The sequence below is a fragment of the Arachis hypogaea genome, chromosome 12 (genome assembly GCF_003086295.3).
Source record: "Arachis hypogaea cultivar Tifrunner chromosome 12, arahy.Tifrunner.gnm2.J5K5, whole genome shotgun sequence".
In the NCBI taxonomy this organism is placed as follows: Eukaryota; Viridiplantae; Streptophyta; class Magnoliopsida; order Fabales; family Fabaceae; genus Arachis; species Arachis hypogaea.
The window spans coordinates 107,668,945-107,813,123 of record NC_092047.1 but is presented as its reverse complement, the minus strand read 5'-3'; the positions used below and the strand labels follow the sequence as shown (position 1 = coordinate 107,813,123).

The window sequence follows — 144,179 nt, the reverse complement described above, 5'->3', positions numbered from 1 at the left end:
CCACTGAAGCCGTTTCCGAAGTAGCCTTCACAGGAGCAGGTTATGGCGTTGGCCTTAGAGTCTTCGGCATCGGTCCAAGGAAGGTAAGAAGGGAGAATTGGCCATGGCTTTGAAGAGTGATGGCGCGATTGTTGTTGCTGCTGCGATCTTAAGAGAGGAACTTGATTGTGAAGGTTGGCATTGGAGCGTGAAGAATTGGAAGAGTATGTGAGGAAGTAGAGAAAGAGAGAAATGGAGTTGAGGATGAAGAAGAAGAGGAGAGTGTTGAGAAGCAACGTGTTCCTTCAATTCATGATGCTATTTCCTCTTTTTCCTCTGTTTTGAAAAGTGGAGAAATGATAGTGAGAGGACTGGAGGAGGGGGTGGGAGTGGGTTAGGAATTTTTTGGTCATTTTTAAATAGTTAAATTATAGTGTTGGTCCCTATATTTTTACTAAAATTACAAATTAGTCCTTACTGTTAAACACGTGCAACTCACATGTTTAAAATAGCGAATATGCTGAGGAATATTCTGTTAAATCAAACGTTGTTTGAACGGCAGGGACTAAATTACAAAATTTAATTTTGTTTAGGGTTCCAATTACAAACTTTTAAATTGTAGAAACCAATTTGCAATTTCAGTAAAAATGTAAAGACTAACTGTGTAATTTAACCTTTAAAATATGTTTGGTGTGTATTTTTTATTTTTTATTTTATTTTTTTGTTTTTTAAATTTTATAAAAAAATAAAAACAATAAAATGATAAAATTTTATTTTTATTTTTATTTTTATTTTTTAATAAAATTCAAAAATACAAAAAATACTAAAAATAAAAATAAAAAATGAAAACGCAAGTTAAAGCACTTTATATTATCATATAAAAAGTGAATTTTTTGTAAATGTGAATAGAAAATGTAATAGATATACAGATTGTCTGGGAGTTAAACTTCAAAATAGTCTCTGAGATTAGCGTTATGCACTAAAATCGTCTCTGAGATTCCAATTGTACCAATTACTTCTCTGAGATTGAAAAAAATGCACCATATTAGTCCCTGATCTATTTTTCATTAACGACGTGATGACATGGCATGATGACGTGGACTGTAAGTGACACGTGTCACTTCATGATTTGGCCACGTGTAATGGTATGATGATGTAGTGACCAGTGACACGTGGCATGCTGACGTGGATGGTTGTACCACATGTCACAATGTTATTTGGCCACGTGTCCGTTTGTGCCACGCGTCGCAACAGTATTCGTCCACGTGTCATCCATTATGTCATCGTTCTATATGCACCAAATTAGTCCCTCACTTTGCATTAAGTGACTCATTTTAGTCCTTGAAATTAAATGTCGTGCACCAAACTAGTCCCTTCACCAGTTTTTTTTATTTTTTTTTATAAATTCAAAATTCTTAATATTTTTTAATGCATTAATTTCAATTCTATTTTTTCACATGTTCTTCAAATAAAAATATTTTTATAAAATATTTTTTCTCTTACGAATACTCTAACCGCCGACTTGGAGTTGACGTGAAGGCTTTTCAAGCACCTTCACTACCATCTCTGACCTCTTTCCAGTACTTTTATAAAATATTTTTTTTTCTTGCGGATACCCCTAATAACCGCCGTATTGGAGTTGACGTGAAGGCATTTCAAGCTTCCCTCATTACCATCTCCGACCTCTTTCGTCTAGACTGCAGAGATCAAAGATGGTAGTGAGGGTGCTTGAAGTGACTTCAATCTAGCTTATTTACACATAACGAAAACGTATATTTCATAAGAAATAAATGTTTATTTTAATTATTAGTTTCTTGTTAAAAATACATATTTTTTTATGAAAAATGTGTCTAATCAATCATATAATTATTTTTTTATCATAACATACTTATATATTACAAAATTTACCAATATTAAATTATTTAAAAAAATTATATAATTAAAACTATAATCTTAAAAATTTTTATGAAAGCACTTGTATTTAAACGATATATGAAAAAATAGAATTGAAATTAGTGTATCCAATATATTAAAATTTTAAATTTAAAAAAAATGAGAAAAAATTGGTGAAGGGGCTAGTTTGGTGCACGACATTTAATTTCAGGGACTAAAGTGAGTCACTTAATGCAGAGTGAGGGACTAATTTAGTACATATAGAACGATGATATAATGGATGACACGTGGACAAATACTATTGCGACACGTGGCACAAATGGACACGTGGCCAAATAACATTGTGACATGTGGCACAACCATCCACGTCAGCATACCACGTGTCACTGGTCACCACATCATCATACCATTACATGTAGCCAAATCATGAAGTGACATGTGTCACTTACAGTCCACGTCATCATGCCATGTCATCACGTCGTTAATGGAAAATGGGTCAGGGACTAATATGGTGCATTTTTTTTAATCTCAGGGACGTAATTAGTGCAATTGGAATCTCAGGGACGATTTTAGTGCATAACGCCAATCTCAGAGACCATTTTAGGATTTAACTGTCTGGTGTATAAAAGCATTAATTTCAGTAAACATTGACCAATAAATAAAATTTTGAAAAGCAATTTGATTTAGTAAATATTTATGGACTTATTTAACCAATAAAACAATTTTGAAAACCAATTTAACCATTTACATATTTATAATTTATTTATTGTAAGGGAATAATTACTTCTTCTGCCTTTTTTTGTTTTCCTGCATATATTTTAGGCCATTACACCTTATTTTTAAAATGTGAGTGATTAAAAAATATCACATATTTTATTTACTAAAACTAATTATTTTAAAAGAATTTAACTTTTACATAACTATCTAATAATATTCCTTTTTTATGATTATTTACACAAAAACATAAAATTAATTTTTTTTGTTAACATGACATTTGTTAGACTAATTAACTCTCATCTTAAATTTTAATAAAAATTTATATAAATTAATTTTTTTATTATTTAATAAAGATATAAGAATTTTTAAATAAATCAGTCTTTTTATATAAAACCATTAATACAATGTAAAAAATTTTTTTCAGCAAAATAAAATTTAAAAATTAATCTAATGATTAAAATTTATTAAAATAGATATTTGATTAAAAAATTTAAAAAATTCATTTTCAATTTAAAACTTAAAAGAACATCAAAATAAATTAGATTCTTCTTAAAATTGACTTGGAAATTTGAAGTTTAATTTAAACGGTTGAGCTAATTATTAGTCTTGGTACTTTAAGTTAGCTTGACAAATTCCCAAAATGATAATTTAGTTTTTATGTGAAATTGAAGTGAATTTTTTGTAAATGTCAATAGAAAATGTAATAGATATACAGATTGTTTGGTGTATAAAAGCATTAATTCAGTAAACATTGACCAATAAATAAAATCTTGAAAAGCAATTTGATTTAGTAAATATTTGTGGACTTATTTGACCAATAAAACAATTTTGAAAACCAATTTAACCATTTACATATTTATAATTTATTTATTGTAAGGGAATAATTACTTCTTCTGCCTTTTTTGTTTTCCTGCATATATTTTAGGCCATTACACCATATTTTTAAAGTGTGAGTGATTAAAAAATATCACATATTTTATTTACTAAAACTAATTATTTTAAAAGAATTTAACTTTTACATAACTATTTAATAATATTCCTTTTTTATGATTATTTACACAAAACCATAAAATTAATTTTTTTTGTTAACATGACATTTGTTAGACTAATTAACTCTCAGGTTAAATTTTAATAAAAATTTATATAAATTAATTTTTTATTATTTAATAAAGATATAAGAATTTTTAAATAAACCAATCTTTTTATATAAAACGATTAATACAATGTAAAAAAATTTTTCAGCAAAATAAAAATTTAAAAATTAATCTAATGATTAAAATTTATTAAAATAGATATTTGATTAAAAAATTAAAAAAATTCATTTTCAATTTAAAACTTAAAAGTACTATCCCGAACATCAAAATTAGATTCTTCTTAAAATTGACTTGGAAATTTGAAGTTTAATTTAAACGGTTGAGCTAATTATTAGTCTTGGTACTTTAAGTTAGCTTGACAAATTCCCAAAAAGATAATTTAGTTTTTATGTTAAATTGTTAATTAAAAAGTTTTAATATTGGTTGTGCTATATGCACATCACTTTCAGCCACCAATTCGGTCATTGTATTTTTATATATATACAATAAAAAATACAAAATTCAAAACTTAAAAATAAAAACCTCACTCTGAATATTACTCTCACGCGTTTGCTGAAACAATGTTCTTTTTCTCTACTTCCCTTACTCTCACTTTCACTCTCACTCTCCGACTGTGATTCTTCTTCCCCATCCTCATTTTCAACGGTGATTCTCTCTGGCGGCACGACTCTCTTTCCTTTTCTCTCCAGTGTCACGATTCTCCTTCGCTCTATTTCAGACGTAGTTGTGATTCTCCTCCCTCTGTCTTGGGCGTGGTGCTCTCTGTCTCAAGCGCGAATTTCATCGACTGCATTTTCCTTGTTTAATTCTACAAGGTAAATTTCTATTCCTTGTTTGATTTTGCATTTTTCTTGTATTTTTATTGTTTTATTCTATCAGCTTCTTCCATGGCATTTTTCTTGTTTTTTTGAGTTTCTATGAGCTTCTTCAATTGCATTTTCCTTCTTCATTTTGAGTTTCTATAAATGAATTTGTATTGTGCATAGTATGTACTAAAAATATTTAAGTTAGGATTTTGAATTGAAGTCTCAGTTAGCTAATTTTAACAACTGATTATTAGTAGACTATTAATTGATTATAATTGAATTTTTGTGATAGGAGTTGGAATATGTTTAATTATTATACTGAATGAGTTTGATTATGCTCCGTTTGATTAGTATGCGCACAGAAGCTATTTGCTGAAATATCCGAAAGGAACACTTTTTTCTGGTCTTGTTTGATTTCAGGATATGCACAAAATTTGGATTGGTCTCACTCTAAAGTCATCAATTTACCACTATAGAGTATGAATTGATTAAAATGGATAGTGTGTTTTTTTACTTCGAGCAAGACCTTACCAACCGCTATGTCACACTTGTAGTCATGAGCTAGTTCATTATCTACCTATGAGTGTTCATATATCCATACCAAAAAGGATAACTGGAGAACTCCCCAATCTAATTATAAGTTTTGTCCTGAATTTAAACATATATCCAATCTAGTCTCAATTTTAAAATTAAAAATTAAATTTATTCTTTAATCATCAATCTAATTAACATATTCATGAATTAAATAAGAAAAAGTAAAGAAGCACCATAGTTTAATTTAATTAAGAAATAAAACAGAGAGTGTAGCAGCAACATAGACACAAGGCTTCAAAGTAAACAACAAAAAGTTTACTAAGTTTGATTATATTTTGAGTTTGATTATATTCAGATTCAATGCTACATTTAATTGCTGAGTTTGATTATATGTGTTTGCTGGGTTTGATTATGCTCAAACACAGTGCTATATTTGATTATTTGTATTAACTTTTTTTTTTACTTTTTGAATTTGATTGAATTTTGGTTGTTTAATTTGCTAGTTTTGAAATATGCGAAAGAAGACTGCACCAAAACAAGTAGAAAAAGAACCAGAAAATAGGGACACCAAAGATAAAAAAAGAAAAAATGTATCCAAAGAAACTTCGAAGGAGATGGAGTGGAGAAAGGTATTTTGTCTTTATTGTTTTTATCTTCTATGCTAGATATTTTTTCCATCTGATAAGGTCTTTACATGCTTTGATTTTATTATGCAGAGTGCATTACTAAATATTAGTTTACACAACGAAACAAATGCCACTTTAGCTAACACATGCTGTATTTTAGTGTTTGATTATTATTTCTGAATTTTAGAAATAATAACCACTGAATGCAGTGTTGAGTCCACGAAGAATCTGCAGGTTCTTTTAGTTGGAAACCAGTTCATCATCAATTAGGTTGTCACAATTCAAGAAACAGCATTCCTTCTTGTTATATATAGTCACTAATAGGAACTCTGATCTGATCCTTTTTTCCCCTGTCAATGCAGTAATGGTAATTACTAAGGAAAAAAAGGAGATTCAGTATTCTACTATTCTCATTTTATATAGCAACTACATAGTTTGATTACAATGTTATTCATATGGATGTTACATTATTGCCTTACTGAAATATTTATTATTTTAACTAATTGCAAGTTGGTAATTTGAATTGAAACTGAGCACGCTACTACTTTATATCTATGATTTGATTTGAATATGATTAGTATTTTCATTAATGTAGTGCTATGTTGACACGAGATGCGCACCAAACTTGTTAGCGACACTTTCTTCTGATTATTTGAATGATGCGCAACGCAATGAGGTCCGAGCAATGGGTTTTGGATCCCTCTTGGGTATTCCTAAGGGGAATTTAAACCATGATTTGATTTTGGCCCTTGCAAATGCATATGATCCCTCCAAATATCATCTTCACACTCCAATAGGAAAAGTAGATGTTACTTGGGAATCTGTTGCAGCTGTCTTCGGAATGCCTGCATACGGTAATAATTAAAATTTCTTTAAGATCTTTTAGTTTTATTAATTAAGATTGAGTGTATAAAATCAAACATGCTGTATAACATGTTTTAATATCACTTGATTCGTATAGAAGTATAACTATATATTGAATCTAAATCTTGCATTACTGATGACTTGCTTGATGAAATTTTTACATATTGAAGCTATTGATGTTAATAATATCGTGCTATGCTGAGTTTGATTATCATGTTGACTATTGAGTTTGATTATACCCTGAGTTTGATTATACATGTTTACTGAATTTGATTATACGTGTTTATTAAGTTCAATTTTACTTTGAGTTTGATTATACATGTGTACTAAGTTTGATTATACTATTAATTTGATTATACATGCTTACCGAGTTTGATTATAATCATGTTTCTCCCATTATTTTCTTTAAAACAGGTGACCCATTCAAGGAGGTAACTAAAGAGCATAAGTCCATGCTTTTAGAGTTCAAGAAAAAAAGTCCAAATGCTTTGAAACAAATTATGTTAGAAAATCCAAGAGGGGGTCCCACATTTAGGAGAGCTTTTTTGTTGTATGCATTGATAACATTTTTGTTACCAATAAATACAACAATGACTCGGGATAAAATTTTTCCATTTGTAATTGATGTTGATAATCCAATGAAGTACTGTTGGATTAGATGCATTGTTGATGGCCTTATTGATGGAGCTAACAAGTATAAAAAAGGATTGGTGTCAAGTTTGAATGGGTGCATATATGTGCTTCAGGTATTTTTCATTTAAACTAATTTTTTCTTTAACTGTTCTCTAAAACATGTTTGATTATAATATAACTTTAATTAATTGAATTCAGATATTATACTTCCATAAGCAAAAATATGGACCCTTTGATTTTGAGAAAGAACCACAATCGCCTTGGCTTCCCCATTGGACAAAGGAACTTCTTTCTGCCCAAATAGCATTAGAAAGAAAAAGTTCATCGGTACTTACATTATCCGTTCAATAAAATTTCATTTTCTATCCATAATGAATGAATTTTCACTAATTATGCATGTGTTATAGGGGCTGGTTAAGTCAAAAGAAGAACAACCTGTGCTTAAACGACCAGTTCGACCAAAGAAAAGGGTTGTAAAAGAGGCTACTAAAGCGGAAAAAGAGCAAAGTGAAAAGAAAAAAGTGGTCGACAGCCCTAAGAAGGGTAAAAAAGAATTGAGGGAAGAAGAAAAAACAACAGAGGAATTGAGACAAGAAGACTCCACGAAATCAAAGAAAGAAAAAAAGCAAGAAGGAGCAGCAAACACAAGTTCCAATGATTATATGGAAAGATCCACTAAGGTGAAAAATGTGAAGGAGAATGTGGTTGCTCTGGAGATGCAAATGAAGAAGCTGAAGGCAATGGTTGCTACCGTAGAAGTTGATCTTGAAATGGCAAGAAATGAATTGGTGAAAGTTGAAGAAGGTTTTGAAGAGAGAGATTTGGATGGTGAACTAGGATATGGACCATAGACTCACTTATTTTGTTGAAATTTCACTTAATCTATGCAGAGATTGTAAGGAACAAGTGAATCCTTGTGCAATAACATAATTTCTTGCACCATAAACAGTCCTAACTAGTTTTGGTTGAGTTGCACAAAGAAGGAAGATTATCAATTAACTCACACAATTGCAGAAATTTTGTGAAACGTGACACTTATTTCTATTGAAGCTAATATTAATCTCCTTTTTTTTAGAGAGGTTATTATATTTATGAAAAATCTAAGAGTTTGTGTACTGTATCACACAAATTATACAAACAAAAGGTAAAAAAAATAGAAACTCAAATCAAACATGTCTTATTTCTTAAGAATCTATTAGTTTTATGAATTTGATTAGGATACTTGTACTATCGTGGTTGAAGTTTGTATTGAGAATGATGGTCATCGACATCCTAATGATAATCACATAATGTCTTTGGTTACAAAATATAACAACAACAACAACTTAGTGGATTTCAAGGGTTTATGCAAAGTACGAAAAGATTTTGTTCAACTATTCGAGGAAGCGTGTTCTAAACATCCTGAAGATGTTAGAGGAGTGAAAAGGAGAAATTGGAGTGAAAATTTTACTGAAAGATTATTTATGGCTTTGGGAAGAGTTCTACATTTTTTAAAGAGTTATAAAGATGTAAAAGACATGAATGATGATACTTATGATGAAGAGTTTCAGGATTTGTGGGAGCAGCTTAAATCTTTTGGATTTGATGATCTGATTTGGATGGAAAATGATGTTAAAAAATATATGGCGAAAAAAATGGGAAAAATGTGGATATTGAAGGAGAAAAAGGAGAATTTTTGAAAGTGGAATTAAGGCTTTGCCATTTAGTATATATAAATATCCTCTTATTGCTTATTCCTACTATAATATTTTTCAATCGACTGGCTTAATTTAAATGTGATTAAATTGTGATGGTAGCGTCTTTTTCAATTCCAGTAGAGTTGGCTCATAAAAGAACATGGGTGGTTGGAAGTGCTTGAATGGTCTCGGGAATAAGTGCGCTCCTGTGTGAACTTTGGGTAATATGATTTAGTTTAGTGATGAGCTTATAATATGGAACTAATTTCATTGTGTGTGAAACAGGGAAGACTCGGCTGAAGTTTTTCCTCTAGTGACTTATTAGAATATTCCGTCAAAGCATTAAGAGCATCTCTTATTGACAAGGTGTTTGACCTAAAAATTACGACAGACTTTCTCTTAAGTTAAATTTGGGGTTCAAAGTAATTGTGATTAGAGGAATTTACTTACTTCAACCTCCTGAGGCTTGGTTGCACATATTATAATATGATTTAACTTAGGCTCTTTGTTTCTCTTTTTCTTTATTTTTTTCAGCACAAAAACAAAAAAATTAAGTGTAATTAGTGTGTTTGGCTTAATTTCTTTGAACTTCATTAATATGTTTGAATTTATTTAAATGTTATGGTTATTTTGCATTTACTTTAATATATTTAATATTACCATTTTAAAAATATTCGAAGATAATCCTATTCAATCCAAAATTATTCGAATTTTTTTAATTTTTACTTCATTTATATGGAGATAATATGAAAACTTAGTGGTTCAGGTGGTTCAGGTTACTCATCGTTTATAACTTCAACTGAGTTTCATGATCTAACAAAGGGTTTCTTGTGACCGATTCTTGTGCTATCGTGGTTGAAGTTTGTGTTGAGAATGATGACTATCAACATCATCCTAATAACAATTGCATAATGCCTTTGATTACAAGAAATAACATCAAATTAGTGGATTTCAAGAGTTTATGTAAAGTAAGAAAATATTTTGTTTAACTATTGGAGGAAGCGTGTTCTAAGCATCCTAAACTTATTGAAGGAGTGAAAAGAAGAAATCGTACTGAAAAATTTACTGAAAAGTCATTCATGGCTTTGGGAAGAGTTTTTCATTTTCTAAAGAGTCATAAAGATGTAAAGGACATGAATGATGATGCTATTAAGGAACTTCATAATTTGTGGGAGGAACTTGAATCTTTTGGATTTGATGATCGGACTTGGCTGGAAAATAATGTTAAAATCTATATGGTGAAAAAGTTGAAGAAAATCGTGGTCGGTGTATCCTGATAGGCGAAATGCTCATTACAACAAATATGAGTTTTAGTAACTCCATCGTCTTAAAACCGTTTTTTTAAATAGTTTTAGATTGATAATGATTTTTTACTGTATTCCTGTTGAAATTTAATTTTTAACTATTTACAGCAACAAAATAAAATCGTTTTTTTATTAGAGTAAAGTATCGTTTTTGTCCCCAACGTTTGGGGTAAATCCTATTTGTGTCCCTAACGTTTAAATCGTCCTATTTGTATCCCTAACGTTTGTAAAAGAGATTCAATGTTATCCTGCCGTCAATTACACATCATGAACGCTTTAGTTTGAGTTTTAAAAATCCCTTCTTGAAGTTAAAATACAAATATTTGGGATAGAATCGATGATCTACTCCGAAAAATAGCTCATCAAATGTTGAAACTAATTCCTACAACATTTACATAATTTACTTTTCTAGGGACATAATTGAATCTAAACACAAATAGTGGGTATAATATTAAAATCGAACACATCCAAGTGAGACCTAATTGAAAATGAATACATCCAAGTGAGAATAATTGAAAAATATAATCTGATTTGTTAGTATAATTGATAGTAGGATAACATTGAATCACTTTTATAAATGTTAAGGATACAAATAGGACGATTTAAACGTTAGGAATACAAATAGGACTTACCCCAAACGTTGGGGACAAAAACGATACTTTATTCTTTTTATTATTTTAAAAGATGGTTATTTAACTATTACAATGATTTATTTTCAAGCAACGATTTTTTAATGTTGTTTAAATAATTGTATAAAAGATACGCATAACTAATTGGATTCATTTTAACTAATTGCAAGTTGGTAATTTGAATTGAAACTGAGCACGCTACTATTTTATATCTATGATTTGATTTGAATATGATTAGTATTTTCATTAATGTAGTGCTATGTTGACACGAGATGCGCACCAAACTTGTTAGCAACACTTTCTTCTGATTATTTGAATGATGCGCAACGCAATGAGGTCTAGGCAATAGGTTTTGGATCCCTCTTGGGTATTCCCAAGGAGAATTTAAACTATGATTTGATTTTGGCCCTTGCAAACACCTATGATCCCTCCAAATATCATCTTCACACTCCAATAGGAAAAGTAGATGTTACTTGGGAATCTGTTGCAGCTGTCTTCGGAATGCCTGCATACGGTAATAATTAAAATTTCTTTAAAATCTTTTGGTTTTATTAATTAGAATTGAGTGTATAAAATCAAACATGTTGTATAACATGTTTTAATATCACTTGATTCGTATAGGAGTATAACTATATATTGAATCTAAATCTTGCATTACTGATGACTTGTTTGATGAAATTGTTACATATTGAAGCTATTGATGTTAAAAATATCGTGCTATGCTGAGTTTGATTATCATGTTGACTACTGAGTTTGATTATACTCTGAGTTTGATTATACATGTTTACTGAATTTGATTATACATGTTTACTAAGTTTGATTTTACTTTAAGTTTGATTTTACATGTGTGCTGAGTTAGATTATACAATGAGTTTGATTATACATATTTACCGAGTTTGATTATAATCATGTTTCTCTCATTATTTTCTTTAAAACAGGTGAAGCATTCAAAGCATTCAAGGAGGTAACTAAAGAACATGAGCCCATGCTTTTAGAGTTCAAGAATAAAAGTCCAAATGCTTTGAAACAAATCATGTTAGAAAATTCAAGAGGGGTTCCCACATTTAGGAGAGCTTTTTTGTTGTATGCATTGATAACATTTTTGTTACCAATAAATACAACAATGACTCGGGATAAAATTTTTTCATTTGTAATTGATGTTGATAATCCAATGAAGTTCTGTTGGATTAGATGCATTGTTGATGGCCTCATTGATGGAGCTAACAAGTATAAAAAAGGTTGGTGTCAAGTTTGAATGGGTGCATATATGTACTTTAGATATTTTTCATTTAAACTAATTTTTTCTTTGACTATTATCTAAAGTATGTTTGATTATAATATAACTTTAATTAATTAAATTCAGATATTATACTTCCATAACCCCTAAATCCCTAAACCCTAAATCCTAAATGCCTAAATCCTAAACCCTAAACTCCTAAACCCTAAATCCATAAACCCAAAAATCCTAAATCATAAACTATAAATACTTTTGAGTTTGATTATTATGTTTACTGAGTTTGATTATACTCAAGTTTAGTGCTATATTTGACTAATGAGTTTGATTGAATATATCTACTGAGTTTGATTATACTAAGGTTCAATGCTTGACTGCTAAGTTTGATTATAAATGACTACTGAGTTTAATTATAAAGGTTTATTGAGTTTGATTATAGTCAAATTCGGTGTTATATTTGACTATTGAGTTTGATTATAAATGTTTATTGGGTTTGATTATACTCAGGTTCTGTGCTTGACTGCTGAGTTTGATTATACATGTTTAACGAGTTTGATTATATTCAGGTTCAAAATTCTATTTTACTACTAAGTTTGATTATAATAGTTTTTATTAAAAATATAAACCCTAAACCCTAACAAATGAAGAGCGCAACCAAGTAGCAATGATTGGCCATAGTGGTTAACCCCAACAAATGTGCCAAAAGGCATATCATACCTATAATAAAAAACAGGAGTATATAATCAAACTCAGTTTCATTCTATTCTACCTATAATCAAATTCATTCTATTGTATCTATTCCTATACATCAAACATATGCAAAAACAAGAGTACATAATCAAACTTAGTATAACATGCACAATAGCAGCAAAATCATTCTATTGTACCTATCTATACATCAAACATATGTAAAAATAAGAGCACATAATCAAACTTAGTATATCATGCACAGTAGTAGCAAATTCATTCTATTCAGCCTATCCCTATACATTAAACACATGCAAAAACCAAAGTGCATATAATTAACTTGAAATATATAATTGTGGTGTCATACCTATTTGTTAGGTACGTCGTATCAAAGCTCACAACGTCGCCAAAGTACTCATAAGCAGCACGACTTCTAGCATCAGCCCAAAAAGCATGCTTTATGTGATGTTGCTCATCCAATTTAACTTCGTAAAAGAAGTTGTGGTTTTGTTCTTGCATCCTATGAAAATACTGCATTAATGATTGCGCATCCCCCTCTTTTTCTATCACTCTGACACTTCTTCCTACATGATTCCGAAGATCTTTTTGAGTAAAAGTTAATTTATTATAGCCACCAGCAGCAGTTGCTAAGCTTTGATAGGTGTTTCTTATTGTAACACCGGCTTGATCATTGATCTCAACTATCCGTTTGGCATGCAAGCTTAGTTCCCTGTTATTTCTTATAGTCTTTGCCATGCTAGGACTAATAGCATGGTTGTGCTGGATATTCACAAAGGTTAACACATATTCCATCTTCTTATCCCTTTTTACAATAATTCTAACTTTACAATTTTGTTCGGAAGTTGGATTTGTCTTCTTTAGTGGATCAATTTTTTATATTCGATAACCAGCTCTAAAACATACCAAGATTTGGTATGTAATTTGTCTATTTTGAATAACCTAAAAAGTTTCATAATCTTTCACAGAGGAGAATGTGATCCTATGTTTGGAACAACCTAAAAACATAGATAATAAAAAATTTAATAAAATCAAATCAGGTATAAAAATGCTCTCAATTTTCTATGAATGAATAAGAAAAATTAGTAGTCAAGCACTAACCTGAGTATAATCAAACTCAGTAGTCAAATATAGCAATGATGCTAAATATAATCAAACTCGGTAAACATGATAATCAAACTCAATAGTCAAATATAATACTAAACTCCAACACATTCATAGAATCAGCATCATCATCTGATCTAAGCAAATGCAGAAATTTTAAACATGCAAACTACCAATTTGACTCCAATCCAGAAGCTAAACATTTTTCTCATTACATAAATTTAAAACATAAATTTTTCAGGATATAATCACACAACGTACATGATGTAAAAGAATCTAAGTGACATAATGAAGCCACATATCAGAAGCATAACTATTAGGAATTTACCTATGGAATAAGCTTGTGTATCAAAGGCAATTACTTCTGTATATGCAAATGCTTCCATTGGCATAAGCTTGTGACACTAATAAGAAATATATTGGGGTTTCATACATTCAAAGTATTAAAATCCTAATGGAAAGGGGACAAGAAAAGAATGGCATCAAGAAGAGGAATTTATTGGCATAAAGAGACACAGCGAAAACATAAAAGATAGATAAAGGTTTTTCCTACTAGACCTCTAAGATACCTGTTCTGGTTTGATGACTCTTCTCTACCCACTGAATTGTGGCTATGTCCTTCATGTGTGCAAGTTCAATCTTTTCAACCATACTTTCACCATCTTGTCCAAAGTGTGCAATTTGTCTTCCTTTCTTTTCATCATATTAATGCCTCCATAATTGATCAGTGAATCTACAAAGTCTGGAAAAGTTGATACAAAAATACTAGAAATTTCATGGTTAGATGTATGAGAAACTAAGGAATTCAATGACACTAATGCACTCTTGTCTAATTTAGAACTTTCTAGATCTCTCTCACAAGTGTATTTATTGCTCTCAGTTTCTTTGTCACTCATTGACTCCTCTCTTTCACTATTCTCATAGTTTCTCTCAAAACTATCACTTTCAATTAAATATTGATCCTTTTCACTCAAATACTCACTTTCTTTCTCTATTTGTTTTCTCTCTAGATTTTTAAATTTCTCACATCCCAAGAACCCAGTTAAAAAATTCTGCACTTTTGAGTCTTCCAAGGACACATCACTCTCTACAGCATACTCAACAAATTCTTTCATCTTTGGCTTTGAAGAAGAATGAAAGATAGGTGTAGAAGAAATCCTCTTGTTATGGCGATCTATCATTTGTTACACCTGCTCCCAGTCAATGGCCAATTTGACCAAATCCTCCATGGTTGCGTAACGGTAACGTTGGACTTTATCTGCAAGTTCTTCACGTAATCCAAACAAAAATCATTTCATAAGAACCTCTGGACTTCTTTTAATATTAACCTTGTCCATCAAATATAGAAACTCTTTGTGGTACTCCATCACTGATTGTGAACCTTGTTGCAACTTACAAAATCTTTCAAAAAATTCATTGTGGTATGATGATGGCACAAACTAATTCCTCATAATTTTTTTCATAATTTTTTTTAGATTTTTTTTGGGTTTTTTTTATTTTTTTTTGGCAGACACTGACTTAAAGATATAGAATAATTGCAAAACCAAAATAAATAAGATTTTTTTTTTGGAACTCTAAAGTAAATTTACAGAAATTGAAAATAAAGAGACTAAACAAAAATCCTGAAACGTGCAGATAAATAAAAATTTATCTACAACCTATAACTGATACTAGATGATAAGAAATATATTGGGATTTAATATATCTAAAGTATTAAAATCCTAATGAAAGGAAGATAAAAAAAGAATGGCATCAAGAAGAGGAATTTTGAAAAGCATTAATTTAGTAAACATTGACCAATAAATAAAATTTTGAAAAGCAATTTGATTTAGTAAATATTTGTGGACTTATTTGACAAAATAAAAAAATTTTGAAAATCAATTTAACCGTTTACATATTTATAATTTATTTATTGTAAGGGAACAATTACTGCTTCTGCCTTTTTTGTTTTCCTGCATATATTTTAGGCCATTACACCATATTTTTAAAGTGTGTGTGATTAAAAATATCACATATTTTATTTACTAAAAATAATTATTTTAAAAGAATTTAACTTTTACATAACTATCTAATAATATTTCTTTTATGATTATTTATGCAAAAACATAAAATTAATTTTTTTTGTTAACTTGACATTTGTTAGACTAATTAACTTTCATGTTAAATTTTAATAAAAAGTTATATAAATTAATTTTTTATTATTATTTAATAAAGATATAAGAATTTTTAAATAAACCAGTGTTTTTATATAAAACGATTAATACAATGCTATGAAGCACGGATTCTCTCATGGTGCTGGCGTATCCGTGTCGGACGCGAATCCGATTCCGACACGCGACGGATACTTCAAACGAGCGTATCGACGGTGTGTCTTCTTGCGGTGCAGAATTTTGGTGGAGCTGTCACGAATCCAAACGAGTCCGATTCGATTAAGATGTTTACAAGACAGATATTTCTGCTGGACTACAAATCTTCAATTGATTTTGTGATTTTATGACCCGATTAACCAATTGTTTCTTTTTAATTTTAAAATATTCTAAAATTAAAACAAATCAAAATTTAAATTTAAAAATAAAATAATTAATAAATCAAAACCTAAATCTACTTACCATTTGTCTTTGATAGCTTATTTATTCACTAGCTTAAAATTTTTTATTTTTTTAATAATTGCATAATTTTAAGACTTTTTTATGCAACTATATTTACTCTTATATTTATAATATGATATTTTATTAATTTAATATATTATTTAAATTTTAATTCACAATGTATCCTAAACGTGTCGTATCCAATTTTTTATAAAAAAAGGTGTCGGCATATCCGTGTCGTGTCATATCCGTATCGCGTGTCGTATCGGTGCTTCCTAGATACAATGTTAAAAAAAATTCCAGCAAAATAAAAATTTAAAAATTAATCTAATAATTAAAATTTATTAAAATAGATATTTGATTATAAAATTTTAAAAATTCATTTTCAATTTAAAACTTAAAAGTACTATCCCGCATCAAAATTAGATTCTTATTAAAATTAACTTGGAAATTTAATTTAAACGGTTGAGCTAATTATTAGTCTTGGTACTTTAAGTTAGCTTGACAAATTCCCAAAATGATAATTTAGTTTTTACGTGAAATTGTTAATTAAAAATTTATTTAATATGTTGGATTAAATTATTCATTTAATATGTTGGATTAAATTATTATTTAATAATTTTAAATTAACAATACGTAAATTTATTTTTACTAGATGAACTGATGAAGGGATATTTTTATTTTTTTATTTTTTTATTTCAAAAAACAAGCGAACCTCTTGTTCTTCCTCTTCGTCTTCGTCTTGGTTTTTGTTCCTGGTTTTCTTCTTCTTCTTCTTTTTCTTCTTCTTCTTTTCGTCATTCCGATGTTTATGGTTTCTAGTTGACGCCTAACACCAACAACCGCACCCGCATGGCCACCAACAAACACCGAGTAATTAAAACCTCTCACTTTCTCTTCTTATTCATCATCCTTTTCATTTCCATGCATGTTAATTAACTCGTTACTTCGTTCTTAATTTCCTGTTATTTGAATTCAGGTTACCACGCCATTAGCTGGTAATAGAGTAGAATTCATTATGGTTGGAACTATTCGTGTATCGCTTAACCTCAAGAATTTTTCACTTCCTTTTTCAACTAAACGCAATTCAGATACTGCAAAACCAAAACCTGCTTCCAGCTTCCGTGTTAATCAATTTGATATCTTCTTCAATGGAAAACGATATGCGCCGCAAGAAAAGAACAAGGAAATCTGCATTGAAGGGGAAAAAGAGAGGATGATACTGCGGCCTGGCATGGTTCTATTGAAGAAGTTCTTAACACATGATGAACAGGTACTAGATATAGAGATCTTAACTTCTTTCACTATGAATTGTTGAAATTAACCAGGATTCAAGAACTCTGTTCTCTTAAGCATTGTTGAAATTTGTCTAACTGGACTTAAGCCTTTAATTTATTCATTGTATCTGTTAGAAACTTAGAATTCATGATAGTAACTTGAGTAGGGGTGGCTGAATGCACAAGGGCGAGATTCGAACTCCAACAGTTACTTAAGCAGACGAGTGAGTTGACCACTCGACCAACCCAACTTAGATACTATGTTAATATATAATATACCAAATAGAAAAAGTCTAAAGAGCCAGCAATTTTTGTATTTTGTGGCCAGCACTTAACCATCAAAAGAAAAACGAAAGATCTCTCACCGTTAGATGTAATCTCATACCATTAAAAATACTATTGGTGGCCAATTGATGGTTACAAAACACAAAAATTGCTGGCCTCCTAGCACTCCTCTACTAAATATATTTTCAAAGTATCCATTGTAGTTTGCCTCATTAATCCTGAATGTCGCATCATAGTTGGTCTGCGTTATATCGAAAAAATGGTAGTTAATTAAGGCCATATTGCTCTGATAATTGTAGGTGGAAATAGTGAAAATCTGCCGTGAGCTTGGTCTTGGTCCTGGAGGATTCTATCGGCCGAGTTATGAGAATGGAGCTAAACTTCGATTGCATATGATGTGCCTTGGTCTAGACTGGGATCCTCAAACCGGAAAGTACGGAAATAAGAGGCTAGTTGATGGTAGTAATCCACCCAGTATTCCTGAGAGATTCAGAAAGTTGGTTGTAAAAGCAATACAAGAAGCACAATATCTAATAAGAAAGGAATGCAGAGTAAGCTATGCTGAGAGGATACTCCCTTCAATGTCTCCTGATATATGCATTGTCAACTTTTATAATAACTATGGAAGGCTTGGTCTTCATAAGGTCAGCTACTTTTCATTGTATTCTACAAACTTAGATTGCATAATTTGCTTTACACTTTCTGCTTAAATGTAGGTTAAATAAGATTGCTATTTTTATGGCTTTGGTCAAAAAAATTTTAGATGTAACTGAAATTATTCTCTTATCACCATCCTACATTTAGATCAACTTGGAATTGATACTTATATTTTGAACCATAGTTGCTAAGTTGATTTATACATGAGAAAATCTATGTACTCAACTTTGTTTTATTCATCCGGCTCAATTTTGTTGTTTGCCATTATTTGGTGGTAGAAACTCAAGTATAGTCAACTTTATGTGAAATTGATAACTGAGAGCTGTAAGATAAAAATATAATCAAATTATTTAACGGTTTTCAGCTATCGAACTTCAGTAAAGTTGACTGCACTTGAGTTTTTACCTTATTTGGTAACTAAGAATGATTTGACAAACTCCTTTCTTTTTTAAAAAATGATTGGATTGGAACAAATTGCGCAGGATCGCGACGAAACGCCAGAGAGTATCCAAAAGGGGTTGCCTGTTGTGTCCTTCTCCATTGGCGATTCGGCGGAATTTATTTATGGTGATCACAGGGATGTGGATAAGGCGGAGAATGCAGTTCTAGATTCAGGAGATGTGGTGATATTTGGTGGTGTATCTAGGCTTATTTTCCATGGAGTTTCATCAATCATACCAAACTCAGCACCAAAGAAATTGCTTCAAGATATTATGCTCTCTCCAGGGCGCCTCAATCTTACATTCAGACAGTATTAACACCCTCATATTTGTTTATATAACTGTATGTGACTTGTTCATAATCTCAACCTGCACTGAAATATATCTGGTTTCGTCTAGTTTATGATATGAATTTTTTACCAACAAAAATGATTCACAATGTGCTGTTAAATGATTTAATGAGAGATATCGAAAGGGTCTAATTTCAATCGGTAATGCTGGGAAAAATAACCTAAAATTATCGTATTTAATTAACATTCATAATTACACACCTTCATTATATATAATCTTACTGAGGAACAATACTACATGAGGAACAAAATTTATTATTGTTGACGAATATTTGGTCAAGAAAAATATTTTTATACTGAATTCTAAATTCTAAATTTTTTTACCCTAATTTCTAATAATATAAAAACAAAATATTAGTTCAACATGTTAGTTTTTTTTTTTTATTATTTAATTATTTTAATAATAATTAAAAAATATAAAATAAAATAAATAATAATTAAAAATACAAAATAAAATAATTTTAAACTATTTTAATTGATTTTTTTATTGTCTCCCACGTATCTTAAATTTCAATATACCATCCTGATCGAATGGTGGTAGACATTTTTGTTTCCCTTTCTTACCAAAGTAGAATTTTGTTATAGAGAAAATGATTTTCATTTTTTATAAAATATTTCTACTTTTATGTTTTCAATAAGTGTCTTTAACATTTTGTTTTTTATTTTTTAGACCACTCACTGATTTGGATAATTTAGTAGTTTGCAAAATATTGGTGGGGATTAGGGATAGTAGAATAATTAGGGGTGGTAAAGCGGGCTGCCCCGCCCTGCCCCGCCCCGCCCTGCCCCGCCCCGCCCCACTAAACTAATATGGGTCTAACTTGCTATTCCGCCCCGCCAAAGTGCGGATTGGCGGGTTGGCGGGCCGACCCGCCTCTTTTTTTTTTTTTAATTATATATTTTCTTTTATAATTAAATTCAATTTAACGTACTAACTTGTTAAGTACTAACGATTATTTTACTTTATAATAAAATTATTTCATCGAAATAGTTTTTTAACATATAAAGTAATATCTTAAATTAATTATTAATCCTAAAAAAAATTATAATTAATCATTATAAACTTTTTCATTGAAAATAACATAACAAATAATAAGTATCAAAGTCTCAAACATAAGTGCATAACAATAATAAAACAAACATATAATCCACAGTCCACACATAAATTCTACTATAATTAAAACAAAACACACAACATAATTCATAAATCAACAAGACACCCGAAAAAAATCCTTAAATCAATCCACATAAATCATTATCAACTTCCAAATCAATAAAATTTGAATCTGATCCGGAAGTTGAAACACCGCCTCGCCTAGCACCTTGAGGATTCACATCTTCACCTTCACCTACAATTAGAAGAATACCCAAATTTAGAACAAGATATAAATACTAAATTAGTAACTAACAATCTAATTACCATCAACGAAGCCTTTATTCCAATTGCGAGTACAAATCACAGCTTCAACATTTTCTGACAACATTCTACTTCTATATTTGTTAATGACATGAGCTCCAATACTAAAGGCAGATTCCCATGCAACCGTAGTAATTGGAATACTCAATAAATCACGTGCCATGATTGATAACTTCGGATAACGACTCTCATAATTTCCACCATTCCAAAACATCTAAATCTTTAAAGCAATCCTTTGACAAAAGTGGCTCCTCCAAGTATGTATCAAGTGGATTCTTTCCACTAGAGACCTCAGCTTGATGGTTACGTTTCATCAATTTCTAGCAAAAAAGAAATAATCACATCTTGTTAGGATAGAATAATGACAATCAATAATATAAGAGAATTAAAATATGTTAAACATTACTTACGCCAACAATCGCAAGTCGCTTCTTGCTTGCACTTTCAGGGGTATGAGTCATGGATGAAGACTGAATACTAGGTCCTTGTGCTTCAACAGCTGGCGGAGAATTCTTGTCATATTTTTCAAAAGGCTTGTATAATTTCTTTTTCACATGTTCCACCTTTTCTTTTGCAGTCTCAGCATCAATCTCTTCATACATAAGCTCTAAAGTAGAAATCTTAATCCTAGGATCAAGAATAGCACCAAATGCAAGAATGACACTATACTTTTCCCAATACTTCTTAAATTTGTTCATCATCTTTTCTCCCATGCTCCTTAGAAGCTCATCTTCACTTCTCAAACTTTCCATCAAAACACATTGAATATGATAGACTTGTAGAAAATACAAATTCGAAGTAGGGTAAGATGTGCCAGAAATCAAATTAGTAGTTTCATAAAAAGGGTATAAAAATTCACATATCCTTTCAGCTCTCCCCCATTCACCAACTGAAGGACAATACTTATAAGCATGATCGTTGCCTTCAAATACTCAAAGGCCTTCCGATACTTGATAGCACTTTCGAGCATAATGTACGTAGAATTCCATCGAGTAGTAACATCTAGATGCAACCCACTTATAAAATTCAAACCATGAATCGCAGAAACACATTCTTTAAACCTTATAATTCTACTTTCCGATCCCCTTACATATTTCACACTTTTCCTAATCTTATCCAATGCATCATGAGTAATTTTTAATCCATCTTGTGCAATAAGATTCAAGATATAAGCAGAACAATGAATATGAAAGAACTCCCCATCACACAACAACCAATCATGCATATTTAATGTACTTTTGAAATGATCTTGGCATGTATCATTAGCAGATGCATTATCTAGTGTAAGAGTCATAATCTTCTTTTCAATTCCTCACTCATTTAAAAGCTCAAAAATCTTGGAAGACAATTCAAATTCCGTGTGAGGAGGAGGCATATGACAAAAACTCAAAATTTTACTTTGCAATTTCTAAGTTGAATCAACAAAGTGAGCAGTTAAGCATAAATAACCCTTTGTAGTGATGGATGTCCACAAATCAGAAGTCAAACAAATTCTATTAGGAATGCTTACTAAAGTACTTTTAAGCTTTTCTTTTTCCCTTGTGTAAATTTTCATCACATCCTCCTTAAGAGTATTTCTAGTAATCAAGCCTAGAGTTGGACTGATGTATCTTACCCAATTCTTAAATTTCTTATTATCAACAATAGAAAAGGGAACATCACAATCAATCACAAAGGCAGCAAACATCTCACGCAATACATGATTATCTATCTTGAGAGCTCCCATTTTATTTTGCATTTCTATCAAAGTTTGACCAATATCCTCAAAGTCTATTTTCATGCACCTGTCTAAATGACGCTTAAGTGACGATGTCCCATATGGTTTACCACCAGCCTTAAACTTCTGTTTGCATCCATTACATTGAGCACGATCTATACCATCATCACCAGGTCCAAGCTTTGTGAAATATCTCCACACATCAGATGTTGTTGCCTTTGTCTTTTTCTTTTTAATATCTTATGCCGTTTCAGATGTTTCCATATTTTCAGGATTTTGTGTTACATTCCCACCATCAACTTCCATAGAGAAAGAGTTATCCATAGCAAAATCAACAACTCAACCTAAATAACACAAATACATCAGAACAAGTATGAAAGAAGCAAAGCATCAGACCTGAACCATCAATGAATTTCAATAATTTTGCATTGAAACAAATACACTAAGCATCCCAAAAAGGCAAAAAACAGTAAAGCAACTATCAAAGAAAACATATCAACATAAATAAGAAATTAACAATAAACAGTCAATAGCATATTCAATCAAGCTACCAAGCCACCAAACTAGTTTCGATGTTTGACTTCATTCATAAATTAGAGGTTAGTTAGCATTTTAAAAATAGGAAAAAGAAGCTGTCCACAAAAGCATAAAGAATCTGTCCAGTAAAACAAATATCAGTTAAACAAATTCACAAAAAATTTGAAAAGCAATATATGATTATATGATAGTCATAAAGCCCTAACAAAAACAAAGAATAGGTAAATTGTAATCACAGTTCCTTATTTAAAAAAAAAAAAAGATAAAAATCTTCACTTACCTGAAAGTCTGAAACACAGCCGCCAAGAAGCAGAGGAGGAGAGAGGAGCACGTCGGGATTCCGTCGGAGACTGGACACAACCGTCGAGGCCCGAGAGGCAAAGGAGCCAAGGAGGAATGAGAAGAGGATAAAGTAGAGGGAAGACCAAACAGCGCCGCCGGGAGTGCGATTCGATGAGGACTGGCGCGAATCGTGATGAGACAGGGACCGGCGACTGAGAGGCCGACGACGATGAGCTGCAAAGGAGGAGAGATGAGCAGAGATTAGAGTAGAGGCAAGACCAAACAGCGCCGCCGGAAGTGCGATTCGGTGAGGCAGCGACTGGTGACCGGGAGACTGACGACGATGAGCTGCTGAAGGAAGTCGAAGCCTCGAGGGCGAGGCGATGGTCAGGGTCTCAGGGACAAGGACTCATCGACTCAGGGTCAGGGTCTTACTCTCAACTCTCATTCTCTCAAGGAGTCAAGGTCAAGAAAGCTGGGAAGGGAGAATGGGAAATTAGGGCCGACTGTGTTGATTGTGGGAAGGAAAAGTAAAAAATTTTTATTTATATGATATATAAAATTACAAAAATGCCCTTAAAAAAAAGATGCCAGTCCACCGGGCCAGCCCGTCCCGCCCCGCTCTGCCCTGCGAGTTTGGCGGTGCGGTTTAGGCGGTTTTTTAAAATTTGGTGGGTTCAAAATTTCGGCCCGACCCACCTTTTTTTGATGGTTTTGACGGTTTGACCCGGCGGGTTCGACCCGTTTTGCCACCGCTAAAAATAATATGATACATTTGGTGGTGACTAATATTATAATGTTAGTATATGATAATATAACTAAATATAAATGTATATATCAAGTGTTATCTTAGCTTATTAAAGAGAATCACGTACCTATCAGATAGATAAGCACAACTGTACAAGCGTTCATCCCTTTCATCTCGAACATTCCACATGTCAAAGGTATTGCCATATCTTGTCTTTAGCTTCCAATTATTTGGTTTGAGGTGTCACTCTTGGTTGTTTTTCCCTTCTCAAAAATGCTTTTATAATGGGTTATAGATTCAATAATGGAAGAAAAATATGCATTTATGTTATTATATCTTAGAGGAGTGATAGGGGCAGCAACTTTTGAGATTTGTAGTCATTAAATAGTCATTAATAATGATTTTAATGGTATAAGATTGATGTAAAATTTCATCCAATGGCTCATTTTTTTTTGTTGATTACATGCTGACCAGAATTTAAAAAAATTGCTGGCCCTAAACTTTTCCTATATCTTATACTTTATTTAAATTAATATCTACTGTTTTAAAATTTTAATATTCTTATTTTCCACTTTTAAATCATATTAATGTGTTTAATTGACACAGTTTTGAAATTTTAGATAATCTCATCAACTCTAACACATTCAAATAATCAAATGGATATGATGATGAGGATTCGGTTGTGGAATCCTACTTGGCAAACAAACTAACACGCAAAGGTTCCATTAGAATAATAAGCTTGAATGTTGAGAACCTAAGCTATTTTGTTTTCTGAACCTTTATGATTTATTTTTCTTTATTTACATCTTCCAAAACGAGTTAGGGTCGTCTATGCATCGGAGTTATCATGATGATGATACATTATAATTTAATATTCATCATTTTTATTCAATCTAACTACTAAACCATGGCCACAAACAACTAATGTCAATTGTTTATAGTGGAAATGAATCATCATCATGGGTATGACTATGACTCTAGGAGTGAACTTTTTTTTTCTTTTGCAACATAAGTGAAACACCATGCATATCTTGATTACTATATGACCCATATCCACGTAAAAAATAAAAAAAATTAGGTTGGCAACAAATAGTGTAACATCCTTGTTCATGCTAAAAGGATATATAAATATATAGTTTTAAAATTAATCTTAGAAGAGAAATTTGTTGACATTGGCATATTAATAATTGACCTATCTCCTTTGCCAATTTGCCATCATCACGCTAAAACTTTTTTACGTAATATAAATAAGAGTTTAATTTTGATTTTGATGATGTAAAGCGTTTTATATAGTCGTGTTTTTTATGATCATTCATGTAGTTAATGTAAAATATAGTTATTTTTATTGATGTGATATTATGTAATTAGATAAACGTATAAAATTACTTTATGCTAGATATCGGTGGCTAAGAGAAAGAAAAGTTGAATCTTGGCCTCTTTTTATTTCGTTTAATTAATTTTGGAGTTGAATGGATCTTTTGGATTTTGGAGTGCTGCCTCGGATGAAAGATAAGAGATTATTTTATTTTATCTCTTCTCGAGAGAGGAGCCAAAACAAAATTACGTGTTAGGTGTATTATGGAAAGTTTAGCTAGATAGAATAATTAGGAGATGATTTTGTTTGTCTCCTAAAATGCATAATCAAAAACAAAGAAGAGAAAGAGAAGTGACACAGAGATATATCCTGATTCAGCTACTCAGTGCAATGTAGCCTACATCCAGTTTCCATCACAATAATGACAGAATTTCACTATCTTTGAACAAGATTACAAACTCCAATTTTCCTATGATTCTACTCAATCCTATATGGGACAAATTCAATTTCTAACCCAAACCAGATTTGACTAAGAACTCACCCTATCTTTCAACAACAAAGTGTTCACCCAACTTGCAAGAAAATTTTCTCAGGATCATGAGTCATGACACAACCGAAAAACTTACAAAAGATTTTTGAAATAAACACTGGCTTTTATCTAAGTCTAACTCTCTTACCTTTTTCCATTCAATGACTTTTTCATATAATTCTCACAGTATTGCCTTTTTCCATTGAAAATAAAGAAAGAGTAGATTGAGAAAATAAGATATTCAATGAGAATTATGAAGGAGAAGAGTGCAATAGCTTTGTAAGCTATAGGAACCCAAACATTGTGCTCTCACTCTTTACTTCAATCCTTGGTCGTTTACCCCTTTAATAGAGGAGTGAAGTTTCCAAAGTTTGAAACTTGCTTCAGCACTTCTTTGACTTCTTCTCCCAAAAATCAGAAGTCGTAGTAGCGTCACAGAGGAGAGATAAAGTAGAAGCAGTGACTAGGGGTATAAGTTATCGAACCGAACCAAAATTTACCACAAAACCGTTTTTGGTTTGTTTTTTGGAATTAAACTGATCGGTTCGAGTCAGTTTTTGGTTGGCTCGGCAGAAACAGAACAGAACCGAGGAACGGGTGCAGTAATGCTTGTTTTAACAAATTTGCCCTTTAACCTAAACTGAGCCGTTTGTCTCCGTCGCCGAGCAGCAGTCTCTGTCACCGAACAGTTCCTCTTCGTCGTCGAGCAACAACCTTAGTCTGATCCCTCTCCTGTAACTCACGATGCCTTCGTCAGAGGTGAGTAATTTTGTGTATTCACAATTTGTTGCAAGTTATTAGATGTTGTTGTTGCTGGGCTGTTGGAAAGAAAGTATAGTCACAACTTGCTTATTTTGTTTCATAAAATATGTTGCTGTTACTGAATTAATTTGTTGGGAACAAAGTATATTTACAATTTTTTTTCCTTCATCACCATCTAGATATATATCTATTTTTGCTTCATTTATTTTCTCCATCTAGTAAGCTTTAGTTATATTATTATTAGGTGAATTATTATGATTTTGAGTTCTTGTTTGGTACTGATGATGACTAGCTAGGGGGAGCCTCTATGGCTCTGTCATGTGAGCCTGAAAGGAAATTTTCCTATTGTGGCTAAGTTTGATCTTTATATGGCTCTATTTATGACTTGTTTACCGTCATGAATTTCCTCTTCCTTATCAGGACTTGACCTCTCCTTTGTCATCGTTTGGGAGAGGGAAAAAAAAGAAAGAAAAAAAGACAAGAAAAATAGTAATCAAGAAACATTGGTGGGTGACTTATAATAGTTTCGTTTATACTGTCGTAATGGATTATTTTCATGTCATTTAGGATAGCAACAAGCACTTGAATTTTATTTAACTTCAACATAAATTTAAGACTGGTGGCTGCCAAGAGTATTATTATTAAGTGATTAGTGATTGCCTTTAGTTGCTTGCAATATATTTATTACAATACCTAGTAAGTCTATTCTGTTAGTTTCACCTAATGCTTGTTTGAGCTGACTCAATGAGATTAGTTACGAAGTGAGGAGTTACTACTTTTGGATTAATCTTTTCAATTGTGTGTAGGTCTTTACCATGACTAAAACCCCAAAGTGGTCCTTGAGATTGGGCGAGTTACCCATACTTGTCCTTGACTTTCAAAATTCCCTAACAGCATCCCTGACATTCAGCTCCGGGACCCATAGTTGCCCTGCAACCCTTTCCGGCGCCAAGTCAGCAAACGGAGGGATGATCTGGCACCTCCAATGCCACACTGGAGCCAGCAACGGCTAGCTGATGTGGCAAATCTGAATTTTGTACCAAATCTGGTCCCTGGTCCCATTAAAACCCTAAAAGCTAAGATCATCCTCTTCATTGCCTGAGCTTCAAACTGCTGCTGCTGATTCCTTCTCAGATCATCCTCTTCATCACCTCCAGCTCCAGGTAATAACACATACAGATCATATGCCTTCCATTTTGATCTGCCATTTCTCTATTTCCTGATTGCTTGCTGCTGCTACCATAATATGAATGTAACTTGGCTAAATTTCAGTTTCCTCTAAAACTGTAATCACTCAATACTCAAAACTATAAGCTGCCGCTGCTTTTGTCAGTTTGCAATTGTTTGATGTAGCATTGCATTGTGTTACTTACTGTAGACATGTGTTGCAAATGCAAATGAAAAAGGTGACAAGGCTTCCTTGATTCCTCACTCCAGACGGCCTGCACTCCCCTCTCTGCAAATACCCCCATGGTCATTAGATGCCGCATTATCTTCTTTCGCAAAGACGGATGGTCCTTCCACATCCACCTACTTCAAGGACCCTCTCTCTTAATGGTAAAGGTTCATTCTCTCCATTGTCAAAGGTTGCCCACTCATTACCGGTTACTCCAATCGTATCTTTGGGTCAAGAAAGTGTACATGGCAGACATCTGGGATGTGCTTCTGATTTAAATGTATGCCTCTTTTCTTCAATCAAGGCAACTGCGCTTGCTAAAATTTTTTACATTTTGTATGTTAAACTGGTATATGATTTTAAACTATGCTGCATTGATGAATATTTCCATTCTTATATAGACAATGGTTGTCAAGCAGCATATAACTCGATCACTTTCGGTTCCAGTTGATGCCAAAGCCAGCAAATTGAGGTGCACTCAGTCTAGGGTCTTGATTCGTATCATTTCAGCCAGGCGGCATCTTGCAACTGTTGATGGAACTTCAACTGGTGATTCTTCAGTCATGGAGATTGGTAATTGCTTGAAATATATGTAGAGCATATAATTTCTTGCAGGTTCCCATTTTACATTTCTTGATCAAGAATCACAATCTGAAATATTCAGTTATGAGTTCTGACTTTCAAGAACTATTAAATATTTGGCACTTAACCATATATAACATGATATTGGTAACGCTTTGCATCGTTTAATAGACATTATAGATGAAAGAAATTTGGTGGCTTCTAGGTGATATAATCTTTAGTGCGTCTCTCATAGACAATCTTAGAGACTATAGCCTTTTATAGCCCTTCCATGTCAATTGCTGACTAACTCTCGAAATTAAAGGCTAGCAAATTAAATAAACTTTACATTGAAGTTAACTTATTCATTTCTATTTTCAATCATCAAGTTTGTCAATTTCAGATTGTCTTTAAGTTAGGATTCCTAGGTATTTCAGATTATAGCCTTTTATAGCTCTTCCATGTCAATTGCTGACTAACTCTCCCCTTTCTAGTTATTGAGGATGCTACAGTAGATATTCCAGAGGAAGAAGCAGTTTGTAGGATTTGTTTGGCAGAGCTCGGGGAAGGAGAGAATACTCTTAAGATGGAATGCAGTTGTAAAGGTGATCTTGCACTTGCTCATCAAGACTGTGCAGTAAAGTGGTTTAGTATTAAGGGCAACAGGACCTGCGATGTCTGCAAGCAGGATGTTCAAAACCTCCCGGTAACACTATTGAAAATTTATGATCGTCAACCCCCTGCCAGACAGCCACCAAATGTGCCACAACCAAGGGAAATAGCTTATTACCAAATGGTCCCTGAAGGAGAGAAGAAGAGATACTAGTTATAATAACGATTCTTAGCTTTTAGGGTTTTAATGGGACCAGAGACCAGATTGGGTACAAAATTCAGATTTGCCACATCAGCTAGCCGTTGCTGGCTCCAGCGTGGCATTGGAGGTGCCAGATCATCCCTCCGTTTGCTGACTTGGCGCCGAAAAGGGTTGCAGGGCAACTATGGGTCCCGGAGCTGAATGTCAGGGATGCTGTTAGGGAATTTTGAAAGTCAAGGACAAGTATGGGTAACTCGCCCAATCTCAGGGACTACTTTGGGGTTTTAGTCCCAAAATGCTCTAAAGTTGACTAGTTTTTCACTTTTTTACTGTCTCTTTGAGTCAAGACTTCTTCATTTTAAGATTTTATAGCTATCTTTTTTTTTCAAAGATCCTCAATTTTATTATGGTTTAATACTTTATTATTTAGTATGTTTCATAATTGGTTGCTGTTGCATAAATGTTAGAAACAATATTTTTGAACAAGTTTGAATACTGTATTTTATTGTTTATTGTTATGTTTATAATTTATAATCTATATTATGTTTATGTTTATAATTTATATTGATTTCTTTGTTTTGTTTTTGTAGAAATTGCACCAACCGGAGAAGATGATGATGAATCTGGTGTGGATTTAGATTAAGCATGGTGGCTCTTTTGGTTTTTATTTGGTTTAAAGTGGCTGTTTCAATTTTTAGTATGTTTTAAAGTGTGTTTGTTTTTGTTGTTTGCTAGACATTTTTAATTGTCTTTGTTTTTATGTTTAATTATTGGGACAAGTTGAAATTGTATTGAATTTAGATGTGATATACTCTTGTTATTCTAGTTTATTGACGGTTTTAAACTTCATTTTATGGTGATTTAAATTCTAATTATTAGGTTTAAAAAAATCAAAAAAATCGACCGAACCAAACCGCTGTTGGTTTGGTTTGATTCGGTTCGGTTATCCAAAAAGCAGCAAACCGAACAGTTGGCATCACTATAGAACCGAATAGGTCGGTTCGGTTGGTTTTCGATCCAAAACCGAACCAAACCAAACTGATTACACCCCTAGCAGTGACTGAATCATACATGCATCCATATCTTCTATCTTCTCTTTCATCCTTTTTTAAATTGCTCTTGAATCTGAACCATGCATTCTTGCTTTGGCTCCAAGTTTGATTCTTGAGCGTTGATTCACATTAGAGTTTCATCATCTTCAATGTCTTCAACTTTCTGAATCTGTGTATGCAAGGAGAAGATTTTTTCATCGAGCTTCATTGAAGCACAAATTTGAAAACTCCTTTTTGTGATTTGTCATTTGAATGTGGTCTTGTCTTTAGCCTTAACCTCTTTGACTTTCTCTTCTTGCTTGAATTTGGTAACTCCCTTTTGTTCTTTGATTTTGTCCTAACTCAGAGCTTCCCTCTTTCTTTCTTTTCTTCTGGGCTTTCACGTGGGTGATAGGAAAGAGAGAAGAGACAGAAGAGAGAGTTTAATTTCGGTGGTGAAGTGAATTGGTTCAGATGCAAAGGGAACTCATTCTCTTTAGTTAGCAACCAAGTGAATGAACCACCAATTTGGACTTGTTTATGGATATGGACTCACTTCCTCAATTTGAGGCCTGAAACATTTCTTTGTTTCAGATAGGAATGAGGCATTCTTTTATTTTTGAAGGGAAATTGTTGTTGTGACTAAAAACTATTTCCTTGATCTTGTGTGTAAGTAGGTCAGACGCAATTTGGACTTATTTTCTTGTTTTTTGGGTCAGTGTTGATTAAATTAATTTCCTGCACACTAAATAAACTAATCATATACATAATTGATTTTTTTAATCCAATAATAATGTTTAGTCATCATCTATAATATATTGTTAGTTCTTCAAACTCAATAATTTCTCCCTTAATGACAAATATTATGAAATGAATTAAAAAAGAAATAAGAAGAGTTTTAAGAATTTTCTTTTGATCTTTCTTTTGGTTTGAAAACTCTCCCTTTCTTTTAATCACTAGGCTTCCCCTGAATGTTTGCATTTTTCATCCGAGATGAACAAACTTTACATAAAAATAATCTCAAACATCCAAGAATTATCCAAACAGTTTTATATCTTAGGAAACCTGTTTGATCACTAGTCAATACTTACAAAGCTATTTATTTGTTCAAAAAATATCATCAAACAGCCTTAAAACAACCATTAATCAGAGCTACTTAGTCAAAAACTCAGGTACCAAACTGAGCCATGATCAATAAGTATAATCAATATTCACCATCAGAGTAATATGTATAATCAGAGCAGTATACATAATCAGAGCTGCAAATAGTAATTTTAAGGGTTAAGTACGATTTTGGTCCCTAAAGTAAGGGCTAAAAATTTTTTTCGTCCCCGACCTTTTTTTTGCTACAAAATGGTTCCAAAGATTTAACTTAGTTTTAAAATCATCCTTCGGACGAAAATGCCCTTCCCCTTCTTCCCCAAAATCAACTAATGTAGAACCAGAAGCTGAAGCTGAACCAGACGTTGGAGCAGAAGCAGAAGCAACACCAATAAAACAAACAACCAACAGCACAACAACAAAAACAACAACAACAACAACAACAACAACAACAACAACAACAACAACAACAACAAATGGATAATGGAATCAGCAGAAGGACAACAACAAAAGCAAGAACCCAGAAGATAATGAAATCAGAACAACAACAACAACAACAACAACAACAACAAAAACCCAGAAGCAGAGAAGAAGAAGAACCCAGAAATATCATCATCAGAAGAAACACCAGAAAATCATCATCATCGTCAAGAACCAAGAAAAACAAGAACTCAGATGCAGAACTCAGAATTTAAAAAACAAAAAAAATCATCATCGTCGTCGTCAAAACTCATAATAACAAAACTCAGAACTAAATTCTTCCTCTTTCATTAACAAAACTCAGATGCAATTACTATAATCAGAAGCAGTATCACCAATAATAAAACAACCACAATAATTGTGAAGGGTGAATCAACAATGGTGAATCAACAACAGCAACAACAAAAGCAAACATAGAAGCAGAAGTAGAAGCAGAAGGCAGAAAGCAGAAGCAGAAAAGCAGAAGCAACAACAAGGCTCGATGGCGACGGGACCTCACTCCAGCGGCGGCGACGGGACAGGGCTCGATGGCGACCGACGATGGCGATTCGCGATGAGGACAACGGCAGGGCGTGGGTGGACGCAGTCTTCATCAGCTCCTCCGTGCTTCTTTTCTCTTCCTCTCCGCTTCTCTTTCTCTCTTCCTCTACTCGCAGTGACGCGAATCCAAGCCAGCGGTGATGCCAGCGAACTGTAGTTGTACTAGTGCGACGAAGGAGAGGATCTGTAGCGGTGGTGGATGGTGGTTTCGGTGGTTTCGTTGGCATGACCTCCCCCGTTCCCTTTCCCCCTTCTTCTTCCTTGCCCCCCACCCTCTGCGTGATTCCCCCTTTCCCCATCCCCTTTGTTTTCTTTCTTTTTTTTTTTAAATTTTTTTAGTTAGGGATAATTTGGTAATAAAATTTAAATTTTTGATAAAAAATACGATTTTAAAACTAAGTTAAACTTTTGGGATTATTTTGTAGCAAGAAAAAGGCCAGGGATGAAAAAATTTTCAGCCCCTACCTTAGGGACCAAAATTATACTTAACCCTAATTTTAAAAACAGAAACTGCAGCCTGCCTCAAGTATCATGATAATTTCAATTCATTTTCACACAACACTTACTCCTCTTTTGTTATCAAGGAGGGTAAAACTGCACAAAAGATGGTTCAATATGCAAGGCATAAGTGCAAAATAAGTAATTGTGTTAGTGTCAAAGTTAAGTGCCTACGACTATTACAGTCATCTAACAGTAAACAGTATCCAAACAAAAAAATCCAAAGACCAAAAGTCAGAAAAGCAAATTTTTAAACAGCAGCAACATCAAACAGGGGGCTAGACATCAGATCTCTCACCCTCGGTTTCAAGAAGATCTTCTTTTTGCTCGGACATTGCTTAATCATCTTCCAAGGAATCTATGTATTTGAGTAGCTCTTCAACTCATCTTTTAGATTTTCTAAAGGAGTTCTCATTTTGAATTGCTAGTTTTCTAGATTGTTGGCTCGAGTTGATCATTTGCATAGTGAAATTCACAAATTCTTGTAAGACGTCCTTGACAATGCCATTAATTAAGTACTTGTGAGAGGATGATGTCCCTATAGCAAATGGAGGAGGAATACTTTCATCATCATCTTCTTCTAAAACCATGTCTTTTGTTGCCTTTGTGCCCTTTCCTTTAGATTATTTTACTGCAGCACCGCTCTTAAGATATGAAATTTTATTTTCTTGTGTTTCATTGCTCAGATCAACACCAAAATACTCAAAGATGCAAGTTAAAAATATGCCATATGAAAGAAAAATACTGTTATCACTTTTGATACAGTCATACATATGGTGCATCATCAAGTAAGCAAATGAGATTTCAGATTTGTTGAGTATTGCATAGAGGACCAAGGTATCACAGAGAGTGATTCTTTGAAATGAACCACTTTGGAGCATAAGTATGTGAGTGATGAGGCAGTGAAATTGGATTTTGGTTGGACCTAAGGCTCTATGATTGGAGGTAACACCATCCATGAGGGATATATTTTCACATATGTTAGCCAATACATATTTGTGTGAAATGTTCAGATTATTATCCTATTTTCCGAAAATGTAGATATTGACATTAGCATCATAATAATCAAGGGTTTCACCAATAGTTTCTTTGTTCAAATTTGGTAGCCTTTAACATATGAGTGAATAGATTCTTCACTATAGTACATGTTTGCATAAAATTCTCTGACCAAATCAGGATAGATAGGCTTTCTAATTTTAAAGAATTTTTTTCCAATCTAAGTAAACAAAGTTTCAATGAAATCAATTTCTTTTTTGGCTAATGCTTTTAGGTCAGCAACATAAGATGAGCACTGAGGTCTTTTGGAAACAATATCTTTATGGAACTCAAAATTCATAATTGAAAAAAGTGGAGAGGATCATAATGAGAGTGAAGGCGGTTACCGAATTGAGATTTAAAACCTACTGGATCAGTATTAGTAGGTTCTTTCACTGAGTTAAGGAAAAATTTTCTGTTACTTTTGGAGGGGCGACTGGAAGGAGCTGAACGTCCTTGCGGACGATAGGATAAACGAGGAAGAGGAGTAATTGGTGGTTCTTCATCCGTCATAGATTTTTTTTCTTTTACCATATTTGCCCTAGAAGTTTCTGCATCTTGTGGTACCGAAGAAGGTCTGCGAGAGGTGGTTTTGGTCCTTGCCATAGGTTCGGATATAGGAGAGGAATGTGAGGAAAACTGTGAATGTAGGTGTGGACCTGTCCCTTTTGTGGATGGTTTTATGGAGATCGAATAGTCCATGTTCCTCTTCCGTGGCAACTTTCTTTCACATGGTTAATGAAATAATGAATGTGATGAAGAGAATGTGGGTGTGGTGGAGAAGGTGAGAAATTTTCGAGTAATAACTGCTTTAAATACTTAGTGCCTCCCCCTTTTTGAAAATAGAAAAGATAAATGAAAGGGGTTTTGAAAATATTTGAATTTTAAAACAAATGCAAGCAGTTTGAAAAAACAAGACAGTTATAAGATTTTGAAAATCAGAAAGTGATTTGACTTGAAGAAAAATCCTTAAAAGCAAATACCTTTTTGATGTGAATGATCAAAGCAAGCAATGAGGTCTACTTCATAAAATAGAATTTTTTCTTCTTGGGCCCAATGGTGGTTTTAAGGAAACGCAATGGACTACCAAGGATTTAGTTTTGACCCATATCAATTAGAAGTATCAACACTTAGTCTGAAATTCAAGAAACCTAAAGAGAGTTATCATTTGTCTAGTTTTATCTCATGTCAACCTGAGAGACAAAAACAACCAGAAAACAGTTTAATCATATTTAGTTCAAAAACTCAGCATCAACAATTTCTAATACAGTTTTTAATTTACAAAATCTATCTTCACATAGAGGTTTTGTAAAAATATCAGCCAATTGATCCTCAAATTTCACAAATTGTATGTCAATTGTTTCCTTTTGCACATGTTTTCTAATGGAGTAAAATCTCACTTCAATGTGCCTGATTTTTTAGTGTAAAACAAGGTTTTTGAAAATGTTAATTTCACTCATATTATCACAAAGTTAAAGGATACTATTGACTTACAATTTATAATCTGTAAATTGTGTTTTCAGCCATAAAAATTGTGAACAACAAGAAGAAGTGGCTATGATTCAGCCTCAGCAGTGGATAATGCAACAGTAACTTGCTTCTTGTTTGACCACACATTCAAGGAATGTCTAAGAAAGCAACAAATTCCTAAAGTGCTTCTTCTATCAATACGGTCTCTGACAAAATCTTCAACACAATAACCAACTACACAAAACTCATCAGATTTGGGATATCAAAGACCAAAATTAGCAGTGCCATTAATGTATCTAATGATCCTTTTTACAGAAAAAAAGATGTGATTCTTTTGGATAAAATTAGAATCTAGAACAAACTCCAACACTTTGAATAATATCTGGTCTAGAGAAAGTTAGATACATGAGAGATCCTATCATTCCTCTATACTTTGTTTCATCAACATCTTTCTCCATTTCATCCTTTTCAAGTTTAGAATTTGGATGCATATGTGTACTCATTGATTTGGACTTTTCTAAACCAAATTTCTTTACTGACTCCTTGGCATATTTACCTTGATGCACAAAAATTCCATTAGTAGTTTGTTTGATTTGGAGTCCTAGAAAAAATGTGAGTTCTCCTATCATACTCATATCAAACTCACTAGTCATTAATTTTTTAAACTCAACACATAAGACTTCATTAGCCGATCCAAACATAATATCATCCACATAAACTTGAACAAGAATGAAATGTTCATTAGATTCTTTAATGAAAAGAGTTGTATCCGTAGTTTCCCTTTGAAAACTATTTTTCAATAAGAAGGAGATAAGTCTTTCATACCAAACTCTTAGAACTTGTCTCAAACCATAAGTGCTTTAGAGAATTTAAAAACATAGTTTGGGAGGTCTTTATTTTCAAAACTGGGGGTTATGTTGTGTATACTTCTCTATCAATAAATCCATTCAAAAATGCACATTTAACATTCATTTGAAAAAGTTTAAACCCTTTGTGGGTTGCATATGCAAGCAATAATCTTATTGCTTCCATTCTTGCAACCGAAACAAATGACTCATTAAAGTCAATGCCCTTCTCTTGGTAATACCCTTGAACTACTCATCTAGCTTTGTTTCTAACAACACTACTATTCTCACCCAATTTATTTCAAAAGATCCATTTAGTACCTGTTACTTTCTTACCATTTGAAATAGGTACCAAAATCCAAACTTCGTTATTTTCAAATTGGACTAATTCTTCCTCTTGTCTTGACCCATGAAGGATCATTGAGTACTTCCCTCACGTTTTGAGGTTTCACTTGTGAGATAAGAGCAAGATTATTAAGTTCAGTCCTTCTTCTACTTGAGAATCTTGTGGTAACTCCTTGAGATGGATCTCTAATAATGAATTCATGTGGATAATTCTTCAAGAACTTTCATTCTCTAGGTTTTGGTGAAGTGATCTCAGGTTGGGTATGATTAGATTCTGCACTATTGAGATTTTCAGAATTTTCTGTTTTATTAGGAGACAAAATAGAATTATCTCTTGCATTTTGGTTTGCAAAATCAAAACATTTTTCAATGATGGTTCTGATTTGTCTTCACCTTGGATCCTTTCAGAGCTTAACTCAGTTTCAATTCCTGTATCACTCTCCTCAATAACACTTGAAATTGTATTAGAATCACAAAAGGTAACATATATGGATTCTTCAATAATTCTATATTCCTTGAGTTAAACTCTGTATGTTTTGCTAGTGGTTGAATAACCAACAAAAACACCTTCATAAAATTTTGGATCAAACTTTTCAAGATTGTTTTTAGTATTTAAAACAAAGCATTTACATAAAAAAACATGAAAATATTTAAAGTTGGGCGGTATTCCTTTCCAAAGTTCATATGATGTTTTTTTTTAAACTTTTTGAATGATTGTTCGGTTTCAAATATAACAAGCAGTATTATTGCTTCAGCCCAAAAAAATTTTGGAACTTCATTTTCACAAAGTATTGTCCTAGCCATTTTTTTTAAAGCTTCTATTTCTCCTTTCAACAAATCTATTTTGTTGAGGTGTTCTACGACATAAGAAATTTTGAGAAATTCCAAATTCATCACAAAATGATTTAAAGTCTTGGTTTTCAAATTCTTTTACATGGTCACTTCTTATGAAAATAATTTTTAAATCTTTTTCATTTTAAATCTTTTTGTATAAAATTGAAAAAGTTAAAAAGGCATCATCTTTATGAGCTAGGAAAATAACCCATCCAAATCTTGTATAATCATTAACTACCACCAAATCATAGTGTTTACCACCTAAATTTTGAGTCCTAGTGGGACCAAAAAGATCAATATGTAGCAATTCTAATAGTCCTTTGGTAGAGATGTCATCGTCCGGGTTTAAAAGAGCTTTTAGTTTGTTTACTCAATTGACAAGCATCACAAGTGATGTCTTTGTCAAATTTGATTTTTGAAAGATCTCTTACCAAATTCTTTTTCATAAGTTTAGAAATTTGAAACATGCTATTATGTCCCAATTTCTTATTCCATAACCATTTTTTAAATTCAATGGAAGTAAAACAAGCTACATTTTGTTCTTTTAGTTCTTTCAAGGTGAGTTCATATACATTATTGCATCTTTTAGCTACAAACAAAGTTTCTCCAAAATTTTCACAAACAACTAATCATTCCAACTTTTTGAAAATAACCAAATAGGCTAAATCATATAATTGGCTAACACTTAGAAGATTATGTTTCAATGCATCAACTAAGAATACATCATTAATGAAAGTAGAGAAACTCTTACCCACCTTACCTATGGTCACTATCTTTTCCTTTTCATCATCATCGAAAGTCACAAAACCTCCATCGTATTTGTCAAGCTTGATGAAGAATGTGGACTTTCCGATCATGTGCCTAGAGTATCCACTATCCAAGTACCACATGTCATTCTTCTTCTTGGATGCTAGGCAAAATTGCACAATACTTTTAAGTGACCTTAGGTACCCAAATCATTTTGGATCCTTTAACATTAAACCTTTTTAGTTGCCCAAGAGCATTGTATTTTTCAATCACTTTGTAAATTTTATCACCAATTTTTTTTCAAAGATGAAACATTGAATAGGCAAATGACCAAATCGATTGCATGTATGACAAAAATTTTTGTTTGTTGATTTTTCAAAGTGATTTGGATTTTAAAAGCTTTTGTTTTTTTATGTTGAGGCTTCATTTTCAAAGCAAAATTTTTCAAAAACAAATTCAGTTTTTTTCATGATACTCCAACCCAACTTTTTCAAAAAGAGATCTTTAACTAGTTAATAATTTGTCTAAATTTTTAGAATTTTGAACAAATTTAGTTATGTCTTGATTTAGACCCTTAATCACTTTATACAACCTTTCATTTTCTTCAATGAAATTTAAGTAGGCAACAACAGAATATATTTTATCAAGTCTTTTGATTTCAAATTTAAGCCTTTTGTTCTCTTCAATAAGATCAATATTACTTTCGACTTCTTTTAATTTTTCTGAGATAAGCATTTTCAGCCTTTAAAATGTCATTTTCAGATTCAAGTTCATAGTATTGATTCAAAAAAAATTCTAATTTTCTCATTAAGATCATCAATCATAAGATGGAATTCTTCATTAGAGGGTTCAAGAAAGATTACCTTATTATTGTGACTGTGATTGACTATTAAGCATGCTTACGAATTGTTGTCCAACTCTTCATCCTCTTCAGTGTCGTTTTTCAAATATTCTCAAGAAGTCATAAGTCCCTTCTTCTTGTCCTTTCAAGACTTGTCTTCTCTCTTGAGCTTGGAACAATTATATTTGTAATGCCCAACTTCTCTGTAGTTGTGGCAAATGACTTTGCTAATGTCCTTCTTGGTTCCTTTGAGCTACCTCCTCTGCTCCTTCTTTTTTGTCTCATCAGCCTTCTAAGTTTTCTAGCAAAATACACAATCTCATCATCTGATAAATAATCACTGGATTCATCATCCAATGATTCAGTACAAGATTTAAGAGTCACTTCTTTTTTTTGTATCATTTTTTAAGTGAGTGATTTCATAAGCTAGTAACTTTTCTCTCAACTCAGTATAGGTCATTTAGCTTATCAGAGATAACAGTAGCAATAGTTTCCTACTCTTTAGTCAGGCTTCTCAAGACTTTCCTCACTAGCACTTGTTCGGAATGAGTAATTTTCATAGCATCCAATCTATTAATGATAATAGAGAACCTCTCAAACATGTCATCAATTGATTCTTCTTCCTTTATAGAAAATATTTCATACTCTTTGCTTAGTATATCAGCCTTTTTTTACTCAATGGCTTTTTCATATAATCCTCACAGTATTGTCTTTTTCATTGAAAATAAAGAAAGACTGGATTGAGAAAATAAGATTTCCAAGGAGAACCATGAAGGAGAAGAGTGTAATAACTTTGTAAGCTATAGGAACTCAAACGGTGTGCTCTCACTCCTTACTCCAATCCTTGGCCGTTCACCTCTTTAATAGAGGAGTGAAACTTTCAAAATTTGTAACTTGTTTCAACACTTGTTTGACTTCTTCTCCCGAAAATCAAAAATAGTAGTGGCGTAGGAAAGATAGAGTAGGAGCAGTGACTGAATCATACATGCATCCATATCTTCTATCTTCTCTTTCATCATTTTTCAAATTACTTCTTGAATCTAAACCGTGCATTCTTGCTTTGACTCCAAGTTTAATTCTTGAGCGTTGATTCACAGTAGAATTTCATCATCTTCAATGCCTTCAACTTTTCGAATCTGTGTATGCAAGGAGAAGATCTCTTCATCGAGTTTTAATAATAAAGTACAAATATGAAAACTCCTTGTTGTGATTTATCCTTTGGATGTGATCTTGCCTTTAATCCTAACCTCTTTGACTTTCTCTTTTTGCTTGGATTTGGTAACTCTTTTTTGTTTTTTTATTTTGCCCTAGTTCAAAATTTTTCTTTTTTTTTTTTTTCTTCTGAATTTTCACGTGGATGATGGAAAAAAGAGAAGAAAGAGTTTAATTTCGATGGTGAGGTAAATTGGTTCAAATGCAAATAGAACTTATTCTCTTTAGTTAGCAACCAAGTGAATAGACTTGGATGTAGACTATCGATTTGGGTTTGTTTATAGATATGAGCATGAGCTCATTTTTTCAATTTGAGGCCTGAAGCATTTCTTTGTTTCAGATAGAAATGAAGCATTCTTTTATTTCTGAAGGGTAAATTGTTGTTGTGATTAACAACTATTTTCTTGATCTTGTGTGGAAGTGGACCAGATGCAATTTGTTGTTTTCTTACTCCTTGGGTCAGTATTAATTAAATTAATTTCTTGTACACTAAACAAACTAATTATACACATAATTGACTTTTAATCCAATAATAACGTTTAGTCATCATTTATAATATCTTGTTAATTAGTTTTTCAAACTTAACAAAACAAATTAAAAATTTGGTATCAGAATTAAATTAACGATTTCAAGACTATAATAACATTTTTTAATAAAGAGAATACTTTTAATTTATCACGTGTCAAAAATTTAATACATGATAATTTATTCAATGAATGAGATCAAACATATTTATTTAAAGACGTTTTAAGGGAAAAGAATTCTATTTCTATTAAAAAAAATTTAATTTTATTTTTAATTTAAATTTATAATCTAAAATGATACATAATTTTGATAGAATTAAATTCTTATTGATTTTGATTTTTACTAATTTATTTTTAACTAAAAAAATTTAAATACTTTTGTAGAGATATTTTGGTTTTTCAATTTTTAAAACTAAATAAAAAATGATCTGATTTATAAATAGAGTAAATGTGAGAATTAAAATTTTTATTAAAATTAAAATGATTAAATTTTGTTTATTACAAAATATGGAAAAGAATTTAATTCTTCAATAAATTCTGATTCTTAGTTCCAAACAAGTTCTTAATAATTAGAAAAATTAACATTTTTATACATATTATCCATTTTCGTAATTATAATATTAGCTGCAGTGAAATTTATAATATAATTTTCATGCCTAATTCTCTGTCATTCTCATTGACCACTAAACCATTTCTAATTTCTTTATCATTTTTTATTTTCCATAATTAAAAACTTCTAGAAAGTGCATCAGTTGAATTAATTAAGTTCATCCGGTGGAGACATTTTGCAATTTCAGTGATCAGTGCACTGTATTCCCAAAACCGTAATTTTATGTCATCTCCAAGGGTCTTTTTGGTGTTTCAACAACACTCCCACCAAATATGCCACGTCATCACCGTCACCATTTCCCCCCTATATAATAACTCCTCTGTAACTACCTCATTCGTCTTCTCATTCTCACTCTCTCACTCAAACAGATTCTTTCTCTCTCTTTTCACAACAAAGGGTTGGGTTGGGTCCTGCATTATCGGAGCAAATCGCCGGAAATTCTCCGTCCACGGGAACGAAAATGGCGATGATTCTTGCGAGGAAGCTGTTGCAACGGCGATCGCCGCAGCTGCTTCGTTGGCAGAGTAGCTTCCCTCAGGCAGCGGTCAAAAACGACGTTGCATCCAGAGCCGCCGCCGAATTGGAGCTTCCACCGTTTGACTACGCTCCTCCGCCGTACTCCGGTCCTTCTGGTGACGAAATACTGGCGAAGCGGAGGGAGTATCTGAGCCCTTCACTGTTTCATTTTTACAAGAATCCCGTGAGTCCGCGATACACCCTATCATTTTCTCTACGTTAATTGAAACTAAATTATTTGATATTATTGGATACTTTTACTTTTAATTTTAATAGATAGATATACGTAAAATCCAATTTTATATCTATATTAAAATCACATATAATCACCATGTATAAAATTATATATTTAATATTTTATAAAAAAATTTATTATATTACTATAAATAAATTTAAATATTCTTTCAAGTTTGACGATTTTAATTATTAATTATTTATTTAGAAAATATAAATTAATTATTTTGAGAAATAATGATTGTGTGTGGTGGGTTGCAGCTGAATGTGGTGGAAGGGAAGAAGCAATACTTGTTCGACGAGAAGGGAAAGAGGTACTTGGATGCATTCGGGGGGATTGCTACGGTGTGCTGCGGGCACTGTCACCCCGATGTGGTCGACGCCATCATCAACCAAACCAAACGGTTGCAACACTCTACTGTGCTCTACCTTAACCACGCCATTGCCGATTTCGCCCAAGCTCTCGCTTCCAAACTCCCCGGTAACCTCAAGGTCTGTTATTTCAGCACATCAATTATGATCAATTGAATCAGTATACATATTTTTTATTTTTATATTTTTTAAAATTATTCGTGACTCTGCATGAAATATTATTGGGAAGTTTTATACCGATCATCATATATAGAAATCAATTGCGATCCACTCCACGCTTTTTACGTGTCGTTTCTTTTATTTGTTAGTATAATAATAAGTGCTCTTTATGTTTGTTTTTAATTTTTGGCCTATGCATGCGTATGGTACGGTATGCGTTAAGTTTTGGTTACTAGTGCAATCAAAACCATACTATATAGACGAAAAATATATATTTGAGGTGACGTGTAATACGTGGCGTTATTATCCTATGTCTAATTTTTTATAGAAAGGGGCCAGATATGAAAGGTGGGAGTTGAGCTATTTTTCTTTTTTAAAAAATAAATAAAAAGAGAAAATGTTAGTTATATAATTATTTATATATTTTTAATTAAAATAAAAAGATAATTTTATGATATAATATTAAAATTTTTATAAAGAAAATTAAAGTTTGATTTTTATTAAAAGATTAACCTAACAAAAAAATTAATATTTTTTTATGTAGACAACGTAATAGATTTTGTTGATTTAACCATATTAGATGTATATTAAAATTAGTTATTAATATATAATATATATTAAAATATAAATTAGATAATATATTTATTTATATAAAAATATATAATAATTAATTTTAATATATAAATAATATTTTTATGGTTGGTTATATTTGATAACAAGATAGAAAATTGCTTTCTTTAACCATTAATGAATTATATGTAAGTTGATGGTTCATGGGATGCCATTCGTCTAATCGATCACTTGGGTGGTATCCATGCTAGCACATGGTTTCAAACCAAAGATAAAATGTGCATGTCATTTTCAAGCGTAACATGTTTCACTTGTATTATTATCTCCTATATTATATTAGGAGAAATGCTAAAATTTATTATTTTTGGTTATTAGTTAATTATTAATGTTTAAAAATATAAAATAAAATATATTGTTAAATTATTAAATTAAAAGAATTAATTTAATGGTTAAATGATGACCAATAATATAAATTTTGATAATCCGGCCTCTATTATTTCTCTTATATATTATAATAATGATAAAATTGAAGTTTAAGTATATTCTGCACCATAACTATGTTTATGTCTTATGTCTATGTTAGTACAATCGTACCAAAAAAAAAAAACTATGTAGTACAACCGCCGAATTTTCATTTTTATTTTTGTTTATGTTAAAGTTAGTGAATTGTTATATGCTCTAAGTTGCAGTTTTATATGCATAATTTTAAAAGAGGAATGCTAGGAGCCAGCAACTTTTGTGATTTGTAGTCATCAAATAGCCATCAATAATAATTTTAATGGTGTGAGATTGGTTTGGGATTTGATCAAATGGCTCACTTTTCTTTACTGGTTACATGCTGGGCAGAATTTAACAAAGTTGCTGGCCCTAGACTTTTCCATTTTAAAATACCGGCATGCACGAATTTGATTTGTCTTAAAAACTTGACATATACGGATATACGTAGGTGGTGTTTTTCACAAATTCTGGAACTGAAGCAAACGAATTAGCGATAATGATAGCAAGGTTGTACACTGGGTGCCATGACATAATATCTTTAAGGAATGCCTATCATGGGAATGCAGCTGGGACCATGGGCGCCACTGCACAAAGCATCTGGAAATTTAATGTAGTTCAGGTATTATAATTTTATGTTAATTTAATTTAATTTTGGATTAAATATTTTTTTGTTGTTTTAGATATATCCATAATTCCATATATGGTTTTGGTAGTCCTCCCAAAAAAATTCTCTTGATTTCAGTTTAGCATTTAAAAAAATTGTCATTTTAACCTAAAGAATAATAACTTGTAGTTTATTACACGTCTCCTTAGTGATTTGTGTATGCAATAACAATAATATTATAGATTAATTTATTTATTTCTTCAATATTTTTTACCAAAAAAATTATGTGGGTCTAAACAAAGAGAAAAAAAATACTACTTTAATAGAGACAAAAAAATTTATCATATTGATGATAAATAAAAATTGTTTATAATTTAATTTTAATATATGATAATCTCTTTTATAACATCAAATTAAATCCAAAATAATCAAGTCATGGCCTTAAGTTCACTTGGTTGGTGAATTGACTAGCTTTCCATGTGCGTGATGGCAACATCAACGGATATTGGCTTCAGTGGGACAAATCACATGTAGCTATGAACCAGTTAAAGGAACTAAACAAATTTTAATTTCTTTTAAAAAAAAAGAGTTCTACTATGGCAAGTTGGAAACTATAACACGTTCCATTAACAGTGCTAGTTAAGTGCCGTGTGCTTCTAGAATTGAAATTGTGGAGCCCCTTTAGCAGATAATATCACACATCACAAGTTCAGAACTCCATGATGGCATGATGTGTGATTTTGTCTGTCTCAATTTGGATTAAACAACATAGTTGACATCATGGCCATAATGGGCATAAATTTTGTATCTTTCCATTTAGTACCTTAGTAAGTTTACAATTTATTTCTTGTTAACCAGAAAGCATTGCATTCCTTGTCGATTGCATTTTTAATTCTAACTAGTCAAATGTGAAAATACTAAAATAGCATGAGCCTAATATATTCTTGTGCTGGTGCTTCCAACAGAGTGGTGTTCATCATGTAGTGAATCCAGATCCATACAGAGGTATCTTTGGTTCCGACGGAGAAAAATATGCAAGAGATGTCCAAGATGTCATTAACTTTGGAACTTCTGGAAATGTTGCAGCGTTCATATCTGAAGCAATACAGGTATATTACGTATGTTAAAATTAATACTCATTAAAAGAAGACAAAATTAATTGGGTAAAAGAAACTGCAATGACATGATTTCTTCTTGTTTATAGCATGTAAATTGAACAACTTAAGATATAAATTAACTTACAAGTAAAATGCTGCATCTATATTAGCTTATTTTAAAGGATTTAATTCGCCAGCTTGAATCTTCAATTCACTTTATAAACTTTTTATTGAATATTTATGAGAATTCATTTGATACATAATGGAAAGGAAAAAGACCTTCTAAAGTGAAAAAAATTGTAATTTGATAAAGGGGTTAATCATCATTGAATTCGTAATTGTAATTTCTATCATTTGTGAGTTTCACTATCTTGTTTCAAGGACGATTAAGCTTTCACTTTCTCGCTCTACCAACTTCTTCACTTGAGAGAAACTTGATCCGTATGTAAAAGTGACTCATCTTCAATCTTGTCCTGTTTCTGATAGGGAGTTGGGGGTATTGTGGAATTGGCTCCTGGTTACTTGCCTGCTGCTTACAGTATGGTTAAGAAAGCTGGAGGGCTTTGTATTGCCGATGAAGTTCAGGCCGGCTTTGCTCGCATCGGCAGCCATTTCTGGGGATTTGAGTCTCATGGTGTTGTTCCTGACATAGTCACAATGGCCAAGGTACCTCTTGTATTGATGAATTGAGAATGAAAATATACTTTATCATTATAAATGATTTGATATGAACATCTCTAATTTGTTGGTGACAATGTTGGCTCCTTTGGCAGGGCATTGGAAATGGCATTCCCCTTGGTGCTGTTGTAACTACTCCAGAGATTGCCGAGGTCTTGACGCGCCGATGTTACTTCAACACCTTTGGTGGGAACCCTGTATGTACTGCTGCAGGGTTGGCAGTTCTGAAAGTAATAGAGAAAGAGAAGCTTCAACAAAATGCTCTTCTTGTTGGATCTTACTTGAAGGAGAGGCTAACTGCACTCAAAGATAAATATGAATGTAATCTTTTTCCCTATTTTCCTTTCCCATTATTGTTATTGCAATTTATTCAGGAATTGTCTTTTCCTTTTCCCTAAACATAATTGGTTTCATCTTTCATGTGTAGTGATTGGTGATGTGAGAGGAAGAGGTCTCATGCTAGGAGTTGAACTTGTCGCCGATCGAGAACTTAAAACTCCTGCAAAAGCCGAAACACTACATGTAATGGACCAAATGAAAGGTAAATTCATGGAAGAATCCTCTAAAGGTCTCATATCTAAACAATTATAGCCTTTTGAGCATTTAAATTTCTAAATATGAAAAAAGTGAATGCTTGAGCTGTTAGCAGGACCTCTTTTGTTGAGTTTGAGTAGCGTCCAATGTTCATATCCCTCTTAGTATGCTAACCTGCGCTTGTCTGCTGTTATTACTGCAGAATTAGGAGTGCTAATTGGAAAGGGTGGTTACTATGGAAATGTCTTCAGAATCACACCACCTCTCTGTTTCACCAAAGAAGATGCAGGTTAGCTTCAGCCTCTAATTCATTTTTTTTTACTAAAGATAGGGGGACTCGAACCCGCAACCTCTAAGTGAATATGGAGAGACTATGTCATTTGAGCTATAGCTCATTGGCTCAGCCTCTAATTCATTAATTATATACATTACTAAGTTTTAATGATAATTTTCCATTACATGGAAGTCTCACATATAAGAGAAAGGTTTAATTACTTTGTCGACTCTTATAATTTTATTGAATTTTCAATTAGATTTCTGTACATTTTTTCTTTTTAATTAGGTCTCTATATTATATTAGATTTTGTAACTAAATTTTTACTGTGACAAAAAACGTTGGAATTAACAGAATATTTTATTAAACAAAATGGACTATTTTGTTTAATAGAATATTCCGTTAATTCTAACATTTTTTTTATGGTAGAAATTTAGTTACAAAATTTGATATAGTATATAGATCTAATTAAAAAAATATAAGAATTTAATTGAAAATTCGACGAAATTATAGAAACCGATAGAATTATTACGCCTTAAGAAAATTAGATAGCAAGTGATGCTTGCGAGTTATATATGTCATTTTATATAATTCACTATTTAGGTTTTCTCTATCGTAACTCGTAAGACTTCTAAATGTATACAATTTTTAAGTTAAAAATCTTATTAACTTTGCTTTGATATATATTTGGTAAAATATGTTTTTTATTTTTAACATTTATAATTTTTTTAAAATATTTTTAATATTTAATTTAATTTAATTTTATTCTTAACATTTTCGATTTATTTAATTTTGTTTTTAAGATTTTTTATTTATGTCAAAATTAATTCTGGATATTTTTTATTTTGTAACTAACAGTATAAATAAAATTAATGTTCGGAGATAATTTTGACACAAATCGAAAATACTAAGAGCAAAATAAAAAAAAATTAAATATTAGAGATATTTAAAAAAAATCATAAATCATAAAAACAAAAAACATATTTTATCCATATATTTATAAGTCTCAACGAAAAAAAAAAAAAAAAAAAAAGTGGATGCAATATTAAATTGTTACATTGACTGGTCGCAGACTTCCTCGCGGACGCAATGGACTTGACCCTGTCTAGAATGTAAAGCATAGCTACGTGGATTATGATAGTGTCAATAATAAGTTGCTATTTCATCAAGTGGAAATGTATTATATCATCTTCATAGAGATGAAATCACAGATAGCAACTTCAGACCTGCAATATGAAGACTATGATCTTAGAAATATGAAATATGTGTAGATATATAATCACTTATGTTGTCTCCTCCTATTAAGTTAAATTTTTAGGTAAAATAGTTTTATGACATGGAATCAAAGTATTATCTCATTCTATAAATTTAAATTTTTGAGAAAAGTGATTTTATAACAACAAGAGTCAATATCTCGTTGTCTCTAGTTTAACAATAATGTTTTCGTCCTATGTTATTTTATTTCATTGATTGTTATTTTAATTTCAGGCTTCGCTTTCGTTCTATGCTTTTTTAATTTTTTGCAAGTTCTATGCTATTTTTCAGTTTGAGATTTGAAAATATTCTAGTATATTGAAAATAAGGAGATGTTGCTTTTGGTATAGAATTTAGTGTTTCTCGGTTATTTACAATAAGGCAATATAACAAATAAAATCACTTAAATATTTGTGTGATATCTGTTTAACCATTATTATGTTTAGGATATGTCCATAATAGGTTTGATAATCAAGTTTATTAGCAATTAATAGTCCCAAATCAAGTTGTTTTGTGTGGTAACCTTGTTCGATGTATATCTCAATTCTCGAAGAGATTATGCTCTATTATTTTTGTCTGAGAACGAAATATACTTTAACTTTTTGGATGAGTATCTACAAAAGTATTCTGTCGCTCAAACCAATGTAAGAAATATATTAGAGCAGTAAAATAATTTAAAATTTAGAACTTTGAGAGGTAGAAAACATTATATAGACATTAGGTGAATGACATTAATGTCATAATCGTTTGGTCATTAAATTAGCAATGATAGTTATTAATATGGTCGATTACAAACTCAAAATTAAAGTAAATTAAAATTGAGTTATGATTCATTATGTACAATAATGACGAGGTAGCTGGGCTTTAAAATAACGAATCACAAGTAATAATAATTCCGTTATTAATTATTGGAGTCAATAAGATTCTTAGGCTATGAAGCATAGATACTTTGTTGAGTTATCGTGTTGGCATGACGGACACATTTTAGACACGACACACATAGACACTCGTTCGACACGCATATCTCTCGTGTCAACACGTGTCCTATCCAAAAAAACAAAAAAAAAAGTTGTCGGACACTGCCCACTCAACCTCTCTTCATCATTGCCGGTCTGCCGCCACCTCTGGTCTCGCCACCGTACGGGTAATCGTCACCCTCGTCAAACTCTCTCCACATCCACTCACTCTCAATCTCAGCATCTGCTCTTTGCTACCGTGGGTGTTCGTCGCTGCTCCTAGCTTACCCGTGCTCGTTGCCGTGGGTATTCGTTGCCACTCCCTGCTCACCCGTGCTTGTTGCTGTGGGTGTTCGTCACTGCTCCCTGCTCACCCGTGCTCGTCGTCGTGTTCATCGCCTCTACGATTGCCGTCTGCCTCCTCCGTTTCAAGTAAGAGAGAATTTTTCTTTTTCCATCATTCAAATTTTGGTTCTGTCCTTCTGATCTTCTCTTTGATTATGTTTTTGTTCTGTGATTCTCTTTGATTCTGTTTTGTTCTTTGATTCTGTTTTGCTCTGTGCTTCCTTTATCTCCTTATTGATTTATCATTTTTGTATCAATTGTTGAATTAGATCTCTACTATTGTGTGATCATCAATTTCAATATTTCACATTTGATTAGTGATTACATTGTTTAGTGGTTGTTGTTTTGTACAAGAGAAATTAGATGGTGCAAAAGTAACTTTTATTCTTAAACTGTTATAGGATTGTGAGAGATGAGTTCAGAAAATGTTTAAAACGATTCTGAAAAAAGTGTATATAAGCCCTTATAGAAATTTATGATAAAAAAAAAAAGATAAGATTGAAGGTGATGAAAATCTTGAGTTTCAATGTAAATTTTGCAAGGTCTTGTTTAGTGGTTCTTACACTAGAGTAAGAGCACACTTATTGAAAATTTTAGGAAAAAGAATTAGATTTTGTGCAAAAGTTACATCAACAAAGTTTGAATGTCTTAAGAAATTGATGGTGAAAGTTACATCAACAGATACGGATACACCTACTCTTCATTTGGTTCATGAGATGTGGGATTCAATGATCAAGAAGGTAAAAAGTGCTTTGTATCTCAATGAAAGAAAAGATGAATAAGAGTCATCATCCTTCTACAATGTTGTGCACTCAATATTAGTTTAAAGATGGACAAAAAGTAGTACACCCCTTCATTGTTTAGCACATTCATTGAATCCAAGATAACCTAACTCTTTATATTCATAATTTATAACTTTTATTTATAAGTAAAGATAATTGAATTATTACTAATTTTTTCTTAACCACTAATTATATAGGTATTATAGACATCAATGGTTGAGAGAAGACCCTACACGAGTTTCTCTTGATCAAGATATTGAGATCACTAATGAGAGAGTTAAATGCTTAAAGAGGTATTTTCTTGATGAAGAAGAGATGAGAAAAGTAAACACTGAATTTGCAAACTTTTCTGATGGTAGAGGTGTCTTTGATGATTATGACTCCTTGAATGATAGATGCATAGTCGATACAAATCTTTGTGGCTAATTCATGGTGGTAAAGCAAAACTTTTTCAACAAATTGCTCTTAGGCTACTAGGATAACTATCTTCATCTTGTTTTTGTGAAAGGAATTGAAGCACTTATTTCTTTATCCATTCCATAAAAAGAAACAAGTTGAAGTCTAAATGTGTAGAAAAATGAGTATCTGTCCATATTAATCTTTATATTCTTTCAAGAAAAACTCCACAATACAATAAAGGAGAAAGTATGATGTGGGATATTGCCGGAGATGATTTTTCACCAATTGATGAAGAAAATGGTGTCTTTGAAGTTGCCTACATTTCTCTTAATGAATCGGAGTTGGAAAGAGTAACTTTTTTCTAATGATGAAGATATCAACCATATATGATAGAGAAATAGAATGACTTTAGATAATTTTTTTTTGCATACATGTGATGTACAAAACTCTTACTAATTCTATTAAGACGTAAGAGTTAGGATTTTATCATTTGAATACCTATACATTGTAGGAAGAAATACATGTCATATGATTATTTTTAAAAATAGTTATTGATTTGATATTAATGAATATATTATTTATATATGCATGTTCCCGTGTCCAACAATTTTTTAAAATTGGTGTGTCACTATATTCCGTATCGTATTGTGTTCCATATCCATGTCTGTATCCGTATTTGTGCTTTATAGCCCTTAGATGTCTTGTGTTTTAGACTGATGAGTATGAGCGGCCTTACCCTATTTTTTCCTTCTTTTTATTTTTTCTTCTGGTTTGATTCATTGATTAGTCGATCCAGCAAGTGTTTATTAGTTGTGACAAGAATTGTCATTTGGAGTGGAAAATTGTGAGTTCTCAGGAGATGAAGAGAGATCCAGAAGCAGAGGAAGAGGAAGAGGAAGAGAGATTGTAAAAAAGAATGATAAGGTTTCAATGTACAAGCAGGTATTACATTGTTCTTACAAGTTTATATACTAGCTAACTAATTACTAATATTCACTGCCAGCTGTCAGTAACAGCCCTCCTCAAGCTGGGAGTGTATAAATCTAACATTCCCAGCTTGGAATGACACATAGCAAACGGATTAAGAGCTAAAGATTTTGTGAGAAGATCGGCTATCTGATTCTTGGTGGAAATAGTAAAAGTTTGGTCATACTTTCTTGCCATTTGTCTCGAACCACATGGCAATCAACTTCAATGTATTGTTCTCTCATGAAAAACTGTGTTGGACCCAATGTGAAGTGTAAATTGGGTATCACAATAAATCGTCACTGGCTTGGTTTGTGCAACTCTCAGCTCCTTCAACATGAAAGTAATCCACTGAGCTTCACATGTGGCCATTGCTAACGTTCTATATTCTGCTTCACTGGAGGATCAAGCCATAGTATGCTATTTTTTTACTTTTTCAAGTCACCAAAGAAGTGCCTAAGAAGAAGCAATAGTAGGAGGTGGACCTTTTAGAGTTAGGGCATGCTGCCCAGTCACAATTTGTTGTAGCTAAGAAAAATAATCCCAAGCCTGGTGCAGTTTTTAAGTACCTAAGCACTCTCAGTCCTGCTTCAAAGTGCTTATCCGTCGCACAATCAAGAAACTGAATTAGTTTTCCAACAACGAAACTAATTTTTGGCCTTGTGTTTGTCAAATAAAGAAGCTTTCCTATCAGCTTACTATAATCTAAACTTGATTAAAAAGTTGTCTCTATAGTTTTTGACAATTTGATTGTGTATCCATAGGTGTTGAGGCTAGTTTGGCTCCGAACATTCCAAATTCTTCAAGTAAATCTAGACAATACTTTTTTTGGCAAACTGCAATGCCCTTCTTGCTGCGAGCAACTTCCAAACCCAAAAAATACTTCAATTTTCCTATGTCCTTAATCGTGAACAAGTTGTGCAAATGCTGTTTGATAAACAAAATTTCCTTCAAGTCTGTCCTAGCTAAGATGAGGTCATCAACATACACTAGAATGCATGTAAAAACTAAATTAGAGAACTTGGTAAGCAAACTATAGTCATGTTTGGATTGAGTGTAGCCATAAGCAATTAAAACGAAACTCAGTTTTGTATTCTACTGGCGACTTGCTTGCTTCAACCCATAGAGTGATCTATCTAACTTAAAAACCAGCTTCGAATCAAGAACATTAAGACCAGGTGGCACTCTCATATACACTGCTTTAGAGAGTTCCCCATGTAGAATGGCAGTGTTGACATCTAGATGGTGGACGTGCCAATTCTTCACAGCTGCAACTGCCAATACAATCCTCAACGTAGACATTTTTACCGTAGGACTAAATGTCTTAAGATGGTCAAGGCCAACTGTATGTTTGTGTAAAATCTTGAGCAACAAGCCTCACTTTATAGCGATCAATAGAGCCATCAAGGTGAATTTTCAGCTTAAACACCCACTTGCAGCCCACCAATTTCTTCCCATGAGGTAAGGTAGTAAGAGATCAAGTGTTGTTTGTCTTTAAAGTCAAAAGTCCATCATTAATTGCACTTTGCCAACAAGGGTTCTTGATAGCTTCACCATAGGTTTTGGATTCAATCTGAGTTGACATATTTAAGACAAAAGATTTGTGTGTTGGTGACAAAGGTTCATATGACACAACATGTGAAAGAGGATATTTTGATTTAAAATCAGAATTGAAAGTAGACAAAGCATTTGAAGCAAGTAGCATGCAATGGAAATTCTCAAGGTAATTTGGTTGTTTTCTTGTTCTAGATAATCTTCTAAGGTCTAATGTGAATGCTTAAGTGTGTGATTGAGTGATGCCATGTGCTTGTGAAGAATGGTCTATGGATGCAGGTGTAGGATCTGTGCTTGAAATTGGTTCAATTTCAATTGTGAACTCATCAATATCATGATTGTCACTTGATGTGTGTGGTATATTCATGTGTAGTTAAGGAATGACATCATAACTATCCTCAAATGCAGTGTATGGTTGGGTGGCGTGATTTAACGACGAAGGATGAGATGTAATAGGAATGCTAGGCATGGAATCAGTATGATGTGATGTGGAGGTGAGTGCTTGATCTACAATGAGTTTTTCACAATTAGAATCCTTTGCAAAAGGCATAATATGCTCAAAGAAAGTTATATTTCTAGATAAAAAAGTTTATTTGATTTGAAAATCGTACAACAAAAAACCTTTTACTTCATGTGACCAATATATGCACATTTCTTAGCCCTTTTATCTAACTTCTTTTTATGTGCGGTGAAGGTAGAAGCATATGTGAGACAACAAAAAATTCTTAAGTAACTTATATCAGTAAGTTTATCTTTTAAAACTTGATATGGTGAGGAATTATGCAGCAACATGCTAGGCACTTTATTAATTAAGTGAATTGCTTGTGCTGCTGCATAATTCACAATGGTTTAGGCAGCTGTGAGTGAAACATTAATGCTTTTGTGACATTCAAGATGTGCTGATGTTTCCTCTCAACTATATCATTTTGTTGAGGTGTCTCAACACATGTGGTTTGGTGCTCTATCCTTGTACTATCATAGAAAGATTTGAGATTAAACTCAGGGCCATTATCACTTCTAATTTTCTTAATTGAAATTCAAAATGTGTTTTGACATAGTTATAGAAATTTTTTATTAGGTCACCCACTTCACTCTTTGCTTTCATAAAATGTAACCATGTAAATCTATTTTTGTCATCAATTATTATCAAAAAATACTTGTGTCCTTTAATAGATGAAACTCTAAATGGTCTCTAAATGTTCATATGAACTATATCAAAAAGGTTTTTAGATTTTGATATGCTCAATTCAAAAGGTAATCTTTTATTTTTAGCATAAAATCAAGAATCACATGGCTCAACTCCTATGGTATTTCTCAAGAAATCATAGTTTTTTTGCATTCCATGGATTCTTTCAGTAGGTATGTTGCCTAGTCTTAAAACTTGGTGGCCCGGTATATTATCGGTGAATGTATCCAATAGAAAGGTTAGCTTGCTAATAAACCCCTTTAATACATTCAATTCATTCATTGCGTATATATTGAGCGCTATGTCATATTTATATAAAAGGTATCTAGATCGATTGAAGCAATAAATGCGTAATAAGGCACAAGCAAAAGGCTCAATTGCGGAAGACTATTTATCTGAGGAAATTTTGACTTTCTGTTCTAGATATTTGGATAATATTGAGAGTAAAATCAACCGACCAAGACGAATTCATGATCAACCTGTTGATGTTACACATAATTTAGGGGAAACTATGTTCCCAGAAATTGGAAAGGCTTTAGGGGTTGTTTCACATTTTGGACTCACTCCAATGGGAAAACATCAGGCACATCGTTATGTGCTAGTCAATTGCGAGGCTGTCGTTCCATTTCTTGAGTAACTATGCACATGTATTTTTAAAATATGAGTATAACTCTTTTCACCCGTTGACTAGTTTGACTAATTTTCTGTTGTATCATAAAGTACATTTAGGGCAAAAACAAAGCGAAGATTACGAGCTTAAACAAGGTCGCAATCTAAGATAGACAGTGTTGTGCATGCAGAATTTTCTCGGTGGTTCAAGGATGAGGTTCAAAGAAATTTAAACTGACCAATGTCTTTTTAGCCTAGAATCTGTACTTTATGAAATCCAATTTTTATATAAACGATGGATGTTATATGGTGCTAGGTTCTAATGGACAATATGCTTCATTCGAAAGAAATAAAGTTGTTGGCATGCGGTCCCATGCTTCAGGCAAGACGTTTTAGGGCGTACATTATCAATGGATACAAGTTTAGAACTATCACAAAGAAAGACGGGTTGAAAATCCAAAATAGTGGAGTTTATGTCTCATCTAATACAACTTATGCAAGCATGCGTGACAATAGAGTGGCTGTTGGTAGTGTTCCATATTATGAAAAAATTGTGGACATAATCGAATTGAATTACAGCTGCCATTTCACAGTGGTTTTGTTCAAATATATTTGGGCTGATACAATTACTAGCAGAGGCATCAAACAAGATCATTTGGGCCTTACCAGTGTTAATTTCACTCGTCCAATACACACCGGTGATCAAGAAGACATGAAATATACATATTGGCATCAGAAGCTCATCTCATATACTATGTGCATGATGAAGTAGATAAAGAATGGAGTGTAATGGTTCATGTAAAACCACGAGACTTGTATGACATGGGAGGAGAGAATGAAGAAGTTGAAGCTGCTTTTTCTCCACAGCCAAGGTTGAACATGTCAGCAGCAGGTGACATCGGTGATTTACAGTTGACAAGAGATGATGATATAGAAAACCCAACAGACGATGTTTCTGAGAATTTCGATAGTGTGGTATAATGAAAATATGGAAAACGTGAACTTCATTTATAGAGGATCTATGTGTGTGTAATAAGTTCAATAGTGTTAATGATGCACATAGTTTGCTGGTTACATTACTATCTGTATTTTTTGTATTTTGATTAAGTCTTTACTGAATTGTTGGTTTTCATGAATAAAAGTAGTTTTCCATTTCTTTCAACGTTTGTTGCTAGCAAAATTTAGTTTACAATTAAGTATTAATGCCGTCATTATTGTTCTTCTTAATTTCCAGTGAAAATAATCATATCGAGTAAATCATTATCAATTTCAACATTGTTACGACTAATCAATATAGTCAACATAAAATGGTGGTGTAACAGGACAAATAAAAACGAAAGACTTTTCATCATACTGTGCAAGCACAAGATTAGCTAACGAAATGGCTATGACCTCTCCATTCTCTTCATTGGAACATGCAATTACAGTTGCTAGAGACATGATTCTGTAAGGTGAATGTTAGTTGTTGGTTGGAGGCAATATCAGGACGATCTTGTTCTAGCCAATACTTGGAAATGGAAAACGAAGTTACTATGCAGGTTTGTTCGTTAGGCATAACCTTAAAAACTTGTGTTAAATTATATTTGAATAATATATATTATAAGTTCATATATGGTAATAAATTCGCTACAATACTATTGTTACATTAACATTCAAATTTGTAGGAACTTCATGAATGGGGATCAATGCACGAAGAGAAATTTGGATATGTTTTTGTGGCATGTGCATCTGGTAGGACCTCTGAAGACATACTTGCTGAATTAAAGGTTAAAAATAAATATCAAACATAGAAAGTGTATCATAGAGAAATAGTATGCTTTACAAAAAAGACCATGAACTATACATTTTTTATGATGTAGACGCGCTTTAGAAACACGCATGTTGTTGAGTTAGATATTGCTTTAAAAAAGGAAATGAAGTATATAGAATTGCACATTATAGAGTTTCTTTCCAAGAAATCTACCCAAACTATCGACAAAGAAGATAGTAATTTTTTTTTTTTTAGTTTAAAGTTCCCTTACCATGTTAACACACATTTTTTTCTTAATTACTAGCTAATAACTTGGGAGTTATCATTTTCTTTTGAGTAGACTTAGATTGTTGTATGCATGTTGATGTTTTCAGTGTCAGCTGAAAATTCAGGCGAAATAGTTAATGACACTCTAAATGGGACAGAAACTGATTCAGAAGACAACTTAGATGATATCTCCTCCGATGAAATTGACATCTCCAGGCAGTTTAAGCTCAATAAGGTTCTGGAAGAAGACAATGAAACTTTATACACCCAACAAAGACAAGATGATGTACATGTTGCAAAAAAAGGCTTCAATCTGAACAAAAAGCCATGGTTTGGAGATGACTTATCAAATCCTTTATCACGTGAAGGCTGTAGATTTGTGATAGAGTATTTTTGGCCAAGTCAATACGATGTTGAAGAGAAATTTTAACTCGTTACATGTTTGTCTACTTTAAGAATTTTGATCTTTATGCTCTATTGAACCTTGTTTTGATTTTATAAATTCAGACATTGACTAATTTTTTTTCTTTAACATTTATGCTTGAATGCAAACTTAAAAGGAGCTAATAGTAGACGAGGAAATCTAGTTCGTAAATTTGTGCACATTATTAATCAAAATATATTATTTTAAATTCATTAACTATTTTTTACGTAATACAAATCCGAAAATGTATGTAACGCAATAAGTTACAATGTTTGAAACATATTTAAAAAAATAGTGAGAACTTAAGTAAATTTTACACGGCAATGTTTAAACATAAAAAATTCGAGTTAAAAATATATTACAGCGGTTGGAAGAAAACCGCTGCTAACAGAGTATCTTGTATTGACCGCCGCAGTAACCGCCGCAAAATTGACATTTTGCTGCAGTTACAGTAAAACCACTGCAAAATAACAAGCTTTTGGAAGCTCTTCCCTAATCCACCGCAACAACCGCTGCCATTTTTCATCTAGCAGCAGTTTTTGGGAACCGCCGCTAAAAACCTGCCACTATCTGCCGCTTTTTTTGTAGTGATATTTGAAATGTTACATGCTAATGCTAATATAGATGCATTTTTATTTATGGGTGTCAGGCTTTCAAAAGCATACAAGCCCCTCCTTTGCCCAACTACACCAATCGTCTTCTTGGAATACTTGTCCTGAAACTCACATGTTAAGTCATCAAGAATGAAAAAACAATTGAGGTCAGTGGTCAATTTTAAAACTGAAATCAAATTAAACTTAAAATTTAGAATGAATAAGACTCTAATCAATTTAAACTATTCTGAAAACACTATTATACCAGCAATATCAGTGATAATGTGTGTACCATCAGGAAGCTTGATAACTGCAGGTTTGATATGATAATATTTACTAAAAAGTTGAATTGAATATGAGTATGGTTAGTTGTTCCTGAGTCTATGCCTAGAAACTCGAATTAAACATAGATAGAAACATGATGTGAGCAATACTTTGGTTTGAGGGAAGAGCAGTAACTTGGTTGACACTATGGATTTGTGTCTTAGGTCCTTGTTGGTTAAGAAGTGCAAGTAGTGCTTATTTTTTGTCTAAAGTAAAATAACTCTCAACTTTGCTACCATCATTATTCAGCTCAGCAAGGGTAAGATTATTAATTGCATTCTTTGTTCTTTGAGGACTTGGGAGGTATCCGTGTTTCTTGTAACAAATATCAACTATGGCTAGATTTTTCGCAAAAACTGCATTGCTTGACACCTCTTCCTCTTCCATATATGCTTCTTTTACATTGAGTGCCATGAATTAGCCAAAAATGGACATTTTTTTTAGCACTACCACAAATATGGGCTTTAGCAACGCCAAAATTTGCAATGCCTTAAAACTGTTCTCTTAGATGGTTTTAGACAACGGTTTTTAAAGTGTTGCTGTTGAAGTTCAATTTTTCACTACGTTATAGCAACAAAATAAAACCATTCTCTTTGACTATTTTAAAGAACGATTTTATGACCGTTACACTGATTTGTTTTTAGGCAACAGTTTTTTATTGTTGTTTAAATATTTGTACAAAGGATACGCATAAAAACCTTTGCCAAAATTGTAACACTTTAAAACCGTTCTATTAGATGGTCTTAGAGAATGGTTTTTACAATGTTGCTGTTGAAGTTTAATTTTTCACTACGTTATAGAAACAAAATAAGACTGTTTTCTTTGACTATTTTAAAGAACGGTTTTATAACCATTATATCAATTTTTTTATTAAGAAATAATTTTCTAATGTATCTTGGTTGTAAAAACTTTTTCACATTATCATTTGTTACCCGAATGTATGTGTTAAAGACTCTTAATGGTTGGAGCAACGCATCCTTTACTGCCTCTACAAGAAAATGGATCATTTGTAACAAAAATTGGTGATTATTATAGAATAATAATTTTTTGTAACAATACAATTTGTTACAAAAGCTTCTAATATTTTGTAACAACCTAATTTTTTTTGTTACAAATTATGTTGGATTTTGCAATAAATCGTTGTTTTGTTACAAAACTTTATAATATTTTATAACAAATGTTGAAATTGTTGCAAAAATTAAAATATTTTGTAACAAAATATCCTTTTATTTCAAAAACTCCAATGTTTTGTAACAACAAATTAATTTATCACAAAATTTAATATTATTTATTACAAATTATTTGTTTGTCACAAAATACAAGTATTTTTTATACCAAAAAAAATATTTTAAAATATTCAAATTTTTAAGGATAAAAAAAGATTTGTTTATATAATTTTTTTTGCAGGATAATTTTATTTTATTTCATAAATTTCAATTTTTTAAATATTTTTTATATTTATTAATTATTTTTATAAAAAATTAAAAATTAAATAATTAATTTTTAAAAATTATAGATATTTTTTATATTTTTCAAAAAATTAATATATAATTCTTACTAATAATCAAATTTTAAATGTTAACTAAAAATTAATTTTTGAAACTTACAAAAATTTAATTACATTATTAAACATAAATAAAAATTGTTAAATGTAAAAGAAGGTAAAAGTAAAAACTCTAAGTCTCACATTCACTCCTTCTTCACTCTCTTTGCCCCTCCACTCCTTCTTTACCCTTTCTGCACCTCCACAACCACTGTAGCTGAATGATGGAGCTCCTGGAAGAAGAAGCACCCACACAGTCTCCTGTTTTGCCTCGCATGTGTCTCTTTTGCTATTGACTTCTGCATCGTCGTCTTCTCCTTTGCCTCGTTCGTCGTCTTCTGTGCATGGTCGTCTTCATCTCCTTTGCATCGTTATCAGTTTATACGTCGTCGCCGTTGGTGCTCGTCTTCATCTCCTCCTCTGCATCGCCATTCCTGCTCGTGCTGCCCCTCTGGTCCCTGGTCCTTTGCCTCTGCTGCTCTGGTTAATCTCGGTCGTTCTTCCTCCACGGTGGTCCTCTACATCTATTGTTCCTCTGGTCCCTGCTCGTACGCATCGCTTGGTTTCTGGTTTCTGCTCTGCTGAAGGTAAATATATGTTATTTGAATATTGTTACCTATATTGTTCTTCAATATTTTTGTTGTCTATGAATTTTTAAGTTTTCTTAATTTTTGGTGTCCTAATTGTTACTTCCTAAGGGTTTTCTTTCTGAATTTGTTCTTGGTTATGATTTTGGTTCTAATTATTTGGATCACTCTGTACGATTAACACTTAGGAAATTGACGTTGATTAATCACTCAATTTTGATTCTAATTATTTGGTTCTGAATTTGTTGCTTAGGTTTTACAATTGAATCAATGTTGGATCACATGAAACAATTACTTGAGACACCAGGTTCAAAGCTGCTCTTTGGGGGCAAGCCTTTAGAGGGTCATTCTATTCCACCTATTTACGGTGCTATTAAGCCCATTGCTATTTATGTTCTCCTTGAGAAAATTGTGAAGGACAAGAATTATGAGCTTGTGACAAAAGAAATTTTTTGACCTTTCCAGATACAAAAATAAGGGCTATAAACATGAAAATTTTCAAGTGTTTTCCCCTCTTTAAATTATAATATCAATATACACTTTGTATGAGATAAATGAGTTCTATTCCTTTATCCAGATAATTACTAACTACAAAAGCAGTCAAATATCAACCGTGTTGGATACGTTGGAAAAATGCATGCACATTTAACTATTGTTGTAGTTTCAAACGATCCTCTCTTTTTACAGGCAAGCTTTTCTAACTCATATTGGAGTTACACATTTACCTTGATACTTTTATTCGCACAACAAAAATATAGATGTTTAGCTTCGGATTAAGGTTTATACTACATGCCAATCTTGGAAATTTACTGTAATTTTGCTATACTTATGTGTTGGATTTTCAATCTAAAGTAGTTAACATTTTCAGGAAGTCATTGGTAGATCAGTGAATGGTACAACTTATACTGGACCTCCACAAAATCATTGGTAAGTGCATGATCTTTTGGATCCTTTTTAATTCTCATTTAATTCACTACAAGAAATTACTGGAATGGAGACCAATTTAGCGACCGATTTAGCGATCGATTCTGGTGTTCGCTAAAACCTTGGTCGCTAACCGTTAGCGATCGATATTAGCAGCCGATTTTAAACCAATGCTACCAAACTAGTATCAAACGATATTGGTCGCTAATAAAATCGGTCACTAAATGGCGACCACTTTTTTTGTCGCTAAAGTGGTCGCTGAGAAAATTGGTCGCTAAATAGCGACCAACTTCTCGGTCGTAAAATCGGTTGCTAATAAAATCGGTCGCTGATGTCTGACCTGAAATCTAAAATTGGTCGCTAAATCAGTCATTGTTATTAATTTTTAATTATAGATTTTTACTAATTATTCACAATATCTGTATCGAAATATAGAAATTAAAAGAGACAAAATTCATAAATATTCACAATATCTATATCGAAATATAGAAATTAAAAGAGACAAAATTCATAAATACATCAAATTTATTATCTACAATTCAAATGTACATTGAGGGCTTACAATCCACAATCCAAATTCATGGTACATGGTACATTTACTACTTATATCTTACAACACTAAGCCTGTAAATCTACATTGATATTCTGATTTACAAAAAAGTAGCACATAATATTGTATGCAGTTAAGAAAATGAGATTCTGAAAGTAACATGGTCAGGAGTGCTTATGGAATCAGAAAGCTTTTCACACTGCTCTGACTAGTTAAAAAAGAAAAACTAATGCAACTTGATACACCTGGAAAGGGAAACATTAAAGAAGCAATCAGATATATGACATAATAGAAAACTCTCATCTTCTAAGGAAACTTTTCGAGACACCCACAATCAGTAAACAGAGTGCCCTATTATATAAAATTTTGTATACTATAGATACATCAAAATAAAATTCTTTAAAATATTGTGAATGCAATTATATATTATCATTTAAATATTCATTTACTATAGTCAAAAGTGTGATCTGAGTAACCATGTAGCACAGTAATTAGCATAAAAGGGTAGAAATCGATACATTGTATGTAAGTAGCAAATTAAAAGTGTTGATTTCTCAGTGGTGCATGCTGCCAAACACAGTCATCATTCGCTAAACTCTTAACACTTAAAAGTAATGATGGCAACGGATAGTTCAATTAGTATTAAACTAATTTCTTTTTAGGTGCACCAACAATTAAAATCAAAGTGTTAGATCATGATAATATATGTGCAACAAAACAGCATCAGTTAAACATCAAATTATTTATTTTCGTTCTTAATTGAGATTTTTAATTAAATCATGAAAAATCAATTAGCAGCACTTTTTTTATTATTTTATCATTTCTAAGTAGTAGTGATCACAAACATGATTGCATAAATATATATGTAACATCTACAAAAGTTAAGATTGACAGAAGACACAGGAAATATATTATAACCAATTTCAGATATATAGATTAAGAAGGAACTAGCAAAAGCAATCCTAATTAAATATGTTAGTAAATTAAAGTTCCATGCATGTTTTGTAAGAAAGAAAAAAGAGAATACAATACATTTACCTAAAAGATATGGTAATGAACGAACTTGCAGAAGAAGAATATGATTAATTACCAGCATTGTACTTTTTTCTTGATGATCATAGTTACCAGAGAAAGTTCTCTAAAGTGTTTAGTGCTAACATAGGTGAGTGAGCAAGTAGCATATATAAAAAAACTCTCATCTTGAAAATAGAGAAAAATCAAGGTAAATGACTATTGAGAACTTACCATAGAGTGCATCACCCTTTTTAGCCTGTGCAAATTCTGAGGGAGCACCGGTGATGGAATACAGTGTTACTCGACCAACACGAATATTCTAAACCAATCAAAATCACATATCTCATTATACATATATCATAAGAGCCAAGTAGTAACCAACAACACTAGCAAACTCAAACAATTCATTCAAGGCACTAAGTATGTGATCTTAATTAATTAATTGAGCATTAGGAAAATGATTTGGATATATGGCTATACAACGTCAATTACTTTTTGTTAGATAATAATCATTTCTCTCCCTTTTCCTAAAGATCTTTCAATAAAATTTTGACCACTAAGGTATTTAAAACATAACACACATAACATAACATAATCATCCTTAAAGCCAAGAGTTCCAACACCAACCTGATACTTCATAAGCTTCTCAGCATGCTCTCTTTTTTCTTCACTTGATTCCTTAAAGAACCTGCAACTTTCAACAAAATATAATACACTCAAATTTAAATCCCATTTGAGAAACAGAAGAAGTGAATTCACAGATGTATGTTACTTACTTTGCAAATCCCTTGAGAGCAATGTCATCTCTGTCAAAGTATGCAAACAAAGAGTGGCACACATAGGAAGCATTGTACTCCATACTGCATTCATGCACCAAATAAATCAGACTAAGCGCATGAGAAGAGTATCATTCAAGCCTTGTGTGACCAATGGAATTATTGTCTTTGTGGAAATTTGTTGCATTACAAAGTTTAAACATTTTTTCTTAGAAGTTGTTCCTAATAAATGTTCATTTTATATAAAATGATGATATGATGAACATTTTAATGTGTCATGTTGTTGTGCAGTAAAACATTTGTAGCAAAGATTCGTAATGATTTCTTGTACTTGTGATAAAGCATTCACTCATTCGATGCATTTAATAGTAATGGCTTCTTAATGAATTGACTGATAATATTGAATCTCCACTTAAACAAGAATAGATTTGATTATCAGATCATTCACTTGATTTGGCTGATACACTAATAGGAATATAAAGAGACACTCACATAAGAAAATGATCAGAACCTGCTTTGATAAATACACAATGATGTGTTCAACATTGTTGCCATTCTTTTTAGCTTTGAAAATAGAACTGAAAGGGATAAACTCAACTTGAGCAAAGTTTGATATCAAAATAACAATACCACAATGAAAAAATTTTTAAAAAAATACTTACATGCTCACCAAGTTGTAACTGCCACAGAAGCTGTCCTAATGCACATTCTAATGGTTGAGTCCATAATGAAATTAGATCCTTATCTTGACCATAGTAGTTATCTATCTCTTCAGGCCCCTAGAATAAAACGCAAACATGCCCCATATTCAATCATTTATTAACCAAATCCTTAGTATGATCTATACATAAAATTTAATTTTATGGACTTATTATAATATTTGAATGATTAATTGATTAATCCACCTCATCAACAGCAGCTTCATCATTCTTAATAATCACAGTGACTTATTCCCGATCATCAAGGTTTGGGGCTTCATATCCAACAAAATTAGGACCATTGTTCCATATAATCAAAGGGTTCTCCTTCCTTGCATTTGATCCATTCACATTCTCCTTATTATTGAACCTTGTTTTCTGAGATAAACACAATGGCAACAAACAAATCCATACTATTACAACAAAAGAATACTAAAATAAGTATAATTAACAACCAAAATTAGGTGATTATGTAGACAATAACTAAGGAAATTTGTAACTACACATTAACAACATTCTTTCTCAACAAACCATAATACTCCTCAATCCTCATATTCAACTAAAGAAATATCCAATTAATTAATTAGTTAATTAATAATCAGTATTAAGTGACAAGTGGTGAATTTCTAATCTCTTAACTTCTTACCAACTGAGGCCATGCATCAATGACACATGCTTCCACGGTGTTCAGCAAGCACTCATATTCTCCATGATGCACCAAGTCCTTCCTCAGATTGTATACAACAACAAGAAGCAAAGTTCTGCAACAACAATTGTATGCTTATTTTCTGATTCGAAGTTCAATTTCAAAATCAGTAAAAATAGAACAATTAATTACACACAGAAAACAAATCAAACATAGCAAAACTTAAATCGACAGGGAGAGAAGGAGAATACCTTCTTGCGACAGAGCAATAAGGAAAGGCGATATGAGATAGAGGCGACAGCGGAGAGTGAGATCGAGATCAAGGTGAGAGAGATCGTTAGAGTTAGATCGAGATCGAGGTGAGAGAAATCATAAGAGCTTGACAGCAAGAAAAAGGTGAGAGACGGTGAGCTAGTGACAAAGAAGATTGTAGGCTTCAGGTAGTAGACGACAGCGGCAACGGCGATGACGGCAGTGACGGCGCAAAATGGAGAGGGTGTTGTGCTTTCGGAGGTGATCACATTAGGGTTAGTGAGAAGTGTGAGGGATCTGAGGATGGTGTGGCTAGGTTAAGGTTAAATTAACTCAGTAACTTCCTTTTATTTAAACTAGAGACCAATTTAGTGACCGATTAATTTATAACACTATTTTTGTATTTCTGTTGCTAAATTCAGAAATAGCGACCGATTTAGCGACCAACATCTTTAAAAAAACATTTTATAATTGGTTGCTATAATCGATCACTAACTTAGCATAGCGACTGAACTAGCGACCAACTAGTTTTAGCCTATTTTTTTGTTGGTTGTTAAATCGATCGCTAAATTAAAAATAGCGACCGATTTTGTGCCCAAAAGAACCAAAGACGAAATTTTCTGTTTTGGTTGCTAAATAGGTCACTAAACTAAAAAAGAATGACCGATTTTAGTGACCAACTTCATTTTAGTCGAAGAAAAATATTATCGGTCGCCAAATCGATTGCTATCAGTGATCATTTTTGTTGGTCGCTAAAATCGGTCGCTGAATGAAACTTAGCGACCGATTTAGCGATCAAAATTTGTTTACTCCTATAAATCTTATATTGGTCGCTAAATCAGTATTTTTTTTATCGCTATTCTAGTAGTTTCTTGTAGTGATTTTGGAATGGATTATTGAGCCTTCAATTTTGCCAAAAATAAAATGGTGCTCTACTTGAATTATTGAAATAAGTAATTCCTCATTTGAATATTCCTTATCTTTCAATAAAATCAAGGCCATGGTAAAAGATTTAGGATTTTGTTATAATAAAATTCATGCCTATCCCAATGATTGCATTTTGTTCTGGGATATATATGAAGATGATGAATTTTGTCCAGTTTATGAAGCTTCCAGGTACATAAAAAATGTTGAGGTAGATACGAAAGTTAATAAGTTGAAGAAAAAATCTGTGCCTGCAAAGGTTTTTTGAGGCACTTTCTCTTGATTCCAAGGCCTAAAAAGCTGTTCATGTGTTTAAAAACAGCTGAGAATAAAAAGTCTAAAGAAGCGGCAATTAGAGCTTTTTAATCCATATTTAGGAAAGAGAATGTGGGGCGAGTGCGATGTCACGGAAGAGTTACCACATCAACTTTGTTGAAGAAAAATGAAAAAATTACCACCCTTAAGCAACAACATGTAGCTAAGAAAGCAACATTAGAGGGTAAGGTCGATGTGATGCAAAAAGAAGTAGATGAACTAAAATCTCTTATTAAGATAATGCTGTAATAAAAAAGTTCATGAGTAGACCTTGAGATGTTAGCTGTTCAATTAGAAAGAACTTCTGGTAATCCAAATAATGATACTAATGAAGAGGTATTATTTGTTGTTAAAGTTGCTATAAGTTATCATATGTTAAATAATAGTTAATTTATGTTAGGATTAATTTAATTATTTTGTGTATCCAAATAGAAGAATGTTTTATATACTTTTCTCTTCTCTTTCTCAAACATTTTTTTAGTAAATATTATTAGTATTAAAAATATATAATTTATATTTAATTTTTTATTTTTTATTTTGTTTATAGAAAAATCATGTTAAAAGAGAAAACAAACTTAATTAAGACACAAATTTTAAAGAGCAATTAACCGTCATCATAAACCTCTTTTACATAGCATACATTATATGATCTATCATTTAACATGAAAAATTAACACAATGTGCGTGTCAATTTAATTATATCATAACAGTAGGTATATTTATTTGTTGTTTCCTAGTTTAGATAATTATCTTTAAAAAATAATTAAGAGTTCCAATTTAACCTCCTAATTTATAAATAAAAAAGTTAAATTTTTTATGTTTTTAAAATATAACATATATATTTAAATTTATTTAAATTTTTATTCATTTAAGTATTAAAAAGATAAATAAAAACTCTTAGGTAGTATTTATTTTTAAATACTGAAAATTGATATTAGGAAATTGAAATTCAGTATTATATTAACTAAAATTTCAATTCTGTGACATAAAATTTCTACTTCTAAAAATAGAGATAGAGGGAATTGAAATTTCTAGGACTAGAGACTGAAATTTTAATAATTTTTATTTTAAAAAATATTTTTATTTAATTTTTCAAATTTTAAATCTACCCCTCAATCTTTATATATATATACCTTAAATCAAACATAACACTTAAACATAACTCAATCCTATATTTTTTATACTAAATACAGTACAGAGATTTAGGTCCAGTTTGGATAAATAGCTTAATTAAACTCCTTTTGAAAAAATAGTTTAAACAATAATAAATGACTATATCAAAAGTAACTTATAAATAAGTTATTTTGTGTTTAAATTTTTAGTTCTAAAAGTGCTTATTTTAAAAGAAATGTGATAAAAAGTAGTAATAGTATGAGAGAAGTCATTTTTTTTAACTTCTCTATAAGCTCCTAAGAGCTTATTTGGGTGAGCTTCTAAGAAAAGATTTTTTTTTAGTTATCTTTTTAAAAGATCTTATGGAAAAGTAAAAGTAATTTTATGTTTGGGTATCTCATGCAAAAAGATCTTTTTATCTATCAATTATGTTTGGGTATAACGATATAAAAGTACTTTTTTGTTTATTTATTATATAAAAAACATCTTTTTTTAAGAGAAAAAGATCTTTTAAAAAAAGATGTAAATTACAGCTTCTCAAAAAAAAGATATTTTTTTTATTTTTCTAGTACTTTTACTTTTACTACTAGAAATTTGCCAAACACGTTTAAAAAATTAAAAAAAAAAGATATTTTTTCACTAAAAAAAGATTTTTTTTTGTCAAAATAATAGCGCCCAAACAAACACTAAATAGCTTCTTAGAAAGCTGTAATTTAGCTTTGAAAATTACACCAGACATTAATACTATGACTTTTTATACGTCAAAAGCTCAAAAAAATTACTTTTAAAACTTTTCAAATAGACCCTTAATTTAGTCTCAATCATGGTATCTTAATCTTTATCTCTCTCTCTCTCTTCCAAATACAACATTAGTCATTACTTATTTTATTTTCTTTTTATTGATGACTCCTTTAATTTGTATAACAACACTCATGTCTTTTAAATTTTTTTCCTTAGAAATTAAACATGGGTTTGTTTATATTGGGATTAATCTCCGTAGATGTATATCCGCATTTTTCCAAAAACATATAGTGTTATAAGTTCTTCTTTCATTCTGTATGCCTTAGTCCCCGGGCTTCATATTCATTTAAATAAAGACCGTATTCAGTTATAGTTAATTATTATTGCATGCAAGATTTTTCAACAACTATATATTCTTGGATGGGGAATTCTATTTTTATAAATGGATAAAAGTATATACAAAGAAATAATACATAGAAGACAAAAAAAAAATTCTAAAGATTTAAAAATAGTCCAATATATTTCAAAAACTGTTTTCTCAAGTTAAAGTTGTCCTTCCTACTGTATATTGAGTGATAATTTAGACGAATTGCAAATGATTTCTTGAGTTATTGCACCGAAATTTAGGAGATATAACAAAGTGTATAGTTATAATTTTATTTCAGAGCAGCATAAGAAAATAAGATAAAAAAAAATAACAGTTTTGATTTGCTGCCTAAACAATCTTTGAATTATATTTAACTATATTAAATTTTTTTGGGTGTACTTTAATTTGTAGTTTCTATACTCTTTCGAATATATTTTTATTTATTTACTCTTAAAAATATTAGAAATAAAGAAGACACATAATTAATAAAAAATCTATCTAAGCACAATAATACTGAAATCCATTAATCAATAAGAACCTGCAGCTTGCTTTAATTTCTCCAACTAGTTTCCTGGATGCAGAAGAATAATAATAACCCAAAAATGGCATCGAGAAGGTTTATTACACACTAAAAAAAAATGATAAAAATGGGGGGAAAAAAAGATTAAGTACATAGATAGCTAGATTTGCACCGAGATATTATTAAAACACGAGTATAATAATAACAAAAGAAAGTTGAATTCTAATAATTGAAATTTTAACTAAGATTATTGATACATGATACAAAATCAACAATTCAGCATGAATTTTACTACTTTAAATTAAATGGGACAATTAAATATAATAAAAAGGTATTAATAAATAAATTAAACATGGTGAATTTTACTAGATATATTGCTAGAGATCAGGCCTAACCATCATTGATGTCATGGGAGAAGCTCTGCCGCCGGAAACAGCCACACTTCCCCGGAAACCGATACCGGAAAATCGCAACGACGAGATGAGAAGAAAGGCTGTGTCTGTAAGGAGACATCCATATTGATGATAGATATGAATGCACTTCCTTAAAATCACAACACTTAGCATAGATATGAACTCCATTAGTCTTGCCATTATTGTTCTTATAGATTTTTGCACTTTCTTCTTTTTGATGTTGGTGTTCTAAGACTTGGTCCCAACAAAACAAAAAGAACTTAGGGTTTAGATTTATATTATTATTATATATTCTTCTCTTGCTAGCTAGCTACCATAATGTGTTGCTTTTACTAAGGTGCCCTTGTTCCTAATTTTTTCCCCCTATTTAATTTCCTTTTGGGTAGCAATATTAGATGTTTATACACTAATTTATATGAGACTAATTTTGACACAATGATAATATAAAATATTTTATACAGCCGCTTAATTATATCTGTTATTTTAGATTATTATTTATATTATTAATGTAAAATATAATTAATTTTGTTAATATGACATCATATAATTAAATATATGTATAAAATTATTTTATTCAGATAATATGTCAAAATTAAATTTTTATTTTATAATACAAATATTGATTTTTTTTGTGTTTTAAGTAGAAGATGATATTAATTTAGTACTTTCAAGAGCAAGGATTTGAATATTCATATAGGTAACATTAATTATTAGGAGAGGAGAAGCAAAATGTTGGTTTTATTTAATATACAATTATACATTATCATAATATAATCTATACATACACTAGTAATAATGAGTACAACTCTTTGTTGAATTATCATATTATTATTTCTTTAAATTGCATGGCATTACTCTATAATGCCTTGTATATTTTCTTGTTAATTAATTGGGCAAGTTGGTAATTTTGCTGATAGCATCTTTAAATTGTCAGAGGTGGCGTCGTTAATTATAATCATAGAGCTAAAATAGTATTCCAATGTCAGAAGCAAAAAATGAAGACATCATGGAGACATTCATAAAATACAAGAAAGGTGATGCATGTAAAAGTATATCTATCGGTATGGCATTTTATGAAGCTATGTGGCAAAAATGTCGACACTAATTCAGAATGCCAAAACAAAACAAAATAAAATGGTTTATTTATTTATTTTTGGTTCTTTAAGGGAAAAATTGGTAAAAAGCAGGTTTGTAATCATGTTCTAAAGAAAAAAAAAAAAAAAAAAGACATTGTTATAAGCTTTTAAGGCTTTATTTGGATAGAAAAAGTTACAAAATGTACAAGAGCATAAAGAAAATAGATCCACCATTACAATGCAGGCACATGTCTTGGATTTAAATTCAGTATTTAGATTTGATGTAAATTTGAAAGTCACTAATAGATCAATTAGGCTTTATATGATTACAAGGAAACAAATAAAGGGAAAAAAAAAGGAGAAAAAAAAGTTTAATGAATTTTTATTTTCTTTAGATAGCTTCGGATGAAAAAATTAAAAGAGCAAAAAAATAATATATAATATTTTGAAAAGATAATTTTATTCTCATATATTTTAAAATGTGATAAAAAAATAAAAGGATAATTTAATGAGTCTCACCTCTATTTTTATACCTTTTATTTTTTTTACTTTTTTTTCTAATCAAATAATAAAAAATAATTATTTTTTTCTCAATTTCTTTCTTTTTCTTCTCCATCTATATTTTCCTTAAATAAATATACTCTTAATGTAAAATTACCATAGTAAAATGTTCTCTGTCCTACCGTCATATCCAAGCATAAACCGAAGAATGTATGGCAAAACCGTTGACCCAAGGAAATCTAAATTACACCTAAACCCAAAAAAAAAAAAAAAAAAAAAAACTACGGGTCTTCCTACTTCCTTTTTCTTTATCTTTAACTTCTAAATTATCTCCCAGATCAAGATCCAAAGAAAATAAATATTTTTTGGTTTAATTATTATATTACTCTTTATAATTTTATTAAGTTTATAATTAAATTTTTATATTTTTTATTTTTAATTAAGACTCTATACTATTTTTAATTTTATAATTAAATCTTTTTTAATATAAAAAATATTAAAATTAACAGTATATGTTTTTACAAATTAAAAATATTCACAAATAAAAATCTAATTAGATTTTTTACTATATATTTTTTTAAAAAAATATTCTATAAATTTTACTATTTTTCACATGAAAATGATCTAATTACAAAACTAAAAGTAGTATAGAGACTCAATTAAAAAAAATTATAAAAACTTAATTATAAATTTGGTAAGATTATAGGACCAACATATTAATTAAGCCTTATTTTTCGAAAGAATTCAACAGAGATATTATTTGAGTAAATGATTAAATTTGTCTCTGAAAGAGTATTTATTCTCTAAATTGGTTCCCAAAAGATTGTTTTTGATCAAATTTGTCATTCAAAGATTTTAAGTTAATCATATTGGTCCTTCCGTTATTTTCTTTATTGATGGTGTCGAAATTTACTAATATAACATACTAAGTGACACCACAATACATACCTAAGAATCCTAATTGATTATTAATATGATAAGTTTATGAAATATCAAAACTTAATTGAGGAGAGACCTTAAGGCATTGAAATTTCTCAATTTGGAATTAATTAGTTTGATCTATTTTTATAAATTTATTATGTTAGTTGCCAATTGAAATTACTAGATGTGTGTTGTGATGTCATTTAACGTGTCATGTCAACAAATTCAGACATTATTAAAAACGAAAGTAATAAAAAGACTAACATAACTAACTTAAAATATTTAAAAAATAAATTTAATTAAAAAAATTTTCAAAAATTAATTTAGAGAACGAGAATAATATTTTAAGACTAATTTCATCATTTACTCAATATTATTTTTATGCAACAAAATATTATATTCTCCGAACATATGGCAAGCAATTGACAAAGAATTGTAAGAAAGAAGTGATACAGCTGATCTTTGAGTTGAAGTTGAGAAGGAATTGGGATGTTCGTTTTGAGTTTATCCAAATAAAACTAATGTCGTAGCAGATCGATTGGCAAAAATAAAATTTGGAGGTAATAGTGCTGATGAGATTCACCTTTGGTATCAGCCGCCAGAAGTTGTTTCTCCTCTTTTGCTGTTCGGCACCTGATTTTTTTTTTCTTTTTTTTCTTTTTTTTTCTTTTCTGCTCTTTTGTTTCGGTTTTTTTTCCTTTTCTTGGTTGCTCACAAAAAAATTTGCTACGGACACTAGACAATGTTTCTAATTATTTCCATTTTTGGTCCATGAAGTGGAAGGCTCATAAAAAAAAAAATTCGTTTTTATGATAAAATTATCCATTTGCCCATCACGGTAAATATTTAAATTTACCACTATTAGCATTGAAGTAATCATTTGTTACCGTTTCAGGGAGATACTTCTCACCATAATCAGTAATAACTTGTGTCACCCACCCATTAGATTGTTCGGTTTCTCTTGAACTATTTTTTTTATTCTCTAATTTTTTCCCCACCACCTTCTTCCTCCCCCTTCTATTGGTGTATGTCTTTCTATATGCAATATTTTATTTTGATTCAAGATGACTGAACTAAAGATATCTATGTAGGAGTCTTTTCAGTTGTAAATTTTTTTTTAGGTCCAGCAAATACACTTGCGACATAGATCATGTTGGCAACAACATTATAGTTAGCATGTTGGAATGGTTCTGAGGGAGTTAAACTCTAAAATAATTCGTAAAATTAGTTGCCTATATTAAAATAGTATCTAAGACCCTAATTATGCCAACGGTGTTCCTAAAATTAACAAAAATAAACGATATTTTTCTGTCTTTTTATAAATTTTAAGATATAATTAATGTAATTAGAATCTTACAAAATATTTTAATATTTGCAACTAATCTTAAAGACTATTTTATGGCTTAACTCAGTTTTGAGGTAATATATTGTTGGTGGGTTTCCAACATCAAGTGAAACCCACGCAACCTTTAAAACAAAAAAAATTAATAAAAAAAAGAAAGAAAAGTAGATAATAAGCCACGGTAAAGAAAGAGTGTGTGTTAAGCTTCTCTCAATTGTTTTTGAAAGGAAGAAAAGAAAAACGAAGCCCTGCTTCGGCGTCGAGGGAGAAGAAGAAAATTTGGGGAAAAAGGGCAAGTCATTTTTTATCCGATTGAACCAGTAAACTTGCTCTATTTCTTATAAAATTTTAGTATGTTATTTCTAGTGTAGAGATGAACATTAGGATATAATTTGCCAGTTGTATTGCCTTCTCTTTTATTTAATTTGAGATATCCACTTTGTAGAGGATTTATGTTGATTCCATCAGTTTTGATGATATATTTTGTTGATTGTTAAGATGCCCTAGTGTTACTAGAAAGACTGCTTGTATACCCATTATTTTGATAGTGGAAGATTTTACTGGACTAGATCCCGTGAGTTTTTTGTCCCTCTTTTTGGGGATTTTTCCACGTTAAAATTTTGGTGTCTAATTATTTAATTTCTGCCATTATATTTGCTGCTTGGAGTATCTTTGGTATTGCCTATTTAATCGCACAGATTGTGAAAAAAAAAATTTAGTGCTTCCGCTATTAGACAGGTTCTTGTTTGAACCTTTGTTGAGTTTTCTCAACAAAGTGGTATCAGAGTTTTGGTTGTTTATCTCTGTACTGATTAAATGGAGAAAAATACTCATGGGCCAAATATGGTCAAATTGAATTCCCAAAATTATTCAATTTGAAAAACTCTCATGGAAGATATGTTATATAGCAAGGACTTGTATGATCCTATGGAAGGGGATAAATCCAAAGGTACCAAATCCGATACTGAATGGAAGAAGCTGAATCGGAAGGCAGTTGCTTTAATTAGGCAATGGCTTGATCTTAGCGTGTATCCACATGTTGACACCGAAACGAATACCGAGAAGATGTGGAATGAATTGAAGGAGTTATATGAGAGGAAGAACGTGCAAAATATAGCATTCTTGATTAGGATGCTTGTTAATATGAAGTATATTGAAGGTAAATCAATGCCGGAGCACTTGAGCACCTTTCAAGAGACGGTGAACCAACTAACAAATAATGAAATCACTTTGAATAATGAGTTACAAGTCTTGTTGTTATTGAGCTCTTTGCTTGATAGTTGGAAAGTTCTGGTTGTGACACTGACTAACTCAGCTCCAAAAAGAAAGTTGACATTAGCAATGGTTAAAGAGAGCATGTTGAATGAAGAAGTCAGAAGAAGAGAGCGAGGTTTGATTAATGCCTCCTCCCAGTCAGAAGCACTTGTTTGAGAGTTACGGGGGAGAAGTCAAAGTAGAAAACTTCACAGCTCTGACAAGTCAGAAAGTTGAAGCAAGTCAAGAGAAAAGTACAAGCCAAGAAAGGAGTTCATTTATCACCATTGTGGGGCATATCAGGAGGTATTGTAGGTTTTTGAAAAGAGAACAATCAAGGGAAAGAAACAAAGACAAAGGTAAAGTAGTGATAAAGAAATTGCTGCTATTGTTTATGAAGATGTTCTTATTACATATGATGAAAATTATGTGAATTTTGTCTGTGATGATTCTATTTGGATTATGGACTCTGGTGCCTCATGTCATGTTACTTCGAGGCGTGAATTTTTCACTTCTTATACTGCTGAAAATTTTGACAAGATCAAATTGGGAGATAAAGAAGTGTGTGATATCATTGGTATGGGTGATATGTGGCTTGAAACCAACATGGGATGCAAGTTGCAGTTGAAGAATGTTAGGCTTGCACCAAATATGCGGTTTAATCTTATTTCAGTGAAGGCATTGGATCAAGAGGGGTATTGCACTTCCTTTGGTAGCGGAAAATGCAAGATTACCAAAGGGGCTCTCGTTGTTGCTCGAGAAGACAATAGTCTCACTACTCTCTACAGGTTGCAAGCAAAATTGTGCAAAGAAGATGTGAATGTAGCTGATGATTCTTCTTCTGATTTGTGGCATATATGTCTTGGTCACTTGAGTGAGAAAGGACTAAGCGTCTTAGCCAAGAAGCACTCACTTCCAGTGAAAGGTACAACTTTAAATACTTGTACTCATTATTTTGTTAGAAAGCATGCTAGAGTATCATTTCATAGTTCTGGATCTCATAGGAGATCACATGTTCTAGATTTATTTCACACTGATATTTGCACTATGGATGCTAAGACACTAGGTGGCGTATCATATTTTATTACTTTTATTGATGATTATTCTCAAAAAGTGTGGGCTTTTATTTTGAAATCTAAAGACCAGGTGCTTAGTATCTTCCAATTTCCAACACTTTCATGCAAGTGTTGAAAGAGAAATAGGAAGAAAATTGAAATGTGTTTGAGTAGATAATAGTGGTAAATACAGGGGTCCGTTTGAAGAGTATTGTAAAGGACATGGGATCAAGCTTGAGAAGACGGTTCCTAAGACTCCTCAACATAATGGAGTTGCAGAGAGAATGAATCGCACTATCAATGATAGAGTCAGGTGTATGCTCTCTCATACAAAGTTGCCTAAATCCTTTTGGGGTGAAGCAATGAGGACTGCAGTAGATTTGATCAACCTTTCTCCTACAGTTTCACTAAATGGTGATGTTCCAGAGAAAGTTTGGAGAGAGAAAAATATCTCCTATAGTCACTTGTGAGTGTTCGGCCGTAGGGCTTTTGTTCACATTCCAAGAGATGAAAAGTCCAAACTTGATAGAAAGTCAAAGCAGTGTATCTTCATGGGTTATGGTCATGAAGACTTTGGTTACTAATTATGGGATCCAGTAAGAAAGAAGATAATTAGAAGGCGAGATGTGATTTTTCTTGAAGACCAAACTATTGAAGACCTTGAGAAGACAGATAAGCCAACAGTAACTGTTAGATGTTCTGCTGATGATAAACCTGATCCTTCCACTAAACCTCCTGTTGATGGAGGAGATGTACAAGTTGATAATGATGGTGACGATTTGCATGATGAACCTACACCTCAACCTGAGGTGCCAGATGCAGAAGTTCCACCAGATGTTGAAGTTTCACCTGAACCAGCAGTTGAGCCTAAATTGAGAAGATCTATTAGAGAGCGTCATCCTTCTCAAAAATACTCTCCTCATCAGTATGTGATGAACACTGAGACTGGAGAGTTAGAGAGCTACCAGGAAGCTATGTCTGGTGAGCACATTGAAGTCCATGCAAGAAGAAATGAAATCCTTGCATGAGAATCATACTTTTGAATTGGTGATACTACCGAAGGGTAAGAGAGCATCCAAGAATAGATGGGTGTTCAAATTGAAAGCGGATGAAAATGTCTCACGGCCAAGGTATAAAGCTCGATTGGTTGTGAAAAGTTTTGAGCAAAAGAAAGGTATTGATTTTGAAGAGATTTTCTCCTTAGTTGTGAAGATGTCCTCTATTCGAGTTGTGCTTGGATTGGCAGCTAGCTTGAATTTAGAGGTTGAGCAGCTTGATGTGAAGACTGCATTATTTCATGGTGACATAGATAAAAAATTTATATGGAGCAACCAAAGGGTTTCGAGGTTAAAGGAAAGGAGCATCTTGTATGCAATTTGAAGAAGAGCTTATATGGGTTGAAGCAAGCGTCAAGGCAATGGTACACGAAGTTTTATTCCTCCATGGAAGGTCATGGGTATAGTAAGACTTCTTCTGATCATTGTGTGTATGTTAAGAAATTCTCTTATAGTGATTTTATAATTCTCTTGCTTTATGTTGATGACATGTTAATTGTTGGTCATGACACTAAGAAGATTGAAAGTCTTAAGAAAGACTTGAACAGATCCTTTGCTATGAAGGATTTGGGTCCTGCAAAGAAAATCATTAGCATGAGTATCACTCGTGACAGGAAGAATGAAAAACTGTGGTTGTCGCAGTAGAAGTATATTGAGAAGGTTTTAGAGAGGTTTAGCATGAGTAATTCCAAACCTGTTAGTACTCCACTTGCTAGTCATTTCAAGCTGAGTTCGCAGCAATGTCCTACAAGTGAGAAAGAGAAAGCAGAAATGAAGAAGATTCCATATGCATCTGCAATTGGTAGTTTGATGTATGCTATGGTTTGCATCAGGCCGGATATTGCTTATGCCGTTGGAGTTGTTAGTCAGTTTCTCTCTAATCCTGGCAAGGAACACTGGCAAGCAGTGAAGTGGATTCTCAGATACCTTAATGGTACTTCCAGAGTTTGTTTATGCTTTGGAAGTGGCCAACTTGTGTTAGATGGTTACACAGATGCGGATATGGCTGGGGATCTTAATTCAAGAAAGTCTACTTCTGGTTATATGATGACTTTTGCAAAGGGAGCTATGTCATGGCAATCTCGACTTTAGAAATGTGTTGCTTTGTCTACTATAAAGGCAGAATACATTGCTGTTGTTGAAACTTCTAAGGAACTCTTGTGGATGAAGAAATTTCTACAAGAGTTAGGCATCAATCAAGAGAAGTTTGTGTTATTTTGTGACAGTCAGAGTGCTATCCATCTCAGCAAGAATTTGACGTTTCATTCCAGATCGAAGCACATAGAGGTGAGGTATCATTGGATATATCAAGCGTTTGAGATGAAGTTATATGCACTTGAGAAGATCCATACTAATGATAATGGTTCAGATATAATGAGTAAGAGTTTACCTGCAGTGAAGTTTGATTCCTGCAAAGAGAATGTGAGCTTGGTGGAGCAGCCTATCCCCACTTGAGTTGGTGAGGACATCAAGTGGGCCCACACAACCTTTAAAACAAAAAATAAATAAATAAATAAATAAATAAATAAAAGAAAAGTGGCTAATAAGCCACGGTAAAGAGAGAGTGTGTGTTAAGCTTTTCTCAATTGTTTTTGAAAGAAAGAAAAGAAAAACGAAGCCCTGCTTTGGCGTCAAGGGAGAAGAAGAAAATTTGGGAGAAAAAGGGCAAACAATTTTTTATCCGATTGAATTGGTAAACTTGCTCCATTTCTTATGAAATTTTAGTATGTTATTTCTGGTGTAGAGATGAATATTAGGATATAACTTGCTAGTTGTATTGCCTTCTCTTTTGTCTGATTTGAGATATCTACTTTGTGGAGGATTTATATTGATTCCATCAGTTTTTATGATATATTTTGTTGATTGTTGAGCCCTAGTGTCACTAGGAAGACTACTTGTGTACCAATTGTTTTGATAGTAGAAGATTTTACTGGACTAGGTCCCGTGAGTTTTTTGTCCCTCTTTTTAGAGATTTTCCCACATTAAAATTCTGGTGTCTGATTATTTAATTTCTGCCATTATATTTGTTGTTTGGAGTATCTTTGATATTGTCTATTTAATTGCATAGGTTGTAGAAAAATTATTTTTAATACTTCTACTATTAGACAAGTTCTTGTTTGAACCATTGTTGAGTTTTCCAACATATATCTCTTTGTACAACTTTAAGTTGTTTTTCATAGCTATATATATAGCGGGAAAAAACAAAATTACGTATTTATTCCTATTTACATTCAAATTTTTTTTTTACCATTCGTTTGATTTTGGTCGCAAACACTCCCTTCTTTTTTTCGGTCAAGAATAGTCAACCCTAATAGCAATAATCCAATATGAAACTGTGGGCTTGGCCCAATATTGGTGAACGCAATTGGGTTTGAGTTGGACCCAATGCAATCAAGGGTTAGAAGATGTTTCCCTCCATAACCAAAAAAGTAAAAAGCGTGTTTCTCTACCCACTAATATATAGTCATGGAATAACAACAATCATGAATAGTTACCAAAACAAAAAACAACAATCATCAATGTCCAAATCATCATCATCATTTCATTTTTATCATTGTTTAATAAGTTCTTTAGACAAAAAATAAAAAATAAAAAAGAAAAAAATAAAATCATTACCACTCAGGCACGGACCCATGCATAGTAGTGAGGGGGCAGTTGCCCCCACTCTCATTTCATATTTTTCAACAATATATATATATATATATATATATATATATATATATATATATATATATATAATATGCCCCCATTTTAAATTTTAAATGACCCCATTACAAATAAATAAAGTCCAATTGTTAAAATCTCTAAATCTATTTTATCTTTCTATCATTTTAACTATCAGTTACCCTAATCAAATTTAGTCTTCTTCTATTCTCAAATCCCAGCCACCACTCATATATTCTTTTAAACCCTCTTTTTAATTTTATAATTTCAACCTTCTTTTCTAATCCTTATCTAGTGGACATTTTCTCTTCATCAGAAGATAAATTTTAAATTCTCTATTTTGTTTTATATAGCTCTCTATGACTTTATTTATTTTTCAATTTCATTATTTCTCTTTTTGATATTTTCAATTGCAAATTTTAACTCAAACAATTATAATTTAGGTATTAATCTATTTTTTTATTCTCTTCATAAATTTATATATTTTATTTTATTCTCAATTTAGTGATCCTTATTATTTATTTGTTTATCTTTCGTTCTATTCTATTATATATAATTATGTTGCATATAAATTTTTAAAGTGAATTGATCAATTTACTAATTTAAAATATATATTTTTTTATTTTTAGAAATAATAATGAAAAAATATTTCAAAAGAACCACTAGAATTTGAAGTCACTCTATTAGTCTCTTCTAATAAAAATAAATTCTTAGAATTGAAGCAACAAAAGTTAGTGGTTAATGTAATTTTTGGTTTTTTTTGTATTCAAATAATTAATGTGCATTTTTATATTTTTAAATTTAAATTAATATATCTTTTGATAGTAATGTGCATTATTTTTGCCCCCTCAACATAAATTTTCTGGGTCCGTCACTGTTACCACTAGAGAGTTCTCAGATGAGATCATTCTTATAATTAATTACTACTTGTTTCTATTAAATAAATTTTTATTCAAAACAATTTATGCGCGTATAGTGAAAACATTTTAAAGCGACATTTTGACAAAATAAATAAATAACCTACTTCTTAAAATAAACACAATCAAACATATACCTTATCACGATTGCAACAAAAATTTATGCTAGCTATTGTCATAAAATCAAATTATTCTGTTTTAATTTAGTTATTATTAGTAGGAAAGTCACTAGTTGATGTAATAATACATTATTTGGATAATACTTTTATGTACGGACACTTTGTTAAAGTTAAATTATAATAACGATTCCTAAATAAATTCTTCAAATTAAAGTTAGTGTTCTGATTGGTACTAAATAAATTATTTCAAAAGTTAAAATCATAGAGGGCTCTTGCCATTCCTCATATATGGTACTAAATATTTTTAAATTCATAAACTAGTTAATTGTACAATTATTATGAAAGAAAATTAAAGAGGTGGGCCAAGTCCCATTTACTAACTTTAGGAAGATTAATATTCTTTAATTTAATAAAGCATAATCTCTCAAACATTTATATTGTGGGGAAGTATATTCTCACTTGAAGCTTTGGATATTTGATCCTCCATTAGCACTTAGCTTTTGTAACTAACCAATAAAAAAAACCAAGTAATTTCAACATGTCAAATGTCTTACTCGGAACCATTTCATAGAATCCAAGGTGGTACATAGTATATTATTACTATGATCTCTTTCAAATTTATTATAAAATGCTTAATAATTGATCATGTCTTTTTGCTTTTAGATTCTATAGTAAACAAAAGTTGATCGGATTAAGACCCTTGATGATGTCATGGGACATATGTCATTTACATGTATAAGCTCATGGATTGGTTCCTTTAGCTTTAGATGTGTTTTGTCTCTTGTCTTACATGTTAGTGTTGGAAATTTGAGACTAATTACACATCAAATTTCTGACAAATGTACCAATAAGATTAACTTGCATTTCATTTTCAATCTCTAAACCAAATGCTATTATCATATTCCAATTTCCAACCGTTAGGGTGAGATCTTTCAAGATACATTGGCCAAGTGTGTCCTTTTTTTAACACCAAAAAATTAAAATAAAGTTGATTAATCTTTATTCTTGTGCCAAATCAATGAGAGAGTATATACTGAAGGGTAGTGTCAGGTATCAATTTACCTATTTTAGTCATGTTCGGATTAGATTTATAATATAATAATCAATTTTCCTATTGTATATTTTTAATAATATTAAATAAAGTTCTAATCAAAGCTAAAAATACTTAAACATTGATGTAGATTTAGAAATTTATATATGCTCTACGAATAGAGATGATCATGAGATAAATTTAAGCGAATTTTCGTATTATTTGATTTTGTTCTGTGTTATTCAAGAGCCCATCTTATATCAGATTGGCTAATTATTTATTTTTGATCGTATAAAAATGAGACGTATACTCGGAGTTATAAATTATATTGTCATTTTTATTTTCAAATAAATCAAATAATTTTTTATATTTTATTTGTTGTTTTACATTTTAGCTATGTAAATTTATTGTTTCTATTATGAGTTAAATTTTGACAACTACAACTAAAAAAACTGCTCATGATCTAAAATATTCAAAAGAAAAATAATAAAATCATCGTTAATATATGAAATAAGTATTGTTTTGGTTCCTAAAATTTAGAGTCAAAATTAATTTTATCTTCAACGTTATTTTGAATTTAAAATCGTCCCAACGTTATTTTTAGTATTAAAATTAAATTTTATTATTAAATTACCCCTAATAAAAAAAATATAAAATTAAAAAAAAAGACACAGGAGGAGAAAGGAAGAGGAAGAAGGGGGAAAGGTCGTCGCCATCGCAACTCACCGTCGCCCTCGTAGTGCCGCGATTCACTGTCGCCCTTGCAGCGCCGCGACTCCCCCTCACAGCAACGCGCCTAGCCCTTGCCCTCCTCGTGTTCCTTGTCATCGTCGGGGAGGTGATGGTGGTGGTGGTGATGGTGTTGCTACTACTGACCTCGCCATCACTTCACGTCTTCGTCGCTGCTCCTCGCTGATTCTACTTCTGCTTCGGCTGATTTCTGTTTTCGGTTCAGTTTTTGCTTTCGATTTGGCTTCTGCTTTTGATTTGGCTGCGGCTTCTTCGTCTGTTTTGGCTTCTGCTTCTGATTCAACTTTTGCTTATGCGTCTGCTTCTGTTTTTGTTATTTTCTGATTTCATTGTTGTGTGTTGATTTTGTTGTTGAATTTGATGTTGTTTCTGAATTTGAATAATGTATTATTATTGGTGTTGAATATTGTGTTCTTGAATCTGATTATTGGTATTTGATGGGAGGATAGTGGTGATGGTAAAAGTGGTAATAGTGGAGGATATTTTTGTCTATAAACAGTCAAAAGGACGGTTTTAATACAAAAAATACCGTTGGAGGCAATTTTAAATCTAAAATAACATTGAGGATGGATTTAATTTTTGAAACATATAAAAATTTTTAGTAAAACAATTATTTGACGACTATTATTATGATAGGTATGTTGGTTATTAAATTTTGACAAAATTTAAAAGTGTAGTTTAAACTTATATTTTTTTATTATTTGATAACATTTTTTAATTTGCTAATACTTTTATCTTTATCTTTTTTTATTTTTAAAATAAGAAGTATTTTAAAATATAAAAAATGTAACTTTGATTTTGATTACAATCTTTAAGTATTATCAAAATCTTATAATTATTATATATATATTACACGCACTTAAATTTTAAGGTTCAACTATTAATTAGTTGAATTTAAATCCACTTATAACTCACAGCTAAGTAAACAGAGTTTTAACCTTAAGGTATTATTTAGAAAAAAAAAATAAAGATTAGATTAAATTTTTGTATTATATTTGGTATAAAGTGTAAATGACTGAGTTATATCTCAGTATGTTGTTTAATTTAAGATAAAAATAAAGATTTAAATAACTAAAATTATTAAAATATTCTTACTAATTAAAAAAATTAAAATAAAACTATACCCATAACCATCCTCTCTCTCTGTATGTCCTTCTCTCTTTCTCCAGCAAACCAGCAGCGGCGATTTCTCTCAACAGCAACGGCCGCAACAATGAGTAATGTCGTGTGTTCTGTTGCATCGCAAGCATTTATTGGTTGCGTCGTTGCTGGTCCACCATACCGTCTCTGTTCTTTGTGCTCGTTGCGCTACCTTTATTCCAGTTTTGGAGAAGAAAATTCGAGTTCTTGATCTGTGCTCCTTTTATTCCTTGTTCGATAGCGACTTTTTTCTTTGTCGTCGTTGTCTCCTCCTCCTCTTCTTCCTTTTTTCTTCTTCTCTTCAACCTCCTTCTTTTTTATCTTCTATTCTAATTTCTTCTCTTTTCTATTCTAATTTTAAAATCTTCTTATTTTTGAGATTGTTGTATTTGATTTTCACATATGTTTATGAGATTATTGTTGTTTTTTGTATTATTGTTGTTGGTAGTGGTAGAATTCAGTGATAACAGAAGTGTAATAGTGGGAATGAGAGGTGAGGTGGGATTGGGGTGAGAGGTGATATAAGGGTTGTAAAAGTGTTGGTTATGAGGAGTAGACTTGGAATATGAAATTTTGAATGAAAGTATTTTAGGAAAGAAAACTAATAAAGTTTTAGTCTTCATCCCAAAAAATTTTAGTTTCCTATGTTTTTACTTTTTAGAGATAATGAAGAGGTTAAAATTTTGTATTCTGAGACTAAAATTTTAATTTTAGCTTATGACTATCAAATATGACGTTGAGTCTTAATCTTTTCGTTTTAATCCTAATACCTCATAATAAATGCAGGCTAATGAATGAAAAGATAAATAGCATGTATCATTATTTTAAATAGGACTTAGTGTTTCTATAAATGTTGTTGTGTTTTTAGAAAAGTCATTTTAGAAAAAAAATTATAGCTTATTTTGTGTTTTATTACTCTTCTAACTCAAAGCTATTTATTCATTTGACAAATAATATTTGTACTTTTTTATATTTTTCGTATTTTTTATGGTATAAAAAATAATTTTTTCTTATTTTTCATCAATTATTTCTAATACAAACAAAAAGTATACACAAAAATAATACATATAATATTTTTATTTTTTTCATTTCTATGATAACATTCACTTAAAATTAAGTTTAATAGCATAAGCATATAGTGGATACTACAATAATAAAAATTTTATAATTATTTTTATATAAAATTATTTTTTTTATCTTTAGATAATAAATTATATAGTTAAATTTTGATATTTATAAAAATGTTGTCTTTATTTAAAATATGACTAAATAAATAAATCACACTTTTAAATAAAATACCTTTATAAAAAAATATTTTTACTATCTTCATTTAAAGAATTACCTAAACATATTTGTAAGACAATCGGCCCTACCACAAAATGGATGAATTGATTTGGACAATGAAAGTGGGTAGGGGGAAAATTACATGTGAAAGACACGCTGGCGCACTTATTTATCACCATATTCAAAAGATGCTTTTACCTTACAACCAAAAATTTAAATTTTAAATTTAATTGGAAAGTGTTTTAATGGAAGAAATGTGTGGTCTAAATAAGATTCAAAGTGGAAAAGAGAGGGTGTGGATTGCTTTTGGTTTAAAGGAAAAAGATGAATAGGAGTTTGTGATGAGGAAAATGGAGCAATAGTTTTGTCACAAACCATTTATGGATATATGGATTGGAATTGGACCAAGTATTTTATTTATGATTAATCCAACTATCAAAGACCTTAATTCTTTGACTTCATAATGTGTTTCTACACCTTAGACACACTCGTGTATATATTAATAAGAAAAAAAAAAGGGGGACACAATCAATTTATGTAAAACTGTGACGCACGGTTTATTTTAGATCATGAAAAGAATTCGGTATGAATACTAAAAATTAACTATATAAGTATGTTTATTATATATTATATATTTTAGCATCTCAAACACATTTTAAACACGATAATTATTATTAATATTCGTTCGACATGTGTATCCTTCGTATCTAATCGTATTTTAATAAAAAAAAATATTTTTTAAATACGTTTAAATACATTTAAATACTATCACGTGTCATGGCCAGCATATTTAATTTTATTTTTAATATATATTTTTGAAATGAATTTAAAAATAGTATATATTATTATTTATTAAAACAAAAAATTATTTTAAATATTTTATATAATTAAAAAATATATTAAAAGCAATTAAAAAAATAATTTATACTTTAATATTAATAAAATATCATAATATATCATTATAATTTATCTAAAAAATACTTTATATTTTATATATATATATATTTTATATATATATATATGTTCATGTGTAATGTGTATCTTATATCACATTGGGTCCTATATCTGTGTCATACATCATAGTTATTAACCAAATTGAATAGATGAATAAATGTTTTGAATTTATCGATTTTAAAATTAAAAGAGGAAGAGTTTTATAAAAAGAGATACGACTAAGAAGAAAACGTAAGACAAATTCACATATGTTTTATTTATTAATTTATTTTGTTCATATGATAAATTTAGGTTAATTTATAAATCTCTATGAAAATAAAATTTGGAATTTGGCTACCAAAAAATCATTTTTTTGGTGTCTTACCAAAAAAATATTTGAGAATTAGTTTTCAGCCTTCCTTTCGGTTAAAAGTTGCAAAAAAAAAAATCTTGAAAAGGAAAATTTTAGAGAAACGGAAAAAAAAAGTAAAGAAAGAGCTTAATTTTATTTGAATATCTTCTTATTCACAAGTTTAAATATAGATAAATGAAAGATCAATAAAGCATAATCTCTTTATAAAATAAAATTTTAAAAATATTATATACACATAAAAATATCAATTTTTAAATAACTATTATATATTTATATGTATGTTTTTGTACATGTTTTCTTCTTTACTCAAATTTGTACCCTCACCTTAAATCACTAATTTCATGTCCCCAAAATTACCTGAAAGATCATGTAATTTTTATTCCTCAGATTTTCTAATTTTATCACATATATGAATAACACAATTCATTTAAATAATTTACCATGAATTTAACTAACATTCACAGATTCACTCACTACAATTTAGTTATTTGTTCCATTTTCCATATACTAACTAGTAATTACATTTGTCATGGGGTTGGTTGGCAAATTGATAAAAGAATATATATAATATTCATTTTGTAATAAAAAGAAATAAGGATAAAAATAGCTAAGACACTTTGTTGGTAAGCTTTTTTTATATAAATAAAATAAATTATTTATTTATTTAAATAAATCGATTTTTAGATTTATCGTTTTAAACATTTAGTTATAATTTTATTGGCACAAAAAACGAAAATATATATTATAATATTTGTACAAATACTAATAGCAAAAACGTTGTTGAAAGATTTTTTTCAGTTTCACTCTTTTTAACAGCGAAAACCAAGAAAAAAAATGCATGAATTTGCACTTCTATTACTAACAAAAAATAAGATAGTAGCGATTATAAATAACGCACCGTTTGCTGGTGCTTTTTGAAACTACATTACTTGCCAAAATTTTATTTGTGTGAGAGGGAGAGGTGTTGTAATGCCGAGAAGAATAGAGAAATAGAGGAGAAGAGAAAAAAAGAAAAAAAGAAGAGTGGGAGAAAATGTCGCGCAATAACGATATTAATCGACTAAATAACTTAATAATATAGAACAAGTTGGAGATCGTGCATCATACCGACCAAACAATGCTTTATCATGTTCAACAACATCGAAAGTTAGTTGTATGACTCTTCCCATATCACTTAGAAGTACCCTAACTAGAACAGATGGATTACGTTCTATCATGGGAAATATTACCTTGTAGATCAGATTGCTATCCAGTGATGCGTGATCTTGGGATATAATTGTTGCCAAACATGTATATTGTGTCTCATACTTACGAATTTTCTAGTATCTAAGATTCTGCTGATAAATAACCCGAATGTTCCATCTACAACCAGTTGCATAATGCTTGCAACGACAGTAGTACTTCATTCGATCATATTCAATTACCCAATACTCAGCGCTTCTTCGAATATTGTAGTCTTTTATGGCTAGGTTTACAAACTTTTTGTTATAGAATATGTGTCCGAGTCACAACTCCACACTCCCACCTAGTTGTAGACATCGGGGCTTCCGGGACTAAAAGACAACGGATCAATCTTCATGGCATCAAGGTCCAATGTAGAATAATATATAGTTCGGAACTGTTAGTGTTGCAAGTGTGAGGAGTGTTGAAGTTAGTCCCACATCAAAGAAAGCATGGAAGAGTGAGGAGTTTATAAGATGAGAGACCCATTAACTTGACACCTTAAGGTTTTGAGTTAGATGTGGTGTCATCTCATCTTATGTTCTCTCGCTTGATTCTTCCCCGAAGTCTCCCCGATTGTCGAGAGCTCCTCACGATTGGCCCAACAAGTGGTATCAGAGCCGATGGTTTAATCGGTTTGGTTTTAAAGGAGTATTCAAGGTGAAGCATCGAAAGTCTTCCCGGCAAAGGTGGTCCGGGCGGCGTGTCCCGCGGTGTTTTGCGGCGGTGTGATGAACGAATACTCGTGGTGGTGGAGGAGCTAGAAAGAAGAGAGCGAGGTTTGACTAATGCCTCCTCCCAGTCAGAAGCACTTGTTTCAGAGTCACGGGGGAGAAGTCAAAGTAGAAAATCTCACAGTTCTGACAGGTCAGAGAGTCGAAGCAAGTCAAGAGGAAAGTACAAGCCAAGAAAAGAGTTCATTTGTCACCATTGTGGCAAGCCGGGGCATATCAAGAGGTATTGTAGATTCTTGAAAAGAGAACAATCAAGGGGAATAAACGAAGACAAAGGTAAAGATAGTGATAAAGAGATTGCTGCTATTGTTTATGAAGATGTTCTTATCACATATGATGAAAATTATGTGAATCTTGTCTGTGATGATTCCACTTGGATTATGGACTCTGGTGCCTCATGTCATGTCACTCCGAGGCGTGAATTTTTCACTTCCTATACTGCTGAAAATTTTGGCAAGATCAAATTGGGAGATAAAGGAGTGTGTGATATCATTGGTATGGGTGATATGTGGCTTGAAACTAACATGGGATGCAAGTTGCAGTTGAAGAATGTTAGGCATGCGCCAGATATGCGGTTCAATCTCATTTCAGTGAAGGCATTGGATCAAGAAGGGTATTGCACTTCCTTTGGTAGTGGAAAATGCAAGATTACCAAAGGAGCTCTCATTGTTGCTAGAGAAGACAATAGTCTCACTACTCTCTACCGGTTGCAAGCAAAGTTGTGCAAAGAAGAGATGAATGTAGCTGATGATTCCTCTTCTGATTTGTGGCATATACGTCTTGGTCACTTGAGCGAGAAAGGACTAAGCGTCTTGGCCAAGAAGCACTCACTTCCAGTGAAAGGTACAACTTTAAATACTTGCACTCATTGTTTTGTTGGAAAGCATGCTAGAGTATCATTTCATAATTCTGGACCTCATAGGAGATCACATGTTCTAGATTTAGTTCACACTAATGTTTGCACTATGGATGCTAAGACACTAGGTGGTGCATCATATTTTGTTACTTTTATTGATGATTACTCTCGAAAAGTGTGGGCTTTTGTTTTGAAATCTAAAGACTAGGTGCTCGGAATCTTCAAACACTTTCATGCAAGTGTTGAAAGAGAAACAGGAAGGAAATTGAAATATGTTCGAGCAGATAATGGTGGTGAATACAGGGGTCCATTTGAGGAGTATTGTAAAGGACATGGGATCAAGCTTGAGAAGACGGTTCCTAAGACTCCTCAACATAATGGAGTTGCAGAGAGAATGAATCGCACTATCAATGATAGAGTCAGGTGTATGCTCTCTCATGCAAAGTTGCCTAAATCCTTTTGGGGTGAAGCGATGAGGACTGCAGTAGATTTGATCAACCTTTCTCCTTCTGTTCCACTTAATGGTGATGTTCCAGAGAAAGTTTGGAGAGGAAAAGATGTCCCCTATAGTCACTTGAGAGTGTTCGGCTGCAGGGCTTTTGTTCACATTCCAAGAGATGAAAGGTCTAAACTTGATGGAAAGTCAAAGCAGTGTATCTTCATGGGTTATGGTCACGAAGACTTTGGTTATAGATTATGGGATCCGGTGAGCAAGAAGATAAGTAGAAGCCGAGATGTGATTTTTCTTGAAGACCAAACTATTGAAGATCTTGAGAAGACAGATAAGCCAACAGTAACTGTTAGACGCTCTGTTGATGATGAACCTGGTCCTTCCACTAGACCTCCTGTTGATGGAGGAGATGTACAAGTTGATAATGATGGTGATGATTTGCATGATGAACCTACACCTCAACCTGAAGTGCCAGATGTTGAAGTTCCACCTGAACCACCAGTTGAGCCTGAATTGAGAAGATCTACTAGAGAGCGTCATCTTTCTCAGAAATACTCTCCTCATGAGTATGTGATGAATACTGAGACTGGGGAGCCAGAGAGCTACCAGGAAGCTATGTCTGATGAGCATAAGGAAGATTGGTTGAGGGCCATGCAAGAAAAAATGAAATCCTTGCATGAGAATCATACTTTTGAATTGGTGAAGTTGCCGAAGGGTAAGAGAGCATTCAAGAATAAATGGGTGTTCAAGTTGAAAGCGGATGAAAATGTCTCACGGCCAAGATACAAAGCTCGATTGGTTGTGAAAGGCTTTGAGCAAAAGAGAGGTATTGATTTTGAGGAGATTTTCTCTCCAGTTGTGAAGATGTCCTCTATTCGAGTTGTGCTTGGATTGGCGGCTAACTTGAATTTAGAGGTTGAGCAGCTTGATGTGAAGACTGCATTCCTTCACGGTGACATAGATAAAGAAATCTATATGGAACAACCAGAGGGTTTCGAGGTTAAAGGAAAGGAGCACCTTGTATGCAAGTTGAAGAAGAGCTTATATGGGTTGAAGCAAGCACCAAGGCAGTGGTACACGAAGTTTGATTCCTTCATGGAACGTCATGGGTATAGTAAGACTTCTTCTGATCATTGTGTCTATGTTAAGAAATTCTCTGATGGTGATTTTATAATTCTCTTGCTTTATGTTGATGACATGTTGATTGTTGGTCATGATACTAAAAAGATTGAAAGTCTTAAGAAAGACTTGAATAGATCCTTTGCTATGAAGGATTTGGGTCCTGCAAAGAAAATCCTTGGCATGAGTATCACTCGTGACAGGAAGAATGGAAAACTGTGGTTGTCACAGCAGAAGTACATTGAGAAGGTTTTAGAGAGGTTTAGCATGAGTAATTCCAAACCTGTTAGTACTCCACTTGCTAGTCATTTCAAGCTGAGTTCACAGCAATGTCCTACAAGTGAGAAAGAGAAAGCAGAAATGAAGAAGATTCCATATGCATCTGCAGTTGGCAGTTTGATGTATGCTATGGTTTGCACCAGGCCGGATATTGCTCATGCCGTTGGAGTTGTTAGTCGGTTTCTCTCTAATCCTGGCAAGGAACACTGGCAAGCAGTGAAGTGGATTCTCAGATACCTTAATGGTACTTCCAGAGTTTGTTTATGCTTTGGGAGTGGCCAACCTGTGTTGGATGGTTACACAGATGCGGATATGGCTGGGGATCTTGATTCAAGGAAGTCTACTTCTGGTTATATGATGACTTTTGCAGGGGGAGCTGTGTCATGGCAATCTCGACTTCAGAAATGTGTTGCTTTGTCTACTACAGAGGCAGAATACATTGCTGTTGTTGAAGCTTCTAAGGAACTCTTGTGGATGAAGAAATTCCTACAAGAGTTAGGCATCAATCAAGAGAAGTTTGTGTTATTTTGTGACAGTCAGAGTGCTATCCATCTCAGCAAGAATCCGACGTTTCATTCTAGATCGAAGCACATAGAGGTGAGGTATCATTGGATACGTCAAGCGCTTGAGATGAAGTCATATGCACTTGAGAAGATCCATACTGATGATAATGGTTCAGATATGATGACTAAGAGTTTACCTGCAGTGAAGTTTGATTCCTGCAAAGAGAAGGCGGGTTTGGTGGAGCAGCCTATCCCCACTTGAGTTGGTGAGGGAGAGATTTGTTGGTGGGTCCCCAACCAAGTGGGGCCCACAAGCTTTATAAAAAAAAAGGAAATAAAGAAACAAAATGTGGCTTGAGCCACGAGAGAAGAGAGAGAGAGTTGGATCCTTTCAATTTGAAAGAAAGGAAGCAAAGCACAGTGCTGCGGCGTCGAAGGAGAAGAGAAATTTGGGAGAAAAGGGCAAGCCAATCTTGATCACATTGACTTGGTAAACTTGCTCCATTTCTTATGAAATTTTAGTATGTTATTCCTGGTGTAGAGATGAACATTAGGATATAACTTATTTGTTGTATTGCCTTCTCTTTTGCCTGATTTGAGATACCCACTTTTGTGGAGGGTTTATGTTGATTCCACCAGTTTTGGTGATGTATTTTGTTGATTGTTGAGATGCCCTAGTGCTACTAGGAAGACTGTTTGTGTACCCATTATTCTGATAGTGGAAGATTTTTCTGGACTAGGTCCCGTGGATTTTCTAGCTCCTCCACCACCACGAGTATTCGTTCATCACACCGCCGCAAAACACCGCGGGACACGCCGCCCGGACCACCTTTGCCGGGAAGACTTTCGATACTTCACCTTGAATACTCCTTTAAAACCAGACCGATTAAACCATCGGCTCTGATACCACTTGTTGGGCCAATCGTGAGGAGCTCTCTCTTCTCTCGTGGCTCAAGCCACATTTTGTTTCTTTATTTCCTTTTTTTTTTTTAATAAAGTTTGTGGGCCCCACTTGGTTGGGGACCCACCAACAGGAACTTGAAAATGAGAGGAAAGAGAAGGTGATAGTGGTAGGATAAATCGTGATTGTGCAAATTCGGAATCTTGTGTTTTTGGAATGGACTCCATCTCATTGTCACTATCGTTCTCAGAATCAGTTCAACCCAATCCTCGTTTATCTCGGAATCTTTTGAAAAATCGGCATTCGATGGTACAAATAATGCTTCTTTTGGCACCCAATGCCGGATCCTCGACTGTGGCACGCTCTCGGCGTAAAACTCGACATGTTTGAATATGAAGATGAAAAACTTTCACCTATGTACACGATCTCAATGTAAAATTTCATTGCTTGTTGAGTCACAATCTTTCCATGCACTTCGAACATAGCACAAATATGCTTGTAAGCTAAAACACTTTATAATGCATTCTTTGACTTTCATCGACAAATAGAAATCGATATCCTATTTTCTTTATATGTTTCCTTCCCAGTAAATCCAAGTTCACTAGAGTTAAACTTTTCAATTCAATCAATGACTATAACTGCCATGTTTACATTGTAACTTGATCATTGCATTAAAAAACACACCATCATTACATCTAATTGTTACATTAGGATAAACAACAATATTAAAACATTCAATTGCCATTTTATAATAACTTTAAGATAAAAAAATTGAATGAGAGATCGAGATAAGAAGAATGATACATAAAGGTGTGGTGTGTGATTGTGCTAAGCTGCTTTAGTATTTATAGAGAAGTTTTTGAATGTTAATACTTCTATTTTTATTGTTATAATATACAAATTTAGGAGAAAATTTTACCACAATTTTACTTTTTATAGGGACGAAAATACCTTCTTATTTTTAGCGAAATTGTATACCACTTATGCTAAAAAAACAACAAAAATAGATAAAATTTTTCAATGCTATTTTTCATACTAATATCAATGTAAATTTCGTATATCACGTTTTTGCTTTTGTTGCCAATGAATTTGCAATTGAATATTTGAAAAAATAAATTTTATAAATTAATTTAATTAAATAAATAAATAATTTATTTTATTTAAATAAAAAAACTTTTGTTAGTATGTCAATCTAAGAATTTTTTTATATTAGATTGGATTATTAGAGGTGAATTTTCTAATAACTTAAATGATGTATTATACGTTATTGTGAACTTTTGCAAAACGTCAAAATATCAATAATGTTTTATTTTTTCATAATTAAAATATATTTTTTAATTTTGTATAATTAAAAAATGTTTTTTTTTTTATAAAATATCAATAATATTTTATTTTTTATAATTAAATTTTTTTTATTGTAAAATAACATTTTATAATATCATTATAATAATATAAAATACTAAAATAGTGAAATATTTTTGTGTTTCATACTAAAATCATCTATATATACAAAGTTTAACCTCAATCTAACACATTATGAAAGCGGCAAAAAATGTACATCAATACACATTACCACACAATGAGAGTATCAAATATCAATTAATGTGAAATATGAACGATTATTTTATACCGATTTAATAATTTTAATATATTAAGTTTAAATATAATCCAAATGAAATAATAGATCATATTAATTTAAATCTCTTGATATACCAATTATACGAAAGATTAATGATATAAATACGAGATTCTTAAAATAAATATAAGGGTAAAGTATTAAATTGGTCCTTTACGTTTAAGTGTAATCCTGTTTTGGTCTTTAAAATTTAAAATGTTCTATTTGAATTTAAAAAACAAATTTATTTAAATTCAATGTAGTCTTACTGTGAGGTTAAAATTAAATAATTAACGAAATGTCGTACATGACAGCAGTACAAGGTCGATAATTTAGAGAATACGTACAAGTTACAGAGGTACAAAATCAACATAGATGCATCAATACATTTATTTATTATCTTCCTTGGTTTTATAGAAAATATTTCATTTAAATTATAAGAAAAATGATATATAAATGTATTGATGCATCTACGGTTGATTTTATGCCTCAGAATCTTATACTTATTCTCCAGATTATCGACCTTGTTATTGTACTGCAGTCATTTAGGACATTTCGTTAATTATTTAACTTTAACCTCATGATGGGATTACGTTGAAAGTTGAAACTAAATAAAATTTTTTTGGATATTCAAATATGATACTTACCAAAACAGGATTATACCCAAACTTAGGAGACAAATTTAATACTTTATTCTAAATATAATTTTTCATTTTATATTTTAAATTAACTTTTGTGTCCAACATTCAGCTTTCAGCATAACGAGGTAATCTATCATCATCTTCATCAACTTGAGGTATTCTTCGGTGTAAAATTTAAACAACCTTCTTATTATATGAAGAAATTGTTCATATGATTAATTCTTATTCAACTCTTCATAGGATTAGTCCTTATTTCATCCTTCATGGATTAATTATTTGCATCTAGAAAGTTTGAAATTTAATTCGATGTACATAAAAAAAAATAGATTCATCTACAAAATAAACCATAAAAATTATTTATATTTATATATCACATAAATTATTTTCTCGTACGATTTATTTTTTATCTTTAAATATTTTTTCTACTTAATTTATACAGTTTTTTTCTCTTGCATCTAAAAAAAAAAAACATTAAGTATGACTCACTAATTACTATTCTCTATAGAAAAAATTCAAATTTTACACAAAATAAAAAATAAAATATCTAAAATATAAAGTCAATTTAATATAAATTTTATAAAATTGATTTTCATTTAAAATCATAATATCAAAAAATTTTAAAAAATTAAATCCGGATTTAAGCTACTATGCTACTAAGTACTAACTCATCCCCTTTGTATGAACTATGATGTAAACTAGCTTCAATTTTCATCTCGAAACAAGAAGAAATAAAATAAAGAAAACAAACAAAAACAGTTATAGACTACTGAAAGAGAGTAACTGTAGCCAGCAAGGAGCACGCGCATCCAATTTCAGAAACAATTTAAAAAAAAAAAATTGTCTCACATTGTCACATACTCACATATATAAATAAATATTTTATTTTATTTTATTTTTCCCCCTTACACAAAATCTCATTCCCCTCCCACTTCAGAACAGAGAGTATCGTTAGTTCTCGTTTTATGCGCCGCCACCTCCACCACGGAAACAACAACCACCATGAAAACCACCGTCACCGCCACCACTACTTAGGGTTTCACCTCTATTCGTTTTCTAGGGTTTCGAAATCAGTCTTAACTCTCTATTTTGCTCTCTCTCGCTCGCTCTCACTCTCACTCCTTCCCTTTCGAGCTGGATTCTCTCTCCCTCCTCTCCCGAAGAATCTTCATGCGCCGCTGGTTCAGCGGCTTCGTTGATTAGCTTCTCTCTCTATTTCTCCTCTGTTTCTCTCTCATCGAGTTTCTCTTTGTATCTTCGGTTATATGATCGTTTCCGTTACCATCTCTTCGCTCCGATTTGCATGGCATTGGGGGATTTGATGGCATCGTCGCGGTTCTCTCAATCTCCTCTCATCGTCGTCTCTAATAGCCACAGCCAGAGTCATAGCCATAACCACTTCGATGATTGCGCTTCGTCTTCTTCCTCGTTGTACGCGCTAGACGACGTTGATTTTGGTTCTAGGAGGCGCGATTCGGAAGCTTCCACCGCCGCAGCAGCGGCGGCGAGTGTAGGTTATGGTAATGGTGATGTAACAGCTGCCACCAGCATGGCGTACCTGCCGCAGACCGTCGTGCTGTGCGAGCTGCGGCATGAGGCGTTCGAGGCCTCCACGCCAGCCGGACCTGCTGTCAACGGGTTGGTCTCGAAATGGCGCCCGAAGGAAAGAGTAAGAGATTTTGATATTAGTATCGTTAGTTTGTTATGGTGTGTTTGGATTTGAGTACTTTTAGGGTTTAAAAATAAGTTTTTGTGCTCTACAGTAAACTATTTTGAGTAGAAAAGAAGATAATCGAAGCACAAAGTTAGCCGTTGTAGTGCATTATTCTGTGTCTCAATGAGAGACTCGTTAGATTTGAGTGGGAATGTTATAGTTCATAATGTTTGGATATGAACTTTTTTTAGTTACCAAATTGGTTCTTATGGTTGCTGTTTTTTGTTTTTTATTTTAATTTTATATGATATTTTTTAATACAGAAGAAGTGGATATGGAAACACTATCTGATATAGTTACTATGTTCTGGTTGAATGAATAAAAATGGCTGGACTATAGTGAAAATATTAGTTTATTCTGTTTGGATTAGAGTACTTTTAGGGAAAAAATTCAAAATGTAGGCTTCTGGTTATAAGCAGAAGCTAATACACAAACTTATCTGTTATAATTCATTGTCTTGTAGGTCTTGTGGCTGAGGGAGCAAACGTGTTAGGGTTTAAGTAAAAATGTTATAGTTCACTCTGTTTGGATTTGAATGTTTAGAGGAATGAATTCACATTTTTGGCTTTTTTTCATGCCTTTAAATATTAAAAAGGTTAATAGGAACACACTCTTTATCTATTATAGTTCATTGTGCTATGCGGGAATGAGCAAAAGTAATTTTTTTCTCTTAAGAGCTTGTGCAAAGGTGAAAGAACTTTATTGTTGTTGTTATTGTTTAATAATGATGCTTGTAGTTGTTTGTTTTTGATATTGGCTGTTAAGGTCGTAGGATGGTTGAAATTGGTCTTGATTGTGCAAATTGCAAGCTCATCTGTTGAATTTCATTGTCCTCAACGTTGTGACATTATGATTACTTGATGGTTCACTGATCATTTGAATGAGAATAGGTAGGATTGTTCTGGTCATTCCAGTGGTCCATTCTATTTCCTTATTTTATGTAAGGCATGACAGCATGAAAACTATGGCAGTGTAACTGTCAATCTAATAAAGACAATGTTTGTGTACAAGTAATGATCTTGATAAAATTAATCTTTGCACCAAGAATGGGACTATTTTATCAAGGCTGAAGAATTTATGCAGTTTTCGTTTGCCTGAAGACGTGTCATAAAATGGAGAATGATAAATCGAAGTGATAATATAGGTCCTACCCTGTTAAGGGTATTATTATCTTTTAGCCATGTAGCCCATTGAGAGGCATCCTATGTTTCATTCTTTATTCTTATTTAGAATGAGAACAATTTTCCATCCTCTGTGTTTTCTGCTTGTTTGTTGACAGTCCTTTGCTTATAATTAAAGTTGTTTCCTTCTAACTGGGTAATGACAAGTTTTGACATGTTTACCATGTCTCTCCACTCATGAGGATAACAACTTTAGAATAGTGGTGTGCAGTGCACTTGGCTGGCCATTAGTTTTTTTTGTTTCTTTTCTAGTTGTGATGATGAATGCTCCAGGAAGATACCTATATTTTATGTTTGCTAAGAAGTCTGCTTTAATTTATTGCCAATTTTGTGGTGCAGATGAAGACGGGATGTGTAGCTCTTGTATTATGTTTAAACATTAGTGTTGATCCACCAGATGTAATAAAGATATCTCCCTGTGCTAGAATGGAGTGCTGGATAGGTCTCTTTTTCACTCTTCTGATCTCAGTTGTTTTCAAATTTTTTTTCTCTGGTGTTCTAATAAAATGTTTTCATGTTTTTTGTCTTCTGGCAATTTTATGTTGATTTGATAGTATTTGGAACCAACATTGTGTATAATTTCATCTTTTTTGTATCGTTTTGTCCATAAATGTGTACTTGTTATGTTCCAGTTGCTTGTCAGTCAAAACCTGATATTGGCATTGCATTTTTTGGCATTTAACCCAAATATGTGCGGGTTGCACCATTACACTTATTCAATATGGTTGGAGCCTCTTTACACTTGCTCTTCTGTGTTCTTTCATTGAGTTTTGTTTGCGAATCCAATTATATTGTGTTAGTTATGAATTGGTTAATGAGAATGTTAAAAAAGTGCAAAAATTAAATCTTTGCAATCTACTGTATGCTTTTATTTATCTGGTTTCATGTAATATTCTCTCTCTCTCTCTCTTTCACACACACACACACACACACACTCTTTCTCTCTCTTTCTGTTTTCTTCTGTTATAATGAGTTATTTGGTTGCCAAGGAAAAATGATATGCAATATCTAACCTCTGGATGCTTACAACTATAAAACTGGAATATGCTCACTCTGATTAAATAATATGCATCACTTTCTGCTTTTTGTTTGAAAACTTAACAGCCCAAACTTTTAGATTTACTGTCCATACAGATTTTCTTCCTGAAGAGATCTAACTCTCGCTTTACACTTTCATCTTGGCAAATGCTGCAGATCCATTTAACATGGCACCTCAGAAAGCATTGGAGTTAATTGGAAAAAGTTTGAGCAATCAGTATGAAAGGTGGCAACCAAAGGTGGAAATGTTTAGCTTGTTAAATCCATTATCATATTCCTCTTTGATGTTGATGTTTAGTTAATCCTGTGGGCATGAATTGTCAATAGGCTCGGATCAAGTGTCAACTTGATCCAACAATTGATGAGGTGAAAAAGCTTTGTATTACATGCCGTAGATATGCAAAGTCTGAAAGAGTATTATTTCATTACAATGGCCATGGTGTTCCAAAGCCAACTCCCAATGGTGAAATTTGGGTCTTCAATAAGGTATTTTTTCTGTCCTTGATAATACTTGATGTGAGATATTTATTTGGTAGGTCATATATTACGTTATTTCAACTGGCGATTATCATGTCTGGCCAATGCACAGGGACGGCAGATATATGAACTGAGCACATATATTTTAATATTTATATGTCAAGTTATGTTATGTCTCTCTGTGAGGTGAATGAACTAAACCGTGTAACAAATATATTTGAATTGGAAGTTGGATTAGTACTAATAAAATAACTTGGCTAGAGAAATAGAGAATATAGGTATGTAAAGTCCCTAAATGATCACAAATAATAATGCAAGTTCTCATAAATTAATACTAACCTGTTCTACATCAGAAAATTGGATAAATAATACTAAACAGGGAAAATGGAGGGTCCAAATGTGAGGGGGAAAAATAGTCAAAGTATTAGAAGTTAGTCTTATGTTGCTTGGATTTTGTTCACATTTGCCCTTGGAGGGTGCAAGCTAAGGAACAAATTTTGGTCATGTTCCTCATCCAAATTATTTATAGAAGAAAGTATCGAATACTTCATCAAATCTTAAGGCAATAAATATTTGTACTTTCATTACTTTACATTTTGTAGTTTCTGTTTTTTCATATTTTAACTGTTGTCCTAAGGCGTATATTAATGGAAACCTTTCTTATAATGGGAATTGTTACTCCCGTATATGCGTCAAGATCCTAGATATGTGGGTCTTATACTATGTATCAAGGATGTGCTTTTATATAAAAACGTGTTTTTCCTCTTTTCATTTCATTTGTTGACCTTTTTATTTTTCCTTTTCTGTTCTTTTGCGTTTTGTTTCTTTTCGTTTTGTGGTTAATACTCAAGTTAATAATTGTGTTAGCCAGTTTTTCATTAGAGTAATAAATTAAGTCGAGGAATGGTCTATTTGAATCAAGGACCAAAGTGACTGTGGGTAGTCTTTAGGTTTTGTAATCTGCTTTTTCCACTACATTCTTTGTTTGATATTTTCTTTCTTATATAGCATTGCAACTATTCTCATAGGAAATATGAACTTAGAATCTTTTCAGCAGCATTTTGTTTATTTGGCAACTTATAGAAGAAAGTAAAATGGAGGTGAGGGAGAGATTATAGAATCTGAAAAAGGTGTGCACAGGTTTTTATAATTTAGTTCTTCCAAAAGCTTTAGTTTTGAGAGACACATGAATACTCTGATATCTCACACCCACATTCACATGAGCTCATTGGTCGCAGGCACAATTTATCTTGTGCTAAAATCTAACTCCTACTTATAGATAAGGACCGCATTTTAGACAAGTTGGTCATAGAGCTTCTAAACCATGTCGGAAATAATCTCTCCAAGATGTTCAAGTTGAAGAGATAGAGGCCCATAAATTGTTTATAAATTAAAACACTTGTGATGGCAGAGAAAATATAGGCACATTTGTTCATTGATGGTTCTAAATTAGACAATATAGTAAAATAAAATGGACCTGATTCTAGTATGATAATGAATCTAAACTTGATTGAAGTGACGAAATCTTATCAGAAAACTTCGTTATTATCTCAGTCCATATATTATAATTAGTAACGAATCAACAATTTATTGTTATTCTTATTCTCATTTTCATCATTTCACATGCACTCGAGCAGAGTTATACACAGTATATCCCCTTACGAGTTGCTGACCTCGATTCGTGGCTGAAGACCCCCTCAATATATGTTTTTGACTGCTCTGCTGCTGGGGGTATTGTTAGTGCTTTCATTGAGGTATTCAGAGTCAATTATTTTAACATAACATATTGCATGGAATAGAACTGTTAGGATATGGGAACTAATTTTTTGGTTTATATTTTTGGCTCTTGGACTTGGTATTGATTAGCTTAATGAATGGAATGCTTCTAACTCCCCTGGAACCACGAGAGATTGCATTTTGCTTGCAGCATGTGAGGCACATGAGCAATTGCCTCAGAGTGCAGAATTCCCTGCTGATGTATTTACATCATGCCTTACGACACCTATTAAGATGGCATTGCGATGGTGAAGCTTCTCTTCTTATTTTAAACTTATTTCTTGCTGTATTTAATTCCTCCCATAGTCCCATTATTTAATATATTCAGGTGGTGAAAACCATGTACATCTGACGAAATGGAGGAGACAAATTACATCACACACAAAAAAAAAACTAATAGCCAATTTTATTTTTCTGCATATTTATTTGTTTAGTGAAATTGTTTACTTCTAACAAAAAATATTGCTCCTAGGTTTTGTACCCGTTCATTACTTCGCGGGTCTCTTGACTATTCACTTATAGACAAGATCCCTGGTCGTCCAAATGATAGAAAAACACTTCTGGGAGAACTAAATTGGATTTTTACTGCAGTAACCGACACAATTGCCTGGAATGTTCTTCCTCATGGTATGTTTCATCCCTGCCCATGGTTGCTGCTACACTACTGAATTGCCTCTTCTTTAATCCAATTTTCTAAGTAATTTTCATTTGTATCTTGCATATAATATTACTAATGTTTTTGACATGCAGATCTCTTTCAGAGACTGTTCAGACAGGACTTGTTAGTTGCAAGTTTATTCAGAAACTTTCTGCTGGCTGAGCGAATCATGCGATCTGCAAATTGTACTCCTGTTTCTTTTCCAATATTGCCGCCAAGCCATCAGCATCATATGTGGTATCTTAGATGATAATTTTTGTGATAATATCATATGGGCTGAAAATTTAGTTATTTGTTTATTTTGGTTAAATCTTTATGTATTTTTGTTTTCTCTATAGGGATGCATGGGACATGGCTGTTGAGCTATGCTTGTCGCAACTCCCTTCATTAGTTGAGAATCCTAATGCAGAGTTTCAGGTATCTTGGGAATCTTAAATACTTTTGAAATAGAGATTCTATCTGAACCTTGAAAATTAACGATAGGAAATTAATTGTATATTTTAAGATTTTATTTATTGGTTTTGAGCTTACTTGTTGAAGCCCACCCCCCCCCCCCCCCCCCTTTCTTTTCCAGCCTAGTTCATTTTTCAGTGAGCAGTTAACAGCATTTGAGGTATGGCTTGACCATGGTTCTGAACATAAGAAGCCACCAGAGCAGTTGCCTATTGTTCTCCAGGTGTGGCACACGTTTGGCTCTCCAGTTCCTAATCCTTAAGTTATACTTCATTTCCTTTTCACAATCATATTTATTCTTGTGGGAAGATTGTAGGTATCTGCTTATATCATTTCATTCATTTGAAGGTTATCACTGTTCTTATTTCAGGTTTTGCTTAGTCAGTGCCATCGATTTAGGGCTTTAGTTCTCCTTGGAAGGTTTCTTGACATGGGACCATGGGCTGTAGATTTGGTAATCCCCCCCCCCCCCTCCCCCAACAAAAAAAAACACCATGTCAAAGTTTATGGTAATCTTGTTCTATATCTGTAAAAAGGTTTGTAATGTTATATGTTGATAGTGGTTTCCTATGAACAGGCACTGTCTGTTGGAATATTTCCTTATGTTCTGAAGCTTTTACAAACAACAACACCAGAACTTCGTCAGATTCTTGTCTTCATATGGACAAAAATTCTCGCACTAGACAAGGTACCTCTGTAGGAACTTAATCATTTTCTGTAGTTATAGATTTAAATAGTAAAGTGGGTCTTGTGCTTGCTGGATGACTTTCCACATTGATAACCTTAACAAGTGTCCTTAGGGCACAACTAAAGCCTAATTCTTTTTGTCTTTATAACACTTTCTACTTTTTAATTCTTCGCAGTTATATGCTGTTGAAGCCACAATAATTGCCCTTAATTTGTCGATACTGCAATGCCTTCATTAATATAGCACTATGTATAACACCATATTAACAAGAGCGTTAATACACCAATTTTTTTCCTATGAATATATTACTAGCCTTACAAGGTTTCATATTAAATACGAGCCTGTTGCAGATTAAATGGGGTTAATCTAACAGCTTATTTAGTTTATGAAGCTCTTATGCACCCTTGGTGTTTATGTTATGTTACAGTCATGTCAGGTTGATCTAGTGAAGGATGGAGGTCATATATATTTTATTAAGTTTCTTGATAGAATGGAAGCATATCCGGAGCAACGTGCAATGGCTGCTTTTGTTTTAGCGGTAATTGTTGATGGCTACAGACGAGGTCAAGAAGCCTGTATTGAAGCTGGTTTAATCCATGTTTGCTTAAAGCATCTTCAGTCTTCATCTCCCAATGATTCGCAAACTGAACCCCTTTTCCTTCAGTGGCTTTGCCTGTGTCTGGGGAAACTGTGGGATGATTTCACAGAGGCCCAAATAATAGGTTTGCAGGAAGATGCTGTTTCTATATATGTTTCTCTACTGTCTGAACCCCAACCAGAGGTTCGCCTCCTTACTAATTAAATTTGCTGATGCATTGAGTTTCTCTTCAATGAAACAAAACGTTAATCATAGACATGATAATTTTTTTCATCTCTCCCAGGTTAGGGCTTCCGCTGTATTTGCGCTAGGTACTCTTCTCAATGTGGGAGTTGATTATTGCAGAGGTGCTGGTGGGGATGAAGATTGTGATGATGATGAAAAGTGTAGGGCTGATTTTAGTATAGTGAAAAACCTTTTGAGTGTTTCTTCAGATGGGAGTCCACTGGTGAGGGCAGAGGTAGCAGTGGGTAGGTGATTAAACATCTGAATTGAATTGTGCTTATGTCTACAAACTGTTTTGTGTCATTAAATCATTATTAGACGGAAGGTAAATAGTCTTTCAACTATTTTTGTATCTTATAAAATAATCATTACATTTGTTTTCTTCTGACTGTCAGCTTTGGGACGCTTTGCCTTTGGTCATAACAAGCACTTAAAGTCCATTGCTGCTGCTTACTGGAAACCTCAGAGTAATAGTTTGCCGAAATCCTTACCTTCACTGGCAAATGTGAATGGATCTGGTGGTGGGCATACTACCCCGAACCAGCATATGCCTCATGGAAGTATTATTTCATCTCAAATTGGACGCCTTTCGAGGATTGGAAGCGACAATTCTTCAGTAGTCCATGATGGGCGGGTCTCTTCTAGCAGTCCTCTTGCTGGTTCTGGAATTATGCATGGGTCACCTTTGTCTGATAATTCATCTCATCATTCTGATTCAGCAATACAGAATGATAGTTTTAGCAACGGAGTTGCTAACCAAACTGGACCAAAGTCCTTAGACAATGCATTGTATTCAGAATGTGTAGCTGTTATGTGTGATTTAGCAAAAGATCCATCTCCTCGCATTGCAAACCTCGGTCGCCGGATACTGTCAATAATAGGTATTGAACAAGTGGTAGCAAAACCGTCCAAGTCTGCTGGTGTTCGGATAGGTGAACCTGTGGCAAGTCTAGTTCGGTCATCTTCATGGTTTGATATGAACGGAGGTGGATCTCGTCATTTTTCCTTTTCTCATCATTTTTCCTTTCTTCTATTTTTCCCAGTAGTCATTGTAGATTGTTTCCAACAAAGTTCTGCATTAAATTTGATTTTCGTACTTATTTCTCTACAATATGCTATTGGCCTCCCTGCTTATTATGTTTGCTGTGGTGGCAGGTCACTTGCCTCTAACCTTCAGAACTCCTCCAGTCAGCCCACCTCGTGCAAATGTTTTAACTGGAATGAGAAGAGTATGCTCTTTGGATTTTAGGCCCCATATAATAACTTCTCCAGATTCTGGATTAGCTGATCCCCTTCTAGGCTCCGGAGGAGTGTCTGGGACTTCAGATCACAGTTTTCTTCCACAATCAACTATATATAATTGGAGTTGTGGGCACTTTTCCAGGCCACTACTAACTCCTTCTGATGATAGTGAAGAAGTATTGGCCAGAAGAGAGGAGAGGGAAAAAATTGCATTGGAGCAGATATCAAAGTGCCAGCACTCTGGTATATTTTTTATGCTTTGTTTGTAGTGAATAAGTTATTTGTTTTTATTTTTAAAACCACATTTGTGATTGAATTATATATGGTGTTGTATTCTGTCAGCTGTTAGCAGGCTAACCAATCCAATTGCTAAATGGGACACAAAAGGCACACAAACAATACTGTTACAGCCTTTCTCGCCTATTGTGATAGCTGCCGATGAGAATGAGCGGATCAGGTATGAAGAATTGATTAATATTACATAGCTGAATGGGGGCCGTTACTTTTTTTAACTATCAAAGATTCAAATGCTATAGATATTATATATAGGCTTATTTTGTTGTGAAGTTGGTACAACTCAGTTTCAGTCAGTTTGACAGTCAGCTGAATTCGAGTATTGCTAAGGCTGGAAAAAGGCCAAAAGGGTGATCATATTTGTTTTAAATACTACGGAAATTTGGTATTCTGCATAGGCTACAAAAACGTTGTGGTTCTAGATGTTTACTTGGTTTTGCTTGCTCTATTATATTATTTTGTCATACTTATGTTGGCTGATTGGAGTTTACCACAGGGTATGGGACCATGAACAAGCTGCACCCCTTAACAGTTTTGACAATCATGATTTTCCAGACAAAAGGATTTGTAAGCTCTGCCTGGTGAATGAGCTTGATGATAGCTTGCTTCTTGCTGCTTCATGTAATTTCCTCCTGTTTCTTAATGTTATTTCTATTTCAAACTACTGTTGGCATATAGAGTTATTTTGAAATCTTTGTCATGAAGCCGATGGAGACATTCGGATTTGGAAAGATTATACTCTGAAGGGTGAACAAAAGCTTGTCACTGCATTCTCTTCCATTCATGGTCATAAATCTGGTAGGAGTAGTCTGAATGTGAATGTTGATTGGCAACAACAATGCGGTTATCTGGTATGCTGTTCTTTTATCTTCATGGGAGTGTGTGGAATCTATCTTGCCTTGATCTCCCTCCACTTCTGCTCAAAGAGATCCATTTCTTCACACGTTTGTTTTAGTGACGTGTTTAATTTAATTGTCTTGTTGCTTGTCACATTTACCAGTATGCTTCGAGTGAGTCGTCACCTATTATGCTTTGGGATCTGGACAAGGAACAGCTTGTTAATCGTATACCTTCATCATCAGATTGCAGTATCACAGCATTGGTTAGCCTCATCTTTGCATCATGTTCTGAATGGATTGCCTAGTGAAGATTTCATATGACTTGGTTATTTGTTGATTGTTGTCATGGATCCACTCCCTTGTCTCCTTATATGATGTTTGGAATAATTTATACATCTGCAAATACATATACATGTACATATACATATCAATTTTGTGTGTTAGGATCATTCAGTTTTTTGGTAGTTGAACCAGGGGAATGTGAGCTGATAGGCCAGTAACTGAAGCCCAGCCGTACTTGAGCATTGTGAATTTATTGTTTGGCTTGTAGTTGTAAGACTTCAAGTTTCTTTTGGATGAACTGCCGTCAGTTCTGCACCTAAACTTTTTTTCTAGGGCATTTTTGTGTGTTTATGTACCTGGTTGTCATTCTTGGCAATCAATTCTCCCCTTTCCATTAAATACTCTATTCTTATGTTTCAGGCTGCATCTCAAGTACATGGAGGACAATTTGCAGCGGGTTTCGTGGATGGTTCTGTTAGACTTTATGATGTCAGGAAACCTGAAATGTGAGCACCCCATAGATGAACTTTTCTACCATGATGAAAATAAGTGTGATAATAAGTTCTCCTATGTCCTATCCTGGTGGATTGAACTGAACAGCATTGTTGTATTAGTGTTTGCGCAATGTTAATATATATCCAGATAGGCACTAATATATGTGTTACTTTTTGAAAACATCAGAGATATTAAAAATTTGAAACTTTCTTTATTTAGAAATTAGGAGGATGAGTTAGGGCTCCTAATCTTTTTCTTTCTTTTAATATCTCTGTAACGAAAACCGCAGGGTTGTCTGTGAATTACGGCCACACAGGCAGAGAGTAGAAAGAGTTGTGGGAATTGGCTTCCAACCTGGACTAGATCCCGGAAAGGTAAAATCAAGATCTTTAGAGTATCGTTTTTCCCCAGTGAAATATTCCTGTAATGCTTATATATCTTGGTATTGTTTTAATATTTATATACCCTATGAATTTGATCTTAGTATCATATCCTATTGCTTTTTTCCCCTTCAGATGGTTAGTGCTTCTCAGGCTGGGGATATCCAATTCCTGGATATCAGGAATCATAAGGGTGCTTATCTCACTATCGATGCTCACAGAGGTTCACTAACCGCTTTAGCTGTACATAGACATGCTCCCATTCTTGCCAGTGGCTCAGCAAAGCAACTTATTAAAGTCTTTAGCCTTGAGGGTGACCAACTTGGCAGCATTCGATACTACCCTACCTTAATGGCCCAGAAAATTGGTTCTGTTAGCTGCCTTGGTTTCCACCCGTACCAAGCATTGCTTGCTGCTGGTGCTGCAGACGCATGTGTCATCTATGCCGATGAGCACACTCAGGCAAGATGAATCAGCATTCTTTCTTTCCACTATGATTTTTGCTGTTTAACTTTGAACAGTTGCATCAAAGGTCTCTGGAGTGCCACAATACGTTTGTTGCAGTTTGGATAATCCTGTGATGCTGCATCAATCCCTTTCCGCTGTGAATACATCTTAAATATTGGTAGGGTGCATTTCTACTGATAGAATATGCAAAAAAATTATATTATATTCATTAGCCTCCATGGTAGATGGTTGCACTCGACAGGATGATAATCCTGCATAATTATTGGAGGCTCTGGCAAATAATGTCATCTTCGTAAATATGTGTAAATATATCATTTTCGTTCATAATTTTCATTCTTGCCTTGCGTGTTGTGTTCCATCCTTTTTCAACTTGTAAATTTTAGCCCTGAAAGTGGGGCTCATTCATACTTGCAGTTTCTCTTGAACTAGGGGCCCTTCTTTTAAGTAACATGTAATTAAATTTTATTTTATTCTACTTCCCTCATCTCTTTTCGTGTTCAAAATAGTTTCTTACTATCTATCTACTGTCAGATTGACAAATTTGATGTGTAAAAAATTTAGGGCTGGTTTGGATTGGCTTATTTAAATGACAAAAAAAAAAAAAATACTTTTATTTAAGTTTTAGACATGTTTCATACATTTTTTAGAAAGAGTACTTTTATTAAAAATAAAAGTAAATTATTTGTTTTTTCTAAAAGCCAATAATATTTTGTTTTAAAAGGAAAAAAATAGAAGTGAAAGACGTTTTTAATATTTGAAAATATTTTTCAAAAAATTTATTCAAATGTAAAATGACTTTTGTCTATTGAAAATTTTTTTTCAAAAAATAGAAAAAATAAGCATTTTTTTAAAAGTCAATTTGAACTGACCTTTAATTTATTTTGAAATAATTTAATATTAGGATGATAGGTTTTGAATGTGCCAATGTTATTATCATTCTAACAATGGAGGGATTAATATCTTTGGGTCTTACCTGATCAGTCTCGATCGTGGAAACAACAGTGTGAAGACTTTCAAGGTTTTGATACTTTAGTGCATTGAAGGTTTTAGCGGTACATCTTTTCAATGAAAGCTTTACGAACTCTTAAAAAAAAAGTGAATTGGTCTTCATTCAAAGTACCTTGATGATATTTAGTCTGAAGAGAGAACTAGAAGTGTTCCTTCTTACAAATAACTTGGGTCTTGTTCATGTTTAGTGATCCATGAGGTCTCATTCACTAAGAAACTGGTAGTGTAGAACTTCAACTACAATATGTTTTGAGAACGAGTTTCATGTACCAACGAAATAAAAGCATTTCAGTTTCTTAAGAGTTGCTAACATGGTTTATATTTACCATTTAACTTGACATCTCAATTATATTTCTTTATTAAAAGATATTGAAAAAAAAATTCTCGTGTTGCTTGTCTAGTACATGGAGATTTTTTTCGGAAATTAAGTCATGATAATAGCAAATTATACTTAGGAATATTTTCAGTCATTCATTTTTAGATTATAGGAAGCTAGTCCATTTTTTTAACTAACAACGCGCCCTTAAATCCTAAAGTACAATGTCTTAAAATGTGTTATTAAATGGAGTTATTGGTGGTTGTAATATATATACCTCGTAAGTCGTAAGTAATAAAAAATTAAAAAAAGTATTCAAATAAATTTACAAACAAATATATATATATGACCGGCCACAAAATCTGTTCACTCTACTTTTTGTAATATGTGAACGTCTAGAAGAAATTGAAAGAACCAAAACAAAGAAAACTACATAAACATAATAAACAAAGTTGAATCATTATGAATCACTGTTCTTGTCTTGGTTGATTTCGTCAAGGATCACAATTAGGGCAACTATGAAGGCATAGTCAACGTTGGGATACACTGTGACCATGAAATTGTCTTTCCCAAACATAATGCTTTGAGCAGTGTGCTTCTTGTGCATCTGCAGCCAAATGATATTGCATTGTAAATATTATAATTTGATTGTAGGAAAAGAAAAAAAAAAGAAAAAAAAGGAATTACATTATTAACATGGGCTTAACTTTCATATACTTAAAATCACTAAAACTAAAATTTTATTATATTACATTAACAAGTAGTAAAAATTAAACCCGTTAAAATTTAGCCATTTAATCTAATTCAAATTTAACTACATAATATAATTATAGAAGTGAAGGCTTAATTACCTGTGCCACAATGTTGAGAGATTCACCAGCATAAATAACACAAGATCTCTCGAACCAACTTCCTTTAACCTTAAAATCACAAACTTTTTCTTCTGTATTATGGGCTAAGAACACGTCTAATTTGGTCTTCAGCTGGAAGAGAGATGATCTCTTTAAACTGAAGATCAAATCTTTCATATCTGAGCTATCACCCCTGAACACTTGCCACCGATCATGTGCCGTCATAAGCTACACAAATTCAAATTAAATTTGGATCAATATCATAAGTTTTCATTTAAATAATAATGATGACAAGTCATGCATTAGATAGAGAAGTTTAATGGAAATCAATTAATACCCAAATTCAAGATGAAGCACCATAACTAATTGCACTAATAAGTAATAACTTTCTCAAATTCAACTCCTCCATATTTAATTTAAGAATTAATTAAGATCAATTTTGTTACAACACTATCATCGGTACGTTATATAGACTAATTAAAACTTATCTTGTTTATGACTTCTAATATAATTATAGAATGAATCAAATTCATCCACCAAAAAAAAAAAAAATAGAATGAATAAAGTTTTTTAAATATTATAATAAATAAATTAACTCATTATCTAAAATTTTCGGAAAAAATACCCAACGAACTATTTAATTTAGATAATCTTTTAACAAATTTTTTTGCTATCCAGATTTGATTTTTTTTTTTTTTATAGATATCGAGTTAGATTATATTTATAATTCATTAATAGAATTCTCGATGGTTCAAATCTTTTATGATGAACAAAATGAAATTATATTATTCATGAAAAAATATGAAATCAAAATATCCTAAACTTAAATATCTATGGTGGAAGACAAACCTTCCGGCGAAGAGTAACAACGGGTGTTCCGGCGGCGTCGAGCAAGACACGGTGGTCCCGGAGGGTCAAAAGGGACCCCTTAAGGGTGAAGAGGGTTTGTCCATTAATATCAGTAACACTAAAACCATCAGCCAAAGTCAACACCTTCCTCACAATTGCTAGGTCAACATTATATGGAGCACAATACTGCGGCCCAATGATTCCGCCGCCGAATCCCTGCTTCTGCTGCTGGTGATTTTGCATCATGCTTCAAAGGTTGAAGCTCAAAATAATTAAACAAAACTAGATGAACCGAAAAATCTCTAGATAGATATATAGATGTTATGTGTATTTTTCTCTTGGTTTATGTGTATTTATATACGCCTTGCCTTAAAGGCTTAAACTTAGACGTGTGAGTGTGACATTTAATTTCTTATAATATATTATATATAATGTATATGAATGAAAGAGTCAAAGTTCGCGACGGTAACGCGATAAGGATCTATAGAGGGAAGGTGCTTATAGGAAGAATTGAAGGAGGAAATTTCAAATGTTTTATATAGGGATGGACGGTTTCAAAATAGTACCATCTTGTGTATATATGTTACCAGATTAATTAATTAATTTAATCATAATTGTTATATCTTCATCATATTCGACCGATTCTATTATCATCAATAATAATAATAATAATAATAATAATAATAATAATAATAATAATAATTCCGAGAATTACCTGAATTTAGACCCGTGAGGTTCAAATTTTTTTTGGATAGTGTTCGACGTCTTCTGGTATCAAGAGTTGATATGGAGACTCGAACCCGCAATCTCTTAATTAAGTATGGAGAGATTATGCCATTTGAGCTATTGCTTCTTGACTTTTTAGAATTTATCTTTAGAATAAATGACCATTTGTATTTATAAAAGATGAAAACGCTAACATATGTACCCACACTAAATCGAAATTAAACTTGTACCCACGCAAGATGCCCTCCGTGTGACAAAAGTACCCTGTCTTTGGAGGGTTGGAGCGCTACGTAGGATACTTTTGTCACACGAAGAGCATCTTGTATGGGTACAAGTTTAGTTTCGATCTAGTGTGGGTACATATGTCAGTGTTTTCATCTTTTATGGATACAAATAATCATTTATTCTTTATTTTTAATAGTAGATAATTATTTCTTTTTATTAGGAAGATTATTAAAATTTTTCTTTTAAATTAATAAAAAATATTAAAAAAATTAGTTATTTATTTAAATAAATAAGATTAAGCTTATATCGCTTTACCTGACTTCTTTTAATGTCGGGTATAATAATAAAAATATGAATACTAATATTTAGAGAGTGTCAATTAGATTTTATTCATTTTGAACTAATAAGTTATGAACAAAAATAACAATAAAGAAAAGGAAAAATTCATATTCAACACGACAACGGAAGGCGGACGTTGGATTCTTTCTTTCATTGGAGATAAGATAAACCTTTAAAGACGGCAATTTAAGATTTTCTCTTTAATTGCATTAAATCTTAACGCCTGGATTCCTTTTTATTGTGCATAGCTGTTTTTTTTTGTTTTTAATTCTAAAATTTAGTTAAAATATATTATGTATTACTATTATCCAAAATCTTGAAAAATAAAATAAAATATTTGATATATTTTTCAAGTGGTTAAATTTAAATCTTAATTGCTGAACATAAATATAAACAAAGTAAAAGTTTTATTAATCTAGTTTAATTTTAAAGGTAAGTATTATTGCTTAAATAATTTAATTTATAATGAATTCATATCACTTTAATGATAAGTTAGCTAAAAAATAACAATTATAAATTAAATAAAATATTAATTATTTTTTATATCTTTATAGTTTTATAAAATTTTTAATTAAATTCTTATAATTTAAAAGAATACAATTGGATGTTCATATTATATATAAAAAATAAAATATTCTTAGATATTTAACCCTAAACCTCAACACAAAGATAAAAATAGTCTATTTTTCTTTTAATGTAACTATTAGTAGGAACTATAATTAAACCCAAGATAAATTAAAACTATACTCTTTCGTACTCTATTTTGTATGGTATTTGGTTGGAGAGAAACATGTTTGGCAGAAAAAACGAATATTGGTATCCACAGTCCATCCCAAACAGGATGTGATCTATTCTCTCATGATTTTTGGTTCAAGAAGAAACTATAGTTGGCAAAATGCCAAAATAAAGTATCCACGTAAAGCAAACACCTGGGTGATCTATTGGTACTTAATTATATATATTTTAAATCTTAAAAATACTTAATTATATAGGTTTTATCTCCAATATTTTAAAAATATAATTATTTGTTTTTTTTATAGTTTAAATTTTTTTAAAAAAAATAATGTTATTATAACATGATATCAGAATATCTATAATCGAAAAATTTTAAGTTCGATATTTGTTATCCCGACTCCTAAAAAGAGTATAAGATAAATAAAAGAGAAAGAAGACTTATATAAAGATTTTGAAAGGAGTGATCCTCTTCTAACTGAATTAGTTGAGAAGAAAAACGGTTAGCTAGCTTGAGAGTTAGTTAAGAGACTTCTAGAGACTATGATATATGAAAGGGTTCACCCTTCAATGTAATGGCAGAAAAATAAAATACAGCAATCAGCTTCTTTTAGTCTAAGAAAATAGTGAATTCACACTTCTTCTCTAATTCTCACATTTACAATTCTGCATAATTCTATCCATCATAAACAAAAATTCAACATGGTATCCAAAGCTTGATCAGATCCATGGCTAAAATCATTCTACTAAACACCAGAGCTTCTACCAACAAATCCTTCCATTCCACACATGTTCTTGACAAACTTGATAAGAACTCTTACAAAACATGGCAGCAGTTGACTCTTCATGCAATTGGAGAAAATTCACTCGAAGATCATCTAATTCTAAAAAATATTTCTCAGAAATTTTCAACAGAAGCTGAGAGACAAACAAACACTAAATCTGCAGCATATAAAGAATGGAAAATCAACGATCATTACTTGATGACTTGGTTACTCTCATCCATGAAAACTTTAATCAAGAATAAGATGCTGAACTAGGCTTTTGCTTATCAAGTATGGCAGAGGATTTAAGATTATTTTTCTCAAACCTCCAATATTCAAGTAAAACAACTAAAATCAAAACTCAAACCATCAAGAAAGCAGGCTTATCAGCCATAGAATATCTCAAACAGATTCAGATTGTGGTAGTGTTGGGTATATGAATATGAGAAGATGACGAAATTTTATATTTATGTAGTGGTTTCAAGGCACGATTAGATCGCTTTCTTTAGAGAGATATTTGTCCCCACACTTAGTTGCTATAGGGTTGATGACAATACTCTCCCAGGATACAATGAAACCTAAGAATTTCTTAATTAGCAATAATAAGAAATTCTCAACTCTCTTGAACAAAGAAAATCTCTTAATGGTTGAGTAATTTGTACACTTAGTACGTCCTATCTGAAATAGTGAACAAGGACTTATTTATACATATTGCACATAGCAATTATGATTGGTTACGTATACAAATGGTTGTGTCTTTTCTATTGCCAATAGATACAATGTTTTGAATATACACAACTCTTAAAGAGTTGTGTCCCTTTAGCCAATAGACACAATGTTTTGAACATACACAATCCTTAAAAGGTTGTGTCCCTTCAACCAAATGGTACTAAACGGTTAGTAACCGTTTATTAATATTAATAATAATATCAATAATATTAATAATATTAATAATATTAATTAATCAAATTTGTAAATACCCTTCAATCCCCCACTATTTACAAAATTTAAATATCATACAAGTATATGCATAAAGAATGTGTCACTAAGATTAAACATTCTTTTAGTGTAAATTTTAAAGTTCTAACGAAGTAATAGGTGTCTAATCGATTAAACCTATACTCCATATGCTAGTACCAAAAATCACACACATTACTTATACCCTCCAAGTTCAAGAGTTTACAATTTTAAGCACTTATATGGCTTTGTGCTCATCCTGGTTTCATGAATATTTACGAGAATAAAACCTCTAAAATTCTCGATTAGAGCGGCACCACTCTTATATTCATATAGGTGGAATCTTTTGATAGATAATATTATAATTCCATTAAGAGTTTAAACTCACCCTCCTAATTTATTATAAATAGCACTAAATCCTATACCTTAGTACTCCAATTGCTAAATAACTTGTTATTACCCATTAAACCTTGAAACTAGTGGTCTACTAGAATAAGGTTGGGTTCCCATCATTTAGCAATAATAGGTTTTAATCCCATTTTAGCAGTAGTTTCTTTGATTTTATCCCTTGACAAACCTTTAGTCAAAGGGTCTGCTAAATTTCCTTGAGATCTTATATAAGTGATGGTAATTACACCATCATCTATTAGTTGCCTCACAAACTCATGTCTCAAACTTATATGTCTAGACTTTCCATTATAAACCTTGTTATATGCTCGAGACATGGTTGATTCACTATCACAGAAGATTGAAATGGCTGTCGTCTGCTGTGGCCACAGCTTTATATCATATAACAAATTTCTTAACCATTCCGTTTCTTTACCTGCGGCTAATAAAGCTACAAACTCAGCCTCCATAGTAGAATGTGTAATACATGTTTGTTTCTTTGAGGCCCAACTTATTGCTCCACCACCTATGTGAAAATCCATCCTGAAGTGGATTTGTTATCACTAAGATTTGTAATCTAACTTGCGTCGGAATAATCTTCTAAAACTGCGGGATAATCACTATAATGTAATCCCAAGTTTATGGTTTTCTTGAGATAACCAAGAACTCTTGTTATAGCTTTCCAATGTTGATTGCTAGGCTTTCCTGTAAACCTTGATAATTTGCACACAGCAAATGCTATATCAGGTCTAGTACAATGCATTGCATACATTAAACTTCCTATAGCACTAGCATATTCTAATTGTGCTATAGGTCTTCCCATGTTTCCTTCTAATTTAAGATTAGGATCATACGGCGTATTGAATTCTTTAATTGTGAGATGATCAAACTTTTCCAATACCTTTTTAATATAATGAGATTGACTTAAAGTAAAGCCAACTTCATTCTTATGCACCTTTATGCCTAATATTGTATCAACTTTATTCAAATCCTTCATCTTGAATTTAGAAGTTAGATACTCCTTCGTTATACGAATTCCTTCTAAATTTGTTCCGATGATCAACATATCATCAACATATAAACAAATAATTACTCCATAATCTTTAGTAAATTTTGAGTAAATACATTTATCCGCACTATTATGTGAGAAGCCATTTGATAACACCACTGAATCAAACTTCTCATGCCATTGTTTAGGCGCTTGTTTTAGCCCATACAAAGACTTAATTAATTTGTAAACTTTCTTTTCATTTCCGGGTAGCACATAGCCTTCCGGTTGCTCCATATAAATTTCTTCATTAAGATCTCCATTTAAAAAGGCCGTTTTAACATCCATTTGATGTATATGAAGCTTATGTATGGATGCTAATGCTATAAGAGCCCTAATAGAAGTCATTCTTGCCACAGGTGCGTAGGTATCAAAATAGTCTAGACCTTCTTGTTGTCTAAATCCCTTGGCCACTAACCTTGCTTTAAAGGTTTGTAATGAACCATCAGTGTTATACTTTCTTCTAAATACCCACTTACATCCTATATGCTTTGATCCTGGAGGCAAATCAACCAAGATCCAAGTATTGTTAGATAATATTGAGTCCATTTCATCGTTTATTGCTTCTTTCCAAAAAGCAGAATCCCTTGAAGCCATAGCCTCTTTGAACGTTTGAGGATCACCCTCTATGTTAATCACAATAGGAATCTTGTTTGTTACAGAATTCCTAGTTCCTTCTACCAAAAAGGTGATAGCCTGAGAAGAAATAAAATCTGGACCCAAGTCCTTTTCTTTTCTTACTCTCAAGCTCTTCCTTGGTTCAATCAACTCTTTGTCGTTTAGACGTTTATTATTTTGATTATTTATTTCTTGTAAAATATTAATATCATTTTGGAGATACTCTGAATTAGAAGTTGAATCATTGATAAATTTATTTTCAATAAATTCTACTTCTCTTGATTCAACAACTACATTAGACACTAAGTCTAATATTCTATATGCTTTAGAATTTTGAGCATATCCTATAAAAGCGCCTTTTATGGCTCTTGGCCCCAATTTGGTTCTCTTTTGATCAGGAACTCGATAAGGCTAAACACCCCCACACTTTAAGATAATTTAAATTAGGTTTCCTTCCTTTCCAAATTTCATAAGGAGAAACCTTTCTATGTCTTGATGGTATCCTATTATGGATATGACATGATGTCAATAATGCTTCACCCCACAAATTGTAAGGCAATTTTGCATTTAGTAACATTGAATTAACCATATCCACTAAGGTACTATTTTTCCTTTCCGCCAAACCATTTTGTTGCAGAGTATATAGAGCGGACGATTGATGCACAATACTATGTAATTCACAAAAGTTATCAAATTCATTAAAAATTTATTATTCACCTTGTAGTGATTCAGGGATCACCACTCGTAGATCACGAAGTCTACTTACAAGGATTTGTAATTCATGAATTTGATCCATAATATTATTCATAATAAATTCAAAATATTTATCATAATAAACTTATCTGTTCCTTGTCGTTTAGTATTGTACTTTTCTTCCAAAGATTTCCAAATCTCCAATGGTGATTGAATTAACATATGACCTCGATATGCAATAGTATCTTCATCACGTTTCTTCTTCAATTGAAAAATCTTTTCTTCCTCTTCCAGTGTGGAATTTCCAGCAGCATTGGCAATTGGTGTAGTCTTTGAGTTAATCACATGTGCAAGATTGAGAAATAAAAGAAGAAACATTATTTTGTCCTTCCAACTATTGAAGTTTGTTCCATCAAAGCGATCTAATTTGACAAACTCTTGATTCATGACCTTGAACGTAGTGTTTTGATCTTGTGCCATTTTCAAGTAATATCTCTCTAAAATTGTTGGGTATATGAATACGAGAAGATGACGAAATCTTATATTTATGTAGTGGTTTCAAGGCACGATTAGATCGCTTTCTTTAGAGAGATATTTGTCCCCACACTTAGTTGCTATAGGGTTGATGACAATACTCTCCCAGGATACAATGAAACCTAAGAATTTCTTAATTAGCAATAATAAGAAATTCTCAACTCTCTTGAACAAAGAAAATCTCTTAATGGTTGAGTAATTTGTACACTTAGTACGTCCTATCTAAAATAGTGAACAAGGACTTATTTATACATATTGCACATAGCAATTATGATTGGTTACGTATACAAATGGTTATGTCTTTTCTATTACCAATAGATACAATGTTTTGAATATACACAACTCTTAAAGAGTTGTGTCCCTTTAGCCAATAGACACAATGTTTTGAACATACACAATCCTTAAAAGGTTGTGTCCCTTCAACCAAATGGTACTAAACGGTTAGTAACCGTTTATTAATATTAATAATATTAATAATAATATCAATAATATTAATAATATTAATTAATCAAATTTGTAAATACCCTTCAGATAGACTCTTTAGCTGCAATTGGCCGTGAACTCACTCTAAATGAGCACATTGATGCTCTAATGGGTTAACAGAAGAATATTTTCTACTCCTTTTATTGGTTATGTCAAAATCTAAAATCATCACACTTTTGGAAGTAGAATCTTTACTTTTTGGGCATGAAGATATGCTTGAGAGATTTCGAAAAACTGATCTGGGACAAATACAATCCAATTTTACTCAAACATCATTTAGTAGAGGTTTTAGAAGAGGTTTTCAGGCAAGAGGAGGAAGAGGAGCTACTAGAGGTTATGGTAGAGGATCAAGATTTCTGAATTCATTCTCATCAAGGCCCACAATGTCAACTTTGTGGTAAGTTTAGTCACACTGTCATTTCATATTTTCACAGATATGATCAGCAATTTCTTCCTCAATCTTGTTCTGGTCAAAATTCAACAAATTCATCATTTTCTCCTTCTTCACTCCATCAAGTTTTCACAATCCAAGATCTTTTATGGCCACTACTTCAAACTTCTCTAAAAATGATACGGGAGCCTCACATCATATAACACCTGATCAATCACACTTACTTTCTGCCTCAGAATTTACAGATCCAGATCAGGTGTTGTTAGGAAATGAAATAGGTACACGTATCTCATACATTGTTCATGGTTATTTGATATCTCTTAATACAAATCGAAAGTTCTTATTGAGAAATTTAATTCATGCTTTTGATATGTCTGAACATTTAATAAATGTGCAAAAATATGCTCAAGATAACAATTATTTCTTTAAATTTCATGCTAATCATTGTGTAGTTAAATTTCAGAGAACTCATCAGATTCTGCTTCAAGGAGTGCCTAAAAACAGTGTATATCAATTTCATCGACTTTTTATTTCTAGATCTCCATCATCTGTTTCTAATTTATGACTTGTGCTACTGTTTCTTGTCCTTCAAGCAATGTTGTTCGAGTTCTTCCCACTGTTATGCCTAATTTTTATTGTAATCCTTTAGATTCTACATCTGTTTCTTCTTATCCTCGTGTGTTTGGTGCTAAATGTTTATCTATTTCTGTTTGCCATGATAGGTTAGGTCATGTCTGTTAGGATTTGGTTGAATTAGTCCCACATTGCTTAGGATAGCAAATTGAGTGGGTGGCCTAGGCTATAAATATGAGGCTAAGTTCTCTATATTTTTTGCACCAGTCGGAAATATTTAAAGCTTGTATCTGACTTTTCTTTTTCTCTATATTCTTTGATTAGAGAGTGTTGTGAGGTGTAGTTAAATATTTGCTTTGAGAGTGTGGGTGTACTGGGGTGCCGGTGTTAGAGAGAAAGAAGTTTATGTGTTGTAACAATTTTCACATAGTGATATTCTTTGGTTGTCATTTGACAACGGCCGTGGTTTTTTTTTCTCCAGTAATTGGGGTTTTCCTCGTTAAATTCTTGTCACTACAACATTTTTGAGCTATTGCAACATATGCGATAAATAACCCTTAAAAAATGTTGTCTAAAGTGGTTAAAAGCATCACTTAAAATTTATTGCAAAAAAATAAAGCTAATACAACACCTTGTTAATAACTGTTATTTTTTATCAATTTAAAAAACATATAAAAAACGTTGCTTTAATAAATTAAACAAACAACATTTATAATATTTATATATTACACTTATTAAATGTTGCTATATTAAATATACAAAAACAACTATTATAAAAATAATATATTACTTTTTTAAAAGTTGCCTTTAGATTTATTTTAGTCTTCACGTTTCAAGTGTTGCTTAAAATTTTTTAATATTTTTTAAAAAACAAAAATAAACTATATTGTGTAGAGAAAGAGGAAAAAGGGAGAAGAAAACTCCAATCCATTCCATCCAAAATGTTTCGTTCCTAAAACCACAACCCTAACAAAATTCCTAAAATATTTCAATTAATAAAATCACAAAATCCTCAATTCATTCCAAATGTTTCGTTCGTCTGTTGTTCTTCAATCCATTCGATGATGACGCGCGTTTCTTTATTGAGCTTCGATATCAATCTCTGCTCGCTAATGAGCTTCGATTTTTTCTTCTCGTGAATGTGCTTCGATCCTCTTTGCTCGTCAATGTGCTTCGATCCTCTGCTCCTCTCCTCGTTGAGCTTCGTTCTCTACTTGTTGAGATTCGATCATCTGCTTGTTGAGCTTCGATCCTCTACTTCTCTTTTCGTCGAGCTTCGATCCTCTCTGCTCACGTTCATCACCGCCAGTCATTGTTCGATTATCACTGCTCATGTTTTTGGTGAGATTCTCATTTTTGGCATTCTTCTGCAGGTATTGATGATTCTACCGTTCTTTTTTCTGCTCTATTTTAGCACCTGTTTACATATCCTTCCCATTGACAAGTTTAGGTCACGCAAATAGCATTCCTGTTGTTACTTTGAATTTGAATTGTTTGAGAATTATTTCACTTTATATTTGTTCCTTATGCCTTATGTTTGTTATATTTATCACTAAGCTTGTTATTCAGCTTTGCGCTCTTTCTGTTTGTTATATTGTCTCAGTCATTGGTTACTCTTTCTTCTATCTTTTGTTTTTCTCCAAGTACAAATAAGTAGTTTCTTATATTAAACAGGGGAAGTATTGTATGGTGGTTGTGATGACGTTGGTGTTGGAGCAGCAGCACTATAGGGAGGGTGAGAAAGTGGTGATGGTGTTTTTGGAGGGTTTGGGTGATGGTTGTTGTGGGTAGCAGGCGAAGGAGCTTGAGAAATTGGTGATGGAACATATGGAGGATTAGGTGATGGTTGTTATGAGCAGGGGAAGGAGCCTGTGGTGGAGTTGGAGTATGATAAGGTGGTTGAGAAATTGGTGTTGGTAGATATGGAGAAGGTGATGATCTTGGTGTTCCTGGTGGACTATTGGAGTATATGGAGGGTTATGGCCAGGGGAGGGAGCTTGTGAAGGAGGGGGATGATGATTAACTTAAATAACATTTACTACTTTTATGCCAGTATTGAATTTCCTATTTGCAGGCTGCTTTTCTGTCAGCTTTGGTTGGATCAGAGGTTGCATATTCTGCTGCACAAGCTACAGTGGCAACTCTCTCGGAGGCTTACGAAACAACTAAAAATCATCGATCATTCCCAAGAAACACATCACTACAAGGTGAGAATGGCGAATATCTTTGGCTTAAGATTACGAGCTTCTGAATCAATTAAGATAATGGTCATAATGGAGGTTATCTTGAAATGGATGGATCAATCTTCATCATGTACTTATTGGACTAGTTTTTGAAACGTGTTTTTCTAAATTATGTGAATCTATACACTGTGCTGCAATTTTTTCCGTTTGTTTTTCTTCCTCCCCTCTTCTTCTGGAGCTGATATAGTATGTTCATGTGATTCTGCAAAAAATTAGCTACCATTTATGATTCCAATTCCTTCATGTAGGCAGTGGAAATTCATGGCTGCAACACGGTTTTAATTCAACAAATACTTTTGGCATCAATGAATACAGGCAAGGTCCTTTATATTCCGTATTCCCTACGAAACCGGCTCAAGTTTCCTCTGTGCAGGACCTTTTTGAGTTTATATGCTCAGGGCCTTTGCTAGAAAAAATAGGTGTGACTGCAGAGATGGTTGCAGAGTACATAGATAAGTGGTTGTTATACGGTCGGCTGCTATCTCAATTGTTTCAGTTGAACGAGTTGTACTTAACGGTGCCTCAAAAAGCTAGGATCTATCAATATTATATACCGGTCTTCCTCTGGTGTGAAGATCAGATTAAGCAACATTGGTCGACATTCAAAAATGAAGAAGATGTACCTCCTTTAGTAGTGTGTATTGCACACTTCTCTCTTCCCTTATAATGTTTCATTTTCTTTTATGCAGCTTACTATTAATTTCCTTCATCTATACCGAATATTAGTGATGATCAATTAATCATAAATATTTCTGCACTATTGCTCAGATTGGATTTAGTGCTCCCCAAGGTTGTGGAAAGACGACCCTTGTCTTTGCTCTTGATTATCTTTTTCAGAAGACTGGCAGGTTTGCTTTAAACTTCGAAGCAATCGTGTATATTTATTATCCTTTGTTGTACTAATTACTGTCTGAAAGTGAAGTGTGCTAACATATGACTGATACATCATATGGTGAAATTCTCAGGAAGTCGGCAACAATATCTATAGATGACTTTTATTTGACGGCTGAAGGTCAGGTATAAGAAAGCCGTAATCACCTCGTGCCTTTTCCATTAGTGCCACCATCTTGATCTTTTTTTGTTTTGTTTTGTTGACAAATTATGTATTTTGGTTGCAGGGTAAACTAAGAGAAGCTAATCCGGGAAATTCCCTTCTTGAGGTAGTTATCCACATGATTTGTCGAAGAGTAGCTGATCCTTCAACTTGGCCAGAGGTCGAAGGACCCCTTACGGTAACATATTATCTATTGTAATTCTTAATCCCTTTTCTTTTTCTTTTTTCGTGACAAATTAATGTCACGTTGTAACCGATGAAGTAAAGGCAAACAGACCAAATCTTATTGATGTCGATTAACATGAATTCTTTATAAGGCTCTAAGGTTGGTGATATCCAGCTTTGGAAAAAAAAGAAAAATGGTTTTCTGGCTGAACTAAACTTAAGAGTATAATGAAATTTTTGGGGTTAGCCCTGCCATGAAACAAATACAGATGTCGAGTTTTTAATACTTCAATTATTGTGCACGAATGACTGTCTAGGTTGTGTTATTTGAGGGTTGGATGCTCGGCTTCAAGCCTCTTCCTACGGAAGTTGTGAAGGCTGTTGATCTTCAGGTCAGAACTAGAAATTCATATTTAGTTTTCCATGGGGAGGGAAGCTCACAAGTGAATCTATAAAGTTCTTTTCACCAATTGTCATTTGGACAAAGTTCAATTCAAGCCCAGAAAATTATGAAATTCTATATTCTGCATTCAAGGATTATTACAAGGTAATCCCAGCAACATGGTACATTAATAAATCATGCTTTGCTAAGGGTAATCTCAGTAGGCTTTCTAATTCTTGACCTTTGAATATTATTCTTGTAGGTATGATTGGAGTTGGTAAGCAAATCCGTTAAAGAGACTGATGAATCCCAGATTTCCCGGAATCTCGAAGCTCAACATAGATATCTGGTGTGGAGAGCAGAAAAGGTAGTTTGCCTATTTTGTTTCTGACTTTTTAAATGACTGGTGATTTTCCATAAGAATATAAATGGATGTCATAGTTATGATGGTTTATGATTTCAATAAAGGTAGTTTGCCTATTTTGTTTCTAACTTTTTAAATGACTGGTGATTTTCCATAAGAATATAAATGGATGTCATAGTTATGATGGTTTATGATTTCAATAATTCAGAGAGAAGTCACTTTCCAGTTTCCCACCTATGAAATAGAATTACACAATTTTGATAAACATTATGGTCTTGCTTGTATATGATGGGAACATCCACTGTCTTTCAAACAATAAAATGGATGCTTTTCAGTTCAAGTTTTGAACTATTACACACTGAGCAACCAACCTAACAAGAACTTGCGTTTTAGTATTGTCCATGTCTAATTCTTATTAACTAGAAAATTTGGTGAGTAGGATCCTGGACAGAGTGTTTTGAAGAAACTGATTGGGGAAACACTTGCAAAGGTAGACCAAATTTGAGGTTAGTCTTATTCTGTTACATCCTAGTGCTACGGATCCTTAATTCCTGTTTTATCCCATAGGATTTGCTAAGATGTAATAAAACTAGGTATGCATGGTTTTCTGTGCAGTAGTTACATTTTCCATGCTTCGGGTAGAATAAATGTTTGTATCCTCCATTTGTTGTTAGTTAATTATACTGCTCTCTATTATCTTTTACCTCTTTTATGCCAAAACCTGCATTTACTGGATTGTGATTTGATTCAAGGTTTTAAATTGTGGACTGCATCATGCAGGTGCCACATTGCACAATAACCACAACTGCAATTTGAAGCATTGGTGTGGTCAGTTTCAGCTTGTTCCTTTGTCTGCTTTGATCCTTCCTGATGTTACTATGCTGTATTAACAGAAGCCACCTGCAGATACCTCTGTTACCATTCTTCCACTAATGTCTCTTATATTGATGGAAATCACCTTGCCATTGAAGTTTAACGATCAACCCGAAATCGCAAAATATTAATTAGTTTCAGCTTGTATTTGGTCAATCTATGACATCTTTTTGATAAATATTAATTACTATTTTGTTATGACAATTATTGTTAGACAAGAATTTTATTATTTTGTTGAGAATTATTGATGAACATGTATTTGAAATACTAATTGAACTTTTTAATAACTATTTTAATTAGAATTTTATTATTAGTTATTTTGTCTCTTTTATAATTTTTTTTCTATTGTGCAAAATTTATTTATTAATTAAAATAATTACACATGTATAAACAAAAAAATTTATTGTAAATTTTAATTTTTTGTATTTTTATTACAAAAATAATTTTTATTTTTATCAAAAAGGCAACCCTTTTATTAGTTGCATATTTTGAATATTAGACAACACTTGTATGGTTGCATATCCAAAAGAAAAAGTAATACTTGTATAGGTTGCATATCCAAAAGAAAAGACAACACTTGTATAGGTTGCATATCCTAAAGAAAAGACAATACTTTAAAGGGTTGCATATTCAAAACTAATAGGCAACACTTTAAAGTATTGCAAATTCAAACTTATAAGCAACACATAAAAGGGTTGAATTTTATTGCAAATAGGCAATATTTTTTAGTAGTGGTCAAAATATGAGAAAAGACAACATTGCAAAAGTGTTGTCTCAAAGACACCTTTGAAGTGTTGTTGTTTTTTAACCAAAGGCAACACTTACCAAATGTTGCTTTTGTTGCTCTCAAAAGCAACGCTTTTGAAACCAAAAAGTGTTGCCTTGATCTAAGGCAACGGCTGCATATGCAACGCCGCCCAAAAACGTTGCCTTAGGTCCAAAAGTGTTGCCATAGATCAAAAGCAACCTTTTGTCAGCCTTTAGGCAACACTTTTTAAATGTTGCCTCAACCTGAAAATGTTGTAGTGTGTGTTGTGATTGTGTCTATTTTATTTCTCTGTGAAAGGTATTTTCTCAAGGGTGAATGGTGTATTATTCCCAACAATGCCTCATAAAAAATTGTTAAGTCATCAACTCTTGTAATATACCTATTTCAGTTTCAATAAAGAAAGATAGTTTATGCAGATTTTGCTAAAGATGATTTTCAATTTCATATGCTTCTTGAAATGATATACACTGATATCTGCGGTCCTTCCCCAAATCTGTCCCATAATGGTTTTAGTTACTATACTCATTTATAGATGCATTTACTCGATACACTTCTATTTTCCTATTACATTCAAAAGCACATGCTCTTCAAGCTTTCATTTAATTCAAATCTCAAATTGAAAATCACACTAGACTCAAGATTAAAGCATTATAGTCAGATCATGCAAGGGAATATCTCTCTCACTCTTTTACAGAATTTCTCACAACTCATGGCATAGAACACATATTTTCTCGCCCCTTACACCCATCAATAAAATGGGAGGGCTAAAAGAAAACATAGACATATGGACAGTGTAAATCAACACAAACTACGCATTGTACATGTCTCAGATGTGGAACAAGTTGCTGACATATGCACCAAGCCTCTGTCTTTTACTTGCTTTTGAAAAATTTAAGACCAAACTCAAGGTAGCTCCTATACCTCCCTTGAGTTTAAGGGGGCTGATAGGAGTAATCCTCCTCTAACTGAATTAGTTGAGAAGGAAAACGGTTAGCTAGACTTGAGAGTTAGTTAGAAGACTTCTAGAGACTATAATATATAAAAAAAGGTTCACCTTTCAAAATAACGTCAGAGAAATAAAATACAACAATCAGTTTCTTCTAATATAAGAAAATAGTGAATTCACACTTCTTTAATTCTCACTTCTGCAATTCTGCATAATTCTCCTCTATTATAAACATAAATTCAACAGATTCAAATAAATCTTAAAAATATATTTATAACTATTTATATGCCTCTTTTTATAACTTAAATTTTAGGAAAAAATAATATGTTAAAGAATAACTCAATTTTGTACCTTAATTTTTTTATATTTTAAACACTTTTTTTTTTTATTTTTAACTTTATTAGTTGATGAAAGCATCATATGATACACGTGTTAGAAAGCAAGGACGAAATTAGTCAAGCGAAAAATATTGGAAATTGCTAAAACAAGAGGATGGAGTTGAGGAAGACAATCAAATACGTTATCATGCAGAGCGGAATTTGTTACGTACTTTAATTAATTTAATTTAACAGTTTTCCAGTTTGTAAGGTTTGACCGAGTGAAGACTGAACAGCGATTAGGTGATGACGACTGCGTCAGTTGTGAAGGTTTCAACGGTCTTTAATTTGTTACAAAAATAAAAATAAGAGAAAAGGACAAATAGGTCCCTGACCTTTTGTCTCGCGGACATTTTCGTCCCTGACCATTGAAAAATACTTTTAAATCCCTGACCTTCACAAAACTTGGACGGATTAGTCCCTGACAGAGGCATTTAGACGGATCAGTCCCTGACGGAGTCATTTGGACGGAGGGACTGATCCGTCTAAATTTTGTGAAGGTCAGGGACTTAAAAGTATTTTTCAATGGTCAGGGACAAAAATGTCCGCAGAACAAAAGGTCAGGGACCTATTTGTCCTTTTCTCTAAAAATAATAACAAAGAAGACCAAGAGATCAGAATAGCAGACCCCGGTTATCATATTTCTTTTTTAAAGATATAAACATTTATCAACCATATTAAATAGGTAAATTCTATTCTACCCTTTCTATAATAACATATACATTACCCTCTATGACATGTCACTCTCTAATTGGTGGTTATGTTAACTATGGTTAAACTATCGGTAATTAAATTATAGCCCAAAGTGGGTAATTGTATAATTTAGGAGTAAGTATGATTTTGGTCCCTAAAGTTTAGTGCTAGAATCGAAATCGTCTTTCTTGTAATTTTCGTATTAAAATCGTCCTTAACGTTTTTATTCGTATTAAAATGGTCCTTTTTATTTTTTTTGGACAAAAATACCTTCACCACTACCAACATAATTACTTCCTCCACCACCACCACCACCACCACCAACACCAACACCACCACCACAACCTCCACCAACACCACCACCAACACCAACATACACCACCACCACCACCAGCACCACCAACACCACCACCAACGCCGCCGTCTGTAAGACCCAAGACTTTTGAAAAGTCCTATTTTGAATCAATTTCAATTTATATATTTATTTATGGTTTTAATTTCAGAAATTATTTTTATTGAAAATAATTAAAGGCAATTAATTGGATTTGAAATAAATTAAGGTTTTTATCCAAACTCTACACCTATGGATTATTTTTCTACTTATGATTTAAAGTTCTGAAAATTTGAAAATTAATGAGGTTTGGCTATTTAAATTAGAATTTTGTGTAATTTTATAATTATTGAATTATTTTTTATATTTAAATTATAAAATTGGTAGTTAGGAAATGATAAGAATTTTATATGATTTGATTTTAGATAATTTAATTTATATCATTTAATACATTAGTTAAAGATAAGGAAAAAAATTAATTATATTACCATAAATTTTCAATTAGAGTAATTTATTGAGAATCAATTAGTGTTTTTATACCACAAATAATATTTTAAAGTAACTTTAGAGATTAAATTAGTTTTTCAAATATTAATACTTTATGCTTTAATTTTATTAAAATTATTTTACTCAAATCAAACCCAAAATCCCCAATTCCATATACAAATCCTAACCCTAATTAACACACATGTTTTCTCTATTCCAAATGAACCCTAGCCGACACTTGTTTTCTTTCATTCAGTAAACATATCAGAAAAGAAAAAAAAAGAAAGAAAGAAAGAAAGAAAGAAAGAAGCAGAAGAATGAAGAAAAGAAAGAAGGGAAGAGGGGAAGGGGACCGCCGAGGAGAAGGAGAGGAAGAGGAAGGGAAGCTGCTCGCGCCCTGCCCCCGCGCCAGTTCCCTGCCGCGCCGCCGTCGAGCCCACCGAGCAGAAGCCCATCGTCGCGCACCACCGCCACGTCGCCGACGAAGAGGAGAGAGCGAGCAGCGCCGAGGAGGCTTCGAAGATCCGCTGCTGTCCAGCCGTGCCGTCCTCACCGTCGCCGTCGCGGGTCAGATCTGAGGCGAGAGAGCAGGCCGCGAAGGAGGAGGGAACCGCGCCGTCTGTTGAAAGTATTCGTGTCGCCGCCAGAACCCTTGTCGTCGCCGTTGCCGTTGGACGAAGGACTGAGGAAAAGATGCGATGTACATAGCAGCTCACTGCAGTGCTTCGTCTCCGCCGCTGCCATGGACGCCGGTGAGTTGCACGGTGTTATCGGGGTATGACGAGGAAGATTCGTAGATTGGGGTTTTCCAAAATCAAGGTTTGGAGTTTGGTGAAGATTGGTTCAGTAGTTGGATTTTTGGCGTTACTGTTTTGCCACCGCCATTGTTGTAGCCGTGCCTCTATTGCCGGAAAACGGCGCCGTTGTTGCCGGAGAACCACCGTTGAAGCCGTTACTGTTCTGGTGAGCCTTACCCTTGTTTCTGATCTCCTTTTGTACGCTTAAGTTGTTCTGTTGCTGCTGTGAGGGAGTGTTTATGTTGAATGAAATCGTTATTGTGTTATTCAGCTGCCGCCGCCACTAGAGGTAGCTATTGGAGCTACCGCCAAAACCCCTGTCTTCTTGGTAAGCACTTTGTTTCTGAAACTTCTTAAAATCAGTGTTCTATTGTAATCTGTTGGAGATTCTGGGATGTTGGTACTGTAGGTTTGGGTTCCGGTATTTGCACGTCAAAATTAAGGTTGTTACAGAACCATCAGAGCTTCCGACCGCTATTAGAGCTACTGTCTGGTCAATTTGGAAGCTGCTACTGTGTCGTTCTATTCTGTTTATCGTGGTGAGATTATTCGGTTCCGTTCTTGTTTATCGCAATATTCTATTATCAATTATGTTCTAATATCGCTCAATATCCATTCCGCGTTAATTCTAAATTATGTCAGATATGTGGTTGTTGCTGTGATCCCTGCGGTTGCTTGAGAATTTCTACGGTTGTTGCCAATTAACATGAGAATAAGGATTTAATGGGTTTAATTAGGCAACTTGCGACTAATCGAGGTAGGGGTTTTTCTTAAAATCTACTTTATATTACAGAGTTGTTATGAATAGATATTAATGTGAGAAACATATGTCTGAGATTATGATTGTCTTATAAATGTGGTTGTTTGCTGGACTGAATGATTGGCTGCTTGATTGCTTGTGTAGTTTGTGATTGCTGAAAAGAAATTAGTTTGAAAAGTTTAGTTGATTATTATGAAAAATGGCTTTCTTGATTTTGAAGCTATTTTTGATAATGTGAACGAATCGGCTTTGGAAATGATTTGGAATATGAAACTGAATTGATTTTGGAAACAGTTTAATTTTGAGTTAGTCTAACTTTAAAAATGACTTTATAAATGATTTAGTATTTGAGCTGGTTTGGTTTTAAAAAGAGATTTATTATTGGCATTGATTCGCTTTGAAAATAAATTGATATTGGAGTTGGTTGAATTTTGGAAGATGATTGAGATTTTGGAAATAGTTGAGAAAATGTTTGAGAAATATTTGGATGGAACCCGAAAAGGGTGGCAGAATCCGAGTTTTAGAGGAGATGCTGCCGGAATTTTATAAAATTGGAAGTTTTGTTTGAAGTAATTGTTTAAAAAGATTTAGTTCTTAAACTTTATATGTTTAAGATTGATTTATTTAGAAAAGAAAGAATTATGTTTTGGATTGAGATTGTTGATTAACGGAAAAAAGGATGATGAGGATGGATTTGAAATATGATTTTTGAATGAATTTGGAAATGTGATATGGATTGACGAATGATGATGATATTGACGAATGTGAATGAATTATTTATGTGGCTTATGAATTTGAAATATCTGAGATACGAGGTTCCCTGGATTAAGTGCCGTGGCTCGCCACCACGTGTACCAGGTTGAAAACTCGATACTCTGTTGACCCTACGACGTAAGTGTGACCGGGCACTATATAAATTCCCGGGAATGTTACCCCCATTGAGCAATATAATTTGAGAAAAAGCTATGCATAGACTCTTGGGGATGCACGTCGGGGGACGGTCTAAGGACAATTCAGACTTGTCGGGTTGGCTGGATAACCGACAGATGAGCCTCATCAGCCATAGGACAGGCATGCATCATATGCATTTGTATGCTTTGCTTGGGTTTGAACTTGTTTTGGTTTGCCTAATTGCTAAACTGTTCTTAACTGCTACTTGAACTATTTGCTGTAACTGCTACCTACTTGTGCTTTCCTTGTCTGTCTTGCCTATGTTTGTCCTGGCGTGCTACATTTGAGAATGAACTTTGGTGCTGAATTAATGACTGTGTTGTTTGATTGCATGGTTGGTTTCTGATTGAGATTTTCTTATAAGAAAGGAAAGATTTTGGACTTCTGAAAGATTAAACATTGTTTCTTTGAAAGAGTTTTGAACGATTTCCTATTGGTTTTAAAAGATTCATAAGGCAATGATAATCACTGAGCTTGAAAACAGTTTTCTTACTAAATATCTTCTTATGACAACTTTGAAACTCCGTGGTGAGACCATGTGGTTAGGTTCTCACCCCCTACAGCTTTACCTTTTCAGGATCCAGATGAAGAGGCATTAAGAAGAGTTACACTGGGTCTGACTTATATGCTGCTGTGTTAATTAGATTATTTTCTTCCCTCGTCTTTGTCATTACAAATTTCTAAGAGGGATAGGAATTGTATGTTCTATATGTATATTATATTATGAGATATTATGTAAGGAGTCTTGTATATGAATCTATGCCTGCTTGCATTTTTCTTAAGATAAAGTGTTTATTTCCAGTTTAAAAAGAAATCAGCGAATACAGTGTCGAGTCAGGCTCCTATTTTAGTATTTAGTATGTAAAGCAGTCGTAATACTTCTTGCTATCAGAGTGGCGAAGCCGGAAGCGTGACTTTTGATAGTGAGGGTGTTACATTGTGGTATCAGAGCGGTCTTTCCTATAGAGCCTTGGGAATGGACTGATTATGCAACAATTGCATACTCTGAGAGTCTGTCATGTAGTAGGTCTTGTTTGAATAACGAGAATTAGAGCTTTATGCACATGACGGTCTATTGATTAATGCCATTAGTCTTGCATTGCATAATTCCTGGTATTAAGTTTGGCCGGCTTAGCACTGTGAATTATGTATATGGAATCACCAATAGGTTATCATAGACGATATGCGAGTCATAAATAACGTGAGTCGCGGGTTTCGGGAACGTTAGAAATTATTTCTCGAAGTTACGCGGTTAAGTGTCTTGAACTCTGCGAATATTACGTATCTTATTCCTGCTTGGAATGCTCTAAGGTTCCTGTCTGCGATACTTTTCTTGAAAAGTGATCAAATTATCTTTCAATCATACTCTCTTGTTCACGTACGCTCTTATTTGATCCTGACTGCATATGCTTGTTTAAAACCCTTGGTGTATTTACCTTCTTTATTTAGCCACTTCCACTTGAATCATGTATTTTTTATATATATACATTTGAATCTGTTTTGATGCAATACACCTTTTTAAGTTCATATTTTGAGTCTTTTGTAATAAATTGTAATTTAGTTTTCCTCTTATTTGACGATAATTACAGCCATTCTTTAAATCTTAAACAAAATCGCTTTTGATTTGAAATATACAATCGCTTTTAATTTGATATATACTTCTTTATATAAATGTTGAAAGTTTCTTATGCAGTTTAAAACTAATTGTTTCCAATACCTCGTCTGTTTCTTCACTGATTTATGGAAATGTATATGTACTTTAAATACAATTTGATTTTTTAGCAATTTTATTACAATTTTTACGAATATCCTTATTTGATTATATACTTAGATATTTTTCAAAGAAAGGTTTTTATCTCTTCCCAGTTAGTTTTTGTTTGGTAAACTTCACCTATTTTATTTTTAATTTGAATTTGGTTTAGCATACTACATTGTCGATGCAATTATTGTTCTTTTAGAAAAAAATGTTGGACTCATATCTTTCTTCTTGTGAATAGACCAATTTCTTTCTTAAGCTTTTCATTTCTGAGAATGTTATATTTGATTCTGTTTTTAATTACTCTCTCACCTTTTTTTGAACGTCACCATTAGTCTTAGTTTTTCATTTCTTATGAATCTCATGCTCATCCGAGTCAACTTGAATTCGTTTCCATCTAATGCACCATTTGTCCTTTTATTTGTCTTTCTTTAGTCAAAGATTCTTTCTTGAGAATTTTCTATTGATTAAGTTGTCTTTTTTGACGCGTTTTGTATTCCTTTGGACTAATTGGAAACTTATTTGATAATCCATGCCTAGTGAGTTCTTGTTCGAATTCCCTTGATTTAAAGATTCTTTCTTCCATGGGCTGATTTCCTTTTAAGTGCATCGTAATTTTCTTAAATAATTTTTTTTGCGAGGTGATTATTCCAAGTATACTTTCAAAATTTTGTTTTGGACCATTTTGACGAAGATTTGAATTCTTTTGAAGAAATTTAAGTTTTGAATCAACTCTTTAAGTTGCTGAGTTCCTTTTTAAGCTTTTCGTTTCTATGAATGACATGTTTTATGAATCCTAATTGAAATACTTTGATTTAAGTTCCTTTCTTAAAATGAGTTAGTTTCCTTTTTAGCATATCTTAATATTATTGAACATCTTTATAAAATTGTGACTTCAAGTATATTACTGGAGTTTTGTTTTAAACCTTTTTAATCAAGTTTTGATTTATTCTTATACAAAGTTGTCCCTGACTTTAAATTGCTTTACTTGAGCAGTGCTTCTCTTTGATGTGATTTGAACTTATTTTGGGGCGATATAACCATCTATTGAAGTTTTAATAAAATCGTTTTCAATTCAGCCTACACTCCTTTACCTTATACTCTAAAAATTTCTGTATGTGATTTAAACATGTTCAATTGTAATGCATCATCTTTTCTTTTATGAGTAAAACTTTATGTTAGGTTTTCTTCCAACAAAATTGTAGTTTTCATACATGCTTGAAAAAGAAGAGAAAATTCAATTTAGCTCTTAGCCAAATTAATCCTTCCATTTACAAAGTTTGTGTAATCTATTTCCACTTAAATTTATATTGAAATAATGCTACATTTATGCTTTTATTAGTCTTTTGAAGGATGTTTGTTACCCATTTTCTCTTTTAGAACATGAAATGATTTTCCCTTAAGTTTTCCATCCTTTACGAACAATGCATTCAAAAATATTTTTAAACCATACTCTTGAGTTCTATAAATCTTGTCTTTGGTTTGGATATTCTTCTTCTGTAAACCCCATATTTTTTTATTCAGCTTGAATTCGTTTCAAAACACTGTGTTGTTTTTCATCTTATTGGTCCTATCGAATCCCTTCGACTCGAGAGTTACCCTTAATGTTATCAGTTGATTCTCTTTCCAGCATTCTTCATTACTTGTTTATTCTTGTCTACTTGTGATTTCAATAATTCTTTTAAATTCTCGCGAATACGATACTTGTCACTTTCCTTTCTTTTCTAAGGTCTGTTATCCTTCTAAGTATACTCGAGATTAGTTTTGGTATCTTGTGTGATTGTTGGACTTAGTAAACGACACATTAATTATTTAGGGTACATTTGGTGGACGCAAAAGGTGAAACTTGTAAATATACCATGTTGAAGGGAGTTGTGGAACATTATTTCATGTGAAAGAATTTTGTTGATGTTGGGTTTGTGACCATTAAGATTTATGAAGTGTTGACGAGGTTGAAAACATTCGGATGAGTTGCTCAATGAAGTACAGTTGAGAATGGTGGAGATAAGTTATTGAAGTTCAAATAGTTGAGTTTTTGAAGTTGGTATGAGATTAGTATACAGAAGTTGAGCACATCATTTTAACCCCGGCTTGCTTTATAGCCTTTTGCCGCCTTGCATTACCATCACACGTTTGAAATATATTATTTTGTGCATCAAGCCTATCTTGTAATTTTGTTTCACATCATACTTATACTTTTTATATTTTTATACCATATGAAAATTCTAGTATTTGAAACTATATGAATATATATACTGAGAATTTTTTGCCTTTTCTTTAAATAAGTTCAAGAGCAAAGTAATATGAAATCTCTTTAATTTTGTATCAATTTTCGAGGACGAAAATTTTTATAAGGTGGGTAGGATGTAAGACCCAAGACTTTTGAAAAGTCCTATTTTGAATCAATTTCAATTTATATATTTATTTATGGTTTTAATTTCAGAAATTATTTTTATTGAAAATAATTAAAGGCAATTAATTGGATTTGAAATAAATTAAGGTTTTTATCCAAACTCTACACCTATGGATTATTTTTCTACTTATGATTTAAAGTTCTGAAAATTTGAAAATTAATGAGGTTTGGCTATTTAAATTAGAATTTTGTGTAATTTTATAATTATTGAATTATTTTTTATATTTAAATTATAAAATTGGTAGTTAGGAAATGATAAGAATTTTATATGATTTGATTTTAGATAATTTAATTTATATCATTTAATACATTAGTTAAAGATAAGGAAAAAAATTAATTATATTACCATAAATTTTCAATTAGAGTAATTTATTGAGAATCAATTAGTGTTTTTATACCACAAATAATATTTTAAAGTAACTTTAGAGATTAAATTAGTTTTTCAAATATTAATACTTTATGCTTTAATTTTATTAAAATTATTTTACTCAAATCAAACCCAAAATCCCCAATTCCATATACAAATCCTAACCCTAATTAACACACATGTTTTCTCTATTCCAAATGAACCCTAGCCGACACTTGTTTTCTTTCATTCAGTAAACATATCAGAAAAGAAAAAAAAGAAAGAAAGAAAGAAAGAAAGAAGCAGAAGAATGAAGAAAAGAAAGAAGGGAAGAGGGGAAGGGGATCGCCGAGGAGAAGGAAAGGAAGAGGAAGGGAAGCTGCTCGCGCCCTGCCCCCGCGCCAGTTCCCTGCCGCGCCGCCGTCGAGCCCACCGAGCAGAAGCCCATCGCCGCGCACCACCGCCACGTCGCCGACGAAGAGGAGAGAGCGAGCAGCGCCGAGGAGGCTTCGAAGATCCGCTGCTGTCCAGCCGTGCCGTCCTCACCGTCGCCGTCGCGGGTCAGATCTGAGGCGAGAGAGCAGGCCGTGAAGGAGGAGGGAACCGCGCCGTCTGTTGAAAGTATTCGTGTCGCCGCCAGAACCCTTGTCGTCGCCGTTGCCGTTGGACGAAGGAGAGAGGAAAAGATGCGATGTACATAGCAGCTCACTGCAGTGCTTCGTCTCCGCCGCTGCCATGGACGCCGGTGAGTTGCACGGTGTTATCGGGGTATGACGAGGAAGATTCGTAGATTGGGGTTTTCCAAAATCAAGGTTTGGAGTTTGGTGAAGATTGGTTCAGTAGTTGGATTTTTGGCGTTACTGTTTTGCCACCGCCATTGTTGTAGCCGTGCCTCTATTGCCGAAAAACGGCGCCGTTGTTGCCGGAGAACCACCGTTGAAGCCGTTACTGTTCTGGTGAGCCTTACCCTTGTTTCTGATCTCCTTTTGTACGCTTAAGTTGTTCTGTTGCTGCTGTGAGGGAGTGTTTATGTTGAATGAAATTGTTATTGTGTTATTCAGCTGCCGCCGCCACTAGAGGTAGCTATTGGAGCTGCCGCCAAAACCCCTGTCTTCTTGGTAAGCACTTTGTTTTTGAAACTTCTTAAAATCAGTGTTCTATTGTAATCTGTTGGAGATTCTGGGATGTTGGTACTGTAGGTTTGGGTTCCGGTATTTGCACGTCAAAATTAAGGTTGTTACAGAACCATCAGAGCTTCCGACCGCTATTAGAGCTACTGTCTGGTCAATTTGGAAGCTGCTACTGTGTCGTTCTATTCTGTTTATCGTGGTGAGATTATTCGGTTCCGTTCTTGTTTATCGCAATATTCTATTATCAATTATGTTCTAATATCGCTCAATATCCATTCCGCGTTAATTCTAAATTATGTCAGATATGTGGTTGTTGCTGTGATCCCTGCGGTTGCTTGAGAATTTCTACGGTTGTTGCCAATTAACATGAGAATAAGGATTTAATGGGTTTAATTAGGCAACTTGCGACTAATCGAGGTAGGGGTTTTTCTTAAAATCTACTTTATATTACAGAGTTGTTATGAATAGATATTAATGTGAGAAACATATGTCTGAGATTATGATTGTCTTATAAATGTGGTTGTTTGCTGGACTGAATGATTGGCTGCTTGATTGCTTGTGTAGTTTGTGATTGCTGAAAAGAAATTAGTTTGAAAAGTTTAGTTGATTATTATGAAAAATGGCTTTCTTGATTTTGAAGCTATTTTTGATAATGTGAACGAATCGGCTTTGGAAATGATTTGGAATATGAAACTGAATTGATTTTGGAAACGGTTTAATTTTGAGTTAGTCTAACTTTAAAAATGACTTTATAAATGATTTAGTATTTGAGCTGGTTTGGTTTTAAAAAGAGATTTATTATTGGCATTGATTCGCTTTGAAAATAAATTGATATTGGAGTTGGTTGAATTTTGGAAGATGATTGAGATTTTGGAAATAGTTGAGAAAATGTTTGAGAAATATTTGGATGGAACCCGAAAAGGGTGGCAGAATCCGAGTTTTAGAGGAGATGCTGCCGGAATTTTATAAAATTGGAAGTTTTGTTTGAAGTAATTGTTTAAAAAGATTTAGTTCTTAAACTTTATATGTTTAAGATTGATTTATTTAGAAAAGAAAGAATTATGTTTTGGATTGAGATTGTTGATTAACGGAAAAAAGGATGATGAGGATGGATTTGAAATATGATTTTTGAATGAATTTGGAAATGTGATATGGATTGACGAATGATGATGATATTGACGAATGTGAATGAATTATTTATGTGGCTTATGAATTTGAAATATCTGAGATACGAGGTTCCCTGGATTAAGTGCCGTGGCTCGCCACCACGTGTACCAGGTTGAAAACTCGATACTCTGTTGACCCTACGACGTAAGTGTGACCGGGCACTATATAAATTCCCGGGAATGTTACCCCCATTGAGCAATATAATTTGAGAAAAAGCTATGCATAGACTCTTGGGGATGCACGTCGGGGGACGGTCTAAGGACAATTCAGACTTGTCGGGTTGGCTGGATAACCGACAGATGAGCCTCATCAGCCATAGGACAGGCATGCATCATATGCATTTGTATGCTTTGCTTGGGTTTGAACTTGTTTTGGTTTGCCTAATTGCTAAACTGTTCTTAACTGCTACTTGAACTATTTGCTGTAACTGCTACCTACTTGTGCTTTCCTTGTCTGTCTTGCCTATGTTTGTCCTGGCGTGCTACATTTGAGAATGAACTTTGGTGCTGAATTAATGACTGTGTTGTTTGATTGCATGGTTGGTTTCTGATTGAGATTTTCTTATAAGAAAGGAAAGATTTTGGACTTCTGAAAGATTAAACATTGTTTCTTTGAAAGAGTTTTGAACGATTTCCTATTGGTTTTAAAAGATTCATAAGGCAATGATAATCACTGAGCTTGAAAACAGTTTTCTTACTAAATATCTTCTTATGACAACTTTGAAACTCCGTGGTGAGACCATGTGGTTAGGTTCTCACCCCCTACAGCTTTACCTTTTCAGGATCCAGATGAAGAGGCATTAAGAAGAGTTACACTGGGTCTGACTTATATGCTGCTGTGTTAATTAGATTATTTTCTTCCCTCGTCTTTGTCATTACAAATTTCTAAGAGGAATAGGAATTGTATGTTCTATATGTATATTATATTATGAGATATTATGTAAGGAGTCTTGTATATGAATCTATGCCTGCTTGCATTTTTCTTAAGATAAAGTGTTTATTTCCAGTTTAAAAAGAAATCAGCGAATACAGTGTCGAGTCAGGCTCCTATTTTAGTATTTAGTATGTAAAGCAGTCGTAATACTTCTTGCTATCAGAGTGGCGAAGCCGGAAGCGTGACTTCTGATAGTGAGGGTGTTACACTGTCCCCCTCCCCGCCTCCCCTTCCCAGCACCCCCACCCCTACCCCCACCCCGCGGTCACCCCCCCTTTCCGTCTCCCCTTCCCAGCACCCCCACCCCCACCCCCACCCCGCGTCACCCCCTCCCCGTTTTCCCTTCCCCCCATCCCGCGGTCACCCCCCTTTCCATCTCCCCTTCCCAGCACCCCCACCCCCAGCCCGCGTCACCCCCTCCCCGTTTTCCCTTCCCCCCACCCCGCGGTCACCCCCCTCTCCGTCTCCCCTTCCCAGCACCCCCACCCCCACCCCGCCTCCCCTTCCCCCCACTCCCAAACAGAAACAGAAACAGAGAAACAAAAACTCAAGTAACAAATTAACAAATTCAAGTACAAAGCCAAATCAACAGAGGAGCATGCATGAACGGCGGAGAGGCAGTGGCGGGACGGCGAGACTGCGGCAGCGGAACAGCGAGACTGCGGCGGCGGGACGGCGGCTTCCCTTTCTCCTTCATCGTCATCATCATCAGAGTTTTGGAGGAGGCGGCGGCGACGACAGAGGTTCCCCGGCGCCGTCCCCCTCCCCCTCTTCCCTTCCCCTCCCCTCCCCTCCCCTTCGTATACCTCTTTTCTTCCCCCACCCACCCCAAACGCGTTTTCTTCCCTCTCCCCCAAACACGCGTTTTCCTTTTTTTTTTAATTTTATAATTTTTATTATTAAAATAGGAATAGGGGTAGTTTAGGAATAAAACAAAAAATTTTATTAAAAATGACGATTTTAATACGAATAAAAACGTTAAGGACGATTTTAATACGAAAATTACAAGAGGGACGATTTCGATTCTAGCACTAAACTTTAGGGACCAAAACCATACTTACCCCTATAATTTACTAAACTATTAAAAACCCAAATCATTCTCCCAGAAAATGAACCCTAATTTTCTATATTTCCTCTCCTGTTCTGTCGCCGTCGTCGCCACCCGAGCATAACCGCTTCATTAGGTGCCCCATTCTCTCCGTCTGTCGTGCCGTCTCCGTCCTACAAAATGACGTTACTATTGCACATGCTTATGAATTTTCAATTTTAATTTTCATTGTAGTGCCTTGTTAATTGAGTGTCAGCTAGGTTTTGTTTGTTTGTCCCCTTTTTTGAGGCAGTTAATTGCGTTGATTGAGAAGGAAGGCATGGCGGCGGAAAAGAATCAACGATGCCTTATGGTGCTAATGCATACAAGGATCTGCGGCATCAACCCAAAAAGGTGGAGGAGGAGGCTGTGGTTTGGGAAAATCTACCTCCGTTTCCTTTAATTTCAGCGTGGATCTTCCACTGGGTCGCATGCACGCTTTGGAGTTGGATTCCAAGATTCATCTCGTTGGAGGTTTCAAATATTTGTCCGTACTTGATTATTATTGTGATGGTCCTTGCTATCCTTCCAAAAAAGTCTACGAACTAGACCTTAAGAAGGAGGTGGAGGAGTCGAATCCAATAGATGATTTTCCAAAGTTATTGATACCGGGTTCTATGCTCTTCACAAAATCTGAAGTGTTTGTTATTTTATAAGGATGTGTGGTCTCGATCATCTCGTACATGAGGCTGGTCCTCCGAATTTTTGGGTTTTAGCGACCAAGGTTTGGGCCCCTGATCATCCTGACCAACACTCACATTCCTTACTTGATCACATGTATTTCTATGGTAAGCTATACCTCCAAATCTGTTTTGAAGATGGAAGAGTTTTTGTCTACTCTTATGACACCCATAACTCATATTGGACCAGTGAGGGTGGCAATAGTTTTACGCGTCTTTTTTTGTGTCCAAGTGGGTGGCCAGCGTCGGTCCTTTCTTCCAAGTGTGTATACTCCAGGTATCGGATAATTTCCTGCATCTTCATGTTGTTTACTCCTGAGTATTGTTATTCGTATTGGTATTGCTATTGTTACAGACTTGTTTTATCCTGGCAAATACTTGGCACTTTCATGCGAATGCATTGGAGAAAAATACTTGATGTGTGCTTTCGGATGAATTGGGTGTCTGTTATCTTCCAAAGGCTTGAAGGCTGCTTATATAGAATGCCATCCTTCAATCATGAGGAAAGGTCTGTGCTTGTTGATTTTGATGGCAAAGGCACGTTTCTTGTTATGTTACCTGGCTTTGCAAAGGAATGAAGACAGGACCCTGTGCGTGTTGGTTCTTCAAGTCATTGTGAAGAAGGTTGTATCCCATCCCTCCCGGATCCTGCATAGATCTGTGAGGTCCCCAATAGAGTGTGATTTCTTAGATTGGAAGGTCCTTAGCATGAACATGTACAGCATAAATCGTGGCTTCGATGATTGGTTTAGTGTCTCTCTTTTCCCTGGCATCCCCTGCAACAAAGCCATTGCATACGAGGTCCGAAGGGGAGGAAAAAGAAAATGCAACCAAATTTGAGTTCCAAACATGCTTGATTGCTTCAAAGGTAATGCTTGCCTCTCTGCTTTTTGTCATCATTGTCTTATGTACCTTAAAGTAAAGTAGCTTTGTTATTTGTTGTTGTCCCATATTGATGTGAGTAAGTTTGTCAATGCATGCCATTCTTGTTTCAATTCATGAATAGAGGAAGGTTCTTCCTGGTGATTTGATTGTTAGTTTGGAATATTGTATAGATTCATGTCAAGGACAACTATGCTAGTTTTCTTAAAATCTGTAATCTAACTTATGTATAGATTATGATGTCAACATAGTAAACTTCTGCCTTCTTGTTCCAATCCAATGGGAAGAGCACTACTTTTTGAATGATGATTTCTTTTATGTTTTTGATTTTCTGTGATTTTCTATGATTTTAATTCTGAACTCGATTCAATTAGTCAGTTTCTGAGTTGTGTTTCTACCTTAGCTTTTTTATTGTTTTAGCTATATCGAATTATCGATCATGGTTGTTGGAATGTAAATGAATTAAAAGGCTATCTTTAATTAATTTTAAGATGCCATTAATTTGTTCTATTTTATTATATAAATAGAAAAGATCACTCAATTAAAAAATGATAATTTGTTTAAAAGGAAGATTTTCTCAGTATCACATTAATTATGTTGATATGAATAATTACTTTTTAATAAAATACTTTTTTTACAAATTATATTCAAATACTTCTATAATTAATTAATTATATAAAAGTATTTTTTATTAAAAGAAAAAAAAAGGTTTATCAAAAGAACAACTGGACGGCTGGACACATGAAATGAAAGTATGAAACTAATGCTCCTCAATCCTTACGATGGCAATTTGTTTGGCATTTAATTGAATTGGAAAAAAAAAGGAAAATTTACGTCATAAATTATTAAAAACAGGAGTCACAATTTAATTGATTTTCTATTAATAATATGTGGAGAACTTTTTTTTATCCTATAAGGATTTATTAGACTCTTAAATTCGGCGAAATTATGTATCAAGTACATTATATTAATACAACAAACAAGCAAGTTAAAAAGAATTTAATACTTGATCTTGGTACGAATGTTTTAATTTTATTGTTGTGTCTGAAGAAGAATAATTATACTAATTTAGTATACTCGAAAGACACCTTAGTATAATATTAACAATCTAATAAAGATGATTTTTAGTAAATTCTTATTTACGGCGGAATGATGCCCCTTTGACTATACAATAATATATAACACTCAACATGTTTGAAAACAACGAAAAACGTTCTTTTGTTGATATTATTACCAGTATTTGATATTAAATTATTCATAGCATTATTATATTCTCCCTATTCTCTTCACCAAATTGTTTTAGGATAACAAATTAGTTAAAAATCTTTTATTTTATTAGCCTAGTTGCTCTTTTGATTTTGGAAAAAAAAAATCTTTATTAATATACTTTTTTTTCTATGATCGTCACTCCGTAATAAAAATTAGCTAATACTTAAGGCTCATAACAAAAATAAATAATCTATTTACAGAAAAGCTTTTCTCGCATCAAACATTAATATATTTTTAACATCTAATTAGATGAGATAATTATTCAATTAAAAAAATAAAAATTTGTTGTTTTTTTTCTATAATTAGAGTTGTCTACTTCTATCCCTTTATTATTTAAATCTAACTAAATCTTTATCTTCAAAAATAAAAAAAAGTCCTATCCAATAAAAATGTATTGACCTTATTTAAAAATAATATAAAAAGATTTTTTTTATTCTTAAGATTTTTTTTATTCTTAAGATTTTTTTTATCATAAACTTGTCAAATAAAGAATAAATGACATTATACTGCAATTTATATGGATTTACATGTAGACTCCATAAATTAAAAAATTAAAACAATAAACCGCTAGTTTGAACCATGAAGGCCAAGTACGGCATGAGTATGACAATTTACAAGAACATTTTCAAGAAATTCACAATATGACTTCAAAAGGCTAAGTATGCAAATTAATTAGAAAAATACCAGCATTGATCCATGTATGTTTTCATGCACAATTTATTGATTCTTTTTTAGTTCGGTGTAAGAGTCCACTCGAAACCTGTTTTTCCACTTTTTATTTTTCCATCAATAAGACTCAAGAATTATTTATACAAAAATAAATGACAAAGCAATTTCCTTATTCATATGCATTAGTATACTCATTTTTTCATGTCAAAATTGAACAAATGGTACCTTCCAATGTACAAAGTATCACCAACGAACACAACTCCCATGGCAGTAACAATAACAAATGAGTGGCCTGAATGTTGCTACATACACTATTAAAGGAATTAAAATTAAAAACAAAAAAATAATAAGAACAAAATTCTTCACTAACTACCTTGCTTGAAAGATATCAAGTTTGGAATCATAGCTAAATAAGACATGCAAATGATCGATCCCTGGGAAAAAATGCATAGCATTAGATCAAACCCTTTACCATTAGCCAAAATCTATATACATAACTTGATTATTAGGATGAACGACTCTTCTCTGATTCATGAAGAACATAACACTGCTCTAGTTCAATATTCCAAACCACAATATTTTATTAGTTGAATGGAAAAAATACACATTAAAACATGGTTAAAGAACTATAACAATCTAATTAAGATATCATATACCAAAGAAAACAACGATTATTTTCCTTGATTGATAAAGGAAAAGCCGTAACAGCAACAGCGAATAGCGAACAACGAAGTAATGAACATCAAGTGGAAGCAAACAATAGCAGTTTTACAAATGGAGAAGTGAATAGCAACAATAATTGAAGGAAGAGACAACCAAAACCACTAACCTGAAGAGCTGTTGGAGAATAGAGCCACTGTGAAAGTGTTATAGAGGCATATCAATTTAGAATCCAAAACAAAAGTAATACACAAACAAACATGCAATTTAGAATCTAAAGTGTTAGAGTCATATCACTGAACACTTGGCGTGCATGAATTCATTAAATAATAATTATCACAATCCAAGCAAATCAAATGCACGAAATCTTTAATTTTAAGCACGGCAAACCAAAATCAATCAATAGTTATTAGCCAAATCATCAATAATACCAAACTCAAGAACTAAAAAAACATATTCAAAGTTCACTAACTATTTACAAAGCATGCCTATTAATGGAAAGGATAAGACAAATCCTGAAAAAATCAATCCACAAGCTATGATTGCCAAAGTAACTCATTAAGTCCTTAACTTATATAATATTAAAGGCATTAATATTAAAAAAAAAAAAGAACACAAGCTAATAAGAAAAAGTAAAAAACCCAATATGAGTAACTAAGAGAGAATTAGGGAATATTCAAATAAAGTTTGACCAAGTTAATTCTTTGGTTGACATGTATGCTAAATGTGACAGATTTGGGGAAGCAAATAAGTTTTTTGCAAATTTGGATCTTCAAAGTTCAGTTCCTTGGACAGCCCTGATCTCGGGTAATGTTCAGAAGGGACACCCTGAAGAATATATAAAGCTATTCATTGAGATGCAAAGAGCTGAAAAGACTGCAGATGCAACTACCTATGCCAGCATCCTAAAAGCCTGTGCAAATTTAGCCTCACAGGCTCTGGGAAAGCAGTTACACTACTCGCACATAATCATATCAGGGCACATATTGTGTTTTTAATCAGATTAGGGCACATATTGTGAATTAGGGAGTATACAAATCAAATGTACA

At 32.6% G+C, this 144,179-nt stretch overlaps 6 protein-coding genes and 1 long non-coding RNA gene across 25 annotated transcripts; 5 read left to right on the top strand and 2 right to left on the bottom strand.

The window, feature by feature from the left end:
* The first annotated feature begins 17,024 nt into the window (after window positions 1–17,024).
* On the top strand, window positions 17,025–19,474 carry LOC112728128 (DNA N(6)-methyladenine demethylase ALKBH1D). The gene is made up of 4 exons (XM_025778142.2): window positions 17,025–17,259; window positions 17,366–17,659; window positions 18,248–18,592; window positions 19,088–19,474. The coding sequence occupies exons 1-4, from the start codon at window positions 17,239–17,241 to the stop codon at window positions 19,361–19,363; spliced, it is 936 nt and encodes a 311-aa protein (XP_025633927.1). The 5' UTR covers window positions 17,025–17,238; the 3' UTR covers window positions 19,364–19,474.
* Window positions 19,475–41,800: 22,326 nt separating this feature from the next.
* On the top strand, window positions 41,801–48,507 carry LOC112728127 (alanine--glyoxylate aminotransferase 2 homolog 3, mitochondrial). Its single transcript, XM_025778140.2, has 9 exons — window positions 41,801–42,286; window positions 42,598–42,828; window positions 44,384–44,554; window positions 45,505–45,648; window positions 46,123–46,302; window positions 46,410–46,635; window positions 46,742–46,855; window positions 47,051–47,137; window positions 48,195–48,507. The coding sequence occupies exons 1-9, from the start codon at window positions 42,047–42,049 to the stop codon at window positions 48,236–48,238; spliced, it is 1,437 nt and encodes a 478-aa protein (XP_025633925.1). The 5' UTR covers window positions 41,801–42,046; the 3' UTR covers window positions 48,239–48,507.
* An 11,719-nt stretch (window positions 48,508–60,226) lies between these two features.
* LOC112728126 (uncharacterized) lies at window positions 60,227–70,267 on the top strand. 2 transcript variants are annotated; one of them, XR_003166137.3, is made up of 5 exons: window positions 60,227–60,661; window positions 60,915–60,968; window positions 61,239–61,348; window positions 61,530–61,588; window positions 69,871–70,267. It is a non-coding gene; the product is annotated as an uncharacterized lncRNA (long non-coding RNA). The 2 variants fall into 2 exon arrangements; XR_011869025.1 differs by lacking the exon at window positions 69,871–70,267 and adding an exon at window positions 66,622–67,114.
* LOC112728124 (ferritin-1, chloroplastic) lies at window positions 62,093–70,036 on the bottom strand. 14 transcript variants are annotated; one of them, XR_011869024.1, is made up of 9 exons: window positions 65,521–65,845; window positions 65,270–65,384; window positions 64,831–65,001; window positions 64,596–64,704; window positions 64,418–64,503; window positions 63,926–64,009; window positions 63,777–63,837; window positions 63,381–63,468; window positions 62,093–62,380 (listed from the first exon to the last, which is right to left on the bottom strand). XR_011869024.1 is itself a non-coding variant. In XM_072210182.1 (9 exons), the coding sequence occupies exons 6-9, from the start codon at window positions 64,006–64,008 to the stop codon at window positions 62,310–62,312; spliced, it is 309 nt and encodes a 102-aa protein (XP_072066283.1). In that variant the 5' UTR covers window position 64,009; window positions 64,418–64,503; window positions 64,588–64,704; window positions 64,831–65,001; window positions 65,270–65,384; window positions 69,897–70,036; the 3' UTR covers window positions 62,093–62,309. The 14 variants fall into 14 exon arrangements, 13 of the variants coding, with proteins under 13 accessions (XP_072066283.1, XP_072066287.1, XP_072066289.1 ...); XM_072210182.1 differs by lacking the exon at window positions 65,521–65,845 and adding an exon at window positions 69,897–70,036 and having other exon boundaries at window positions 63,777–63,843; window positions 64,588–64,704; XM_072210186.1 differs by lacking the exon at window positions 65,521–65,845 and adding an exon at window positions 69,897–70,036 and having other exon boundaries at window positions 64,588–64,704.
* Window positions 70,268–95,363: 25,096 nt separating the features above from the next.
* On the top strand, window positions 95,364–107,780 carry LOC112728123 (regulatory-associated protein of TOR 1). The gene is made up of 23 exons (XM_025778130.3): window positions 95,364–96,314; window positions 97,880–97,982; window positions 98,735–98,817; window positions 98,906–99,064; window positions 100,693–100,809; window positions 100,922–101,079; window positions 101,304–101,458; window positions 101,582–101,726; window positions 101,828–101,906; window positions 102,064–102,165; window positions 102,313–102,396; window positions 102,520–102,630; window positions 103,058–103,411; window positions 103,512–103,698; window positions 103,849–104,439; window positions 104,609–104,938; window positions 105,038–105,152; window positions 105,486–105,610; window positions 105,695–105,840; window positions 105,990–106,091; window positions 106,531–106,616; window positions 106,895–106,979; window positions 107,121–107,780. Exons 1-23 carry the CDS (start codon window positions 95,949–95,951, stop codon window positions 107,454–107,456), a joined length of 4,119 nt encoding a protein of 1,372 aa, XP_025633915.1. The 5' UTR covers window positions 95,364–95,948; the 3' UTR covers window positions 107,457–107,780.
* A 1,321-nt stretch (window positions 107,781–109,101) lies between these two features.
* LOC112728122 (protein LURP-one-related 15) lies at window positions 109,102–111,070 on the bottom strand. Its single transcript, XM_025778129.2, has 3 exons — window positions 110,478–111,070; window positions 109,629–109,856; window positions 109,102–109,384 (listed from the first exon to the last, which is right to left on the bottom strand). The coding sequence occupies exons 1-3, from the start codon at window positions 110,721–110,723 to the stop codon at window positions 109,238–109,240; spliced, it is 621 nt and encodes a 206-aa protein (XP_025633914.1). The 5' UTR covers window positions 110,724–111,070; the 3' UTR covers window positions 109,102–109,237.
* Window positions 111,071–119,855: 8,785 nt separating this feature from the next.
* On the top strand, window positions 119,856–124,345 carry LOC112728121 (D-glycerate 3-kinase, chloroplastic). Of its 5 annotated transcripts, none has more exons than XM_072209661.1 (10): window positions 119,856–120,320; window positions 121,022–121,154; window positions 121,439–121,809; window positions 121,959–122,038; window positions 122,156–122,207; window positions 122,309–122,422; window positions 122,727–122,956; window positions 123,054–123,158; window positions 123,595–123,661; window positions 123,936–124,345. In XM_072209661.1, the coding sequence occupies exons 1-7, from the start codon at window positions 120,087–120,089 to the stop codon at window positions 122,862–122,864; spliced, it is 1,122 nt and encodes a 373-aa protein (XP_072065762.1). In that variant the 5' UTR covers window positions 119,856–120,086; the 3' UTR covers window positions 122,865–122,956; window positions 123,054–123,158; window positions 123,595–123,661; window positions 123,936–124,345. The 5 variants fall into 5 exon arrangements, with proteins under 5 accessions (XP_072065762.1, XP_025633912.1, XP_025633913.1 ...); XM_025778127.3 differs by having other exon boundaries at window positions 121,439–121,824; XM_072209663.1 differs by having other exon boundaries at window positions 119,862–120,320; window positions 122,156–122,202.
* Window positions 124,346–144,179: the final 19,834 nt, after the last annotated feature.

Excerpts from the sequence above, each read along its gene's own strand:
- LOC112728127 (XM_025778140.2), top strand. The coding sequence starts at position 42,047 with ATGGCGATGATTCTTGCGAGGAAGCTGTTGCAACGGCGATCGCCGCAG. Across the intron at positions 42,287-42,597 it reads TTCATTTTTACAAGAATCCC|CTGAATGTGGTGGAAGGGAA; the intron begins GTGAGTCCGCGA and ends GGTGGGTTGCAG. Across the intron at positions 46,856-47,050 it reads TGTAATGGACCAAATGAAAG|AATTAGGAGTGCTAATTGGA; the intron begins GTAAATTCATGG and ends TTATTACTGCAG.
- LOC112728121 (XM_025778127.3), top strand. The coding sequence starts at position 120,087 with ATGTGCTTCGATCCTCTTTGCTCGTCAATGTGCTTCGATCCTCTGCTC. Across the intron at positions 122,208-122,308 it reads ATTTGACGGCTGAAGGTCAG|GGTAAACTAAGAGAAGCTAA; the intron begins GTATAAGAAAGC and ends TTTTGGTTGCAG. Across the intron at positions 122,423-122,726 it reads AGGTCGAAGGACCCCTTACG|GTTGTGTTATTTGAGGGTTG; the intron begins GTAACATATTAT and ends ATGACTGTCTAG.
- LOC112728122 (XM_025778129.2), bottom strand. The coding sequence starts at position 110,723 with ATGATGCAAAATCACCAGCAGCAGAAGCAGGGATTCGGCGGCGGAATC. Across the intron at positions 109,857-110,477 it reads TTGTTACTCTTCGCCGGAAG|CTTATGACGGCACATGATCG; the intron begins GTTTGTCTTCCA and ends GAATTTGTGTAG. Across the intron at positions 109,385-109,628 it reads CTCTCAACATTGTGGCACAG|ATGCACAAGAAGCACACTGC; the intron begins GTAATTAAGCCT and ends ATTTGGCTGCAG.
- LOC112728128 (XM_025778142.2), top strand. The coding sequence starts at position 17,239 with ATGGCCACCAACAAACACCGA. Across the intron at positions 17,660-18,247 it reads TCTTAACACATGATGAACAG|GTGGAAATAGTGAAAATCTG; the intron begins GTACTAGATATA and ends TGATAATTGTAG. Across the intron at positions 18,593-19,087 it reads GAAGGCTTGGTCTTCATAAG|GATCGCGACGAAACGCCAGA; the intron begins GTCAGCTACTTT and ends CAAATTGCGCAG.
- LOC112728123 (XM_025778130.3), top strand. The coding sequence starts at position 95,949 with ATGGCATTGGGGGATTTGATGGCATCGTCGCGGTTCTCTCAATCTCCT. Across the intron at positions 98,818-98,905 it reads ATGAAAGGTGGCAACCAAAG|GCTCGGATCAAGTGTCAACT; the intron begins GTGGAAATGTTT and ends AATTGTCAATAG. Across the intron at positions 101,459-101,581 it reads CTGGAATGTTCTTCCTCATG|ATCTCTTTCAGAGACTGTTC; the intron begins GTATGTTTCATC and ends TTTGACATGCAG.
- LOC112728124 (XM_072210179.1), bottom strand. The coding sequence starts at position 64,480 with ATGGCAACAATGTTGAACACATCATTGTGTATTTATCAAAGCAG. Across the intron at positions 63,469-63,776 it reads AGAAGCTTATGAAGTATCAG|AATATTCGTGTTGGTCGAGT; the intron begins GTTGGTGTTGGA and ends TGATTGGTTTAG. Across the intron at positions 62,381-63,380 it reads AAAGGGTGATGCACTCTATG|GTGTATCAAGTTGCATTAGT; the intron begins GTAAGTTCTCAA and ends TTCCCTTTCCAG.